The sequence below is a fragment of the Stegodyphus dumicola genome, chromosome X1 (assembly GCF_044657685.1).
Source record: "Stegodyphus dumicola isolate Sdum_Otavi_A_Nest chromosome X1, ASM4465768v1".
NCBI classification, from domain to species: domain Eukaryota; kingdom Metazoa; phylum Arthropoda; class Arachnida; order Araneae; family Eresidae; genus Stegodyphus; species Stegodyphus dumicola.
The window spans coordinates 6,629,144-6,773,322 of NC_140780.1; the positions used below are offsets into that span (position 1 = coordinate 6,629,144).

At 34.6% G+C, this 144,179-nt stretch overlaps 1 long non-coding RNA gene across 1 annotated transcript; it reads left to right on the plus strand.

Annotated features, from left to right (window-relative positions):
- Positions 1–34,298: 34,298 nt before the first annotated feature.
- Positions 34,299–91,684, plus strand: LOC146993067 (uncharacterized). Its single transcript, XR_015038506.1, has 2 exons — positions 34,299–35,642; positions 91,387–91,684. It is a non-coding gene; the product is annotated as an uncharacterized LOC146993067 (long non-coding RNA).
- Positions 91,685–144,179: the final 52,495 nt, after the last annotated feature.

Below are 144,179 nucleotides of genomic sequence, written 5' to 3' on the forward strand. Positions count from 1 at the left end.
TCCCTTAGAAAGACCTCCACAAAGGCATTCCTCTCCTTGGGCAGATAGCCCTCGAGGCTTTGTTGTAATTAAATAACCTAACCTAACCTAACCTTGATAATTCTACAAATATTGCATGCAGGTTAACTAAAGGCATAAAAACCTTAACAGGAAAATAAGAACAACATAATTAAAACATTTTTAAAGCAAAATATTCACAATTTACCAACATATAAGAACAAATAAGCTGACCTCACGGAGCAAAGTAGCAGAATGGGTATATGTTTATATATATTGCAAGGATTATGTTACTTTTATCAATAGTTAAATTTTAAGTCTCCTTTCTGTCGATTCGTAACTTCAACTTACTACTTCCGGCCAGAACGTAGTTTTAGAATCACGTCTGAATACATAATGAGAAAGAGCGGTATTTAACCGCGAAGTTCTTCGTTCTTAGGGATACAGTTACCAGGTAGTCTGTCGCGTCCGCCTTTTTAGGCTACTCTCTCGTGCGCTATTATTACGCTCGACCGTACTTTAGGCTCTTGAGAGCTTCGCAGTCGATTAGCGTTAAGGGGCCAAGTCGGTTAGAATCTTGATAGCTTCGGCTATACTTCTTTAGTTTATATTAGTTTTAGTTTACTTCTTAGCCTCATATGTTCAAGATCAAGTGTCGGCTTTCAATGTACACTCCAAGACGAAGTTCTCTTAAATCTTGTTTGAATAATAAAGGATGATTTACCCTTCCATCTTGTTGTTTCTTGTCACACGAACTCAAGTGATTATTCGCTTATCAGTTCTTAAGATTCTTCACGTTCAACTGTAACTTAGCATTTACAAAGTGAGGAACTCTACAATATTTATCTGCGTTTCGTGCAGTCGATTTCCACCAGATTGGGAGGATTACAACTACATCCTATAGCTGTTCTATATACAAATTTCAGCGTTCTGAGGCTACTCGTTTTTGAGTTATGGGAGATACATACATACGCACGCACATACATGGGAGATACATACATACGTACAGACGCCACGAAAAAAATAATCAGTTTAAATCAGTTTTCAAATTTGTTTGGGGGGAAAAGAGTCCTTTATTGTGTCCATACGTACAGGTGTCACACCAAAACATACTTAAATTGCATTCGATAGCGGTCAAATTGGATATTTTCGTTGGAAATATGATACCCAGAATTTTTCGTGATAACAATAATTCCTTTACTTCGTACAAGGAAGTAAAAAAGGAAGGAAAATTGAGAAATGCTAGAGGAAAGTTTCTGTATTTGCTGGGGGAATTTTTAATTTTCCTTTACTTCGTACAAGGAAGTAAAAATAGAAGGAACATAAAGAAATGCTGGGTGTAGATAATGGATACCTGTCATTCTGCCTCGAAAACTGTTGTCTTTTTCCTCCAGGTAGCTTTCGGATGTAAATCTGTATTCTTTATTATACACTGCTTCTAAAAAATGCATCTTGTTACACTCAATTTTTGAAATAGTTTATTTGTTTTCCAAAACATCCTTAAATTGCATTCGATAGAGGTCAAATTGGATATTTTCGTTGAAATATGATACCCGAAATTGTTCGTGCGTACAGTATATTCCCTAGTGCATAAAAGGAAGTATACAGTATGAAAAAATCTGATGTGTACACCACATGACTTCCTTGTACGAAATATTAAATTATACGCATTTTTTCTTGCATTTAATTTAAAGTTATTATATTTAATTAAACCTACTTCGCCAACAGCGCATAAACCACAATAGAATAAATGCATTCTTTAAAATTCACTTTGGTTACCATAGCGACACTCTGGCGCTAGGTTTACTTAACAGTATTATATTTCGTTCATATTATAACTCAGAATGCACAAAATTGATATCATTTAAAGAATAGATTTATCTAATCGTTGCCACATGTTCTATTCAAATACTGTAATAAAGCTAGAACTATGTATAAAAGAAATTAAGCAAACAAAACAAAAAAGAAACAGTTTTTCATAGACAATTGAGTATTTCTCATTCAATTAATTCAGTTTTCACTTTGCGACAAGGCAGAAATACATAAAAACTCAAAATATCTGTATTAAAAATTACGAAGTAAATCTGAAACGCTTATTTCCTCGAAAAAATTCCAGAAAGGATTAAGCATGATTTAAGTAATAAATGAAGGCGTTATCTTTGTTGTTGCGAAGCTAAGTTTCTCTAAATTGGCAACAAATCCGCTACTCAGCTGTTTCAAATGTAAACAAGAGCAATATCCGCCATCAAATTAGGCTTAGCGGCACTTAAACAACTTTAAAATTGCTGATAATTCTAAAAATATTGAACACAGATTTACTAAAGCCATAAAATCCTTAACCGGAAGATAAAAACAACATAATTCAACCATTTTTAAAGCAAAAAATGTACAATTTAGAGACATATAAGAGTAAAGAAACCGAGATTACTGAGCCGGGTAATAGAGTGGATATATATATATATATTTATATACGTTTGGTGCGGCCGATTGCAACCAAAATACGAGGTGCACATCTATATGTTATAGCAGTCCTATATACAAAATTTCAACGTTCTGAGGCTACTCGTTTTTGATTATGCGAGATACGTACGTACGCACGTACGTATATACGTTCGTACAGACGCCACGAATAATTCTCTTCAGAATTCATTTTAACGCAGTTTTTTTAGTTTTTTTGGAGGAAAAGAGTCTCTTATTCTGTTCTTACGTACAGATATCACGCAAAAAATTGTTTTCGAAAGCGGTCAAAGTGGATATTTTCGTTGAAATATGCTGCCTGAAGCTTTTCGCGATTACAATACTTCCTTTTTACTTCGTACAAAGAAGTAGAAACGCATATACCCACTGTATTCAAATAAATATCTAGTCTTAGCATCCGATGGAATCGTCTCTTTGCAGTTCAAACAAATGTGTTAGAATGCATGTAATCGAAAATTTGAGCTTATAAGTTCTGGCAGTTTAATCATGGTATTTCATTTCTGATACAGCAAATACGAACGTTTAGCAGGAGAATATTAACAAATAAGAGACATGTAGAGAAATTTTGATGTCGAAGTGCATGTTAATTAGAAGTTTGTGCTATTCATTCTGATAATTGTATAATTATTCTGTCACTGTGTGTAAATGTCATTGTGAAAATATGTATCCCTAAACGGTAAACATTGTTACTAAATATTTTTACACTAACAAACAGTGCGTAGTTACAATTAAAATTTCTGAAACAAATAAAAACATTAACACCTCTCCAATTATTAATGAGAAAAATACTTATAACTAAAAAGGATACAATAGGAAATCAATGGAAATGTTACTTCGGCACGTTCAAACTAAAGGAGTCAATAATTACGGTTTTTATTTACCTTGCAACTTCATTAAAGAAAATGAAAAATAACAAAACTCAGTTTTAATTAAGGTACATTTAAAGAATGAAGTACAATAGCTACCCTGGTAGCTTCTATCGTTAGCACAAAAAATGCCTTTTAAATACCTTGTTCATTTATGGAATGAGAAAAATCTTGCTTTCTGATTAAGTGGTGCAATGTTTTCTCGGAAGAAAGGTAGTTTAAATCTTCACTGCATAAGATAACTTTTAAATACTTTAACCGCATACCATAACTTCGCTTTTTACACAGTTTGCATTTTTTGTCTTGGTGATGTAAATCTTCAATTACATTTCTTTACATTCCTTTGTAAATTATGCTATGGTAATAAAAGCGGCAGGTAATGCAAGATGTCTGCGTAGAATGATGACCCTTGTGTGCCTTGTGATGAATGCTTCTTACTATGGACATTTGATCAGAAAACAGTCTAATGAATATATAGTTTTAAGGAGACTCGTACACCTTAAAATCCATAAGATCTTCGAATATGTGACTGTTGCAAGAATTGGGATAACTTATTTATTTTAAAAGCAATTACTTATAACTTTTTACAGCTGCCTACATAATATAGCTGCTTTCTGAAATAGTAATCAGTAAATTTGTGTTGCCAAAAATATTTTTATAATTTAATCCGCTTTGTGGCAGAATGTTTCGTCATGTTTCCACCTTGTGCGCACAGTTTAAAGCATTATGTCGCATAATTCAATTCCATATTTAATATATAACTATTATAACATTTGGAAACTACTGTAAACCAAAAATTCTAAGAATTTCATGTTAAATTATTTTTATTTTATTTGGAGATGAGTTTATAAAATGTATTTTATTAAAAAAAATCTGTCATGTTTTCGTCCATAAAATTTTTTAATATTAAAATATTCATCAGATTTTTGGTTCAGTTAAAACATAGTGCCCATATAAAGTATTCCACCAAATTTCAGGTATTGCCATTAGCCATTTTTAAAATATCATGCGCGCAAGGTGGAAACATGACGAAATATTTTGTCACAAACATATTAAATTACAAAAATATTCGTAGCAACACAAACTTTCTGGTTACTAGTTTCCAAAGTAGCTATATTATGTAGTCAGCTGTAAAAGGTTGGAAGTAATTGCTTTTAAAATAAATAAAATATCCCAATTCTTGCAACAGTCACATATTCGAAGAGTGTTAAGGGGTTTAAGGTGTATGAGCCCCCTTAAGACATGTGCGCGTTTGTTACACTCTCTCCTCCGGCACGGCGGGAAGTTGAATTTCGAGAGACGAACCCCGCCCCCCCCCGGATTCCAAAAATTCGTAGGAAGCCACTTAGACCATTCTCATCTTCGTATGACTTCAGTTACCAGAGATATTAATTAAAAACTCTAAAAACGCTAATTTTCGCCTCACTTTTTCTGAGTGGTAACAGTCTCGCACGCTGGAGATAAAAATCTGCCTTATTTCGAGAAGTGTTTCAACTGCTCGCTTTCAAATCGTAGGTTTGTTAATCAAAGATTTGTATGTTTTGCAAAAGGTGAGATAAAAGTAACATTGAAAGACTTGCCGATATAGCCATACGATGTAGTTGTGCTCCTCCCATTCTTGGTGGCAATCGGCTGCATGGAAAGTAGATAAATATTGTAGAGTTCCTCACTTTGTAAATGCTAAGTTACATTTGAACGTGAAGAATCTTAAGAACTGTTAAGCGAATAACCGCTCGAGTTCGTATGACAAGAAACAACAAGATGGAAGGATAAATAACCCTTTATTATTCCAATAAGATTTAACAGAACTCCGTCTTGGAGTGTACAATCAAAGCCGACACTTGGGCTTGTACTTAAGAGGCTAAGAAGTAAACTAAAACTAATCTAAACTAAAGAGATATAGCCGAAGCTATCAAGATTCTAACCGAGTTGGCCCCTTAACGCTAATTGACTGCGAAGCTATCAGAAAGTAACATTTGAAATTGTTGTTAATTTTACAACTATAGCACGTAGATTAACTGAAGGCGTAAAATCCTTAACCGGAATATAAGAACTACATAATTTTGGACTTTTGTTTTAAATTGTTGATAATCTACAACAATTGGATGTAGATAAGCCAAAGGCATAAAAACATTAACCGAAATATAAAAACTACACAATTCAATCACTTTAAAAGCAGAAAATGAAGGATTTATCAACATATAAGAATAAAAGTTTAAGTTCACCGAGCCACGCAATAGAGTTTGCAGCCGATTGCATAGAAAAAAGGAGGTGCACAACTACATGTTATAGCAGTCCCACATACAAAAATTTCGACTTATTAAGGCTACTCTTTGTTGAGTTATACGAGGTGTATATGTTACGGTGAAACACCGAAATCTGGAGAACGTCGACTTTCACCGGTGAATGTGAACATTCACATAGTCGCTTGGTGTATGTCCGAAATATTTTACAAATACTCTTATTTCTGACTTAACCGGTCAATGTCGACATTCACCATGTACTAATGGTGAATGTTGAACATAAAAAAATATTATATTTCCTTCTCCGTAATTTATTCGCCAAAAACGCACTTGAGACTCAGAATAAGAACTTAAAACACACAGTACATTCAAAATGAGAAAGGAAAATAATAGAAGTTATAAAATTACCAAATTATGTGATTCAAATCTTATTTATTGCAACAACTTAAACTATTAAGACACTTTGAATTGCACAAGAGGCCCTTGCTTTTACAACTGCATTTATTTGTGGAACACTTCCTTTTGGAATGGCAGCGTGTACATATACTCCTCTCTTTTCGACGTACACCAGAGCATATCTATGATTGTCGACATACACCGGTGAGCGTCCGAATGTACAAGAATGTAAAGAAATATTCGATCTTTCACCGACGTATTTGGTGAATGTTGACATTCTCCGGTGAAAGCGACATTCTCCAATTTCGGTCTTTCACAGTAACATATACATACGTACACACGTTAAGAAAAATCTCTTCCGAAAGCATTTTAAATGCATTTCACAATCCTTTTTGCTAAACACAGTCCTTTATTCTGTTCTTAAGTTCAGATGTTACGCAGAAACATAATTCAATTTGTTTCGACATCGGTTGAAATGTATATTTTAGGTAAAATATGATACCCGACATTTTTCGCGATTACTATACTTCCTTTACTTCGTACAAGGAAGCAAAAATGTTGTTTTATCAAATCTGCAGAAAATCCTGTCACAGTAGCAGTGTAACCATTCTTTTATATAAATACGAACGCCGGCTAATTCTAAAAGCATTTATTAACAGAGTACAGAAAGTGCAACAAAGAAAATTTACATGAAAACGCAGCACCTAGCATTTAGAATTAACGTTAGAATCACAGAAAGGTAACATTAGTGATTCTGTCCTTATCACCGCTGGAGATCGACTGGCTGTAAGTTGTTCTCGTTGCCACTAGATGGCGTTCGATTAAATAGTTCGGTTACACACATAGTTCTGTTACAGTAAACAATTTAAAATAGGAATTTTAGATTCGCGCATTTTTGCGTGTGTGTATGAGTATTAAATAATTTTATAAAGCCTTTCTTCTTCTTAGAGACTTTGTAGGGATATTATATTTTTGGGTAAGCATTAAAGATGAAAATAAGCAATGCCCTCGCCGGGACTCGAACCTCGGACCTTCTGGCAAAGAGTTGGTGATAGGGCCGGAGCCGCAATACTTAGCAAGCTTAGGCAGGTCTCGTCACTCTGTGAAGTGCATCTTCAGTGGATTCCTTCCCATGTTGAAATATGGGGGAATGAAATGGCAGACATTCTTGCGAAGGAGGCTTCTGAAGAACCTTTGCCAATTATCAATTCACTGACATATCTTGAACCGCATTCCATTAGAAGACATGCTGACAGGCAAATTTGGCTCGTTCCCCCGAGTCATTCCCGGTGTCAAGCTGATTGTCCTGGAAGATCCCTTGCTATGGATTGCGAAAGATGTGTTCAGACAACACTTTCCCGATTCTTCAGTGGGCACCTGAGGGGACTTACTTTTGAGAGTGGGATCAGGATGCACCCAATTTGTTCTAAGTGCCACAATGCACTCGCATCACCGGCACGTATCCTTGAGTGCCTGGAGTTGTCTCTTGTGGACCTTTACGTGTCTCCTAAGCTTGTTTTCGATTTTTTAAAGGTCAATCTCGAACCTCTAAATTCTTGATACCCGTCGTGTGTGCTAACCATTACACCGGGAAGGCATGCTAAGAAGGCGGTAGAAATAACTTACCACTCATTTTCGCATTCCCCTTCATTTTAAGAGGACTCGTACACCTTAAAACCCATAAGATCTTCGAATATGTGACTGTTGCAAGAATTGGGGTAACTTATTTATTTTAAAAGATATTACTTCCAACGTTTTACAGCTGACTACATAATATAGCTGCTTTCTGAAATAGTCATCAGAAAGTTTGTGTTGCCACAAATATTTTTATAATTAAATCCGCTTTTTGATAAAAATTTTCGTCATGTTTCCACCTTGCGCGCACAGTGTAAAACATTCTGTTGCATAATTTAATTCCATATTTAATATATAGCTTTTATAACATTTGGAAACTACTATGAACCAAAAATTCTAAGAATTTCATGTTAAATTTTTATCTTATTTCGAGTCGTGTTTATAAAATGCGTTTTATTAAAAAAATCTGTAATGTTTTCGTCCACAAATTTTTTTAATATTAAAATATTCATCAGATTTTAGGTTCAGTTAAAAAATAGGGCTCATATAAAGAATTCCATCTAATTTCAAGTATGTACAATTAGCCATTTTTAAAATATCGTGCGCGCAAGGTGGAAACGTGACGAAAACTTTTGTCACAAAGCGGATTAAATTACAAAAATATCTGTGGCAACACAAACTTTCAGGTTACTAGTTTCCATAGCAGCTATTTTATGTAGTCAGCTGTAAAAAGTTGGAAGTAATTGATTTTAAAATAAATAAAATATTCCAATTCTTGCAAAAGTCACATATTCGGTCAAGGGGTTTAAGGTGTATGAGCCCCCTTAAATTAATGTTCCGTAATGCGTTTTGCTAGCAGAAACTGATTCCTTTAGATGCACCGCTTACTTCCCTATTATTCTCTAATTTGTTTTAACCAGGTCAGTATAAAGACTGAAACTAGATATATCTAATACATTTATCCCTTGAGAGAGTTTCACTAAAGCAAATTCCTTCAGATTAAATTTTCAATTTTTTTTTTCTTTCGAATTTAACCCGTTCAGGACGAGCGTCGCGTGTACGCGAAGAGCTCCGATCAATCTCTACAGCAGAGTGTCGCATATATGTAACATGAAAACTGAACGATATATTTGAATTTTCAAATGCCAGCAGATGGTCCTAAATGGTAACGGTTTTCACATCGGTTAACTCGCGGGAAGGCGCGTGGGGTGTATTATACCCCAACCCTACATAAAAGTGGAATATTCCTAACTTGTGAAACTGAAATTCTGTGCTGCTTTCAGTAGCTGAGTTTCTAGTTGTGGTTGACTTTCAGAACCGCTTTTTCTTTGCCTGTGTGTTTCAGAAAAATATTTATAGGTATTTTGTTGGAACGGGGGTATGACACACCCCACGCGCCTGTCCGCATAAGTGTTTTTCTGACTGAATATTTAGTTCAGAAATTTATTTCTAGAGCGTAACAGTAAATATTTCTACTCGCAAGTGATTTTAAAGTACATGACATTAAATTCTAAAAAATTTCTAACTGCATGTAAAAAGAATGAGTCCCTATGAACTGGAGATGCAACACGTGTGAGATTTATTAGAAATATTTGAAAGCGATGAAGATTGCATTTCGGAAACTGAAGATGAAACTAAGAATATTTTCTACAATGTTTTGGTTTCGAAAAAGATAAAACATTAATTCCTGATGTTCCTAAAAAAGGAAAAACTGTTCTTATGCTGTATATAACGATCATTATAACATTATATAACGATCATACTATAGATGATACTATTGGAGAAAATAAAACGTTAGGAATTATATGTTTTAATAATATGACTAAAGGAGCAGTGGATATGGGGGATGAAATGTCAGTCAATTATTCAATTACCAGAATAACGAGAAGGTGGCCAATGGTAATTTTCTTTCCTGCACTGAATGTTGCTGTAATAAATGCTTGAATTATATTACATTGAACTGCTAATCCACCAACAAGAAACATAAGTCTGTTTTTGAAGGACTTAGCATTACAATTAATGAAAAAAAAGTATTGAACAAAGATCAGAGATTAATACTTTTCCAAGAAATTGACGTACTGCATGCAAAACAAAAGCAGAAGTTTCGATGAAGAATTAAAACGAATACATGAAATTAGAAACAACTAAGTATGAAAGATGTGTTAAATTTTTTGCCCTCGCGCCAAGGACAGAAGAACGTGAATGCAATGTTTAAAATGTGAAAACATTCTGTGCCAAGAACACATGAATGTATTTCGTTCAAAGTGGGAAGAAATAAAAAAAGCATGGTGTATTAGAGATGCAATGAAACTTACAGGCATGATGTTTATTATTTTCATTTATCTTAATTTTAACTCTAAGATTATTTCGGAACTTAACTTTTTGAAACCCAATTATTATTCACTTATTTATAATACACGAGAACAAACAAACAAACAAAAAAAAAACAGTTTTAAAACTAAATAATACTATTTTTATTGTATTTTAAATATTGGGGTATGTGATACCCCACGCGCCCGTTCCAGTAACTTTTCTTGGTGCGCCTTCCGCCGAGTTAAGTCGCGTGGCCTTTGACATTCATGTATAAGCATCAGTTTCTGTTCTGTGCTTCTGGTTTTGATAGATTTATTGGTTTACACAAATTGGGAAACAGCTCTTTAAGGGATACCTGTGTGTTTGTTTATTTCGTTCGGAATTTCATTTTTATTCTTTGTGTTTTTAGTTATCAGAATGTGGAGAATCGCATCCAGCTCAATGTTTCTATTTTCGTTTCTTTCTTTTTGTTAGGAGATTGTGGGAAAACGCATCTAGCTGACTACAGTGGGTGTAACACTGCCGAACTTTCGTAGTGCAAAACCTCATTCCAATTGTCCTTTATTACTCCCTGGTACGAAGTAAAAAGGAAGCATTGTAATCGTGAAAATTTTCAGGCATCATATTTCAACGAAAATATCCATTTTGAACGTTATTGAAATCAATTGAACGATGCTTTTGCGTGACATGTGTACGTAAGGACAGAATAAAAGACACTTTTCCCCCAAAAAATTATAAAACTGATTTAAAATTAGTTCTGAACACAATTTTTCGTGACGTCTATACGTACGTACGTATCTCGCATAACTCAAAACGAGTAGCCTCAGAACGTTGAAATTTTGTATATAGGACTGCTATAACATGCAGATGTGCAACTCGTATTTTGGTTGCAATCGGCCGCACCAAATGTATATAAATATATGTATACATATATCCACTCTGTTAACGTTCAGTGATCTGAGTTTCTTTACACTTATATGATTGTCACTTGTGCATTTTTTGCTTTACAAATCATTGAATTATGTTGTTCTTATCTTCCAGTTAAGGGTTTTATGCCTTTAGTAAATCTGCGTGCAATATGTTTAGAGTTATCAACAATTTAAAAGTTGTTTAAGTGCGGCTAAGCCTAATCATTTTTGCGATGGCGGACATGTTTGTTTACATTTGAAATTTAGCAGTATAGAGATTTGTTGCTAATCTAGAAAAACTAAGCTTCGCAACAACAAACATAAACGTGTTCTTTTATTATTGCGAATTAATATAAAGAACATTACTTACATTGTAGATACATTAAGTATTTTTGGAAACGGGGAAGATGAAAAATTAGCAACTCTTTCGCCGGGAATCTAACCGCTGACCTCTCAATTACGCGCTGAGCGTGCAGACCACTACACCACGAAGTCTCGCTAAGAAAGCGGAATAAATACTTCATATACTCCCCCTTTTAAAGGGCGACTGGCCTTGTTTTAGGGGACCCAATGGCCAAATCCTGGGTGAGGAGAATCAAAATCCTACACCCCTTTTTAGTTCGGGTGCCACTGTAGAGACATTAAGTTTTTTTGGAAGCAGAGATGATGAAAAATTAGCAATGTCTTCGCCGGGAATCGAACCGCTCATCTCTCAATTACGCGCTGAGCGTGCAGACTACTACACCAGGAAGTCTCGCTAAGAAGGCGGTAGAAATACTTTATATACTCCCCCTTTAAAAGGGAAACTAGCTTTTTTTAGGGGACCCAATAGACAAATCCTGGGTGAGGAGATTCATTATCCTACACCCATTTTTAGTTCGGGCGCCACTGTAAAGAAATTAGGTATTTTTGGAAGCACGATGGCAAATAAAAGAACGATGGGTGAAATAGTTAATAATAAATGAAAATGGTGTGAATAGCTCATAACAAAATATAATTATGATATTGGATCAGATAGCGAATCTGAATTTTCTATAAATGAATCTGGTAGTCCTAAAAGTTCTTTATTGGAATTCTTTAGTGATGATGAGGAAATGGAATGCTCAGGTGATCTGATTCAGGTTTGGATCTTTTAAGAAATGGATGCTAGAAACGGACCTGGCAGAAAGAAGAACTTTTAAGAAACGGACCTGGCAGAGGTGAAAACATACAAATGTGTAGAGGCAGAAATAGATAGAGCAAAGAGTGTGAAGTCTGTTACTCCTTTACAGGGGTATTAGAAATTCCTAATACCGACAATGTTAAATTGGCCATTTTCGATGTACTTTTTCTCAAAATCTGCTGTAGATACACACTTGAAAAAAATTTTTGTAATTAAAACTTACCTATCTGATTGCACTGAAATGAGCTTTTGAAACATTTTGAATATTAAACTAATATACAGAATATTTCGTTATACATAATAAAATTTAACACTTTTCTCACACACACAAAAAAATATTTTTCTTGGTTTATCACAAAAATCATGGTGTGGGGACCTCTGGAATACTACAGTGGTATGGACCTCTGGAATATAAAGGGAGGGATGAAAAATTAGCAACGCATTCGCCGGGTATCCACCCGTGGACCTCTCAATTACGCGCTGAGCGTGCAGACCACTACACCACGAAGAGTTCCCTTAGAAGGCGGGAGAAATACCTTAAAACATTAATTTAGTATAGTTATTTAAAATATAAACAGAAATATAACAAAGCAAGTTCATCCAGAACAAACGTAATTACATTTAATAAGCAAGCGTCAAAATTCTTTTATTAGATATTTTCCAACGTGTTTGACGATGAAGTATGGAAATAAATTCGCCTCAAATTCAAAACATTCCTGATAATATTTCCGAATATCTGATGGACCGCTGAAAAACTGACCTTAAAAATAGAACATATCAAAATGGAATTTTAAATATTTACTTATGTTTGCATCGTTCTTCCGACACTAGATAAAGTTTTTCTTTCAGCTTTTGATATTTTCTCTTCTTCTCGGAAGAAGGCATCGAATCAAATGGAAACTTGTCAGATTCTGACTATCTCTCTGAGATCACCACGTCACGTGGAAACTGAGATAGAGATGTCTGTAAAGCGAAATGGGAAAGACTCGGTTATAACTTTATTCTCTTGAAGAGTTTCAGAGATTTTCTAGTTTGTTTTTCTGCTTCCGGAGAAATATTCTATTTCTGAAGTTTCGTAGAGAAATAACTTGAATGAATGTGGACTTAAAGAAATAAAATAGTTTTTATGCAAAAGGTATGATATGTTTGCAAGTTTCCGATATTATGCTTCAGACAATGTAATATAACTGGAATATATCGTATTTGCATTTTCACAGAATTAGTGATATAAAAATTCATCGTGTTGTTAATGAAATATTTCTTCTGTGCCTGTACTTTATAAATATAATTTTTTTTCAAATGCAAATAGGGCCCACCAGCGGCCGAGCGGTAAAGTCGCTGAACACTGGTAGTTCGGTCCGAGGTTCGTATCCCGCGAACGGGCTGGCTGCATGTGTGTTTTCGTGGTTTTCCTCATGTGTAATGTGTATACGGGCCAATTTCTCTTATAAAGTCCTCCACGAAGGCATCCCTCCATTTAGGCAGATAGCCTTCGTGTGCTTTGCTATAATTAAATATTCCAATCCACTCGTTACCAGTTCCATAGCCACTTAACTGCTTCGTTTTCCTGCCATATTGCGACCAAAAATAAGCAGATTTTTATAAATGTTGTTGTATTCTTATCGGTTATATGAATTCAAATCATCAGTCAAAATTGTTACAAGTATTGCATTTATCAATTTAAGATAATTTTTATTTTATGACGATATTAAGGCATTTTTACTTAAGTTGGCTTTTTTTCTCACGAAAGTTCGAAACGACAACCTTTCGTGAGAAAATAGGAGGTAAATGTGATTAGTGGATTATTTCGTTATGGCAAAGCACACGAGGGTTATCTGCCTAAAGGAAGGGATGCTTTTGTGGAGGAATTTCTTAGGGGAACTGGCTCGTATACACGTTACACATGGGGAAAACCACGAAAACGCCCATGCATCCAGCCCGTTCGTGGGATTCGAACCTCGGACCGAACTACCAGTGTTCAGCGTCAGTAATTTCCCAAAATTACTATTAAAATAAATTATGTTTTGATTTTAATGTAAAAACTCTCCTGGTATTTCATACCTGGATTTGTTTTCTTTTGGTATATTGCCTTAATTTCGTTGACATATTTTAATATATACGTATATATACGTTCTTACAGATATCACAATAAATATTCTAGGCCGTATATATACGGCCTTGCCGCTTAGAGGGTTTTAATGTAAAAATCCTCAAATATCAAAAGATTCGATGACAAATTAAAACTAGATTTTGTTTTACAGTTCTAATTTTCATAGAGATCAAAGAATGGTATTTTTAGAAAGATAAAAGTGTATAGAATTTGAAAATGCAAAAATACGATATCACCATTGAAGATTTTGGTTTCCAACACACTTTACAGAAGATGCCTGATGAAGAAGTTCGTTTTTACAACGTCACACGCATCTTTATAAGCCTTATGTTGACATTATAAGTCTTATGTTGACAGTATAGCATATATGTTATAGAGGCTACGTCTGCGTTTTTTCACAGAACTGTTCCATCCAATGGCGTGCAGCGCCATTTGTCGGTCACTAAAATCCACACCATATTTTAAGCTCTCCACACCATATTTCAAGCTCTTCTTCTAAAATTGTGCTAAAGTGAGCAAACATTACTTTTCCTTATTGCTTTAGTATTGTACCGTGCATAACTTAAGCATCCAATAACTTATTACTTTACTAAGAGACGATCGTCAAGACAGAATCGTCGTCTTTACTTTCGTCTTATTTTAATTACATATATTTACCCTAAGTAGATTACATATATTTAGACTTTTGCAAACTGTATTATATTTCCTCCGTTGTATTGGATGCCAAAACGCATACTGATGAAAAAGATCGCTAATTATGTTTGCTACATTGTAGAAACAACTCAAACTGCAAAATTATACAGCACTAGGATAAATAGTTAGGATGAGAAATACACTGCTCGCCATTGTGTAAAGTTCCTAATAGCAGTTGCATAAAAATTGTTATTATTAAGAAGCGATTTGATTTAGAAGAAAGATGATGACGCGTTGCCGATTTGTGAAGAAAATGTTTTAGTTGCACCATTATAAAAGAAAGCAAATGAAGTAATCTAGCATTTACCTCAATCTACATTTAGATAATTACGAAAGTTTTATTGCTTGTTTCATAAACGTAGTCTTAACAACATGAACTGAGCACATAAACAATTTTATTTTCTGGGACTGTTTTTTGCTGTCATCGTTCATATTCAGTTAGCTATTGTAATCTGCGAAATAATTATGTGAGTATGTTTTCTCTAGGTAATATTTGTAGTTAAATCTACAAAATAGACATATTATATGCAATGCATAGCATACAAATGAAATAGTGAAACATTCTAAAGAAAAGTTTTCTGAAGAGGAATGTTCGGGAATTGAGATTCATATGACATAGATTAAGTAACTAATAAACTATTTGGAAAATTCAGTATTATATGAGAAAAAAATCTATTTGGTAGAAGCAGTGTACAATAACAATACGGATTTACTTTCAGGGATATGCATTCTTTAGAAACATTCTAACATTCATTAGAAACATTCTAAAGAATTCATTAGAAACATTCTAAAGAATGCTTTTTTGAAGATGAAGTTTCAGGGATTAAGATTCACTTGGCATAGATTAAGTAACTTATTGAGAGGAAAACACTGGTTCGGAAAACTAATAAACTATTTCAAAAATTGAGTATTACAAAATGCATTTTGTAGAAGTAGTATACAATAAAGAATACAGATTTACATTCGAAAGCTACCTGGAGGAAAAAGACAGCAGGTTTCGAGGAAAAGAATGGCAGGTATCCATTATCTACACACAGCATTTCTTTATGTTCTTTCTATTTTTACTTCCTTGTACAAATTAAAGGAAAATTAAAAATTCCCCCAGCAAATACAGAAAATTTCCCAGCAATTCTCTGTTCCTTCTATTTTTACTTCCTTGTACGAAGTAATCACGAAAAATTCTGGTGTCATATTTCAAAGAAAATATCCATTTTGACATATATCGAATGCAATTTAACCAGGTTTCGGCGTGACATCTGTACGTAAGGACAGATTAGTCTTTACGTACAGTGGACTTTTAAGGGACTTTCCCCCCAAAAGAATTATAAAACTGATTTAAAAAGGATTCGCAAGAGATATTTTTTCGTGGCGTCTGTACGTACTCGCATAGCTAAAAATGAATGTATCTGTGTGAATGTATCTCGCATAGCTAAAAATCAAGTAGCCTCAGAACATTGAAATTTTGCATGAAAATGTCAAGGAGTGAAAATGTCAAGGAGTGAAAATATCAAAGTGTGAAAATGTCAAAGAGTGAAAATGTCAAGGAGTGAAAATGTCAAGGAGTGAAAATGTCAAGGAGTGAAAATATCAGAGTGAAAATGTCAAGAGTGAAAATATCAAATATACATCATAATTGATCAGAAATCAGTAATGAAAAAAAACCACAACACTTCGGAATATAGCATTTTTATGTCCAATGCCCACAACACTGTTGCCACTCGGAAAAATGCGTGCGAAATTGAGTGCTTTCAGCGTTTTCATTAATTTTTTCACTCGTTTCATTTTCATTAATATCTCGGCGGGGTGGAAATTTTAAGGAGTGAAAGTGTCATATCAAAGAGGGAAAATGTCAAGGAGTGAAATTGTCAAGAGTGAAAATATCAGAGTGAAAATATCAAGGAGTGAAAATGTCAAAAAGTGAAGGAGTGAAAATATCAAAGAGTGAAAATTTCAAGGAGTGAGAAAATCAAGGAGTGAAAATATCAGAGTGAAAATGTCAAAGAGTGAAAAAATCACGGAGTGAAAATATCAAAGAGTGAAAATATCAAGAGTGAAAATATCAAGGAGTGAAAATGTCAAGAGTGAAAATATCAGAGTGAAAATGTCAAGAAGTGAATTATCAGAGTGAAAATGTCAAGGAGTGAATTATCAGAGTGAAAATGTCGAGGAGTGAATTATCAGAGTGAAAATGTCAAGGCGTGAAAGTGTCAAGGAGTGAAAATATCAAAGAGTGAAAATGTCAAGGAGTGAAAATATCAAGGAGTGAAAATATCAGAGTGAAAATGTCAAGAGTGAAAATATCAAGGAGTGAAAAATGTCAAGGAGTGAAAGTTTTAAGGAGTGAAAATGTCAAGTGAGAAAATGTCAAAGAATCAAATGATCACCTGGAAAAATCTATTAAAGGATATCTTAGCTACATCGAAGTGTACTCAATGTCAGTGAGAATGTCTGTGAAAAATGTCATGGTCGATTAAATGTGGCGAAATATACATCATAATTGTTCAGAAATCAGTAATGAAAAAAAACCCACAACTTTTATGCATCGTTCTAGCTTATGAACGAAATATAATACTGTTAAGTGAATCTAGCGACAGAGTGTCGCTATGGTAAATAAATAGAGTGAATTTTAAAGAATGCATTTATTCTGTTGTGGTTTATGCGCTGTCGGCGAAGTAGATTTAATTCAACCCAATAAGTTTAAATGAAATGTAAGAAAAATGCGTATAATTTAATATTCTGTACAAGGAAGTCATGTGGCGTACACATCAGATTTTTTCCAATTAAGTTCTCAGATTTATATGTCGTCAATATTTATACTTCACAAAAGATAAATAGGATTCCTCTTAAAAGTAGTTTTGTTCAAAAGATAAACATACCTTTATATGAAGCTTTCAAGTATACGCTTTCTAACGTCTTTAGAAACAACCTTAGGGTTTTTTCAAAATTTTTCTGTTCCCTTAATTTGTTTTATGGAAGCACATTATAAAATATTTTATAAAATGATAAAGAAATCCTGAAAAATATTAATGATATGTTTTTAAGGTATATGAGTTTTTCCTTTGTTGCATGAGATTAAATTTATGTTTTCTGTGTTAGAACACGAATGATATTATATATGCACACAAATAAACACTCATTGTTGTATTATCGTATACTGAGACGTGAAAATAAAAAGTAGACTTTTTATAATAGCATGTTTGCATTTTATAATATGCCTTTAGTAAATCTGCATGAAATATTTTTAAGAGTTATCAACAATTTAAAAGTCGCTTAAGTGCGGCTAAGCCTAATCATTTTTGCGATGGCGTACATGTTTGTTTACATTTGAAATTTAGCAGAATAGTGGATTTGTTGCCAATCTAGAGAAACTTAGCTTCACAACATCAAAGATAACGCCTTCTTCTATTATTGCGAATTAATTCATGTTTAGTTCATTCTGGAATTTATTCGAGGAAATATGTGTTTAAAATTTACTTCGTAATTTTTAATATAGATATTTTGAGTTTTTATGTATTTTTTGCCTTGTCGGGAAGTGAGAACTGAATTAATTGAATGAGAAATATTGAATCGTCTGTGTAAAACTGCTTCTTTTTTGTTTTGTTTGATGAATTTCATTTATACATCGTTTTTGATTTATTAAAGTATTTGAATAGAAGATATGGCAACGATTAGGTAATTCTTCAAATGATATAAATTTTCTGCATTCTGAGTTATAATATACGAAATTTAACCCTGTTAAGGGAACCTACCGTAGAGTGTCGCTATGGTAAATAAATATGGTGAATTTTAAAGAGTGCGTTTATTCTATTGTGGTTTATGCTCTATCGACTAATTAGATTTAATTCAATCCAATAAGTTTAAATTAAATGCAAGAAAAATGCATATGATTTAATATTGCGTACAAGGAAGTCATGTGGCGCACCCATCAGATTTTTTCTTTTGCTTTTTAAATACACCGACATCGCTTTTTTAGTTGCTGCTTTGTGGCTAATTTTATTCTTCCTGTTAATTATACTTCTTGCTCCGAACAAACTTTTTTCGCACTTCTGAATAAGCCACTCTGAAAAATGTTTTAAAAGCTTTCTGAAGTTGGTACTTCCAAAAGTAAAATTAAAAATATTTTCCTAAATTTAATTTTAATTTTTGTCATAGCACTTAAGCAAATTTTATTTTTATAGTTTTGCTTCTTTATAATGTTTCCTATTATTGTTGTAGAAATAATAAAAACAAATGCGTTTCTTCTTTTCCTATCTCATTTCTGTTGAAGCAATATTTTGATTTTATTTGCTTAATGCATCACTTTTTTTATTCTGTTGTCAGAATATTATATTTTCACACCGTTGCTGAAGAAACATGATATTTTCGATTTTATAAAGATAAATTTGTAGAGAAGAACAAATTAAAAATGATCCAGTTTTTGCTGCATTAAGAATATGACTCGATCTCAATCACCACGAAGCTTCTTGCAGTTTCCTGGAAAACGTTAAATTTGCTTAATTCTTCTGGAGTTAAATGAAGCGTTTGATGCAGAAATATTGTTTCAAAGAATTAATAAAAGCATATTATAATAAAGTCAGTTTTATTTTTTTAATGAAAAGCGTTTTCTAAAATCACATTTGGCAAATCAAATCTCTTTTTGGTTTTCGTCGTTGCCAACAAATTATTTAAAATTTCTCTCCTTTGATTCTATAACTTTTTACATGAAAGCTGCGAAGAAAGCTTTTATAATAATTTATTCAAAAATTTAAATAATGGACTTACAGGGATCCTGTATGATACAGATGCCATACATACAGTTTTTTTTTTTTTACGTAAAGTTTAAGTTAGATTATTAGATTGTAGAGACATTAGGTATTTTTTGGAGCAGACAAGATTAAAAATTAGGAAACGCCTTCGCCGGAAATCGAACCACTGACATCTGGAATATCGGCCCAGAGTGCAGAACCACTTCACCACGAAGGCACTCTAGGAAGGCGGGAGAAATACCTTATATACTCCACCTTTTAAACGGCGACTGGGGTTTTTAGGGGACCCAATCGCCAAATCCTGGGTGAGGAGAATCCTCATCTATCAACCTTTTTTAGTTCGGGCGCCACTGTAGGGACATTAGGTATTTTTTGGAAACAGGCAAGATGAAGCATTAGGAAAGATCTTCGCCGGGAATTGAACCGCAGACCTCTCAATAAAGCGCCGAGCGTGCAGACCACTACACCAAGAAGGCACGCTAGGAAGGTGGGAGAAATACCATATAAGATATAACCATCTTGAACCAGGAAGAATTCAGTTTGAATGCCTCTATTGAATCATTGGATGCTGAATGCATTGTATCGCATAACGATCTTGGAGCACAAAGAGACATCGATTCTGGTAATCTCCTTAACACAAATAATGAAACAAAAATGAATGGCAACCTGGATCAAGTAGACAGAACAGAACTGAAACCAACTGAAGATTCTGAAGAACAGCTCGTTGATCTCGTAGTTGGTACTGTCCCTGTTATCTGCTTTGATGACGAGTACACTCAACATCCTTCCTCGAATCATAGCAAGCGTTTCAAAATTTCAAACATATGAAAAACATTACTGAAATATTTCTGCTTTAAAAAATTAAAAATAAACAAAGGACTTAAAACATATTATATAGATCTGAGATAAGTTTACACAATTTCAATTTGTATTCGTGATAAATTTGTTTGCCATGACACCAATCTCGACTCACCAGTACTTGCCTAAAAATTGGACATTGACTGACCAGTGACTGACTAAATGAAAATCTCATTGACTAAAAGTAGGACATTGTCTGACCAGTGACTGACTAAAAATTAGACATTTTCTGACCAGTCACTAACTGACGATCACATTGACTGACGAGGGCCTGCCTAAAAATTGGACATTGACTGACTATGTGACGGTGTCCTTGATTGCCCGTTGACTGGCTAAAAATTGGACATTGTCTGACCAGTGACTTACTAAATGACAATCTCATTGAGTGACTAAAAGTAGGACATTGTCTGACCAGTGACTGACTAACTGACTATCTCATTGACAGACCGGAGACTGACTAAATTTGGACATTGTCTGAGCAGTGACTGAGTGATCTCATTAACTGAGCACTGACAGACTAAAATTTGGACATTCACTGAACAGGAACTGAGAAAGTGAAGATCTCCTTGCCTGACCAGTGACTGAATAAAAATTGGACATTGACTGACTAAGTGACGATCTCATTGACAGCCTAGTGACTGAGTGACGATCTGATTAACTGACCAGTGACAGAATAAAAATTGGACATTCACTAAAAATCGACTGAGAAAGTGAAGATCTCTTTGCCTGACCAGTGACTGAATAAAAATTGAACATTGACTGACTAAGTGACGTCCTTATTGACTGAGGATTGGATTTGGACGGAAGAAATTGCCTTTTTCGATAAGAGAGAGGAAAGATGTTTTCAGTCCAATCTATTGCGCTACAGCTGAAATGGAAACAGAAAATCATTTTAAAATTCTTTTCTAGAGCTACATTTCAGAACTGCAAAATTTAAATGAAATTCTATGGTAACCTGAAATTAAAATATTATTTGCAGTTAAATGCCGTTGCTAAATTTGTTTTTCTTGTGCTCTTAAATTAATTTACTAGTTTACACACCATATTCAGTTATGATTTACCAATATGCTCTATTTTAACTATAACTTCTCATTGAATTAAGTTAAGCTGTAGCTATTATTGAAATTTTTCTTAGGCATATTTTCCCTTGTTGTCTGTGCTCCCAATTCGAAGTGACCGTCAGCTACTTCCTTTTTGTTTTTCCTATGTGATTTGTCGGCATTTCGTATAAAAAAACCTCCAGATTATCATTAAAACACGAATAAGCATGTTATTTTGTATTTTAGATTTTTTTTCTCTCTGTGGCCTTCATGTCAAAACTTACTAAAAATAATAAATGAGAATATATTGCTTTATTTACAAACGAAGTATTTTCAATATGTGTCCCATAGCATTATGCCCTGTGTTTAAGAATGCTAAGAGTTTTACCCTGTTTGATTCCCTGCCAACGTGCTGGCTGCATGGTTGGCTTCTGCAGTTTTCCTTATCTCGATGTATATTAGGCGATTTCCCATAGAACGTTCTCCGCTAAGCCATCCCTCGCGCCAGGCAGGTAACCATCCTTTCCTTTGCCCTTTTCAAATAACCTAACTTTTACTCAAACAAATCAGTCATGAAATGAAATTTGGAAGAAATTAATTTAAATATTTTTTATAAAAATGTCTCGATTTGATATATACTGGAAGTTAAAGAATTTACACCCCACAGATACACCCAAAACAAATATTAAACTGAAAGCTTTCAGACTTTGTATTGCGCCCAAACGGATCATTTTTTCATTTGCAGACATAAACGTTTGGACAGAATTCGGGCTAATGTCCCTCTCGGTTAAAAATATATAAAAACAGAGTATTTTATAAATTAGAAAATGAATCCTTTAATATACTTTCATATACTTGAATAAATATTTATGAGGCATTATTAATAAAAATGAGAATAAAGGAAACCCTATGAATAATCCTGAAACGTTTAGTCTGAAATTTAAAATTCAAGGTAACTATCGCAAATGACTGTGTGCAGGGGGTGTTCAGGTATCCTTTTAAGGATTTTGCAAAGAATTATATATACAGACAAACGTTATAATTTCATTTTCTGATATATTCCGTCTGAGAGCCCTTTTGTTGAACCATCATATTACATCTTGATTTGTAAGAGAAAAGCCTTTTCCTGAAAACATCAAGGTTGATTTTATGCCACTTCTTTTTCACAATGTTCCACAGTCCGTCCAATGTTTGGGGATGCCACGTATAAAGAGCTTGTTTTAAAAGTACAAATACACATTAATCCATAGGAGACACATCAGGAGATTTGGTGGATATGCATCTAGAGGGGGAACATCTTATTAAGATCGAATAGATATGTATTTGGGCTAAAGGATGGTTAAATGTAATTAGAGATAAAACGAAATGTAGACTTCAATTTACAAAGACAGTTGCCATATCGATATTTTTAAAATTAAATTTTAGAAATGTTATACTTTCATTATTATTAAATTTCAGAAATGTAGACTTTCAGCGTCACTAATGTCACAATTTATTTTATATTCTGTTTTCGTCGTTTTACTGTATTCAAGTTTATGATAAATATATGTTGACTTTTAAAATCTCCAGTCATAAACCATTAATATGCATGTGTTTCTCTAAAACAAAGGCTCTGGACTCTTAACTAATATTTAACTTATTTTCAATTAAGCTTTATTTTTTAAAGCTATAGTTAAATCACTGTGTAGTTACCTTAGGTGTATGTGGATCCTCATTTAAGAAATCAACAATAAAAGAAATTCCCCCCCCCCCTTATTAGCTTTTGCTTGTGTAACTAGCCGATTCAGAAATGAACATTCTCTCACTGTCATCTAAAAGAAAAACAAGGTTGATGTTGACGCCATTATCAGATAACCAATAAATTTATATTTAAGAAATTTTGCATATAAAATTCAGAAGTCAAATAACAAAAATCAGCGTTATATTTTCAGAGGACTAGTTTCGATGGTTTTACCGAACCACCATCCTCAGCTGCAAAATCGCAAATGCGGTTTGTAGCAAATGCGGTTTTCGTTTGCGGTTTTGCAGCTGAGGATGTTGGTTCGGTAAAACCATCGAAACTAGTCCTGTGAAAATTTTGAAAATATAACGCTGATTTTTGTTGTTTGGCTTCTGTATTAGTATTTGTTCGGCGTGTTATTGTGTCTTAATGCATATAAAATTTCAGAACAGAAGCAAAAACTATTTAACAAAATCAGTAAAACTATATAATTTGCTGCAAAATATATAAAATATACAACTGCTGAAAATTCATTGCTCATTTTCAAAGAGGAGTTGAAAATTTTTCAATATAATCTCTAAGATTTGACTCTAAAATAAATATTTAATAAATAAAAAATAAAGGAAAAAATAAATGAAACTGTTTGGATAATGAAAAGTAATGTGCCAAATAAATAAACTATAGAATAAACAGAATAGCTAAATATTTTTGTTAACCAAAAAAATCATGCTAAACGAAAAGTAAAGCATTTCAAATAAAAATTTAAAGGAAATCAATTTGTTAAAAAGAAATTTAAACAAGAAATGTTTAGAAAAAATGCAGATATAATTTTAAAATATGGATATACGAAAGACCACATAAAAATGGAAGATTTCTAAGCTAAAATTGAAAAAGGTAAGTATTAAATATAAATTAAACGCAAATGAAAAGACAGTGTTCCAGTTTGGTATAGTTTCACTGCGCCTGGATTCTTTGAAAGCGCTGTGCAAAAGCGGGCTAGAAGACCTGCTCAGTTACTGGAAAACTGCTGCAGGAGAAAGTGATAACGCATTTATTGTAACATAATGTTCTTGACACAGTGACGCTCATGCAGGATGGAACACCTTCTCATATCACAACACAAGTAAAGCAATTCCTAAGCAAAACTTTCACCGAAGGCAGAGCAATTAGCCGTCACTGTAGAAATAAGTGGCCCTCTCGCTAGCCGGACTTAACACCAATTGATTTCTGACTTTGGCGTTACACCAAGTCCAGAACTATAGCACATATTCCTTGGTGTAGTTAAAGGACATCATTCGTCACGAAATCTCTTGCATCCGTTCGGATCTGCTACTTGCTGCAGTTAACGGTGTCGTAACTCGCTCACATAGAATAACAGTAAGAGTCCATGCCAAAAAATAAAAAAAAATTTCCTTGAAATGTGCGATTTCTTCTCGTACAGCGCTCTCTACTGACGAAATTATGTTTTTCATTTACCAAAAAAATAAATCCCTCTTGAAGGACTTTTCGGAAATCGTGTTTAATTCTACAAATTTCTTCAATTTTAATGAATTTTTAAAATGTTGACGGACTTATGGAGCACCCTCTCTCTATATATATCATGATAACCTCAAGCATTTAATTTATTTGGCAGCATGATTTATATTTAAATTAATTTGGTCTTACAATTAAATGGAACGTCTACACGGGGTTTCGCGGTTCTTCCCATGTGTAGCACAAAGAAATTTCCCCTGGGAAGTCGCGCATTAAAGCATATCTGCCCTCAGTCCCATAGTGGGCGCAGTTGTGCCTAAAAAAATCCATTCCAGTCTGGCTCTAAATTTGAGTAAAGTAGTCATCTCTTTAAGGTGGTTCTACTTCGCAAATCCTGCACATCATTTTATATAAAACGGTACCTTACTTTTCATTAGTTAAATGTTTCCGCTTTCATTTTAAATAATTCATGCCGCTCATTAAAAATGAAAATGTCTTCTACTATGGTAGGTTTAAAGCCTTCACGGAAAGGAAGAAATCCGTTGCTAAGAGTTTGCTTAGCCATGCATCAAGTACTTGTCTTCACGGATACAGGATTCATTTATATCAATATTTAAAACAGCAAAAGTTCCAAAATTCGGGTAGTAAATCAACTCTCTAAAAAGTGTGAACTACAGAAAACATAATTTTATTTCCAAAAGTATCGTATAAAGGAGTTTGTTTTGCTCGAAAGTAATGAACTCTTCCTGGCTAAGTCGGAAAAGCGTTTTCGTTTCATCGTGGGAATTAAATGTATTAAAATTTTCAATTACTGCTGCTTAGATTTGAATGTATGTTCCGTTTGCTTTAAGGGATAATGAAGAAAATACAATAGAAATTAATTTGTCTTCTTTTCACTTTTGCTCTTTGATATTTTATTATTTTATACATTCAATATTACCAAGAAGAAGTAAAACTTCATTCCATTTTTTTACTGAATTAAAACAATTTTTGGAATTTTATGCAAAGGAATTGAAAGGATGATTCCTTTATCGAGATAAATTTTTTTTATCTGTAATATTTTTATGCTTGGGAAAAAATAAAATAATTTTATTCCGCAACTGTAACATGAACATTTATTTTTAAACTCAAAAATTTCCAAACCAAAGATTTTAAATTACGTCCAAAGGGGCGTTTTTTTTATCATTTTGTGTGTTACCTTTATTTATTAAAAATCACGTTCTGCACGTTCACTTAAACTATAAAATTTAATTTAAGAGCAATATCGCAAAATAGTTTTGAGCATATCTTTAGAATTTCCGATACAGAGTCTCGCGCGTTGGAGAGAAAAAATGTTTTTTTCTATACAACGTTGCCATTGCTTGCTTTAAAATCCTTGAGTTTGTTAATCAAAAATTCGTTAAAGTTTTACAAATATGAAATCTATAATAAAACAAATTCCAAATTTCAAATTTGGAATTCCACATGCCCATATTCGCAGTAGGATTAACTTCTTCGTGTTCTTGCTAAGGATAACTATGCAACAATTTTATAAATTTCAGTTAAAATAATAAACTCAGATGAGAAAACTCCCAAAGACGAACGACCAATTCCGAAAATGAAAAGTATTTTCGAGAATATAATCAAATAATTAAATTCCAATCAAGAAGTTACAAATTACATTCTAACATCTCGAACTACAGTTAAAGTTTCAGAAAAGTACCAAAATATTTTTGCAATATGAAAGAATATAAATTTTTAGAAATTAAAAATTTTTTAAAGCTTTATATTAATTTTTTTAAAACGTGTATCTAACAACTAAGACAGTTTTAACACCTATAAGTACAGATCGAACAATTTGACCGATGGGCATTTTACGTTTTGATTTTGGTAATACTGAATGAGGAATGTTTGGTAACATTTTTTCTGCTTTCGTAAAAATTTCAAAATTGTAATACGTATATTATCAGTCACGTTTAATAATCTTTGTTAATTTAAATATTCTTTAATTCCTTATTGTTTCTTACGATACTTTTAAGTAGTAAAATTAAAATGTATACACGATCAAAATGACCGCATGTGTAACTTAACGTTATAACGAATATGTGTTAAGCTAAATTCAGATTATTCTATTAGTATTCTTCAATTCAAGATCTAGAAGACAAAATCAGGTATTTGAAAGAAGGTGTTAAATGCTATATTGCAAGAGAAAAATTTGATGTGATATTATTTCATTATAAATTAATAACGACAGACATTTTTACCACATTTTAGTAAAAAAGGACTTAAGGATTTGGATTTCTTTTTGAGGAACGAAAACTGCCATCAAGGATCTATTTTTTATGCATGTATATGTATGCATGAGCTTACTGAGAGTAACGAACACAAGTTACAATACATCAATACTGTAGTTATAAACAATACCGTAATCATTGAATACGTCGGTGTTTATGATTTACAGTATTGTTTACGATGGACAAATGCATAGCCTAATCTACAGAATTTCTTAAAAAGTATAATAAACACTGTTTCTTCCTTTTCAATCTATTTTTTACTTAGAAAACCAAAAATATAATAATAAAATAAACTAGATATGTATGATCAACATTGGTATGTCGTGCATTCAAAACAGCTAAGGCGTTTAAGTACACTACCATCTATTTGTCACAGTTTTATTAAAGAATCATAACTTAGAATAACTATGAAATATTTATTTAACAAGTTAGAGAGTTTGCTTAACTCAATTAGAACACAAAAATAAAATTCTTCAACATTTAAATTGAAGTGTTAAAGAAAGAATTTACAAAAGATTCATAAATATTTTATATATTTTCAGACTTACCTATTAGGCAATAATATCACGAGTATATTCCGAAAAGGAACAGCTTAGACTCAAGTACAACACACATTTAAAATTTTTTAAGACTTCATCAACATATAGGTAGAATCCTCTCTCGTCAGTTTATCGTTTGGCGCTCGTTTGATGTTGCCAGTTTTATTATACAAAACTAACACTAATTTATTCTAACACCTATAATATTATTTACGAAGAAACAATTCAAAGCCTAAACTGTAGAATTTCCTAAAAAATATTATAACATCCATTTTTTTCTTACTTTTAATATATTTTTTACTGATGCTTGGCAAATGATTTAATTACAAGCAGAGCAAAAAAAAAAGTTAAAGTGATGATTAAAAAGCGAGAGAAACCAAGTACTTTTGTTCAAGAAAATCAATTCTTTGTTTTATTACATTGATTGAAAAATTATACAGAATTTCACAGTTCATTTGATAGGCGCATATAACAAATATTCTTTTTAAAGCATGGTTTTCGTATTTCATCGTCAAATTTATAGCTCTCAAACTTGTAAAATATTCTAATGTTTAGATAAGATAAGAAAGCCTGGACAAGAATAAGCAAGTGGCGCCATCTGTTGGCGAAACCAGAACTAAAACATAATTTCTCTAAAAGCCGAAGGCAAATTTGGATTGGAATTAGGATCGTTAACTAGAACAGAAAGATTTTTATGAATGTGAAATGCCTCTAGAAAATCCAGTTCTCCAATGGAAGATGTTTTTTAAATAATTTTGGCAGCAGAAAAATTGAAAGTGTGATTTTCGGACCAACAATGCTGAGCAACAAAAGACTTCTGTGTTTCCTTTTTTCTAACATATGCCTCATGTTCTTTGACGCGAAATTTTAAGGCTCTCTTAGTTTGGCCAATGTAAATTAAACCACACTGGCAAGGAATCCTATAAATACCCCAGGAATTCATATCCGGAATGGGGTCCTTGAGTATAGAAGTTGGAATTTTATTGATGGGAGAGTAAACAACCCGAAAGTTAAATTTCTGCAAAATATGTGCAACTTTATAGCTAATTGATGGAAAGAAGGAAATGACAACAGAATTTTTATAGTCTCCTAAAATAAGAGTGTGGCTTTTAGTGTGTTGAGATGAGAATTTTTTAACTGCTTGATTAATAATGTTGGGTGAAAAGCCCCTGTCAATAGCTATTGCTTTTAAGTAATTTAGTTCTTGACCAAGAGCCGGTTTAGAAAAGCAAACCTCAAGTGCACAGAAAATGAAAGAATGAAACTAACTTCCGAAAATACACTTATCGACTGTGCATCTGCAAATTAAAGTTTTAGAAAATCAGTTTTCAAAATGAAAAGTATGCATTTGAAGGAAGAAGCAAAACATAGAGGTGCATATAAAGTAAAAGCTTGACTATCCGATTTTCATTCAAATAACCGGAAAGTAGAAGTAGCCGTTTTTCCCTTCGAAACATTAAGCAAATAAGAGCCTTTAAAAAGTCATCCTCAAGTATAGCTTTTTGCATCCCGGTGAATTCTCAGCGATTCTTATTCTGCCGCGAATACACCGGTTGCACCAGTTGTGCTTTGTCAATCCTATTCATTCTGGATAAGCTGGTGTAGGTTTTGTAAAAATTGATAGAAATTAACTGATATTTTTCTATTTTTTCCCCTCGCATTTTGAAGAATTGTTAGAAATCGGGACATGACTTGCAATAGTGTATTTTTGAAATTACAGGATTTTGATATCGAGAACCTTGTGCATTAATGGGACCTGTGCAAATTTCATTCGAAAGATTAAGATAAGCGATTAAAGGGATTTTTTTTTTAAATGTATCATACCCGTAGCTTGTATTTGTTGATTAACTAACTGTTCCTTTATAACTACAGCCGGAATGATTGGCGCTGGAATCTTCGGAGATCTGGTTAACCTATGGACGAGCGGTAAAATCTCTGAACACTGTTAATTCGACCGGGTTTTGAATTCCGCGAACGAGCTAGCTGCATTCGCCTTTTCGTGGTTTTCCCATAAGTAACATAGATACGAGCCGGTTTCTCTTAGTTTGGTTTAGTTTATTTAATTACGGCAAAGCACACTAGGGCTATCTGCCTAATGGGAGGGATTCCTTCGTGGAGGTCTTTCTAAGAGAAACTGGCTCGTATACACGTTACACATGTGGAAAACCGCGAAAACGCCCATGCAGCCAGCCCGTTCGCGGGATTCGAACCTCGGACCGAACTACCAGTGTTCAGCGACTTTACCGCTCGGCCGCTGGTGGGCCCCCTGTTTGTCTTAGAAAGTTCTCCATTGAAGGCATCCCTTGCCATAGCGCGCACCAGCGGCCGAGCGGTAAGGTAGCTCAACATTGGTATTTCGGACCGAGGTTCGAATCTCGCGAACGGGCTGACTTCAGGGGCGTTCTCGTGGTTTTCTTCGTGTGTAACGTGTATACGAGCAAGTTTCTCTTAGAGCTCGCATAGAGCAAGTGTTAATGTGTATACGAGCAAGTCCTCCACGAATCCATCATTTCCTTAGGCAGACAGCCCTCGAGGTTTTGCCGTAATCATGTAAACCAAACCCCTCTGTCAGGCAGATAGCCCTGGTGTGCTTTGCCATAATGAAATCAAACGCAACCTGGCCTTTATTTTTGCAACCATTGGATCAACACAAAAAATTACAAAAATTATTTTAATATCAATTTTATAAAAATTACGAAATCGTACATTTTAGTTAATTTGCTTCTATGCTATATTTCCACTTATATCTTTGAATATTAAAGGAAAACAGAACATTTATTAATAATATTTATTCGGAAAATCCTAGAAACAGTAAAGAATTTTACGGCTTACAATCATGTCAAAATATAAATAACGTTTGAAATTATTTATACTTATTTCGACATGATTGTAAGCCCGTAAAATTCTTTACTGCTTGACAGCATTCACAATCTGCATATGGAGATACGCATATTGATACTACAGCGCTAAGTTCTGAGAGAGAGGGAGCCCGCAAGCAGCCGAACGGTAAAATCGCTGAACACTGGTAGTTTCGACTTGGATTCGAATTCAGGCGAACGGGTTGACTACATCGATGTGTTCCTGGTTTTCCCTACGTATAGCGTGTGTACGTGCTTGTTTTCCTCAAAAAGTCCTCCACGAAGGCATCCCCCAGGCAGCTAGCCATAGTGTGCTTTGCCATAATAAACTGAACTAAACCCCCGGAGAGAAGATTTTCAAGTTAAAGGCATTTTACAACCATTGCGACGATTCGATTTAATACTTGTTTTATTACACGAAGTAAAAAGTTTTGATCGCGACAAATTCAGACGCAGGCGCTCAGAGTTAGAACCAGTATTATTACGGGCATTTTTATCTTTTTCTGTACTTTATTTTTTTAATTCTTCGTTTTCCATCAGTTTGGTTATTTATGTATAATTCTTATTAAATAAGCTTGCTCTTATCAGGTGTAGAAAATGAAGTTCTATAAATGTTCAGAAATGATGTCATCATAATACAAGTGTCGGAGGACGGGGACGCCTGACGTATGATAGAGGCAAGCAGGCATATGTCCCGCATCCTCCACTATCTAGTAGCAACAACTCCCTGGGGCCCCAGGAGGCAGCACCGGGAGTTTATTTGGATCTTAAATAAAAATTACAGAGTCATACAAGGGCAAGCGAGTATTACATTTGCTTGTTAGTCTACAGAAGTACGGTAGTTATATGACATCGAATATAGAAACAGAAAATACATACTCATGTAGTCATCATAATACAAGTTGGAGAGTATATAGAAATAATTTCTTTTTTCTTCCGTGCAGTGCTGCACGATCGGTATGGGAAAAGCCCGAGACGTACAGCGACGGGAAAAAATATTTGAACAGAGCCCTTGTTTAAGCACTAACTTCATTGTTAATAAGTTAAACTAAAAATAAATACTGGTGGAGAAGCCCACTGCGCTTCAGATAGCGTAAGAAATGAAAAATACCCACCGAAAGTCAATTGGCACATTTTTTTAAGAAAAATTTTAATTGGCAATGTGTGGAATCAGAGAAGATCGTGCCAAAATAGTCCAATTAAGGAGCAATGGTTTTACCTTTTCGGTGTATATCAACTGTTTCCTACTGTTACTTACGAAGCAAGTGGAAACTGCAAGCAGTGTGATTGACCCAAACCACTTTCAGCAAGGGACTCATTTAAAGCTTTGTTAAAAGTAATTAGTAGCAATGAAGTTGAAAATGACATTACATCATGCTTTTTTTTTTGACACCATGTACTGTAAAAAATCATACACATAGATTTGTCTATAAGGGTAGAAGTGTAATGAGGAAGCAAATAGGAAAAAAAGATAAGACAATCTCTGGGCGGTCTCCTCTCAGTCAATTTAATGACACTTAGGGTCGTCAAACCGCGCGGAACTAGGCATAGGGCTTCAAACCCTGGTCTAGAACCTTGGAGAGATCGGCGCCAAAGCACCTGGAGCAACAGAGACCCAGGGCGTCACCAGTCGCCAGTTTGCTACCTACCAGTCGCTTGGGCAGCCCGTCGCAGAGGGACATTACCCAGTGTACCCGGGAGGACCCCGGGCTACTAGAGCCCTCAGTTTTAGGACCTGTCAGACTCACAGGCCGACCTCTCCGACCTTATGATCTCTCCGGGGCCTCCAGAACCACAAGTTTCGTAATTTGTATACTCCCAAGGCCGCGATTGGTTAGGTACATAAGCAGTACCTTCGCAAAGTTCTCCACGTCGACCCCCGGGAGGAATAGAAGAAAAGGCTTTAGTTAGCAAAGACCTTTGGAATTGGGCTAAATTATAATATTCAGTGACGAAAGTACGTTTAACTTATTTGGATCGTACGGCAAAAAAATTGGTTTAGATGAAAAGTGAAAAAAAAAAAAAAACTTTGATTCCTCAAGATGTGGTTTCTACAATTAAAAAAAAGTATTATAGTTTGGGGATAAAAGTCTCTTAATGGACCTGATAAATTAGCATTTATTGATGGCATTCGCCGAGTATGTGGACATTTGCGAGATACCAACCAACCAACTCACCAAGTAGCCTACATTCATTGGGAAATGCATCCGCGTTCAGCAATTTTTCCAACTGGCCATTGGTGGGCCTGAGTGCTTAAATATCGGAACGTGCAGTGTTATACTCATCATTCCAGTACGTGTCATCATTCTCGTGCATGTTATGACCCATATATGTCATCATTCGTGAAATGTTATAGCGAGTGAATTGGCTTGCCAGATGAAATATGAGCAACAGCATCTAAAAGTTGCATTATCCTGCTCGTTGTGAAGTTCTTTGAAAAACAAGCTGAAATTATTTCATTTGCTGTACAAATTAACTGAATTTTGTATCGTATTTTTAGTTAAACTTCGGACTAGTTGGTGAAATTCATGATGAACGTATTCTTTTAAGAGTAGCGAAAGCATTTTCTTCTGTTTTTAGAACTCTGTTATTTTACATATTGAGACTTTAATGAGAAAGTTAAGTAGTATGATAGAATTCAATTCATTCTCTTCAAAATTCAATCTTGCTCTTATCCGGAAAAAAGAGAGATAAGATATATTTTTACAGCTTAACTGAAAAAGATTTTTGTAGCAGAAGATTCAAAAGCAAAGGATTTCTATAGGAGAATTGGTATTTGAATCCTTTTGCTTCCCCCGAAATCTAATTACGTTATTTTAGGTAAGTCACTTTAGTTTTGATTTAGCGGTTGAACACTTCTTATTGTCTAATAATTAACAAGAGAAAATTAGTAAACTATTTTTTCCTTCTGGGAAATAAGTTTTTTTTAGATACATTACTTAATATTCATTCCGAAATCCCAGTAGTTTACTTTACCATTCTGTTCTTTTGCTTCAGCAAGATTAGGGATTTAATTTTTAACTAATATTCATCACAATTTTCTGCTTTTGCCGTCGACATGCCACACTGATGAATAAAACTGTGGAGACCGAAGAATTTGTTAGAAAACGAGTTAATTTAGTCAGCAATTGTTTCCGATAAAATAAAGAAATTAAATGCAATGCAAATGAAGAACAAAATTGCGATACTTAAAATAAAAATTTTATACAATGTTAAAACAATTTAAATCATGTACAAAGTTACTCAAAAAATTCATCTTTTTACAAATGTTTAACATAATTTGAAGGGAAACATAATTTATTTAATATCACTTGGACTCTTTAAATTTCTGGTCAATCATAACAGATACTACGTCATTCAGTCTTTAGTACATTTAAGTCGATAATGCATTGCCGGGATAGCGTGAATAGCACATAATTAGAGTTCGTTAAGACAAATGGCAGTAAAACAATTAATATTCAAACAGTGCCCCCTCAAACGAAAAACGTTCAGATTTTAATGATCGCTCCAAAGGGTTCTTTTAAAGTTTAATATGATTTATGAGTACGTTGTGAATGGATAAATCCAGGTAGAATAGCGAAACATTTGATAGAATATTCGGAAAGCATGTATTTAGAATTCCAATCTGGAAATCTGTATATTTAAAAAACGGAAAAATGTAATGTACAGAGGCTGTTCGCACATTTTTTAGACGATTTTGGTAAGCGGTAATAAAAGGTCGTTTGCTGCAAAAGAAGTAATTGCAATTGTACTATATTTTTAAAAGTCAAAATTATCGTCTGTGGCTTGAAAGTTTTGTTTTTATTCAAAATGGCGAATTTAGCAAAGCAGTGGTTCGAAGGCTACATTGACGCTCTTTCCGAAGAGAAATATGCATACTCCGTTATCCAAAAACGATGTGAGAGTCATGGTTTTGTGATATCTAAAGCGTCGATAGGTAATATCATCAACAAGAAAGGAAAAAAACGTCAAATAGGAACCTCAAAAATTCCAAACCAGTATCCAAGGAAAAAACGGACATCTTCGACTATTGCAAAGGTACGTTGTTTAATGTTAAAAGAAAATCCTCCTACTCAATGGACAGTGTCAAAATCATTAAAATGCTCGTTTTCCACTGTAAAGAAAATGATAAACGTTGATTTAAATCTTAAGAAAGCGAAGAAACGCGATTTGCATCGTCTTCTTCCAAACCATATCGCTCAACGCAGGACACGCTGCAGAATTCTATATGAGAAACGCTTATCCAAAGAAAATGAAAAACAATTGTCACAATAGATGAAGCATGGGTGTATTTAAATGATTGTAACAAAAAAAGAGCCATTTATTATCGTAAAAGAGGAGAAAAAAATTTAAGCACATGGTTCAAAAAATCGAAAGAAAGTTTTTCTAAGGGATTCATGATTGTTGCTGGTTTTTCTTATAATGGCAAGTTAAAAATAAAGAGAGTGCAAAAAAATATCAAGATTAACTCCAAATACTATCAGGAACATATTTTATCGCCAATTGTTCTGAATGAAATTCTATCGCTTTACCCACAGTGTCATCTATCTGTGAGACTCCATCAGGACAAAGCTAGCAGTCACACATTAAAATCCACTGTAAATTTCCTAAAAGAAATGGAACAAAAAACTGGTACCAAGGCCTTCACTGATATCCCTTCTAAATCTCCCGATGAGTCACTTATGGATTTTTGTGCTTTCGGAATCCAAACGTTGTCCCAAAACCCTAACAGGAATCTGGAAAGCTGTTCGGGAGGAATGGGATAGAATATCTCTTCTGCCTCTTCAAAAGGCATTATTATCCTGGAAATTGTGGTGCCGAAAGATAGTTCAGAATAAGGGATGTCAAATAGAACATTTAAAATACAAGAATTTTATGTAATTTAGTTTTGTGAATACAATATACTTCGTCTAAAAAATGTGTGAACAGCCTCTGTAGTTCTATAAAAATATTGAATTTTTAAATTAGATATATCATAAATGCATTTTTATTTAATCGGACTCGTAAGTAAAAAAAAAAAAAAAAAAAAAAAAAAAAAAATACTGTTCTTAAAAACTGCATCTATTACTTTTAAATAACTTAGCTTGCTCGCTAACAACAAGCAGATTAATATTAAAGGATTACATTTTCCGAATGGCAACGAAAAGTTGAACAACGCAAAAGACTACTTGCCATTTTGGGCTAAAATCCCCACAAAAATGTTTTCCCCAGGAATGAGGTCTGAGGAATTCAGAAGCTTGGCGATAAAAGTATTCGTTGTTATTTGCTCTTTTGGACAGCCGAGCGGTTAAAGGTAATTCGACTTTGGTTTCCACTATAGGTGCTGTCTGCATGTTGGTTTTCCCATTTGTAAAGAAGATGCAAGCCAATTTCTCTAACGTTGGATGTATCCCAGGTAAATGCATTATTTACTATAACTATTTGTACGAATCCGATACGTGCTTTTAATTTCATTATATACTATAACTACGATTCTTTTTAATTAACATTATATGTCTAGATAAGCATCGGTTCACCAATTTTTCCCATTGTTTATTAATAGGAGTTGATTATATTTGAAGTCAATTTCTTAAAAGAATAAATTAATAATAATAATCTAATAGTTATAATAAGTTTTAAAATTCTCTCTTGATTATGTCTCTTGTATCTTCAAATTACGAAATATTGTAAATTTACTGCAAAATTTCAGACGAAATCTCAAATATGCGCCGTAAAAATTAAACGGAGGTAAAGATTTTACCAGAATTATATTTATTAATTCATATTAAATTCAATCTTAAAATGGATTCAGAAGTGCATTATCGAATTAAGGAATCCAAATTTCGGCTGCATTTTGCACGTTTTGTATTATTTACCAAATTTGAGCTAATGGGAAAATAACCAGAAATGATTACGTATACGAATAATGCAGCTTTCATTTCCCAAAGTTTATGCACTTGCATACGAACATTAACAAACGGCGAAAAATTAACTTTAGTTAAATGCATCTGCACTTCGCGTTACCTAAACCAAACTATTGTTGGAAATTGCGTAGATACTTCTATGGAAATTACGGAATTTGGAAATTAACGTAGATACTACTTCGCTTTACAATGTTGAATTCTGTACTGAATATAGGTGAAAGATCAAGAAGCAAACTATATTAATATATTTTTTTACGAAACTCTTGAAATATACTATTCGCGATAATTGATAAATATTTTCAAATTTCGCTGTTGAATTATTTTAAATATAATGTAATAGTCTGCGTTTTGTTGTTGTTGTAACTCTGTGATGTTGCATCTCAGCATTTTAATTAGGAAAATGCAGTAGATTCTTCATTAAGTGTTGACAATGTCTTTTATTCAAAAGTTCATTTACGAACGATTCAATAAGCTTCGGAAAGTGTAACATTCCATGAAGTGCAAATTCATGAAAGTGTAACTTTTAAAAGTAAGCAAAAAAAGGCAAGGCATTTAGTTTCGCGTAGATGTTTTCGAGGATACTTTTTCCTTTCGGGATTTAAAAAAAATTCTGCAGAATGTTTTTGCTTCTGAAAAAGAGGGAACTTGTGGCTGGTAGCCTTCAAAATTGGTAGCGTTATTTAAAATCTACATCAAACTAAGATTGTTTTTGGAGGAAAGGCTAATTTTAAATGGTTAACTGAAATCATTTAATCCTTACTTTAAAACTTTTGCAATTTAGACTTTATTTGGTGACATTTCTTCAATTTAAAAGATTAATTCTAATACAAACGAGCGGCAATTCGATAACAATATCCGAATAACCGCAATCGCATTAAGCGGCGTCTTCTGTAAACGTCATCGAATATATTTTCGAGGAATTCATAAACTTCGTATAACAGATCGCCGTATGTAGATTGAAACACTTATAATATTGCTTATAATGCGCACAACAAGGAATAAACAATACTCGTTCACTAGTTAAAAATAGGCAAAAAAGCTTTTTACACAACAAAACTGTTAGTTAAGGTCAGATTTACTGTTGGTTGTCAATAATGGTTTCTTATTTTGACTATTATATTTGGCTAATCTTTGGAATATGCAAACAGGTAGTTTGGCGACATTTTGGTAAGGCGATAAAGGTTACTAGGTAGGACTTTAGTACACAGTTCGAATCACAGATTATTTTGTCTCAGAGAAATGAGAGATCATGAGACATGTCATGTGACGTTTTCCGGAAAATTCCGATCGTGATTTGAGCTAATAAGCACTTAGAGAAACAATTTCGCTGCTGAAGTGCAGAATCGTCCACTTATTTCTTTGGCGCTTTTTACAAGAGTAAGAAGAATTGGATTTTTGTCAATTTTTTTTTTACTTTTGAAGTGAAGATAAATCGATGTGTACATGGATAAAGTCAAGCGTGTGCGCAATGCCATTTTTGTGCAATTCTGGGATTTTTTTTAAGTGAAAATAGGTCGACGTGTACATGGATACAGCGTATGTGCACTTCTTAAAAAGGCGCGAAGCAGTGGGCGATTCTGCACTTTCTCCCAATTTCGCATCTAATCTTCGTCATGAATAAGCACTTTTGTTCCATAAAAGTTCTAGCATAAGCGTAATTCGGCTAGCAGATTGTTGGAAAAAATGTTGATAAAAAAAAAAGCCTTATCTTTGTGAAAACAAAATGGCGTCCAAAAAAAGAAACTAGCAGGTTGCTGTAGCAGGGTTGGTCACCAAATTTTCGCCAAAAAATTGCCAAGTTACCATAATCCGAAGATTCACCTTATATTTTATCACTTCAGTGTATAAATTTTAAAATATTTGACGGTACTTTTCTGCTAACGGAGTGCCACTTAAAGTCAGACATAATTACATTATTGAGATTACGGCAATGCATACTAGGGCTATCTGCTTGAAGGGAGGGATGCCTTCGTGGAGGACTTTCTAAGGGAAACTGGCTCGTATACGCGTTACACATGGGGAAAACCACGAAAACGCCCATGCAGCCGGCAAGTTCGCTGAATTAGAACCTCGGACCGAACTACCAGTGTTTAGTGATTTTACCACTCGACCGCTGGTGGGCGAGTCAAATATAAACGTCGGTGTGAAACCTAACCAGATGAAAGCAACTTAATGATACGTAAAGCTTCATGAAAAACGAAATTGTAATAACAGTAATTTATAATATAACACAATATCTATATAATGTTTAATGTGTGTAGATCAGAAGCTGAGCAATTCTCTGACTGAGATCTATTAATATATTATTCTTCCCGTATACAGAACGATCTCTTTTTGCTTAAGGGCATCATGTAATTACATAAATTAGGCGAAAACTTAAGATTCTATTTTTACTTCCATGTACGAAGTAAAAAGGAAGTATTGTAATCGCGAAAAATTTCAGCAGCGTATTTCAACGAAAATATCCATTTTGACCGCTATCGAATGCAATTTAATGATGTTTTTGCGTGATATCTGTACGTAAGAGCGGAATAAAAGACTCGTTTCCACCAAAAAAATTATAAAACTGCTTTAAAATTAATTCTGAAGATAATTTTTCGTGGCGTCTGTACGAACGTACGTACGTATCTCGCATAACTCAAAAAGGAGTAGAACTAAAAATGGTTGAATTATGTTGTTTTTATCTTTCGGTTAAGGTTTTTATGCCTTTAATAAATCTGTATGCAATATTTTTAGAATTATCAACAATTTTAAAGTTGTATAAGTGCCGCTAAGCCTTTATTTTCATGGCGGCCATTGATTGTTTACATTTGAAACAGCAAACTAGTGGATTTGTTGCCAATCTAGAGAAACTTAGCCTTGCAACAACAAAGATAACGCCTTCATTTATTATTGCCAATTAAATCATGCTTAATCCTTTCTGGAATTTTTTCGAGGAAATAAGTGTTTAAGATTTACTTCGTAATTTTTAATATAGATATTTTGAGTTTTTATGTATTTTTGCCTTCTCGTGAAGTGAGAACTAATTAATTGAATGAGAAATACTCAATCGTGTGTGAAGAACTGTTTCTTTCTTGTTTTGTTTGCTGAATTTCTTTTATACATCATTCTAGCTTTATTATAGTATTTGAATAGAACATGTGGCAACGATTAGATAATTCTATTCTTTAAATGATATAAATTTTGTGCTTTATGAGTTATAATATGAACGAAGTATAATACTGTTAAGTGAATCTAGCGCCAGAATGTCTCTATGGTAAACACATACTACAGTGAATTTTAAAGAATGCATGTATTCTATTGTGGTTTATGCGGTATCGGTGAAGTATATTTAATTCAATCCAATAAGTTTAAACGAAATGCAAGAAAAAATGCGTATAATTTAGTATTCCGTACAAGGAAGTCATGTGGTGTACACATCAGATTTTTTCTTTTGACAAAAAGGAAGGTTTTATATTATATCACCAGTGAAGAGATAAAAATTTGTAAATGTATATATGTAGTAGCAAATTTATACAAAAGTTGGTGTTTATATGTTTGAGTTATACTCACAATGATATTTATTGATTTTGTACGACTCTGCTCACTTATGTTTTATTCAATTATTGTGCAATATGAGACTTAATTTTATATATATTTCTAGTGTGCTTTGTATAATTTTCAATTTCTGGGTTATTTTTGAATTTTATGCTTTTAACTAGCTTGAAACATATCGAGTGTTGTACGAATGCGCATTGCAGTTGTATAATGGCTTGGAGGACAAATCAAGATATACCTTGTTAGGAAAATTTCGATGATATTTAGCAATTTCTCGCCGAATGGGCGTTACTCTGAATGTTTCTTAAAATGCATTTTTTTACTAGAATACCGTTTTTAAATTAACAGTCACTCACCAAAGATGTTACCAAGACAGAATTAATTTGTTTCGTACTTACGCATTATCCTGTCGACAATACATTAGTCGCCATGCAGTGCGATTTAGCGCCAATTATGGATATGCATGATATAAACATGTCGCTTTTGTCTCTTGTAACTCCAGTTAATTCTCTATATGCCCCGTTAGGTTTTTATGAACAAGGATATAAATTAACTTTTATTATTATTATATAATTATTTTTTGCATTTAAAAAATGAGTAAAATTTGGGACCTGCTTTCTACAGATGAGTAACCGGTAGTTATTACCGGTAGGTGATTATTTTGAAAGTTATAGTACCTTGCCACCAATAAAATTGTGTATTAGTGGACATGATATTGTCTGCTGAATACGGTGGATAAAAAACTTAGACTGCAGGAATTGCCTGCGAGAAATTTGCACTCATCGCGTTTTAAACGGAGCTTCTGCAAAATCAGAGTGTCAATAGTAGTAGAAACTGACGAAAGCCAGTTTCACGGAGCGGGTCGGATATTGTAAGAGTTTATTAAAGAAAGAGGCGCCATTTCTTTTAAAATTCCTTAGTCATCATTGGAGCAACTTTCGTGATTCAAGGGCAGTCAACTTTGACGGTCGACGAGATAATACGTTAGTTCCATCTGTTTTGCGAAATGAAAATATGTTCCGTACTTACGTATTAACGCCACCTCGGCTCAATTTGGGGATTGTTTTTACTAATGAAACCTTAAAGTACCTTAACGGATGCGAGCTGCTGGTTTTCGGTAATTTTTTTTAGAAAGATTCCCAAACTATCGATATTTATCGTAAGTCGGTAGACATTGTCAACATACGAAAAAAAATACATTTTAGCAGTTTAAAATACAAATTTTGCTTATCAAGGATAATAAAACACTCGTATTCGTCTCCAAATCTTTTTGTAATCTTCTCCCTAAATACGTAGCGATCTGTTTTCAGTTAGAATTTAATCAAAATTAATTTAGCAAATAATAAAAATTAATTTTAAGAGTAAAATGTTAAGCTCAAAGTCTTGAATTAAGGTTATAAATCAGATTGGATGACCTTGTATTGATATTCCGATCTGTGACAGCTTATTTAATGAAGGCTCGCTGTCGCGGCGAATCTATTTAACTTCATGCAAATAGGGCGCGAATATCACTGTCCTTGCTCTTTTCTATCATTCTTTCATAGTGAATCTTCTGTAAATATCTTTCAAAGTTTTGTTTGTACACGAATGTAAAAGTAAATTTTTTCTTTTATATATTAATCTCCAAATTTCTGATTTAGTTCTGAGCTTTCATTATTAAAGAACAAAGATATAAACAGACGAACTTTAGAACTTGAAACGTCTACTAGAAGAACGCAATAATAACAAGAACAATAATTTCAAGTATTTACCTATTAACATAACAACCACTCTGGCGCAAATTGACGACCATTTCAGATGAAAAGGTGATAGTTACTTATCGAGTGCAAACTGGCGGTTGTCGCAACTTAAAAAAAAAGCGATTCCCAAACCGTAAATATTTGTCGGTAAACATTATCAACACATCAAAGGAAAACACACTTTAGCAATTTGAAATACAAAATTAAATTATTAAATAAGGATAAATTATACGAAAAAAATTAAATTATTAAATAAATTATACGATACATGAAAAGTTAAAACACATGTTTTTGTGCTGTTCTTTTCCCATGATCAGTTTTCGCTTAGGCGATAGACCTAAAGATCTGTTTCTCTTTGAAAACATAAGAAACTGTGTCCAAGCTTGACATTGCGGCACCGGCTTTCCCATAGTTTGGCTGACATCGCTACCAAACTCCTGTCTCTTTAGTCGTTTTGCGGCAAAATAAAACCATTCCTGCAGGAATTTTACTTTAGTTTCTTCTATTGACAAATTCATATTTTACTTAAATTCATATTTTAAAATTGAGTTTAAGGCAAAAAATATCACGATTTATTTATAAGAGTCGTTGGGACATGAAAACATCAAAAACAACTGACACATTCGGAAAATCTGGTGACTGCTACTAAAGTAGTTGCGAAGTACTCAACTTTAATAGTAACAGGAGAAATAATTTCTATTATAAAAATAAAGGTAATTTTTTGGTTTGCCTGCGCAAACGATAAAGTCGCCAATAATGGTACAACTGACGGCAAACGGAATATCTTCGCTGGTAACCTTTTACGCTTCATTTTCAAAATAAGTCATTTCTTATCAGATGGATTGTTTCTTTCAATACTGACATACAATTACATAGAATGTTTATCAGATAGTTCAATTTTATACCCTAAGACCATTTGAGGTAATTAAGTCAATTAGGGTGCAATCACACCGCTCACCCGAAAGCGAAAATATAGGAAAGGCAAAATTAAGGGTTAACTTCATCCATTCTAATGAGAATGCACTAGCGAAGTACAGTAGACTCCCGATTATCCGCGCCTGCCGCACAAAGTTTTTTTTCCTAAACAAGCGTAAAGCAAAGAAAATAAAAATGTTCACGAAACTGAGCGAAACGTTAAATTTGCTAACATCGTGCTTATTTATAGCAAAAATATCCCATGCCTTCTCGGAACCTTCCCCTCTGATGAGTAAGTGATTTCTTACTCACCCTTACAGTGCCCGCTCCACCCCCTTCTCTCGTCTTAATCTTACTGACACGTCCACTACCTCCCAATCGCCATTGTTAGTTTAAGCCTGATGGTGTTTGCGAACCGGTGGGAGTTAATTTCTTATCTTTTATTGTGTTCAGTGTTTGTGCTTTTAGGTTTTGTTTTTTCGTTATTGATTTAAAATGTCAGGAAAACGAAAGAAGGTTGTGTTGACGATTGCGCAAAAACTAGAATTTCCAAAGTAGCAAACGGCGCTACAAGGCAGCAGATGGAATTGGATTACGGAATCGAGGAAACAACAGTGCGTGACATTCTAAAGCAAAAAGACAAACTGGTGAACTTTGCATCAATGTCGGACAGTGCTTCCGGAATGAAAACGCGAAAAACTATGAAAACACCTTTGATGAGTTAGACACGGCATTGACAGAGTGGTTAGCTCAAGTTCGAAAAAAGGGTACTCCTGTAAATGGTCCTATCATTGCGACGAAGGCAAAAACCTTTTTTGAGTTGTTAGGCCTGAAAGGAAATTTTGATGCATCTTCTGGCTGGTTGATTCGTTTTAAGCTGTGACATGGAATTCGAGAAATTGGACTTCATGGGAAGAAACTTAGTGGTGACAAACAAGCAGGCGACGAATTTACACCATGAATTTGTTTTAAAAGAAGAGCTATCTTTTAAACAAATTTACAATGCCGAAGAATCGGTACTTTTGTGGAAATGTCTTCCCACTCGCACTTTAGAATTTGAAAATGAAAGTAAAGCGGCGGGTCAAAAAGCAGCAACGAAAGGATCACTATCATGTCTTGCAGTAACGCTACCGGTGGCCATAAACTTAGACTTGGTGTCATTGGAAAGTAAAAAAAAACCGAGATCTCTCAAAGGCACAACGATAGAAAATTTGCCCGTTGATTACTTTAACCAAAAAAAAAAAAAAAAAAAAAAAAAAAAAAAAAGGATGGATGAACCGAAACATTTTTCAAGAATGGTTCGAAAAAATCTTTGTTCTTCAAGTGCGTAAACATCTTATATTGAAAAAGCTATGCTATTGATCGACAACGCACTTTCTCACCCAGCAACAAGCGTGCTAAAGTCTTCCTGATGGATAAATGTTTGCAAAGTTTCTCCCCTCAAACGTTACTGCGCTAATCCAACCCATGGACCAAGGAGTCATTGCAACAATGAAGAGAACATACCTAACCAAGCTGCTAATGACCAAAATTGAAGAAGGTTATGATCTGAAAGAGTTTTGGAAACACTACACAATCTTGGACAGCATCTACGATATTGCATCTGCATGGGACTCAGTGAACCCGTCAACCCTAATAAAATCATGGAGAAAACTCATGCCTAATGTTGAAGCCAACAACAACCCTTTGAGTTGTGAGGAAGAGAATGAAGATGTAGACACGCCCACGCCAACTCTTGCCGATATGGTGAAAACAGTTCCGGGTAGTGAGAACGTCGATGCTGAAAACATTAACGAGTAGTTGGAGTGTGACGTCAATTAACCTGGCTTCGAACGCTTGACAGATGACGAAATTGTAAAGAAAGCAAGGGGAGAGACCGAGAATGAAGGAGAGCGAAGTGAAGGCGAAGAAGAGCCCACTGTGCAGATGCCGAAGACTCACGAAGCGGCTTTGCAACAAGTCGACGGACTGCTGAGCTATTTGGAAGAACAAGACGACGCGGAGTTGGCCGAAAAACTTATGCTATGAAAAATGCAATCTCGGATCAAGAGAAAATGCTTTCAAAGCAAGAAGCAATCACAAATGACTGATTTCTTCAAAAAGGTGCAGTTTTAATGTTATGCTTTTGTAATTACATAATACATTACAGTATTAAAACAGTACATATGTATTAATTTTTCTGTGTATCCTTGACGCCTCTCGTAAGTACAAAGCACTTTTCTGTTTTCATTAACAAAATGCATTTTAAGTTAGTTTTGAATGATATACTAAAATATTAAGCGTTAGTTAAACATTTCCTGCTTTTTATTTCACGTTTTATTGTACAAAAATCGATTTTTCAAAGTTGGAATGACTGTTCTCGCTTGTGCTATACCCGTTTTTAGCTTTTTTCGGATTATCCGCGTTTTTGTTATCCGCGGCGGCCGCGCCACCCAATTCCGCGGATAATCGTGAATGTACTGTAAATCACTGTGGTTTTACGTAATTTCTGAGTAAGCTATTCGCACGAATTGAAATGATTCTTGCATTTAAACTTGTATTCCAAATTAAGATTTAACTTGAAATTAATGTAGAGAATTTTTGTAGAGTAGTTTACGTGAGATGAGATTACTTTGGGTCTTCTGATACGAACCGGCGAATCAGGTTGTTGGACCATGAATGCATAGTAAATTCAAAATTGATGTCTTTTGCAAATTTATTGGCTTTTTACAAAATTTTAAATCATATTAATATATTTATGCGTTCAAAATAAAAAATTCTTAGAACTCAATTTTTTAATGTGTATACTGTATGTTGTCGCCGACAAAGTCTGTTTGGCGAGATTTGCGCCGGCGAAGCGGAAAAGTACCAAAATAAATTAGGATTCAAAAGAGTATGTGACTAAAAAAGTTTTAATTAGGAATTTCTTTTTCTTTAATTTTTTAATCTAATATATGTGAAATTTAAAATACATTAATTACTAGTGATTATAAAAAATTTAAAAAGCGATTCTACACTACTTACGCCACACATGTGGAATTATAAACATCTTTTATTAATTACAACAAATTCCCAAATGCTCTTAATCGTTTTTAGTTGAATACTTAGTTAATTAAATGCTTTTTAACTTACGAAGTGCATTATTAAAAAATAAAAAAAATAAATTATTAAGACAAGGGCTTATTCAATTTACTAATCAATAACAGTGATAAGCTAAATCGGAGAAATATTGTTATATGTCTGGATATTGCGGCAGACATTTCAATAAATCTTTTTTGCCCTTACCAGTGTAACTAAATACTGGTAGTAGGGTCCAGCCCGGCTTCGAATTCAGGCGAACGGACTGGCAGCATTTTCATTTTTCGTGGTTTTCTCTATGTTTAATACGACACATTTTCAAAAGGAAAATGGTTTGTATTACACATAGAATGTAAATAGGCTAAATACAGATTACAAAAATAAATAGGCTAACTATTTTAAGGAAAATGGCTCGTATTTCCTTACAATATTCTTCTCAAAGTCATATCTTCTATTTTATAGCATTTCAGTCCTCATTGTAGCATAATTTAAATCAAGGTTTCTTAAACTTTTTTCAGTTTCGACCCCTTTTTATCACTGAGATTTTTCCGCGACCCCCCAGGACCCTGTAATATTTACAAAAATTTTGTGGGATCCCATAAGTATCGCGCAAAGCCGACACACGCGTGAGTGAAACTGTCAATTTTTTCACTTGTACTGTAATATACTATTGCAGGTTTAGGTCATTAACTTTAATCTCTAATTTTAAGACATAGAACAATGTGGTGCATTGTGAATACGGCAAAGCACACTAGGGCTATCTGCCTAAGGACAGGGATGCCTTCGTGGATTACTTTCTAAGGAAAATTGGCTCGTATACACGTTACACATGGGGAAAACACGAAAACGCCCATGCAGCCAGCCCGTTCGCGGGATTCGAACCTCGGACCGAACTACCAGTGTTCAGCGATTTTACCGCTCGACCGCTGGTGGGCCCATAGAAAAATGTGAAAATTTTAAATAAGTAACAGACGCGTGCAAACAGAGTCACGTGCAAAGCAAGGGAAATGAACGCTTAGTCCTTGATATTTAGGTAATGTTTGATTAATGTAGGTATAATAGTATGTTAGTTATTGATTTTCATGTAACATATGTTTAATGTATCTATGATATCTGAGTTGGTATGCTATATTTCAGCATATCTCCACATATAATTGTTTTATGCATTATCATCTTACTGTTTCCATATCTTACCCCCGCATGTATATAACCTTGTACAGTAGAATATTTTATCTTACGCCAGTCAGGCGCAATAAGTGAAATCTAATGCACCTAGCGTCCGAGTCCTTGTTATTTACAGTTAGTCAATAAAGTCTGCGTACATCAAGAAAAGTAATATCAAATCCAAATTTTAAGGTGCGAAAAGGGTAGTTTCTTAAAGTTTTATTTTTTAAATATTTAGTTTCAATAAGGGACTTTGAAATTATTTAACTGTAATATTTTTAGTTATGAAATTTATGCACACTAATTTTTAAGATAAGTGGCCAGAAATTAAAGCCAATAAAGTTTGCGTGCAACGCGAAGGTGGCGGGGGATTTCTTATCTAACTTTTAAACTTCAAATTTGAGAATGCAAAGAAGGTTACACTTTTACGGTCATTGATTTCCGAAGCAAATTTCACGTTGATTGGAAGTTGCTATTTCTATTTTCTTTGACGAAACTGACAACCAATAAAGAAATTCCTTTAGTTTCGAGACAACTAATTATCAAATTGAGAGATGAAGGTAAAACTCTTTGTTATATTGGTAAAACCACTTTCTAGTGTGCAAAGAGTTATTCAAAACTATCTTGACACTGGTAGTCTTGCTGTAAAACCGAGATGTGGGAGACCGAAGAAGCTAACGCAGAGAGAAGAAAGAAAAATTCTTTTACGAATTAAACAAAATTCTAAACTTTCTGCTGCAAGCATTGCAAAAGACATTTTTTTAACTAGCAACAAGGAAATTTCTGAAACTGTACGAACTGTGAAACTGTACGAAAAGTGCTGCGAAAGTCCGATTATCATGGACGCAAACCTAGGTCTAAGCCATACATTTCCGAGACAAATAGAAAGAAAAGAATTGCTTTTGCCAAAACATATTTAAACTCTTCGCAGGATTTCTGGAACAATGTAATTTGGTCAGATGAAAGTAAATTTACAATATTTAAAGTTAATGGCCACCCTATTGTATGGAGAAAACCAGGAACAGAACTGAATCTGAGAAATTTAAATCCAACTGTCAAACATGGAGTTGGCGGTGTGATGGTACGGGGGTGTATGTCGTCGAAAGGAGTTGAAAATTTTCACATTATTGATAAAGTCATGGATAAGTATGTTTATCCGGATATTCTGAAGAAAAATCTACAAGACAGTGCCCGAAATTTAAACCTTTCTAATACCTTTATTTTCCAACAAGACAACGACCCGAAACATACAGCTAAAATTGTGAAGGAATATCTCCTCTATCACACTCCAAGACAGTTGCGTACTCCTCCACAGTCACCAGACCTCAATCCAATCGAACATTTGTGGGCAAAATTGGAGAAACGAATTCGAAAACACAATATTACGTCGCGAAATAAGCTAATTAGTTAATTGCAGGAAGAATGGGCGAAATTTACGTCGGATGACACTGAAAAACTAGTTCAGTCAATGCCCAGCAAGCTGTTTTGAAGAATAAAGGATATCCTACAAAGTATTGAAGTAATGTAAAAAACTTATTTTTTTTGAAAGTGTACGCAGACTTATTGGAGGGAATTTCTGAGTTTTTTCGACAAAATATATTTTTGAAAAAATGTAAAAATTATTACTCTGATATTATTTACTCTTTATTTAAGCTTACAGTTTTAGCTAATAGAAGAAAAAAATACAATGATTAAAATACATTTTTCTATGCTTTAAGTGTTTTTTTAATTTAAAATTTATTCTGTACGCAGACTTTTGTGACTAACTGTATATAGACACTGGTGGACGTGGCGCTACACCAATTAACCATATGGTAAAGGGGTGGTGCCCACGTCCTCCGTCGCATTATAAAAAGAATGTGTCGAAACATTTTCGTTTTTTGCTTTGTCTCTATTGTCTTTATCCATTTTCAGATACATTGTGTAAAAGTATTTGGTAATTGTAATATTATTATAATTAGTTAAAGAAATATCAAATCTGATAAAATTTTTGGCGACCCCCCCTGGAGCAGGTCCCGTGACCCACAGTTTAAGAAACCCTGATTTAAATCACTGGTAGTTGAAATTTCTACTGCATTTCGTCACATATTTTTTTAGCGTCAGTCTGAAAATTTAAAAAATTTCCTTTTCCTGAAAGCGTTCGGAGAACGAGCTACCCTTAAATTTTAAAATTAATTCGTCCAAGTAATGATTGTCTCAGTCTTTCGGAAAGAGCTAAATCCACGCAAACTAGCTGCAAAAGTTACGCTGAATCTATCTTTCCCTCCTAACTATCGAACTTAACAAGTCAGCCTTAACTTGTAACTATAGAACTTAACAATACAAGAACCGACTCATCACAGCGAAGTAAACACGAACTGCGAAGTCACCTATAGATCATTCTCCTCGGATGATTTGTACCACGACGTTTTCGTTCGCGATGTTTTCGGCTGTAACGTAAGCGCAGCAATTTAAATGGCGGAAACTATAATGCCAAGTCGAAGACTTTAATCTTATCACAGGTCTCTAAACTTGGTATTGTTGTCACCGAGAAGCAGAAACTCGCTGTAACTTCCGAAGAACCTCGGCTTAAATACTCTTTACCAGATTTGCATTCTGGTAGGGAAACGGAAGAGGTGGTGTGGTGTGGTGTATTCAATTACGGCAAAGCACACTAGGGCTATCTGCCTAAGGGGGAGGATACCTTCGTGGAGGACTTTCTAATGGAAACTGGCTCGTATACACGTTACACATGGGGAAAACCACGAAAACACCCATGCAGCCAGCTCGTTCGCGGGATTCGAACCTCGGACCTAACTACCAGTGTTCAGCGACTTTACCGCTCGACTACTGGTGGGCCGAAAAACGGAAGAGGAAAGTGATAGTAATTGTAGTCGAGGGTTTTAAAACATCATTTTCGCAGTGAGATAAACAGTTACCAGAGAAAAATTCCTTGGCCAGGGGTCCGCGAACAGCAGCTCGCGAGCCAAATGTGGCTCTATGGTTCCTTGATTGTGGCTCTTTTCTGAAACAGCGGATGCGGGCGCGCGCACGTAAAAGCAAGGAAATCTTGAAAATATAACACCAAGACCGTCAGATTTTACACAAACGTGGAAACATATCTGCCAATGTTATTCCGAGGAAATTCTTTTATACCGATTTCGGCGTTTCGATTGTACTGATTATACATAAAATAATGCTGTCTTAATAATTGTCATGTGCCAAATTTTAACTATTTCAAAGTTTGAATAATTTGCCATTTTAATGAGAAATCAAGTAACTTAAAAGTGAAATTTAAATTCAAAATATCGGGAATTTTTAGCTTCTAGACATTTCAAATTCGTATTTCTCCAGTGTCTGTAACAAAAATTTCCCTAGCAACCGAATTTAAGCAACATGCGATGCATATACGATGATTGGGCTGCATATAATATGAGAAAATTTCAAATTGTCTAAAAACTGCGATATTTTGACAAGAAATTTCATTTTTACGTTATTTGGTGTATCAAGTCAACCTTTAGCGCTCCGTTGGCTCCGCTACGGAGCCTTCCGTCATTTGTTCCGTAACTCCTTAGGCTTAAGATGTTACGGAATCGTCGGCGTTGGCAATTGTTATCTGTAGTTAAAACGTGCTCAGTCTCGCTACTGTTACGATTGAAACATTATTTGACCCATTTTAGGGTTAGCAACATGGAGAAAAATAATTATTGGGATGAGAATATAGAGTTGAGTGATAGTGAAGATGTGTTTGATTTTTCATTGTTAGAAGATATTGTGGAAGACAATGTTGATTATAATCCTGACACTTCAAGGAGTGGTTCCGAAATTATACTGCCAAAGAGACTACTAATGGTAGTTATTGAAAGTGAAAGCGAAGAATCGCCCGAAGAATTAGATGAATGGCGCGATGTCACGGAAGAATTAGATGTTTCGGATAGGAATACATTTTAGTGTATAGCCAAAGGTCATTGGACCACAAATTCCTACAAATATTGTACAGCCGCCGCAATATTTCAAATTATTTTTCACAAACGAACTGGTAAATGAAATTATAAAAGAAACCAACAATGACGCAGAAAATGTTCTAAAGAATATGTAGTAATTCTATTTGGAAAACGTGGCGTGCGGTGGAAGAGGATGAGTTTTGGTCTTTTATTGGAGTTATTATGAATATGGGTACGATACCCCTGGCGAATATGCAGGTTTATTGGTTCTATCAGGGAGTTGAGAAAGGAAGGAGTGGCCAACCGGCACTAGAAGTGAAGCACTGCTTCGAAGCTTCGGTCACCAGATGGGGAGTTCTTTGTTTACATTCAGAAGCTCGCTTGACAGTGTTCTGATAGTATTTCGACACACGAAAGTTCCATACAAATCGAAAAAGGGACACTTTCGCATGAAAGAAACATTCATAGTGTGATGGATAATAGCAATTTGTATAGTTCAGTGACATTTACGCAAAAATCTCGTCTTGGTTATTTTCCTATAACTAACAACAGCGATTTTTATTATAAAAATTTGTTTTATAAAATTCTAAGCTGTTGAACTACAAAAATATAAATTTTAACAAAAATGTTATGCTTAAAGAAGGGAAAATACCTTACGGTACCTTTAAAATTGTGTACGTCTTTCGATACCCTTTCGATACCCTGCGTAGAGTATTCGCTACTTTTATTTTATGTTCCAAACGCCAAAATGTTTTAAATAAAATAACTTTTTTCACATTCATATATTATTGTAACATGTACCCTTTAAAATTTTTTAGAGGAGATGCTTTACTGCTGCTCATTTTAAACTCATCATTTTAATTTTATATATCTGAAAAATAATCCCTTTGAGCTTACACGTTTTACTTATTTCGGTTAATTAAAAATAAAATGTAGTGAATTCACAGAAATTAAAGATTTGCACATGCCGGAAATGAAAAATATGAAATATGTATGGGTATTTATGCATGTGCTTGCAAAAAGCATGTATCTGCCTTTAACAAAATACATAAATATTCATTAAATTATTTATAAATGTATTTGAAATGAAGAATTTATTCATTTATAAACAACTGTGAAGAAATCTAATTATTAAATGTATCTAATTTATAATGATTATAAATGTTATCTAAATATATAATAACCTTAATATTGAATTGTAAACATAAATTGAAATCCTATTGACAAATACGTTATAAAACTATTTAAGCAAGAATTGTTCGTACTGGAAAGCAATCTGTTAAAAGGCATTGTAAAGCAAATGCTTTGAGATGCGCACTTAAGAAAGTAATAAAGAGTTTTGGAATATGTATTGTTGAAATTAATGGTAAAAAATATCTGGTAAGTATAATTAAAGGAATTATTCCCCTTACATTTTATAATAACACAGTTACAAGTTTTAAATAATACTTAAAAAAATCCTTATTTTATTCCATTTCAGAAATGTTCAGAGAAAGTTAAGTACTATTTAAAGTATTTCGCTAATTTCTGATAATTCTCTAATTTAAAATGAACCGAATAGAGTATTAATTATAAATTTACTTATATTTTTCGATTTAAAAGGTGCCTCAGAAGCCAAAAAATCATGTCATGTTTAAGAAAGTATTTTAGGAAGAAGCTCTGTAAATAGAAAAGAAATAATGCATAATTTTAATATTAATAATACAATAAACTTTTATCTTAAGTTTTGTACCTTAACCGAATAAAATCGAATTACCTTATTTTTTTTTCTAATGCAATTAACGAAAACTTGTGAAAATATTTCATTCAAATTAAACCATTCTGAGAAAACTGTTCTGCGAAAAGTATAGCATTTAATTCCGTTCAGAATGAAATGTTCTTTAAAAATATGCTGTTTTCATATACTTAGGACTCTGAAGTGTTGTAGAAAAAGAAAATATATACATTTATATGTACATTTACGACGTAATTGCAAAATATTTACATCCGATCGAGTCAACCCATTGAACTTAATGGTAAATGATCCAATGTTTTGGTCACCACTTAAGGATCGCCAGTGCTTCAGAGCAGGGTACGGGAGAAACCTGTTAAACCTCCATCTTACTTCCTACCTCCATGTGTTATATCTTGCGAAAATGTGCAGGAGTTGCTGGTAGGCAGTAGTACAAAAACGTGCGGAGCGCTAAGGGTTAAAATTGCCATTGCACTGATTCTAGTAAGATTTTTACTGATGTATTTATCGGGTCAGTGCACAAGTTCGTGCGCATTAAGAGTATGTGTGGAATTCACTATGACGCATTTACTAAAACAATACAATTTTGAACCTTTTGAAACTTCTCATCGTTTGACTAACATATTATTCAGTTCATCACCAACTTTCGTAAATATCGAACGCATTTTAGTACCCGTAGAAGATGAATATAGATAATCAGTACAAACGTGCTGTGCTACATTTTTTATTTTCGTGTGGTGAATCTGCCAGGTTTGCAGCGATAAAAATTAATAGTGAACACACTATTAGTGTAAGGACTGTCCAGAAATGGTTTAAAAAATTTGAAGTTGGAAAATGTCAGTTGGATGATGAACGCATACTGATCCAACAACGCTGCAAAAAATGAGTGAATTTAATTGAGATCTTTTGCCACATCTTGCTTATCCCCAGATATTGCCCCAAGTGAATTTCACTTACAGTAGACTCAGGATTGTCCTCGCCTGCCGCACAAAGTTTTTTTTTTTTTTTTTTTTTTACAAGCGTAAAGCAGAAGTTCAGAAAGAAAATAAAAATGTTCACAAAACTGAGCGAAACGTTAAATTTGCTAAACATCGTGCTTATTTATAGCAAAAATATCCCAGGCCTTCTCGGAACCTTCCCCTCTGATGAGTAAGGTATTTCTTACTCACCCTTGCAGTGCCCGCTCAACCCCCCTCTCTCGTCTTAATCTTACTGATACGTCTTACTTAATCTTACTGATTTTACAGTTATGATTTTGTAATTACATAGTACATTACAGTCTTAAAACAGTAAATATGTTTTAATTTTTCTGTGTATCCTTGACGCCTCTCGTAAGTACAAAGCACTTCTGTGTTTTCATTAACAAAATGCGGGCCCACCAGCGGCCGAGCGGTAAAGTCGCTGAACACTGGTAGTTCGGTCCGAGGTTCGAATCCCGCGAACGGGCTGGCTGCATGGGTGTTTTCGTGGTTTTCCCCATGTGTAACGTGTATACGAGCCAGTTTCCCTTAGAAAGTCCTCCACGAAGGCATCCCTCCCCTTAGGCAGATAGCCCTAGTGTGCTTTGCCATAATTAAATACACACACACACACACATTAACAAAATGCATTTTAGGTTAGTTTTGAGTGATATACTAAAATATTAAGCGTTAGTTAAACATTTCCTGCTGTTTATCGTACGTTTTATTGTACATATACATTTTTCAGAGTTGGAATAACAGTTTCCTCTTTTGCTATACCCGTTTTTAGCTTTTTTCGGATTATTCGCGATTTTTTTATCCGCGGCGGTCGCGCCACCCATTTCGCAAATAATCGGGAGTGCACTGTATTTCGTGCCTTACAATGCGCTACTGCTCGCTTTCAAGTCGTAGAGTTTGTTAATCAAAAATTTGTTAAGTTTTACAGTTTTTACAAAATCTCTCTGAATAATACATACATAATCTCTCTGAAAGAATATCTGTTTGTTTGTTCGCGTTATTGATTTCTGGTTAATGATGATAAATATTTTGCCACATTTAATCCACTAAAATTGAATGAATACACGGGAAGTATTGGATGAAACTTGAGCTTTTATAACCGTTGGATAAGAAAGACGAAAATCATTCAAAACTGCTTGCCATTGTTGGTGATATAATGAGAGAGATGTAGCTTACTTTTCTATCGAAATTTTTTATGTGAGTTCCATATCGCATCAGATTTACAAATGTATGACTATGAATCGTTTTTTTTTGCATCGTTATTACAGCAGGACCGTTCTCTCTGATGTTAGATGCATTACTCTCAATCTGTTATAATATTTTATCTCATACTAGCAGTTTTAATACTTTATCTCATACTAGCCGCTACTCGGCCAGCCTTCGTCTGGCTTTTAAATGTACCGAAAAATTGCCTGAAGGGAACACCGAACATTAAATTTAAAAACTGCACAGAATATTACTCTGCAGAACAAATTTATCAAAAAAATCAATAAAAATATATTATATATATATATATATAAAATGACAGTGAAATATGCCAATCTCTTAAAAACAGTGACATAAGAAATACGATGAAAAATTGTTGCCAAACCCATATTTCTAAAAGAAATGATGCGATTCAAAATGATGCGATTTCATCAAAAATCTATCAACAACAATAAGAAAAGAAAATGGTTGTCAAAGTCACATTTTTAAAGATGTGAGAAGTGTACTAGGAAGCTTCATTTAAAACATTTTTTAAAAATACAAAATTTTATCATTTTCCCAGAATTCTTTTTTGTAAAAACAGTCGCAAGGATGAAAGTTTAACGTGTCCAAAAATCAAAGAAAAATAAACTGTACATTTTTAAAAATAAACTTTTTTAGAAAAAATCCCGTTGAAGAGGTGTTAAGCTCACTTTGTTAAATAAATTCGCATTGAATCTATTTATTGAAACACGAAATTTATTTTAAGTTCGTAAAATATCTAAGTGCCTACGTTTCATGACGATGTGAAAATGGAGTGTGTAGAGTAAAATCTCGCTTTCCTGTAGCCCATTATGTCTCAAAATGACGAGATTTCGTCACAAAACATAAAATTAAAAAACTTCGAATTCGAATTTCGAAAAATTCTCTTCGAGGTGCACTGGTTCTTGTCTAGATGCACCTATGTACCAAATTTCTTAGCCGTGGCTCTATTAGCTTACGCGCAACGCGAACGAAAGACACACACACAGACTCTTTCGTTTATTATATGTAGAGATTTTCAAGAGAAAACAGTCGGCAGTCCAGTATACAAAGCATAGCGAGAAAGTCTGTGTGTGTTTGTTCGCTAATAACTCAGTTTCCAAACATTTTACAATTCTTTTCTGGGTCCTGGTAAAGGTAGCTAAAATTCAGAGATATTAATTAAAAACTCTTAAAACGCTAGTTTTCGCCTTCATTTTCCCGAGTGGCAACAGTGTTGATATCAGCAACAACGGCAACGCTGCCTGCTTGCCATTGTTGGCGGTATGCCCATTAAGTCTGATGCGATTTTGATAAAAAACGTAAAATAAAAAGTCATTCGAATTTCGAAAACCTGGCTTGGAGGTGCGCTGGCTCTTGTGTAGATGCATCTATGTACCAAATTTTTTAGCCCTGAGTCTATTAGCTTATACGCAGCACGAAACAAAGACACACGCAAACAAACTTTACATTTTATTATATGTAGAGATATTCCGTTCAAGAAAGCAATGTGTTGTACACATCAGATTTTTTGAATTTAAACATTGTAAAACAATGTTTTACAGTTTTTAATTTACCGAGGAGTTACTTACCATTTTCATTGATAGAGTTACATTACCTTGCAATCCAATATGCGTAAATGGCCACGAAATGAAACTATACGTAAAGGAAAGTTCGTGGAGGTGAAAAAGTTGTAAATTAAAAAAAAAAAAAAAAAAAAAAAAAAAAAAAAAAAAAAAAATTCGATCCGACAAATCCGTTTAATCGTTCCAGAATACCGATCCTAACAGCGTTGCGTTTCATCTTCTGCTCGGCAGAGGGAACTGATGTCGCTTAAGTGGTGCGATAAACAGCTCAACATGTGTTAAAATACCAGGATTGAATGGAACAATTTTAATGAGAGTTTTGTTCGGTAAATGTGCATCGACGACCGAACGGACGAATAAGTGGCCCTGGAAGAATAATCTAGATTGACGAGCGTTTGTTCGTGAGACGACATTTCGTTCAGAGTTTCAGAGAGTTCAGTTTTTCTGATCGTTTCAGAGTTTCTACAGCACTTCATCGACGACTGTAAAACAGGGTTCTTCCACAGCAGACACCAGTGGATATTCGGAGGGTTATGTCGTGAAGTTGTGAGGATTTGGTTAATTTGAAGTTAATCAGTTTTTGTTGAGTAATTTACCTTTATTTCCATTCCCTGTCGGAACGATATTTCAATTTCGCGCGTTGTTCGAAGTAGGGTGAAAAGATACTATTCAAGCAGGTGTCGAATTACTACAGACACATCGTGTTCTGCAACCGTGCATATATTAGTTGCCGGTCGTACGTCGGTGGTAGCCAGTTCTTGTTAATTATCTCTGTGCAGCTTCGGCTGATTATTTAATTTAGTTTTAATTTTATATATCTAATTTGAATTGCAGCCAAGCTTTGGCTAAACTTGTAAGCACCAGGTTATCAGTCTATAAATTCTTCCTTGAGTCGAATATAAGGGTCTTTTCTCCCTTCGTACGCGCCCACCAGCGGCAGAGCGGTAAATTCGCTGAACACTGGTAGTTTGGTCCGAGGTTCGAATCCCGCGAACGGGCTGGCTGCATGGGCGTTTTCGTGGTTTTCCCCATCTGTAACGTGTATACGAGCCAGTTTTCCTTAGAAAATCCTCCACGGAGGCATCCCTTCCCTTAGGCGGATAGCCCTAGTGTGCTTTGCCGTATTCACAATACATACACACTCTTCGTACGCTTTGTCATGGATACAGTTTCGCTTCACATTACTAGTAAGCATCCAACCTACAAAGTAAAGTTGTTTTAATCAAAATCTTAGAAAGTGGTCAGTGCCTTCTTGTTCAGGAGCCCACCAGCGGCCGAGCGGTAAAGACGCTGAACACTGGTATTTCGGTTCGAGGTTCGAATGCCGCGAACGGGCTGGCTGCATGGCCGTTTTCGTGGTTTTCCTCATGTGTAACGTGTATACGAGCCAGTTTCCCTTAAAAAGTCCTCAACGATGGCATCGCTTCCTTTAGGCAGATAGCCATCGTGTGCTTTGCCAGAATTGAATATTCCCAATCTCCTTCTTGTTCAGGTTCTGAATCTGGAGGCAAGCACATATTCTTGCGTGCGTAAGGGTTTGTAATGGGCAAAATTTATTTTTATCCGAAGAAACAGCTCTTCACAGTGTCACAGAGCACAATCAGTAGTTACACTTCTAGCTACTAGGAACGTTAAGCAAAACAGAATCCAAAAGCTCATCTGAAAAGCGAAGCTTTCCAAATGCTCTTGTGAGCTAACAACTAACGATTACAATTGAGGAACTGATACACTTTCCGGTCTTATACTTTTTAATACCGTCGAGATATTTCTAGTACTTTGTGCTTCTCGAAATTACCGAAAGGCATATATGAGGGCCGAATACGGTTACAGTTGCTTAGAACATTGATTAAAGTTATTAAACTATAATATCCATTAGAGTTACACAACGACCGGAGCCAAATGGTCGCCAAGCTTGGTGACTTTTGGGGCTTTCTCGCCAGATTTGCGACCGAAATGAGTCGCCAAAGCCGTTTGCAGCTGGGCGATATTTCGCCAAATTAGCGAGATAGCCATTTACTCAATGTTAAATATAGTTGCCCCGGTATTCTTGCTTTTTTGGTACAGCATGATCTCTGTAAATTTTCATGTTTCGTTATGCAGAAAAATACGAGAATTTCACATATAATTGCACTAAAATCATCTCTCTATGTACAAAATTCGTAACAATGTTAACAATTGTAAACCACTAGGTAGCAGAAGGATCGACCGTTTATTCAAATTGCTTTATTGAGATGACTATAAAACAGACAAGCTTGAAAAGATTGGTTACAGCCATTTATCTATAAGACTATGCCATGTTGAAAGCAATCGCCATGTTAAAAGCAATTTGAGATGTCATGTTAAAAGCAATCACGGGGATTTGACAGCCACAAACTATATGCACATTTTTTAAACTTGGCGACAATCTTGCCAAATTTGATAAGGGCTACCGTAAAATCGAGTAGTACCAGTTATCATTGAAAGTTTGAAAGACTAAGGTGAAAAAAAAAACAGAAGCACCGTATTACACATTTAATACGTTTGTAATGTAGTTATTATTAGCTGCGTTAATTAAACTTCATATTGTTGCGTGCGTACGGTTTCGTTACGAAATGAATGCACAAATCCGATGAAAAATGAACAAAAATTTATTATTATTACAACAAAAATGCTTACATTTTCTCAAATTATCATGCAGTATTACAATATCTCACAGTAGTTATCTTTTAACTACTCAAATGTCCAATGAGCGTAATTCAAAACAGCTAAAGAAAGCTAATCCGCGAATTCGATACAATCAACAAGAGCAGTTTTCTAAACAACAACAAACTACGCAACTACTACGAACTGATGTTTTCCTCCTTTTATAAGATATTAAAATCACGCGCTAAAATTTTCTAGTACTTTCTCGAAATCAAAAAGAGATATTTATTTATTTAATGCACGCGCTCTTGTATTTTCAATTTTCCGGCTTAGCTTTCTTTTAATATTCGTCACGCGCTGCACTGCGCGAGAAATAAAACCATTTAATTTATAATTGAACTAACATTAGCTTTTTAAATACCAAATTCGTAACACTACCCCCTTCCCAAGGACTGCACGTCCCGGGCAGTACAATCCCTGGACAGGAAGCCAAACTTACAACTAAAGGTATAAATGCAATAATAAGCATTACATTACAATAATAAACAACATGAACAACAAATGCAATAAATAAAACAAATCAAATGCTATCAAATACAAATCAAATACAAAATACACATCAAATACTAAATGCAAATCAAATACTAAATACAAATCGAATCAAATACACATTTAAAAACAAAAAGGACCATGGGCTTTTACACTATTTACAATTATTTACATTATGTACTATGTCCATTGTAATGAGCTAACCTGTCGTAATGAACGACTTTAAGTTTAGAGTTCGAAGACTTACGGATAATGACGTCATTCAGTCTCTTCAGGACTGTGTATGGACCAATCGAAGGTGAGTGCAATTTAGAACTGATTTCTTTTTGTTGAATCGGGTTCCACAACCACACCTTGTCTCCTTTGTTGGATCTATGTCCAGTAGCTCTTGTGTCGTATTGGGTCTTCATCTTCTCCGTCGCCAAGTTGACTCGCTCTCGTGCAAAGTTGTGCATCACTTCAAACCGGGCCTGGAGATCTTGAATATATTCCTCAGACGATGAAGGAGCATCCGGAGGACGGCCAAACAATAGATCACAAGGCAGACGAAGGTCACAAACGAAGAGCATCTGTGATGGAGAATAGCCGGTAGTCTCGTGGACAGCGCTGCGGTAAGCCAGTAAAAAGAGTGGTAATTTCTTGTTCCAGTCCTGTTGGTTTCTGGAAACCACTAATGAGAGGTTATTAAGGATGGTTCGATTGAACCTGCCTACCATGCCGTCCGAATGGGGATGCAATGGCGTCGTTTGACTTTTGTCAATGCCGAGTAGTTTGCATAGTTCTTTGATTACTGCCGAGGCCAAATTCTTTCCCTGATCGGAATGTAACTGAAGAGGCACTCCGAACCTGGAAATTTAGTGCGGTATCATTACCTCAGCTACTGTGACAGCCTCTTGATTAGGAATAGGATAAGCTTCAGGCCACTTGGTGAAGTAATCAATGACAACGAGTATGTATTTGCTGCCATCAGCAGTTCGTGGCAGAGGTCCCAGGATTTCAAAGGCGATACGTTCAAAAGGCGTCCCTATGTTGTAACGTTGCAGCTTGCCTCGGCTGCGTCTCCTCGGTCCTATCCGACCTGCACAGGCATAGCAAGATCGGCACCACTTTTGCACGTCATCCTTTGCATTATTCCAGTAAAAGCGCTCACGAACTCTCTGCAAGGTCTTCATTATTCCAAAGTGACCTCCTGTAGGGCTGCTATGAAATTCTTTAAGGACATCAGGAATGCGGGATCTTGGAAGTATAAGTTGCCATCGGTACGTCTTCCCATCATCCGATTCGAATTTCCGGTATAAGACGCCGTTTCGAACGTGAAGTGAATCCCAGGGTGCCCAATATTGTTTGGTTGTAGGACTACAGATAGAAATGTTCTGCCAGGTAGGTTTTCTGTATGATGACTCCATTAAATCAATTATGGGTTTAATGTCGCGGTCTTCCAGCTGGTCTTTCCTGACTTCATCATCACTCCACGGTTCTCGATCAGCCGATGTTGATGTTGTAATTTGTCTTGCGGAGTCAGCAGCTCGTATTTCGCTTTCACCCTGGAACAATATCGGCAGCTTTCTTGGCAAGGTCTTCTAGACAGGGCGTCGGCGTTTCCGTGTGATGATCCCTTACGATGACGGATAGTGATGTCATATTCTTGGAGTCTCTGTATCCACCTGGCTATTTGACCCTCAGGATTCTTGAAATTCAAAAGCCAGGTCAATGATGCATGATCGGTGCGGAGCAGGAATTTTCTGCCGTATAGATAGTGATGGAACTGTTCTACAGCTTTGACTATGGCGAGCAACTCTTTCCTGGTGACACAATAATTCCTCTCCGGTTTAGACAGGCACTTGCTCTAGTACGCCACTACACGTTCTTGGCCGTCTATTTCTTGGGACAAAACAGCACCGACACTTTCATTACTCGCGTCGGTGTCGAGAATAAATGGTCGGTCGAGCTGAGGATACGTCAGGATTGGAGCAGATGTTAAAGCCTCCTTTAAGTTGTTAAATGCATCCTCGCATTCTTTTGTCCACAAGAACTTTTGGTTGCTCTCTGTCAGCTTGTGAAGGGGTCTTGCGATGGAAGAAAAGTCCTTCACGAATCTCCTATAGTAGGTGCAAAGCCCTAGGAAGCTTCTCAGCTGATGGACATTTTCGGGACGTTTCCAGGATTTAACCGCTGATACCTTTTCAGGATCCGTGCGCACACCTTCTGCAGAGATGGCATGTCCCAGGTAAGTCACTTCCTTTCGGAACAATTTGTATTTAGCTGAACTCAGCTTCAGATTGGCTTCTTTCAGTTTCTTGAAGCACCTTCCTAAGATTTTCTAAATGTTCTTCAAAACTCTTTCCGACGATGATGATGTCGTCCAGGTATATCAGGCAGGCTTCGTAGGAAAGGCCTTTCAAAACAGTCTTCATAAGACGTTCGAATATTGCCCGCTCATTACACAGTCCAAACAGCATCACCTTGAATTGCCAAAGCCCTTGTACAGTAGTAAATTCCGTCTTTTCTCGGTCTTCAGGCTGTATTTCTACCTGCTAATACCCACTCTTTAAATCAAGTGTTGAGAACCACTTGCTTCCAGAAAGAGTGTCTAGAATGTAGTCAATTCTAGGAAGAGGGTAACTATCTTTCTTCATAACCTCATTCAACCGGCGATAGTCAACGCAAAACCTTGTTGAGCCGTCTTTCTTTCTGACTAGGACGATGGGAGATGCCCATGGAATTACTGAAGGCTCGATGACATCGCCTTCTTCCATATCTTTTAACAGTGTTCGCACCTCTTCCTGTTTAGCAAACGGTAGACGTCTTGGATGTTGCTTGATCGGGGGATGATCGCCGGTATCTATTCTATGTTGTGTCAAACTAGTTCGACCCACGTCAGAAGACGAGTGGGAAAAAACAACTTGAAGATCTTGAATGACGCGATCGGCAGCATTCCTCTCTTTATTGTTTAATTGCGCATTCTGCAATAACTCCGATGTAATGCTCTCTGAGGACACGGATTCTTGGATGTTACTCTTTCTTTCAACGGTGGTTACTGGAGTACATGTTGCAACCACTTCCCCTTTCTTAATAACTCTCGGCTTCTCAGTTACATTGGCGACTCTCACTCTCAGTTACATTGGCGACTTATTATTCCAAAAGGGCAATTTGCCCTGAAGGACTATTTTCGTTTTGGCATTTTGCGTTGGTTCACTATAAATGTCCGATTCACTTTTCAAATTGTTGCCATGAAATATTATCGCCCTGCATTATATTTAAAGAAATTAAATAATGAAGAATGTGCATAAATGGATGTACGTTTCTCGCATTGTGATAAAACAACGGTACCCAGAGTCATTTAATTTTTGAATAACGTAAGTTTCCACCCGAATATGGGCATCTGGAAACCCAAATTTGGAGTTTGGAATTCGTTTTATTATCGATTTCATATTTTGTAGAACTTTAGCGAGTTTTTGATTAACAAACTCCACGATTTCACAGCGTACAATAACATTCTACGGGGGGGGGGGGGAGAAGGACCTTTTTTATCTCCAGCGCGCGGAACTGTGTATCCGAAATTCTAAAGATATGCTCATTTTAAGAATATTTTGCGATATTGCTGTTGAATTGAATTTTATGGTTTAAGTGCGAAGAACTTGATATTTAATAAATAAAGGTAACACACACAACCTTAAAAAAAAAAGCCTCATTGGACGTGATTTAAAATCTGAAAACTTTCAGATTTTTTTATTTCTGATTTCTATCACATTTGTTGTTCATTAGGTTCCGTTCAGACGATGGTATAAATGTCATACCTGGTAAGAATTGGAGGATCCCTTCAGCCCACCTGGATACGAGTGTCCCCATAGCTCAAAAGAAGAGGCCCCGTATCTCCACAAACGAGGGCATCCAATAACCCAACCACTCCCAAACAACAAACAAAAATACTAAATTAAAAATAAGTAAGCACATATAACACAAAATTAGACAACAAACAAACAAACAAAAAAAAAAAATCACAAATTCACAACACAGATATCTAAAACCCATATAAATACAGAATTCAATTTTAACAGAAGATTCCTACCAGCGCCCTATTTTCACCAATAAACTTCATTAGAGCAATAGAATATGATTTAAAAACTTTAAAATTAATAACACTTACATTAAAATGAATAATGTTAAAAATCTGTCGGTACTATTCTGTTTTGAGGGCCGTAAGAAAATTGCAGCGAAAATGTATGCGCAAAAGCGCCAAATCTAGCAAACGCGCCCATTTAACAGCGCCAGATCTAGCGTACGCGCTGATTTCAGATTGCTTAAGTTTATACAGTTCTATATTTCTTAAGACGCCATTGAAATACTAGTTTAATTTTTAAATCCTTTTTTGATTTTAAATCCTTTTTTGATTTTAAATCCTTTTTTGATTTTAAATCCTTTTTTGATGTCCTATGCATTTAACAATTTGGGAATTGCCCACGACGAAAAGTCGGCAATAGAATTTTAGGTCAAGTGCAGAATCATCCACTGCTTGACGCGTTCTTAAAAATTGCACATACTCGGTATCCATGTGCACATCGACCTATTCTCACTTAAAAAAAAAATTCGAGAATTGCTTAAAAATGGCACTGCGCACACCCTTGACTTTATCTATGTACACATCGACCTATTTTCACTTAAAGAGTAAAAGAAAATTGACATAAATCCAATTGTTTTTACCCTTGTAAAAAGCAGCAAATAAGTGAGCGATTCTGCACTTTACCGAGAATATTTTCAAAGAAAAGGCATCATTCATTATACAATACGTTTGAACAACCAACGAGATGAAATTATGCTTTAGCGATAAGTCGGTAACGAAATAGCGATGCAGGCATCCATTCAGTTATGTTTAGCAATTTTTATATAAATTATAATAATGATCTGAAATAGTTATTTACTCTTATGCTTCCATTCAGTCATGTTTAGCCTTTTTCATATAAATTATAATAATAAAAAAGTATTATATGAAATGAACCTTTCATCTAAATTAAAACATCCATCTTAGATAGTTATTTACTATTATACTTCCTTTCTTGCCGCAATTCTTTTTGGCAGCATTGGCATCAACGATAATTTGGCGATTTTTTACGGTCCTCGAAACCGAATAGTACCAATCTGTCTAATAGGGGCTGTTAAACTACAATCAACCACAAAATGCTAGCATCACCATCAACCTGACAACTATTACATAGTTGATTTTCCTGCAGATTTTAATTAGTTCCATAAATCCTTTTTTTTAGGTGAAGAGAACCACTGTATTTTCCATTCGTTAACGTAAAATTCTCTTTCATTCTTCTAATAGCAATTCTCTTCGAACCTGTTACTTTAATATCCATTGCACTCACATTTGAGACCGCCTGCTTGGCCAGTCTGTCGGCCGTCTCATTACCAATAACGCCCATATGGGATTTAACCCAATGTAGCTTAATATTTAAATATGAACTCGAATTTCTAAATGTCATACCTTGTTTAAGCCGAGCTTCGCTGCCAGGTAAATAAATCTTCCTACGTTACAAAAACTGTTTTAGGAGTTTTGGCATGACGTTAAAGTAAATTCAGAAAAGAATTTCTGTGGACGCCTGTGGACTTACATCGAGCCTTGTTTTACGTATATCTTTCTTGTGTGAGTGTTCCAGATTGTCGAAGGAAAGTTCCAGTAAAGGTAAGGTTGTTAGAAACTTTGTGTGAGAAGTCAGACTTTTTTCTCTGCATGAGGACAATGAAAGTAAATTTAGGAATGAATTTTTCGCATGTGGACTTCAGCTTACATCGAGCGCTGTTTTCCATATATCTTCTTGAGTGAGTGTACCAGGTCGTCGAAGGGACTTTCCAGAAACGGCAAGGTTTTTAGAGACTTTGCGCAAGAAGTCTTTCGTCTCTGCACGAGAACAATTAAATATTTTGTGCGCAAGGGCATTCGTATAATGAGGACTTTTCAGAAAGTTACCATATGTCCGAAGGAAAACGTCGCAGTGTGATTTTGTGCTGAAGAGCAATGAAGAATTCTTTCGGAGAGATGCCTGTACCCAAGTGCTTTTCTGTGTAATCATCGAAGGGGGTCTTCAAACTTGTGAGTACCGTTTTTGTGATTTTAGATACGCTCTTTGAGACTTCATTCATTTTGGGTTCATTGATTCAAAACATTCATTCCGAGACATTCTTCATTACTGGGGATTATACTATTTTTAATTGGAATTTAATTGTATGTTCCATTCTTCTAGTAACTGAGATTTAAAATAAGAGTATTATAGCGGTGTGCATTGGGCAGAATTTTGCACGTTATTTAGCATTTCTGATTTATATGTTTATATCTAAAGTATTTTGATGCATTGAGTTTACAGGAGGGAGGTATTTCCAAGTGAAATGTCATAGTTAAGCAAATTAAAGTGTTTGAAATCAAGTTCAGTTATCGAGGAATTTATATATTGTATTTATGTATATATTAAGTACTTTGAGTCTTTTCAGATTTTAAGGCAATTAATGTTCAGGAAGTATTGGGGAATTATTCAGTTGTAGAGAATAAGCCTGCTTTTGTATTTTGTAATATTTTGGAGGGAGGAGAGTGTAAGGTTATTTTTCTTAATTTTATCTTTTCACAGTTTTTGAGTTTATGATGAAGCTTACTAAAGCTGTTCTAATAGAGTTAGTCGATGATTTGATATAAACGTGTCTCAGACAAATAAACTGACAGAAATTAAGCAGGCTGTTCTTGACGCCAAGGGCTATGATGGGAAAGCGGCGAAAGAATACGCGGCGAGAATTTGGGCCAAGGCTGAGGTGGAAAAATTATTCTTAGGTAAAATACCCGTGTTTTAATGATAAAAGTTTGAAATTTTGAAATCTTAGTTAGTTTCGGTAAAAGTTCACAATTGGGTGCCCATTTTTTTTTTTTTTTTTTTTTTTTTTTTTTTTTTTTTTCTTTCGATTCTTTTCTGACTCCAAGATCGGCACCAGGAAGGCACAATTCAAGATGGCCACTACACAAAACCAAAATAAGAAGTCAAAGAATTGCACGAACTCCATGTCCATGTACACATCGATCTCTTTTCACTTAAGAAAACATCAAAGAATTGCACAAACTTAACTTTGTCCATGTACACATCAATCTATTTTCATTTTTAAAAGGATCTCACCAGCGGCCGAGCGGTAAAGTCGCTGAACACTAGTAGTTCGGTCCGAGGTTCGAATCCCGCGAACGGGCTGGCTGCATGGGCTTTTTTTTCGTGGTTTTCCCCACGTGTAACGTGTATACGAGTCAGTTTCCCTTAGAACGTCCTCCACGAAAGCATCCCTCCCCTTAGGCAGATAGCCCTAGTGTGCTTTGCCATAATTAAATAAATCAAACCAAACCATTTTTAAAAGCCAAGAAGCTAAAACAAAGTTGTAACTATCATGGTAACCAGAAATGAGGTTTCATCGCCAAAATTTGTCGCTAATCGAAGAGGAGCCCAATTCTACACCTCAGAAACTAACAGCCTCAGAAACTAAGAGTTTTATAACATTTGTTAGAAAACTAACAATAAAACTTAGTTTCGCACCATCTTTTTCAAGAACTTATTGAGTGCTGCAACCCTTCACTTCTACGGAATAGAAAACTTTCGGGTAGAGTAGACTTTAAGGTACCCCTTGTATTATGGCGAAGTTGTTGTTTGATTTATCGCCAAGTTGTTGTTTCATTTATGGTAGCCTGAATAGGTGAATGTTATGGAAATCCCCTATTGTGACGTAATCGAGTGCATGATTCTGGGAAATTTTGAATCATGGGATGTTTTATAAGCTTTTTTCGGGTGTGTGATGGTTTGATTCTTTAGAAGGTAGAATGGCCGAATGTAGTAAGATTAATTTGAAGTTTCTGTACGATTTGGAGCGAAAGGGGAAAAGAGCTTTAATTGACTGGTGTGTAAATGCAGATTTACTTAGTAGCCATTATGAGTGTCCTGTATGTAGGAAGGATATGCGTCTAGTCGAACGTAAAAACCGTTTAGATGGATTTGAATGGGTTTGTAGGAAGAAAGGTTCAGATGGTCACTACGTGAAGCGTTCGATCAGAAAGAGTACCTGGTTTGAAAAAAGTCATTTGAGTATGATTGATATTTTGATTTTTTGTGGCTCTGGGTGTACGAAGCGAACTCAAAAATCATGGTAAGTGAATGTTTGCTTTTGGTAGTGCTTAAATGTATAACATGTTTTTCCTTTTTTATGTTATTTTATTGTTTGGTTTAAAATGTATTTTATTGGGATTATGTATTTTGTGTTTGTCTATATTGTAGAATTTGGTGCTCCTTTGACTTTTTAAGTGAAAATATATCGTTGTGTACACACAAAATAAAGGGGGTGCGCAATGCAAGTGTGTGCAATTCTGGGATTTTTTCAAGTGAAAATAGATCGACGTGTGCATGGATAAAGTTAAGAGTGCGCGATGCCCTTTTTGTGCAATTCGGGGATGTTTTTAAAGTGAAAATAGGTCGACGTGTACATGGATACCGAGTTTGTGCAATTGTTTGTCTTGTTATTTTGGTTTCGTGTAGCTCAAAAATCGCCGCTTCGCAAGCCAAAATAACGAGTCAAAGAATTGCACAAAATCAGTATCCATGTACCACCAAAAATCGCCAAGTTTCGGCAAGGGGTACCCTAAACTATACCAACTTTCTTATAATAGGCAGTTTAACTTCGATTATAAGCGATTTTTGCGGTCATGAATGTATTTTCTTACTTAATACAGAGAAAAACCTCTCGTGTGTTTCGTTCCTTCCTGTTTGTGATTAACGTTTATATAAATAGCATTATATTTATTAAATAGTCAGAACTTCCAATATCTGCATTGACCTAAGTGCAATGGATATGATTTGAAAGTTCCATTAGCGAACGAGCGGTAAAGTTACTGAACACTGGTAGCTTTTTGACCTGTGTTCTATTCCAGGCAAACCAGCTCACTGCATGGACGTCTTCGTGGTTTCCCCCATCTGGAACGTGTATAAGAGCCAGTTTTCCTTAGAAAGTCCACCGGGACCTAATTATATTCATATCATGACCTAATTATATAAGAAAATTTATCCTTTGACTATAGAGTTGTATCATGGTCTTCATATTATAGTTCTTTGTAAAAGAATTTTATGTGTTTGATGTTATTTCAAGTTTTATTATACACTTGCTGTTTTATACCTATAACGTTGTCTTAAATTTCCAGTTGTGAGTGTGCACTGAATGGTGCATGTTGTCTTGTTTTTATTTGTAAGTTTTGGAAATACACAACCTTTTTTTTTTTTTTTTTTTGGCGCAACATAACCCCCATAGGTTTTGTGCCAAAATACCCCAACCAATCCTTAGAAAGTCCTCCACGAATGCATCCCTCCCCTTAAGCAGATAGCCCTCTCGAGCTTTGCCATAGTTAAATAAACCAAACTTGAAAGTTCCATCACCAAATCACATTCTATTTTCGTATTCATTCGTCGCGCTCTCTGTCTCGCATGCGAGAGTTCTACCGTTTTCATCATTATGAAAGAATCAAAAGTTTCGGGGAATTTTTCTGGAAGAATATTTCCATTGGAACCGTTACATCGGCAAACATACTACTTATTTCCTTTTTATAATATTTCAGTCTATATTAATAATTAATATTCAATCATATTTCAATCTAAAAGGTCTGTCATCATACGCTAGGATACTTTAGCCCTTCAAGATTTTCAGGTACTTTTCTCCAAGACATATTTAAAAGAACTCTTAACGAAACTACTGCAGCTATTACAAGCAAAAAAAAAAAAAAGAGAGAAAGAAAAAAAGAGAAGGGCAACAATTGCTACTAGAAATTGGTGTTCAAGATAGGTCAAATGCGAAGACTGGCTAATACGAATCGCGTGATTGCTTTGGTGCAATTCCATACACCCAATATCTTTTACCTTCATAGAGGGAGCGGCAAATGAAAGCGGGACAAATGGTTAAAGTATTCTCGGCTTCGATAGAAATGACAATAAAATCGTCACAACCGTTTGAAAAAAGGCTCATTTGAAACACCATCGCTGAGAAGTGCTTGGGAAGTACTCACCTATTGCATTGATTTCGGTCTTTTTTCAAACGCGACGAGCACTTAGCCATATAAACTTTAGGATATACTCTAATTATTATGATTTACGTGTTTCACCCTAAGGCACTACACGGAAGGAAGGAAGGCTTTCGTGGAGGACTGCCTAAAGGAAACTGGCTCCTATCAACACGTAAGAACCACAAAAGCGCCCATGCAGACAGCCCGTTCGCGGGATTCGAACCTTCGAAATTTGGCTGTATGGGCGTTTTCATGGTTTTTCCATGTGTAACATGTATACGAGCCGATTCACTTAGAAAGTCCTCCACGATGGCATCCCTTCTTAGGCAGATAGATCTCGAGGCTTTGCCGTAATCACATAAAACTACAAAACTAAATTTTGTGTACTATATACAGTGTCTCACAAAAGTGATGGGACACTTGTGCTTTACAAAAGGAAACTGTAATAAAATAAATTAAAAAAGCATGTAAACATTTTTTGTGGGTGTGTTTTATACTTAAATTTACTGCTACAATCTCCCCCGCTCCTCTTTTTCCAGTTACTATCCGGAATATTCGGGAATTTCCGAGTATGCGGGTTAGTTAAGCTTTTACTGTTAAAGGATGACTGCATGAAACGATTTCCCGTCTTCTGATTTCAGAAATGTGCCTCTTTTTTACTTAAATTACTTTGATATATGTTAAGGAAAAACTGTTATGCAATGAAAATTTAGAAAATGTTCAGAATTTTGATTTAAGTTAAATTATTTAAATATTAATACGAGTGGAAAAATAAATTGTATTTATTATTAGGTGCCAAACGAATACAATTAATATGACTTATTATTATTTATTTTCTATATTTTCAACTGAAATATCATCATTAAATTTAGTAATATAGTTTAGTTCTGCATAGTTTTTTTTCTCTCATTGTAAACTAATTCTGTAAATTGAACTGTCATTTAAAATTAAAAAGAAAAAAGTTAATTGTTTTCCATTGTTGAGGTAATGTTTATTCTCTTAATAAATATTGCATTACTCATATTTTAAATTACAAGTCTAATTTTTCTTTTAAGGTTATGCAGTTGTGTATAATGTAATTAGACAGGTACTTATTTTTTCCTTAAAATGTGCTTGAAAAGTGCTTATAGTTGCTTATTTTTTTAACTAAAATGTGGCTATGAACCCTGTAAAACTTCAACGAATAATACTTAATGATGCATTTTACGTTCCCAATCTAAAAAGATAATTAATTTCAGTTAACTTGGTTGCGCACCGTAAATGTACATGCGCAAAAAAAAAAAATGGATGTCTACTTTAGAAACAACCATGCGTGTGTGTTAAAGACAAAAAATAAACTCATAGTCTCGCATGCAACAAAGCAAAATGGCTTGTATGTTGTGAAGTAACAGGATGTAACTGAGGTTTCAGATGTTGGAAAGGGTAATGCAAATGAATCAAACAGTAAACTGAAACTGTGGCATGAAAGGTGTGATTACTTAAATCTAGCTGACTTAAACGTAACGCTTTCTGAAAAGTTGGTGCAAGGGTCTAAAGATTCCAAAATGTAATAATGAAACGCTATTTTCCGAAACTTGTACTAAATGCAAACAAACAAGTTTATTATCTCCAATAACCTATGACGTCGCTGGAGCAATTCATTGTGATGTTACTATAGCAAGCAACGATCTTCATGTTGACTTTTAAAAAACATATTTTTTGTTTATATATTCCAATTCTTTTATTTTTCCTGTGTTTTCGTATTCGCTCATACACAAATCATACAGAATTAAACAACTTGGAGATTCTACTTATAACACAGTTGTCATATTTATGAGATTTAAAAATTCTGATATTGCTTCTTAAAGTCACGTTTAAACAGAACAGATGTATTTTTGGAAGCAATTATGTTCAGGAGGAACAACTGAATAATGCGTCTAAATATATTTTCAGTATGTTTCTCTTTTGCTGAAAAGTAATCTGCCTTTTGGGACATTGGATTTTAAGACGAATATGAATCTTTAAGCTGTCATTCTCTGTAGCATTTATACAAGATCTACTACAGTGTTAACTTTCAGCAGTTTTAAGTTCCTAAAATAGCTATGAAGATAAAAATATATTCTTAAAAAAAGAAAAAGGTATAGTTTTAAGACTTTGTTCTTTTACTTCTAATTTTTTAACTGACAAAAGTTCCTGTTTCGTATTTCCTTCAATGAAGCCTCCTGATTTCGAGACGAGTATAATTTAGAAAATTTCAGTATTGTTAAATGCGCACTTTATTGACAAAAGTGTCCAAGATTTGGATGTTAGGTTAAAATGCTTCTTATTTGTGAGAGTTGCACGAAGAGTAAAGTGATACGTTTTTACTTGTCTAGTTATTTTTTAAAATTTTAACATTTTATCTTCAATTTGTTGCGATTTTATCTTTTCCTCTGTGTGTGCGTATATGTTATCAGCATCTATAGAATGCCTGGGCATTGTACGTAGTGCCGGACGATTTTAAAGCTTAGATATTTTCAGTATGCTTCTCTTAAATTTGCTTTTGGGGATATTGGATTTTAAGACGAATATGAATCTTTAGGCTATCTTCAATTTGTTGCGATTTTATCTTTTCCTCTGTGTGTGCGTATATGTTATCAGCATCTATAGAATGCCTAGGCATTGTATGTAATACCGGACGATTTTAGACAACGTGGGAAATATGAGAATTATTACACACTGTCTCTAGGCATTGCATATAATATCTAGGCATTCTATAGAATAATAAATGCTGTAGAAAGTATGAAAAAAGGTTTACGATAAGTCTAATGTCGGTTTGAAAAATTAATTGAAAGAGTGCCATTAAAAAAACTGTTGTTCGAAATATGTAAAAATAAAGATGGTGGGATGATCTTGATATACCACAATCAGTTTGTATTTTCTATCTGGCTCGGCTCAGACTGGGAATCGATAAGATCTACCTGACAATAGAAATTGGAAACAGTGGTAAGTTTCACAATAATTCCCTTTTTAATCCCTTGGGTACGGATTTATTTGAGAAAATTTTTGCATGTGGAACGGATATAATTTTTGGTTGCGATTCATCAATAGCTATTTCACTTTAGGAGTATAAATGTAAAAAAATTTAGTATTTAGGTAATCCACTATATTTCTAATCTTTCTTATTCTTTTATCTTTATTTTCCTCTTCATTATCCGTAAAATGTAGAAAGCTTGAAATATCAAAAGCCTATCGCGTGCCATAGTGCTGGCAAAAATTGGAGTACTTATTGCATATCGTTTTGACCAATACATATGCATTTTTGGCTTCTTCATGTGCGACATCAAGATGCATAATGCAATATAAGCTTTCATTTAATCAGAACTTACAGGAAACCAGCTTTTTTTTTTTTTTACACAACCTTCTTTTTCTATCCCTTGTCTGGCATATCTATTCGTCTCTTCTACTATAGTGTCCCAAAAATCTTCATTCAAGACTTCTTTCAAAACATCTAAAGGCGTAGGATTACCACCACCTAGTCTACGCAGGCTCAAAGGATTAATTCCAGATATTTCAGTAAAACTTTTTATATCGGCAACATTTTCTTCTTCTTCCAAAATCCATTCCTCTGATACTGATTCACGAGAAGATTCACTATCACTGCTCGATAGACGTCTTGTGCGTCTTCGAAACCTTGATATTATATTACAATTGTCATCATTTTCTAGTTCAATATCGTCTTCATCACCTTCGCTTTGTATTTCATTGTAATTGTCAATTTCAGGATCACTAAACAATTCCTTAGATTACTCAAAGTCACTTTCGCTATCACTATCATAAAATATATTCCTTGTTTTTGACATAATGGGGCAGTGTATCGCAAATAATGTTCACCGAAATACTGAAATTGCCTCTTCTATTATGACTGATACAAGCTACAATGAAATGAATAGAATCGTGCATAACCTCAAATAACGTTTTAGACTTGTCATCCGCTCCTAGGGAAAACAAGTGAATGTCGTCTCTCAGACGTCAAATGTACCCAAGAGTTTAATTTTTAGTTTGACGTCTTAGACACGTCAACCGCTCCTAGGAGAAAAAAAGTGAATGACGTGTCTCAGACGTCAAATGTACCCAAGGGGTTAATACCTTTTTGTTTTTTCTGGCAGGGCTCGCAAAGGTGGTTGTACAGTTCAATATCATGTGCAACGTTTGTGTATTTGGTTGTAATTTCTTTCAACTTTTTGTCACCTCATCCGAGTCCGGTACTGGAATGAGTTTTGATCAAGTACCGGAAGTAACTCCGCGTTGGTGAATAAAACTCTATAGTGCTGACGCTTTCCTTAACACGATAAATAAATGCAATTTTGTTTTGTCCAAACAATCGCATTCTAGCGAATCAGCGGCAATCAGTAGTGGTTCCTTCTTAGTAGTAATTTTGGCCATTTTACATCGTTTGTTAACTTTTGGTAAGTAGTTTGATTCTTCGAAAGGAATCTGAGGTTAATCTTTGGATTATGGTAACTTGGCGATCTTTTGGCGAAAATTTGGCGACCAACTCTGCTACAGCAACTTGCTAGTTTTTGTTTGGACGCCATTTTGTTTTCACGAAGTAAAGGCATGGTTTTTTTTTTTTTACTCAATATTTCCAACATTTTTTTCCAACAATCTGCTAGCCGAATTACGCTTATGCTAGAACTTTTATGGAACAAAAGTGCATAATCATGACGAAGATTAGGTGCGAAATTGGGACAAAGTGCAGAATCGCCCACTGCTTGCCGCGTTTTTACGAATTGCACATACACGGTATCATCCATGTACACGTCGACCTATTTTCACTTAAAAAAAAAAATCTCAGAATTGCACAAAATGGCATTGCGCACACTCTTGACTATATCCATGTACACTGCTAAAGTCCTAGCTAGTAACCTTTATCGTTTTACCAAAATGTCGCCAAACTACCTGTTACCATATTCCAAAGATTAGCCAAATCTGAATATGTCTTTGATACTTTGCCGGTTTGTTATTTGGCATTATATAACGTGCCTAGGAAATGTACGAAATATGAATCGTTTCACATCGCAGGCTAGTTTTAGCATTATATACAATGCCTAGGATTTTGTAGAACAGAGTTTTCTTAAACTGTGGGTCGCAGCTCCCATGGGTGTCCCGGGACTTACAGCGGGGGGTGTCGCCAAAAATTTTAGCAGTTTTAATATTTTTTTGACTTATTATATTAATTTTACAATTACCAAATATTTTTACACAGTGTATCTGAAAATAGATAAAACTTAGACAATACAAACAAAGAAAAAACTAAAATGTTTCGACGCATCCTTTTTATAATATAAACGTTCATTTTCCTTGCTTTGCACGTGACGCTGTCATTTCGTCTGTTACGTATTTAAAATGCTCATGTTGTTTTATGTCTTAAAAGCATAAATTAAAGTTGATGACCTTAAACTCCAATAGTATATTACAGTAACAAGTGAAAAAAACTGAATGCTTCAGTTACGCGTGCGTGGGATTTGCGCAATGATCATGGAGGGCCAACAAAATTTTCTTAAATATTATGGTGTTCTTGGGGTCGCAAATAAAAAAAAAAAACCTCATTTTTAAAAAAGGATCTGAAATAAGTTTAAGAAGCCTTGCTATGGAATGCTGGATTTCAAACTTTGCCAGTAACATATATATGTAATTATTAATTTTCTATTTATGATTATCTCCTAGGAAAGGAAATGTAAAACTGTAGCAAATTAAAATTACAAAATATTAGAATTTAAAAGAACTGCTATTAAAAACTTGTAATAAACTTCTAAAACTAGTAATAGGATGCATTAAAATCGCACATTTTTAAGGAAGAAAAAGAATAGTACATACATAAAAATAAGGCAGAACAGTGCGTACATAAAATATCTGATGTGTACACCACATGACTTCCTTGTACGGAATATTAAATTATACTCATTTTTTCTTGCATTTCATTTACACTTATTGGATTGAATTAAATCTACTTCGCCGACAGCGCATAAACCGCAATAGAATAAATGCATTCTTTAAAATTCACTCTAGTATTTCTTTACCATAGCGACACTCTGGCGCTAGATTCACTTAACAGTATTATATTTCGTTCATATTATAACTCATAATGCATAAAACTTATATCATTTAAAGAATTATCTAATCGTTGTCACATGTTCTATTCAAATACTATAATAAAGCTAGAATGATGTATAAAAGAAATTAAGCAAACAAAACAAAAAAGAAACAGTTTTTTCACAGACGATTGAGTATTTCTCATTCAATTAATTCAGTTGTCACTTCGCGAGAAGGAAAAATACATAGAAACTCAAAATATCTATATTAAAAATTACGAAGTAAATCTTAAAAGCATATTTCCTCGAAAAATTTCCAGAAAGGATTAAGCATGATTTAAATAATAAATGAAGGCGTTATCTTTGTTGTTGCGAAGCTAAGTTTCTCTAGATTGGCAACAAATCCACTAGTATGCTGTTTCAAATGTAAACAATCAATGGCCGCCATAAAAAAGGCTTAGCGGCACTTAAACAACTTTAAAATTGTTGACAATTCTAAAAATATTGCATACAGATTTACTAAAGGCATAAAAACCTTAACCGGAATATAAAAGAACATAATTGAATCATTTTTAAAGCAAAGAATGTACAATTTACAAACATATAAGAGTAAAGAAACTGAGATCACTGAGCCGGGTAACAGAGTGGATATATATATAAATATATTTGTATATGTTTGGTGCGGCCGATTGCAACCAAAATATGAGGTGCACATCTACATGTTGTAGCAGTCCTACATACAAAATTTCAACGTTCTGAGGCTACTCGTTTTTGAATTATGCGAGATACGTACGTACATGCGTTCGTACAGACATCACCAAAAATTCTCTTCAGAATTAATTTTAAAGCAGTTTTATAATTTTTTTGGAGGAAACGAGTCTTTTAATCCGTTCTTACGTACAGATATCACGCAAAAACATCGTCAAATTGCATTCGATAGCGGTGAAAATGGATATTTTCGTTGAAATATGCTGCCTGAAACTTTTCGCGATTACAATACTTCCTTTTTACTTCGTACAAGGAAGTAAAAAGGAAATAAAGTAATGACCATTAGTCGGAAGAGGTCTCATTATCAAGGAGAATTAACCCTTTCCTCAAAAAATTGCGTCCATCAGTGGCCTAACGCCAAAGTCGCTGAACACTGGTAATTCGCTCCGAGGTTCGAATCCTGCGAACGGGCTGGCTTCATGAGCGTTTCCCTTAGAAAGTCTTCCACGAAGGGATCGCTCCCCTTAGGCAGATAATTCTTTGCCAGAATCACATACACCAACACTTCAAAAAATTTCAATAATTCGGGTTTTGCTGCGTTTCGTCTCCTTCGCATGTTTGAGTAAATTATTTTAATAGCAAAAATTCAATACACAGAATTAGTATTTAAATGAACAAATAATCATTTTCAACCATGAAGCGATCATAATAACGCGACCATACAAAAACATAATTATAAAAATTGTTGGGGAATTTAAAGTATCAATGCGTATAAGAGCAGTGTAGAAATATTATACAGTTTAAATTATTATGTAATTACAAGTCATAATTACATATACACAAAAATCTGGGCAAAATTATACAATCTTGATCCTAATTTACAATTTTAATTCTATAGCTGCTGTAGCGAAGCTTTTAATCGAAGCTGATGAAATCATACGCCATTTTTCACGCTTTTCTGTTTTTCATATTTACTGGTTTTCTTTTAGCCGACCTATATGATAATTTTTAACATATTTTGCTCAGTATATACCAGTAAACTAAAATTTAAACTTTTTGATGTCCAATACAGGTGTATTTTGTATTGGCTTGACATTTTTTGGGTGTAAGGCCGCCCAGATGATATAGCGGTGTTAGGGGAGACGACTACGATAGCAAAAGGCCCGGGTTCGAGTTTCTGGAGAAGGCACGGTTATAACTGTTCGTCCCTTCATAGGACGAAACTGTGGCCGCTTATTATGAGCCTCCACAATAAAATAATGGCCACCACTTCCGGTTTAGGAGTGGCCAATGTCGAAAAAAGACAAAATAGTGCTCGCCGGGCGAAACAAATTACGATGTAAATGATTATATAAGCGAATTGAAAAAGGCAACATTAGTTTTCACGAAGAGAATAAGTCGAAAAATTATTTGTTGCTGTTACTTATGCTCATTTGTCTGACAGTAACATCAGCCCAAGCCCACGAAATTCCTTTTGGCAAGGAGCGTAAGATGCACCTGTCGTTGGCAACAGCCTTAAGCGCCTTACAGGTGGCAGTGCGATTTGTCTGAGTTCCGCCCCCTCTATCTTCAAGCATCTATTATATAAGACTATGAAAAAGGAAGGAGAATTCTCAAACAATATCTTCAACAAAGTAGCCGCGATCCTATCCAACCCAGGATTAGACCTTATCCGTAGACCTTTCATGGCAATCAAAATTTCATTATAAACAGTCTTCGTCCCGCTGGTATCCGGAGATAATCCTGACAGCCGAAATCCCGACAAGCCAGAATCCCGACAGGGTCAAAATCCCGACAAGCCAAAATCCCGACAAGCCAGAATCCCGACAGGGTCAAAATCCCGACAAGCCAGAGTCCCGACAGGGTCAAAATCCCGACAAGCCAAAATCCCGACAGGGTCGAAATCCCGATTGTCCAATATCCCGACAGGGTCAAAATACCGACACGGGCGAAATCCCAATAAGGCCTAATGACCCCTTAACATACTTACACAGCTGCAACTAGTATATGCTTTGATGACTAGCAAATCTGAAAAAAATTACAAAAGATTATTCCAAGATTTAATTGATTTCGCTGAAGAAAATAATATTGAACTGAGGCCATCTAGAATCATCAGTGATCTAGAAAAGGCAGCTATAAATGCTCCGCGCACTCAAAATGCTGTCGAGGATTGACACAGAAGATGGGAGACCTTAATTGGACGGGCCATGTTGGCGTTTATAACATCATAGAAGGATTACAAAAAGAACAGGAGCATGTAGAATACCAAGTTGAATGCATTCTTCGCGAAGAACAACAACGAAAACGTAGAAAGGGTAGATGATGACAGAGAAAGGAGAATTATGATTGTTATGGACGATCGTGATAATCGACCTGTGATGGAATATCTTCGTGCTATCGCTCACAATGTGTCTCTGTAAATATGTCGTTTGCATGTGTAAGTGATGTTTTCTTTTTCTTAATAAAAAGAATTTTATAAATTTTCATTTCAAATTTTAACGGTCATTTCAATTTGTTAAAAATTATTTTAAGTAATGACATAATTTTTATGATTTTTTGATTTAAACTTTTAATTAGTAATATGTAATAGTTAGTTAAAAATTGTATATTTATTAAGCTAAACTGAGTGTTTGTATTTAGATATTAACTTGTCGGGATTTCGACCCTGTCGGGATTCTGGACACTCGGGATTCTGACCCTGTCGGGATTTCGACCGTTTTGGGACTTTGGGTTGTCGGGATTTCGGCCCTGTCGGGGTTTTGGACAGTCGAGATTCCGACTGTCGGGATTCTGGCTTGTCGGAATTTCGGCTGTCGGGATTATGACCCAGACCCCGTCCCGCTACATAATAATTTCTTCATTTATATCCTCATTAAAATCTTTAAGACATAAAATATCTTCGATAATTTGTAATTGTCCCCAATGGACGCCGTCGGAGCCTTTACTTTCTCTCTCAATAATTATTTTCTGTTCATTTTAGCGGGGTAACTCTAAAGAATCCATTATAATAATTCCCATTTCTCAAAATCAGAATTTTTACGTTCTTTCCTCATACGCTTGATAAGTATTTTATAGTTTGCTGGGTTTCTTCTTTTATATTCGATTTTACGCTGAATATCAATCCTTTTGTGTCCGTTTATGTGCCGCGCCAAGGAGTTCTTTCCGTCCACGCTTTCTTCCGCACACTCAGCGTTTTCCACATTTGTGACATAATATGGTTCACAATACGTGAAGCCATTTTATCACGGCCACAACACATATAAATTGCGTCAATTAACATGGTTTGCAGATGTATGAAGTTCGTTTTGAGCTAACTAGACCAGCTTTTCTCAACCTTTCGAGTAATGTCATCTGAACAAAGAATTGAAAAAATTTAGTACAACCATTACATTTTTTAAATTCTGAATAGAAGTATTATGAAAAATATATTTTGTCTTTTGCATAACGTATTGGCTATTTGTGTTTAATATACACACATGAAAATATTGTTACGAAATGTTAAGGCGCGGTAAGGTAGCTTCCCAGCAAAGCAGTTTTAGGGTTGCCATAAAATGGCAAGGGAAGGTAGGGTTGCCACATTTGGCGACATACCATGGACGGATGGAGAACCTTCTGGAACGAATTCTTACCAGTTTAGCCCAGAATGTTCCCGCACACAAGCCGAAAGCTATATAAACCCTGCTGGTCCGCAGTGAGGGAGTGTGTCTCAGAAAGTGTGCCTCGTGTAGCGAGCCGTGCGGAGTCGATCGAGTTGACAGCCGGGCAACGAGTGCCGAGTGGGTCGTCGAGTGCACCGAAGGAGTCTCTTAGTGTATCGCGGTTAGTGCATCGTCGAGAGAGCGTGCTGAGCTCCGGGAACGACTGAACCGAAGAGTCGGGAGCTGTGCTCGTGTGTCGTCCAGTGCATCGCGAGTTGTAGCGTGGAGAGTCTTGAGAGTACGTGGAGTTCTGAGAACGACCAAGCAGAGTCAGGAGCTGCACTCTGGTGCTTTGCAGGAAGCTGTCTCCATCGTTATTGCCTGAAATTGTGAAGGCTGTGTTGCTGATAGTTCCAGCGTGTTTATAGTAGTTCATCGAGGACTGTAAAACGTGGAGCTGTCCTGACAATACTGACTAATAAAGTGTGTTTCGATACTTCATCAAGTGTCGTCGTTATTCACTCCAAATCTACGAACCCCGTACGAACCTGAAGGAAGGATATAACGTAACAACTGGTGTCAGAAGAAAAACGTAACAATATCAAAATTTATGTTATACTTTAATTCTAAAATTTAGTGCGAAATTTGGGCCAGTTTGGGAGAGGTCAATTTCTTTGTCTAGTCTTATATCACTTAGTTTTAATGGTAAATTAGGATTTACTTTTAATTTTATTCTGTATTTGTTTTTCAAATATAACATGGAAGAAAATCTTTGTTTACACAAATAGGTTGTGCGAATAAATTCATATAGCTTTATTTGAAATGCCTTTAAATTATGTTTTACGGTTGCGGCAAATGTGAACAAGGGTGTTATTTTTGAAATCTTCAGTTAGGAAATTTTTACCGGGTGTTCTTTTTATTCACGAGATATTTTAATTTATAGTTAAAAGTACTTTATATGCGTACCACTTAATTTTTGCTTTGCGTACCAGCGGTTGAGAATCGCTACTTTAACGAATACAGAGGCTGTTCACACATTTTTTAGACGATGTATATTGTATTCACAAAACTAAATTACATGTAATTCTTGTGTTTTAAATGTTCTATTTGAATCTCCCTTATTCTGAACTGTCTTTCGACACCGCAATTTCCAGGATAATAATGCTTTTTGAAGTGGCAGAAGAGGTATTCTATCCCATTCCTACCGAACAGCTTTCCAGAGTCCTGTTAAGGTTTTGGGACAACGTTTCGATAATGCAGTTTTTAAAAGTCCGAAAGCACAAAAATCCATAGGTGACACATCGGGAGATTTAGTAGGTATATCAGTGAAGGGTATGGCCTTGATACCAGTTTTTTGTTCCATTTCTTTTAGAAAATTTACAGTGGATTTTGATGTGTGACTGCTAGCTATGTCCTGATGGAGTCTCACAGATTGATGGCAGTGTGGATAAAGCGATGGTATTTCATTCAAAAAAATTGGCGATAAAATATGTTCCTGAGAGTATTTGAAGTTAATCTTGACATTTTTTTTTGCACTCTCTTTATTTTTAACTTGCTATTATAAGAAAAACCAGCAACAATCATGAATCCCTTAGAAAACCTTTCTTTCGATTCTTTGAACCATATACTTAATTTTTTTTCTCCCCTTTTATGATAAAAAATGGCTCTTCTTTTTGTTACAATCATTTAAATACACCCATGCTTCATCTATTGTGACAATTGTTTTTCATTTTCTTTGGATAAGTGTTTCTCATATAGAATTCTGAAGCGTGTCCTGCGTTGAGCGATATGCTTTGGAAGAAGACGAGGCACATTGCGTTTTTTCGCTTTCTAAGATTAAATCAACGTTTATCATTTTGTTTACAGTGGACAACGAGCATTTTAATGATTTTGCAACTGTCCTTTGACTAGGGGATTTTTCTTTTAACATTAAACAACGTATCTTTGCAATAGTCGAAGATGTCCGTTTTTTCCTTGGATACTTGTTTGGAATTTTTGTCCCACTTGAGACTCCAATTTGACGTTTGTTTTCTTTCTTGTTGATGATATTACCTATCGACGCTTTAGATATCACAAAACCATGACTCTCACATCGTTTATGGATAACGGAGTATGCATATTTCTCTTCGGAAAGAGCGTCAATGTAGCCTTCGAACCACTGCTTTGTTAAATTCGCCATTTTGAATAAAAGCAAAACTTTCAAGCCACAGACGATAATCTTGACTTCTAAAAACATAGTACAAGTGCAATTACTTCTTTTGCTCCAAACGATTTTTTATTACCGCTTACCAAAATCGTCTAAAAAATGTGCGAACAGCCTCTGTATTATGCATTGAAAACGTGTTTCAGAAGAATGCATCTTTGTCTAATTTTTTGCATTTTTTGTAAATGCGAGTTTTCGTCTGGAAGGATTATTCGACTTATTTGGATCGTCTTCTTTCAAAATTCCACACATTTTTAAGATGTTTGAACAGTCTTTATTATGTTAACGGTACACGCGCTGTTCTTACTACACGTGCAAGAAAACACACAGAATTTCATAAATTCACATTTTCATAACTATAAAAACATTGCTAATTCGTACAGAAGATATAAATTATACATTATTTAAACCATAAAATTTAGATCCTTTTAGTGTACAATAACTGCAAATATTTTTTAATGCGAAACATGCAAATTTTGCAGACCATATACTGTGTTCATACACATTTAATAAAATAACATTTTTTTCAGGTATGTTCTTAAACATCTGATGGAATATTTACATGATGACCTTTCTTTGCGCTGTTGAGCGACGCACTTTTATAATATAGAATATAATGAAATCAATACCTGGAGCACTAAGACAGTAAAATGCCGTCGAATATAAGGTCAGTCTACTGTCAAATTTCTCCGGGCGTTTTACACTTTTCCTGCTTAAACACTTATAAAATATAATTTATTTCATATTCTTTTCGGATTTCCTTTATTATAATACACTGAAAAGCTTTCCCATGTCCTCCACTTCCCTGCGTGCAAAATTTAATTTGCGTGCAATATTCTTCCAGTCTGTCTGCACTCTCCGTACTTCTAGTCTCTCTGCACTCTCGGTACTTCTAGTGTGTCTGCACTCTTGGTACTTCCAGTGTGTTTGCACACTCAGTGCTTCTATTCTGTCCGCGCTCTGTGTACTTCTAGTGTGTCTGCTCTCTGGGTACTTCTAGTGTGTCTGCACTCTTGGTACTTAAAAAGACTAGAATTACTCTTGGTACTTCTAGTGCGTCTGCACTCTCGGTACTTCTAATCTCTCTGCACTCTGGGTACTATTAGTGTGTCTAGTACTTAAGTAGTACTCTCGGTACTTCTAGTGCGTCTGCACTCTCGGCACTTTTAGTCTCTCTGCGCTCTGGGTACTATTAGTGTGTCTAGTAATTATGTAGTACTTAAGTGCACTCTCGGTACTAGTAGTGTGTCTACTCTCGGTACTTCTAGTGTTTCTGCACTCTCGGTACTTGTAGTCTGCACTCTCGGTACTTCCAGTCTGTCCGCACTTTTGGTACTTCTAGTCTCTCTACACTTTAGGTACTTCTAGTGTGTCTTCACTCTTGGTACTTAAGTAGACTAGTGGGGTTTTACGGAGATTTGGCCTACGGTTACTCGTAGGCCAATTCTCCGTAAAAACCACAAACTTTCATAGAATAAAAAACTTTTATGGGTTCCTACGGGTCATTTTTCAATAATGTACTCACGTATTTGAATTAGTGTTGTCTTAAGGGTTATCTAGATCATGGTGGACGTGGTGCTATACTAATTAACCGTATGGTAGAGGCATAGTGCCCACGCCCCCCTATCCTTATCCTTAGCAGGGAAATCTTCACATCACTTTTTTCTGCAAAATCAAACAACACTTTCATCAAGCAACACTATTTTCTGCAGATGGTGGTGCTATAAGTTTGGTTTAGGTTTGGTTTATTTAAGTACGGCAAAGCCCACTAGGGCTATCTGCCAAAGGAGAGGGATGCCTTCGTGGAGGACTTTCTAAGGGAAACTGGCTCGTATATACGTTACACATGGGGAAAAGCACGAAAACGCCCATGCAGCCAGCCCGTTCGCGGGATCCGAACCTCGGACCGAACTACCAGTGTTCAGCGACTTTAGCTATAAGTTTGTCCTCTTCTCCAATATTTAGAATATCATAGCGGTTCAACTGCTGTAATGAACAATTTGTTTTTCCTTCGCTGATTTTGCTTATTACACTTCATTTATTGTTAAGTTTAGGATTGTGTATCCATAGATCGCCAATAGATGGCGGTAGTGTTTGTTTGTAAAAAGAAACTGTGATGTCAATTATGTATATGTATCAGTTCGTCTTTGGTTTTCGTGAATAAATGTTGTGTGGAAGAACGCTCCTCTGTTTATTACTTTAACTGCGATCCAGTCTATTTATTAGAGATTTACACATATTTTGTTTATTTATTGAAGAAGGATATTTGTCATTTGTTAAATCAAAGCTGTTATGCTTATTTTTTACAGATTCAGACAAAATGTCGTAAAACGTTTTCTAGGTAACTCATCACTCATTTCCTTTCAGGAAAATTAAAAATGTAAAATATGTTAAAGTAGCCCTAGTGGGCCAAGGCTTGCAGTGCACGAAATCTGCTTTCTTGACCGTGGGTCCCGGGTTGTGTGTGAGCATATGGACAAGTGGTCAGCTTGTCGCAGGACCCCCGGTGCTTAGCCCCAAGCGAACTTGGTACTCATTTTATCGAGCCACTCAAGGAATAAAAGGGTGAGTCAACCTTGCCCAGCCCGGATATGGAACGCCGGACATGTGGTGCAGCTGCGCTAGCCACTGCGAAATAGAAACTAAAATAGAAACAGGACAGGACTGTGGGAAGCACCAACACATTGCCATTGGCAGAACTGGTGTCGCTCCTTCACACTAACCTTCTTGAGATGAACACCTCCACAGGGCGTACTTACGCCACGCATCACTGTTAATTGAAACGTTAATCATTAGGGCATAGAGAACTTGTGGTACGGGAGATACAGTTGCTGATGACAATGACATTACAAATACAATACCATACATTACAGCCGATGGTGAAATTATAAATATAAATATATGTACACAAATAAACACAAATAAAAAAAAGAATTGAATGGAAAAACATTAAACATTATTATCTTGGCTAAGTTATTGTGATGTTATTGGGACAGTGTAGCAGTACATAGATGGTTCACAGTTCATTGACATTTCATGAATTGGGTCAGAGTTCATACATACAGTAGAGTTCATCAGTTCCAGTTATGCCATTTTTAATGTGCATAACTGTGATTGTATTGTCTAAGTGCTAAATCTGTACTGACATTGATACACTAAGATAAACTATTGCAATGACTATAAAGGCACCCCCATTGGAAAACTGGCGTTCGTACCAGAGAAGAAAAAGCACTTAAAACAGTTATGGAGCACACAGTTTCAAACCGTGACGGTAGAGGGTGTCAATTATGTTTTTGATACTAATGTGGATTTTCCTGTGCTTTATCAAGAAGCGTTTGAAGTCTGTTCCTGGTGCTGTGGGATGGCGGATATGATAGTCTTGTTATTGGGCATTGAAATAAATAGTGGTCTGGATCACCCGGATTGCCACAAACGCATATTTCAGACTCTGAAAGGTTTTCGTTCATAGAAGTTCTTTGGGTACTGTCCATGATCAGAGATATATTGAGAGAGATAATAATTATAAACGGTGCGCTCAGTATCGACGCATGGGACAAGTGAATGCGTCCTTCTGCCTTGCGGTCCTTGATCCCATTGTCTCTGCCACTCTTCTTTGGCCGTCACTTTTAGAGCAAACTTCAGTGTGGAGCGTGGCCATGGAAGTGGATGGTAGTGCCTGACTGTTCGAGAGCTGCCTGCTTTGCTTTGACCTGCCGGCGCAATTGCTTTGACCTTTCGTCCATGTTTCGTCCATTCGTTTGGCTGGAATTGATAATTGTTTGTATTTGAAGGGCTATTGGTGAATTTGTGCAGGGATTTTTAATAGCATAGATTGATGACTGGCTGTCCCTGACGATATGGACTGTATCCGTTGGTAGTTGGTGGAGCTCTTGCATACTGTAGAGGATTGCTGTCAGTTCAGCTTGGTGCACGCTGTTTAGATATGTAAGGTGCCCTTGCCATTCTGTGTGTGAGCTAAGGTTATATTGGATGGTTGCAGCGCTGCCAACCTTTTGTTCGATTTTTGAGCCGTCAGTGAAAGCCGTGTATTCCGTTGTGGGTGGTGATTTGTCGAAAATGCAGTGCAGGTTTTGAAGATTCAAAGCAAAGTACTTTTTAGGCTGATCTTCGTAGTCTGTTGGGTGGAATGTGGTGTCATTAAAGTTAGTTGTTTTCTTGAGTTGCATGACTATTGAGGAGATTGCGTCCATTTGTGCTTGGATTGGGAGCGGGAGCACACATGCCAGTGTCTGTAGGGCGTTGTTAGAGGTAGTTGAGAATGCTCTGGCGATATTTATAAGGAAAGGTCTTTGTATGGCGTTTAGAGCTCGCAACTTTCTGGTGGTTGCTCAATATTGTGGTATTGCTCAAATAGCGGCTACATATATGATGATCTTGTTCACCACGGTTGTAAGTAGTATTTTCATAATTCGGTGGTTCAAGACCCATGAGTAACAACGCATTGTCTTCAGAGCTTGTGCTATTTTCATAGTGGTGAGTTTTTTTTTGTTGTGTAAGTGCTGAAGCCAGTGAGGTGGTGAGCTATTCAATGGTGAGGCCGAGGTAGTTAATCGTTTCTACGCATCGGATCCTGTGGTTGTCTATTTTAAATGTGGGATATCGAGTAATAGTTCGACGTGGTTTGTGGACAATCAGTGCCTGCGAATTTTGGTGTGAGATCTGTAGTTTTATTCTTTTGCATAGAGCGTTGAAAATTTGAAGGGTACTATTGCAGTTTTCCTGGAGTTGTTCTCTGGAGCGGCAGTTGATGATGAAAGCAACATCGTCTGCAAATGCTACGATTTGTGTGTGAGCAGGCCAGTGATGGTCGATAATATGGTTAAAAGTGAAATTTCAAAGGCCCGCGCTCATACACGATCCCTGTGGACATCCTCTTGCTTGTTGCTTTGTGATGAACGATTTGATGCTTTAACTAAAATAGAAACAAACTGCTTCTGTTTTAGACTTGTTTCAATTACCTCGAAGCTAGACTCCAACTGGCGCAAATAAGGAGGGATAGGAACTGGAAAGTCTTGGTAAAGGGCCTTTAATGAAATGGAGTTTAGTTATGCATCTAAGGAAAGTGAAAAAGCATACTAAATTAGAATAGCTAGGTTTACCAGAGTTCGGGCTTTTAAAGCATCATCTTGCTTTGAAGTTAAGCAGGAGCCAAACGGATTATCGCGTTACATAACTCGCTCTACGTTGCCCAGCTACAGCACTACGTTACAAAAAACTCGCACTACGATACACCACTCTAACGGCGCGTAACAAACTCGCTATGTTACACCGCTCTAACACTGCAAACAAAGCAAACTCGTACTACGTTACAACATTCTAACACTACGCTACCCCGCTCTAACGCCAGAAAACAAACTCGCACTACGTTACACCGCTCTAACGCGAGGGCAAACTCGCACTACGTTACACTGCTCTAACGCCACCAAACATAAACTCGCACTACGTTACACCGCTCGAACGCCAGGAAGCATAAACTCGCACTACGTTACACCGCTCGAACGCCAGGAAACATACTCGCACTACGTTACACTGCTCGAACGCCAGGATACATGAACTCGCACTACGTTACACCGCTCTAACGCCAGGATACTCGCACTACGTTACACTACTTTACCGCACTGTAACCTTCCTTACTCAACCTCGCACTACGTTTCAAAAACTCGCAGTCCTATATCTGCAGTATATCGTTACATTATTTCCCACCTAATCTAAAGTGTAGTGATGAATTATTGCCAACCATCTTTTTAGGTTAGGTACCATTGTGGAGTCAGGATTTTTTTGAATGCCCTCGCCAGGACTCGAACCTGGACTTCTCGAATACGCGGCCAGTGTGCTATCGTTACGCCAATAAGCCATGCCGGAAGAAGGAACAAAATATAAGATCGTTATCCTGATCGCTGAGATTTGGTGTCCTCGTCATTTAATAATTAAAGCAGAAAAATCTGAGCTTCTCGTCTCCTGAGTTTATTTCCCGTTGTGTATCACAAGGAGAATGTTTTAAGTCATTCCATACTTATTTTTAATCATCCAGAAGGAACTTTTCTTAGAATCAACATTCTATATTATCAGCTCAGTTTTATACACAAAGTTTTAGACGAATTTTTAACTGAAGATTCGAGAATTTTCTATGATGTTCGAATCCAGGCGAACAGGCTGGCTGCATGGGGCGTTTTCGTGGTTTCTGCCATGTGTAAAGTGTATACGAGCTAGTTCTCCTTCGAAAGTCCGCCACGAAGGAATCCCTCCCTTTAGGCAGATAACGCTTAGTGTGCTTTGCCATTATAAAACTATATACCAAACCTAACTAAAGTGTCAGTTTTACAGTTCCATTATTAAGTATTCATATGCGGTTCAATATAAAATATTAAACATGTATCCTAAAAAGACACACAGAAATATTAGATTTTATATTACGCCCGAAGGAGGTTTTTTTTTTTTTTATTTCATTTACATATATGTTTCGAGGGCATTTGTGCTAATGTCCCTTTGCCCAAATAACAAATGAAATTCTCAGATTACGTACCTATTTCTACAACGTAGAATTTGATACAGTTACATGCCAAACGATGTCACTTATTTCTAAAAGATAAAATATGTTATAGGAAAGAGCGTAAAATATCATTTATATTGTCTGAATTAATGAAGTTCTAAATGCTTAACAATTTAAATCCGAGCTTAATTTTAGATTTATATCTATTTTTAGTTCTTTCAAATATTAAAGATTATTTTTTGGTAAAGTACATTATATTTTAAATTTATCACTGTTTTTACCTCCTTGTACGAAGTAAAAAGGAAGTATTGTAATCGCAAAAAGTTTCAGGCATCATATTTTGACGAAAATACCCATCATGAACGCTATCGAATGCAATTTAAGGATGTTTTTGCGTTACATCTGTAAGTAGGGAACCGAATAAGAGACGCTTTTCCTCCAGAAAACTATAAAACTGAATTAAAATTAATTCTGAAGAGAATTTTTCGTGGCGTCTGTACGTACGTATATCGCATAACTCAAAAGCGAATAGCCTCACAACGTTGAAATTTTGTATATAGGACTGCTGTAACATGAAGATGTGCACCTCGTATTTTGGTTGCAATCGGCCGCACCAAACGTATATAAATATATTTCTATATATATCCACTTTGTTACCCGGCTCAGTGATCTCAGTTTCTTTACTCTTATATGTTTGTAAATTGAACATTTTTTGCTTTCAAAATGATTGTATTATGTTGTTTTTATCTTCCGGTTAAGGTTTTTATGCCTTTACTAAATCTGCATGCAATATTTTTAGAGTTATCAACAATTTAAAAGCTGTTTAAGTGCGGCTAAGCCTAACTATTTTTATGATGGCGGCCATGTTTATTTACATTTGAAACGGATAACGGATTTGTTGCCAATAAAGAGAGACTAAGCTTCGCAACAACAAAGATAACGCCTTCTTTTATTTTGCGAATTAAATCATGCTTAATCCATTCCGGAATTTGTTCGAGGAAATGACGGTTTAAAACTTACTTCGTAATTTTTAATATAGATATTTTGAGGTTTTACGTATTTTTTCCTTGTCGGGAAGTGAGAACTGAATTAATTGAATGTAAAATACTGAATCTTCCGTGAAAAACGTTTCCTTTTTCTTATTTGCTTAATTTCTTTTATCATCGTTTTAGATTTATTACAGTATTTGAATAGAATATGTGGCAACGATTAGATAATTCTTCAAATGATATAAATTGTGTGCATTCTGAGTTATATAATATGAACGAAATGTAACGCTGTTAAGTGAACTTGGTGTCAGAGTGTAGCTATGGTAAACAAAGATGGTGAATTTTAAAGAGCGCATTTATTCTACTGTGCAAGGAAGTAGATTTAATTCAGTCCAATAAGTTTAAATGAAATACAAGAAGGAATGCATATAATTTAATATTCCGTACAAGGAAGTCTTGTGGTGTATACATCAGATTCTTTTACACAATTAAGGAAGTGATTTCAAATTGGCAGCTCGCGGCCCGCATGGAGCTCTTTAAGAAATTTTATTATTTATATATTTCTGGCAAATTAGTACGACATAACTTGTTATTGGAAGAATTTTTAAGATCTTAATGATTCTGAGCTTTATTTTACATTACTTTCATTGACGAAAACGAGTAACGTCCTAAAAAATCTATAAATGGAGAAAATTAATTTATCTTTGATATAGTAAATTTTTTTGTATACATTCAAGAAACATTTACTAAATAAATAAAAAATTAAGGTTCTTATCATTTAATCTCAAATTTTGTACCACTTGCAAAGTTTTCATAGGTTGTTCATTTTTAATGTAAGTTAAAAGTATTATTTGAAGTTAAAATTACATTAAATTTATTTAGTGATTAATCCAGTTTATTAGAAAAATTGGAAATAAATATCAGTCTAAGAATTCATATTTAGCTATCAATAGGTTTCAATAACAAAGTGTATGTAATTTTTGCTGATTTCAACTTTCTTTAGATTTTTGAGAGAAAGTAGATGGAATTAGATTTTTGAGCTTTGTATCATTACTATTACTGTATGCTTTAATAAATATTGAGTAAAAGAAATAAAATTTAGTTAAAGAATATTTTGTTAAAATCTCGGCCTCAATTTGAGTTTGAAACCATTGCAGTAAGCAATTAAGGAAAGTTATGTCGACGTAAAACCAAATACTACTAAATTTGACACAAAAAGCAACCCCTCCCGAAAAAAAAAGTTTGAACGTTTCATATTTTATATTACGCCCAAAGAGGACGTTGCTTTCTTTTATTTACACACACGTTTCGAGAGTATTTGGGATAAATGTATTTAAAAATAGCATAGCTTGTTTAGAATTTCCGATAGACAGTTTCCGGTGCAGTAGCTAAAAATGTCCCCCCCTCTCGTACAGTGTTTTTATTGCTCGGTTTGCAATCGTTGAGTTCGTTGACAAAAAATTCGTTCAAGTTTAATAAATGTGAAATTGATAAAACAAAATTTCTAATTCCAAATTCCCACATATTCGGGTGGATGACAATGTTATTCAAAATTTGATAGATCTAGGTACCGTTGTTTTTTCACACTGTGAGAAATATGCATATATTCATGGATTTTATTTATTATTGAATTTTTTAATATAATAACAAGGCGATAATATTTGGTGGCAACAATTTCTAAAGTGATTCACCGCATTTAATGATTCGACGCAAAATGCTTTGAGAAGAATAGCCCTTCTATGTTAATGCTTATATATAAACATGCAAAAACTTACATATTTTATACAGAAAATATAAGAGAAAGCAATGTTTGTTATACTTAGCATGAATAACAAATAATTTGTATACTTTTTTATACATTAATGTATGCTATATATTGCATAGTTATGTGACTGAAACTTAAATAAATGGCTCAGAAAACGCCACATATATTCCTCTACTATCATTTAATTTGTATTAGATGTCTTTAAAATATTAAATAAAACTCTGATTACTTATCGCAGCAAGATTTAAAAAGAAAAAAATCTTTCTATTAATTTAAGAAGGATCATTTAATTTCTTTTCTAGACAGAAGATGTCGCCACTCTGCTATAAGACGAACAAGACTTGAATTTAACACGTGAGGAAAATTGGATTCGTTGCCCATTGTATTCGAAATTTAAAAAATACCTATGGGATCTTTTTTATTATTATTCTGATTATAAAAATTGAATGAAAAATGAAAAGTATGCCATGTTTGTATAATTTAAAAAACATTAAATAAACTATGAAACTGTTTGTAAACAAAATATTGATGCTGATACACATAACAAAACTAGAAATGTAATGTTATTTAAAAAAATAAAAAATCAGTCATATTCAGGTATCAATAATTCTCACAGGCGTGCTAGCTTTTCAAAAAGTCTGTTTTCTTGTACAGAGCTCCGATTCAATACAAGTAATTTATAAAAAGTCTGTAAATCACTTGCTACGGTTATGAAAGGATATGCCACATTAGTGTAATGATTTTTAAACACAATATCACGACTGATATCATCGTGGGAAAAATCTCTCTTTCCTAACTTTTCTTTTGTTATTTATATTCTTATATAATTTAATGGCCTAATAAAAAATTTGAAAGTAATTTTTTTCTTATAAACGCCCCTCATATTCATGCTGATTCAGAGTTACATATGTATTTTTTTTTTTTTTTTAAGTCTAATAAGTTCTGATTCAATGCAATAATTTATGGAGACTTATAACACTTTCTCTAAACTGCTTGCAAATATCAAGCTCTATATAATTATGTATTATTGTTATAATTTTTAAACGTGTTGTACAAATTAGTTGACTTTTCAAGATGAACAAACCAACTCCCGTTCAAACAAACCAACTCCCGTATTAAATAAATACGAAGGTGTATTTATTCCTTTACTCAAGTAATAAGGCGATGCCAAACTGGCAATTTTAGTTAGGCCAAATATTTTCGTGAATAGAAGGGATCAAGAACCAATGCGAGCACCAAAGAACTGATTCTGATTAAGCATTTTCGCTAATTCAATTTTGAGTGAAAAGCAATTTATACAGTAAAATTGATAAATTACTTGAGTAATTGTGTCCCGATATATATGTATGTATATATATACCCACTATGTTACCCGGCTTGGTGGGCACAGTTATTTTTTATTCTTATATTTTAGTAAATTATGCACTTTCTTGAAATTATGCACTTGAAATGTGATTGAATTACGTCGTTCTTATGTTCGGTTATGGTTTTTATGTATGTCGTTAATCTGCATGCAACAGCTGTAGAATTGCCAACCATTTAAAAATTGTTTAAGTGCTACTCAGCCTACTGAAGCCGCTATTTATTTACCTTTGAAATTCTTAGTAGAATAGTATATTAAGTCGGTTTCTGCACTTTCACTGCCTTTTTACCTAGTGGGAAACATTTGGTGCATGGAAAAATCTGCCTTCTTGCCCGCAGGCCGAATTGCTTGTTTTTTCATAGAAAGTCTAATTTTAACTGTAAAAATTTGGTTTTTTTTTTAACAACTATTTGGTATTTTATGTTTTTATATTATTTTACAATTTTTAATGAAGATTTTTTCCGTTTTTATTCATTTTTGCTTTGCCGCGATGCGAGAACTGAATTGATTGAATGAGAAATATATCTCTAATGAAATTCGACAAAATGTGTTTAAATGAAATGCAGCAAAAATTTCTGTAATTTAATGGGCCGTACAAGAATGCCATTAGTGTCCACATCAATTTTTTTTTTTTTTTTTTTGATTTGCCCTTGGTATAAGATATTTGCAAGCAAAATAAATCAAGCAAAAGACCTAATAACTAACAAGTGAACTGTTTGGTCCCTAACCTGTACAATCATTAGGATTTTTTGATGCTGGAGTACCTGAAAAATATACGATGCCGCCGCCGGGACTCGAATCCTGACTCTCTCGAATACGTGGGGATTATGCTTCCGCGAAGGCAGGCAGTAAGGACAGAGAAAATACCTTCTTTTAGAGGACGGCAGGGGATTAGGGAAGCCAGTCGTCAAACCCAGGTGGTGACGAATTATCGTCCACCGTTTTTTAGTTCGGGCGCCACTGTAGAGCCATTAGTGTGCAGTGCCCTCGCTGGGACTCGAACCTGGACATTCCGAATGCGCCTCGAGTATGCTTCCAATTACGCCACGGAAGCATTCCGAAAGAAGGGAGAAAGTACCTTATAAACGTCCTTTCTGCATGTCTTCGTGGAAGCCTGTTATGACCATGAGATCAGTTTGTTTGGTTAGGTGGTTTGGGCTGCGCCCACTTCTGATACGTTAATAAACCTAGCATTTGGAAAAATTGACAATAAATGAATTTTTTACTGTTTAAATTATAAGGAATTTCACTACAAAAGTTACGCTTAGCGAAAGATTATAAATAACTCATTTAATAAAAAAATCTGATGTGTACACCACATGATTTCTTTGTACGGAATATTAAATTATACGCATTTTTTCTTGCATTTCATTTAAACGTATTGGATTGAATTAAATCTACTTCGCCGACAGCGCATAAACCACAATAGAATAAATGCATTCTTTAAAATTCACTTTAGTATTTGTTTACCATAGCGACACACTGGCGCTAGATTCACTTAACAGTATTATATTTCGTTCATATCATAACTCACAATGCACAAAATTTATATCATTTAAAGAATAGAATTATCTAATCGTTGCCACATGTTCTATTCAAATACTATAATAAAGCTAGAACGATGTATGAAAGAAATTAAGAAAAAAAAACAAAAAAGAAACAGTTTTTCACAGACGATTGAGTATTTCTCATTCAATTAATTGAGTTCTCACTTTGCGAGAAGGTAAAAATACATAAAAACTCAAAATATCTCTATTAAAAATTACGAAGTAAATCTTAAACACTTATTTCCTCGAAAAAATTCCAGAAAGGATTAAGCATGATTTAATTGGCAATAATAAATGAAGGCGTTTATCTTTGTTGTTGCGAAGCTAAGTTTCTCTAGATTAGTAACAAATTCACTAGTCTGCTGCTTCAAATGTAAACAATAAATGGCCGCCATAAAAAAAAAAATTAGCGGTACTTAAACAACTTTAAAATTGTTGATAATTCTAAAAATATTGCATACAGATTGACTAAAGGCATAAAAACCTCAACCGGAAGATAAAAACAATATAATTCAATCATTTTTAAAGCAAAGAATGTACAATTTACAAACATATAAGAGTAAAGAAACTGAGATCACTGAGCCGGGTAACAGAGTGGATATATATATATAAATATATTTATATACGTTTGGTGCGGCCGATTGCAACCAAAATACGAGGTGCACATCTACATGTTATAGCAGTCCTATATACAAAATTTCAACGTTCTGAGGCTACTCGTTTTTGAGTTAAGCGAGATACGTACGTACAGACGCCACGAAAAATTCTCTTCAGAATTCATTTTAAAGCAGTTTTATAATTTTTTTGGAGAAAAAGAGTATTTTATTCTTTCTTTACGTACAGATATCACGCAAAAACGTCGTTCAATTGCATTCGATAGCGGTCAAAATGGATATTTTCGTGGAAATATGCTACCTGAAACTTTTCGCGATTACAATACTTCCTTTTTACTTCATACAAGGAAGTAAAAAATAGGCTTTCATTGATCAATATACCATTCTTGCATATTTCGCGAGCGCAGAATTCGAAACCATGACAAACGTAGTTCCATTCGATCTATTCCTTGTCCCTTCTGTGATTCGGAATTGCGACTTTCCTTTTCGATTCGAAAGATTCCAAGAGGGGGGGCGAGGAGCTTTAGAAGGACATCTGGCGGCAATCTGTTCCCTGGAGTTATCCAACGTAATTACGGCTCCATTGCTCTTAGATCCTCAGAGGCGTTTCGACTCTGGACCAGTGAGTAAATAAGGGTTGGTGTTGGTGTATTGAGAATACGGCAAAGCACACTAGGGCTATCTGCCTAAGGGGAGGGATGCCTTTCGTGGAGGACTTTCTAAGGGAAACCGGCTCGTATACACGTTACACATGGGGAAAACCACGAAAACGCCCATGCAGCCAGCCCGTTCGCGGGATTCGAACCACGGACCGAACTACCAGTGTTCAGCAATTTTACCGCTCGGCCGCTGAGTAAATAAGGGAAACTTTCGCACTGAAATCTATCTGTTTTCCAAAATTAGTTCAGAAAATTATGGATATCCAATTTTATGAGAGCCCCGAGGTTGTTAATTTTTAAATATATTTTACAACAAGAACTGTCAGATTCATTTCAGTGTGGGAGGAAAAAAAAAATATGCAGATTCGACACGTCATTCAGTCGAGTACGATTGTGCTTTAAATAAACACTCGGAGCACTTTTGAAGTTTCAATTAATGTAAGACGAAGGTGTTGCATTTAGTTTAAAAAGGGAGGTACATAATTTCAGTAGATTTTGCATTTTGGAGTGAATTTATTATTCGAAATGTATATGTTACGGAGAAACACCGAAATCTGGAGAATGTCGACTTTCACCGGTGAATGTCAACATTCACGTAGTCTCTTGGTGTATGTCCGAAATATTTTCCAAATACTCTTATTTCTGACTTACACCGGTCAATGTCGACATTCACCATGTACTAATGGTGAATGTTGAGCATATAACAATATTATATTTTCTTCTCCGTCATTCAGTCGCGAATAAACGCACTTGAGAGTTGAAATAAGAACTTAAGAACGTGAGAACCTAAAACACACAATACATTCAAAATGAGAAAGGAAAATAATAGAAGTTAAAAACTTACTTAATTATACAGTACGTTCTAAATGAGAAAATAAAATAACAGTCATAAAAAACTGACTAAATTATGTGATTCAAATCTTATTTATTGCAACAACTTAATTTATTATGACACTTTATGACCTCTCTTTTCGACTTTCACCAGAGCATATCTGTGATTGTCGACATACACCGGTGAGGGTCCGAATATACAAGAATGTAGTAAAATATTCGGTCTTTCACCGACGTATTTGCTGAATGTTGATATTCTCAGGTGAAAGTCGACATTCTCCAATTTCGGTCTTTCACAGTAACATATACAAGGTGAGTCAGAAGGATGGCTACTCATTTAAAGTAAATGTAGTGCTGTGTGCACTATTGTAAATGGTATGTGAATGGTAAGTTAAATTTGATATTCCTTTGTTTTAAATTTTAAATTAAAGCGACGTCTCCAAGCGTACATTTTTAGCATAGATGGTGTTGAACGTGCGCACCAACTTTCACTTTCAACGTACACTGTCAACATAAGAATTTGCAATCACCGATGCTGCTGGACTTAGGCAACGATCTAGCCACTAAATATGTATTACTCAAAATAATCATAAGATTATGCCATTAGAAAATCATGATTTTTACTCCGCATTGCTATCATGGATTACAGGAAAGAAGAGAAATGACTGCTGACGACAGGAAACAACTAGAAAAGAAATGCTCCTGAAAAGAATTCGCAATGTCAGTAAAACTACGACATTAGTAAAACCGCTGACAAGTCTATCAGCCATCTGCTACTGCAGTTCCAAAGAAACATTTCCGGGAATCTTCGCTGCCAGGAAACCCGACTGGCTCATTCACGTAAGAGAGCTGGTTTTGGTGTTTATGTGATTATGACAAATCCATGAGGGCTACCTTCCGAAGAGGATGGATGCCTTCGTAGAGGACTTTCTAAGGGAAACTGGCTCTATACACGTTTACGTACGGGGGAAACCACGAAACGCCCACGCAACCAGCCCTTTCGCGGGATTCCAACTTCGGACCGAACTACCAATGTTCAACGACTTAAGAGAAATGTAGGCAAAAAATTTTCTCCAACCTCGTTGTACACGCAATAGTCTGCCGAGCACATCTGTTTTAGTTGAATATTTAGTAACTATAACAGATAATGAAACAAGGTACTGTAATCAACAGTTATAATTAGTAATAATTAACAATTATAATTAGATTATCGCTCTACTAATCCTAAAAATTAACTTAGTCCAAAGAAAATGAAATTTTACGAAATTCGAAATTAGTTCTGGAATTCGTTTCAGGCAAAATACTGGAACCTTTAAATCGTACGTTTTTCCATTTTATTTATCTTAAATAAACAATCCGAAGAAGATTACAATTTTAATTTTTGTTAAACATTTATTGAATAAAGTTCACAGCGAGAGAATATAGATAATTTCGGATCGTGCAAGTAAATGAAGATATTTATAATTAAAGATACTTCGAAAAGTCTTAAATTTGGCGACATCACCGTCACAACCTCCCACGCGCCAAAATGCATAACGGAAGTGCATAACGGAAAAGTACCGAATAAACAATTCCACAAATAGAACAATTTTGCTTCGTAAATTTCTAATTTTCCTTTTAATGCAATTTATGTCTGAAACCACGACTAGGATTTAGGATTTAGGATTTAGGAACGGGGAAGACGGGCACCACACATTTACCATTTGGTTAATTGGGTTTAGCACCGTCTCCCCACTACGTGATCCCAGCCGTTTATTGATATTAGCAAACAGATACATAATTTGAAATGAATACAAAATTGGAATGATACATAATTGAAATGAATACATAATTTGAAATGAATACATAATTTGGAATGATACTCGTACATAGTTTGGAATGTAATACAAAAATTTGAAACATAATGCATAAAATAGCATAACTATTAGCGTTCAGAACTTTGAATGTAATACAAAAATTTTAAGCATAATATATGACATAACTCTTTAAAATATGTGCGGAATTTTGAACATAATATGCGACGAAAAGAAAAAGTAGTGATGAAGAGTAGTTTGTAGTTCCAAGAAAAGTCTATAGTTCAAAGTCTATATTCAAAATTCACAGTTCAAAGTCTATAGTCCATATTCTATAGATATAGTACAAAATCTATAGATCAAAGTCTGCAAGTTAAATATTTTGTTTATGTAATTCATATATATAGCTCAAATTTGCAGATTTTGCAAGTCAGTAGGATGTGGTCGGCTCAATAGGATAAAGTTCTTACATTCAGTAAAGAATTGTACAATACAAACTGGCTAAATAGTTGGGAGTCCGATGCAGGCTAACGTGGCAAATTCTTACTACATTAGATAAGTTCAAAATAAATAAATAACATGATGCCATCAAACTAACATTTACAATTTCTGGTATGGTAAAGAGCTGACAGAAGTAATACAGTTGAACATATAGTACAATAGAACATAGTAACATAGCGTACTGATAATGTTAGATTTGTTGACTGGATGATAATGCATGCTAATATAATATAAAAAGAAAAGCATACAACAATTATTTTCTTATAAACAAGTAGATAAATGAAAAATGCGTAAGAACAGTAGAAAATACAGTACAGTACAAACAAACCAACATAAAATCTGTATAAATGCTTGGCTCAGAATTCGATAGGTAAACAAGAACATATACAAATGCTATATGCTATATAATATATATAATATTTACTTTTTAATTAAAAACTCGACAGATTCATACAGCAATAGATAGTACAATGTAATTAACTAACATGATGCCAAACTAACATTTACAATTTCTGGTATGTTAAAGAGCTTACTTAACATATAGTACAACAGAACTTAGTAACATAGTATACGGATAATGCTGTACTTGCTGACTGAATAATAATGCTTGCTATTATTAAAAACTAGTAACTAAATGAAAAATGCATATGAACAGAGGAGAGTACGAAACAAACAAGTTATCTGTAAAAGTACTAGGCTCAAATATTCAATAGTTAAACAAAAACATATACAAAGACAGAAACTTGCTTACAAAGAAGAATTTGCGGAAAAAGCTATACTTGCTGACTGAAACTATCCATATTATATATATGGATAGTTATATGGATAGTATTATATATATTGTCAACAATAGCTATAGTACCGATAGAACTATATTACTGACTGAATGCGATATTTGCAGACTGACTAGAATTATTTACTGATAATGCTATACTTGCTGACTTAAGAATGAGACTAGCTAACATGAGACAAGAAACAATGATATTGAAATTGTGTACTAAATAAAAAGTCGACAGATTCTTACAACAAGAGACAGATTTCAATGTAATTAGATTAACATGATGCCATCAAATAAACAATACAATTTACAATTTCTGTTATAGTACAAAGGCTCACTATAGATTACAATAGTACATACCAACATAATTTACTCATAATACTATACTGAATGAAGATACTTGTAAGTATGATACAATGATTAAGATAATGATTGTCTTTGAGTTTACCGAGCTTTACATAATTGTGTGAAACCAAGATTACCTTTTTGACTTCCTTGTACGAAGTAAAGGAAGTATTGTTAAGGCCGACATTTGTTTACATTTGAAACTCGTAGTACAATAGTGAATTAAGTCAGTTTCTGCACATGAGAGCAAAAGTAAACTTTCAGCTTCGTTCACCGAAAAATCTGTCTTCCTGCCCGTTAGCCGAATTTCTTATTTTCGGTAGAAACTCTAATTTTAATTGCAAAAATTGTTTTTTAAACGCTTTTCAACTGTATTTGCGCCTTCATTTTTTTTATATTTTACAATGTTAATGAAGATATTACGAGTTTTATGTCTTTCTACCTTGCCGCGAAGTAAAAGAACTCAATTGAATGAGAAATATACCTCTAACGAAATTCGAGGATATAACGTTTCAATGTTGGGTATAATTCAATAGGGCATACAGGGAAGTCATGTGCTGTCCACATCAGATTTTTACTTCCTTGTACGAAATAAAAAATAGGTATTGTAACCGCGAAAAGTTTCAAGCATCATATTTCAACGAAAATATCCATTTTGACCGCTATCGAATGCAAGTTAAAGATGTTTTTGCTTGACATCTGTACGTAAGGGCAGAATAAAAGACTCTTTTTTTTCCCCCCCAAAAAAAAATTATAAAACTGATTTAACCCTTAGCGTTCCGTTGGCTCCGTTACGGAGCCGTCCGTCATTTGTTCCGTAACTCCGTAGGCTTCTGCGGAGCCCAATGTTTTTAGCATGATTAGGCTTAAGGTGTTACGGAATCGTCGGCGTTGGCAATTGTTATCTGTAGTTAAAACTCTCACTACTGTTACGATTGAAACATTATTTGACCCATTTTAGGGTTAGCAACATGGAGAAAAATAATTATTGGGAGGAGAATATAGAGTTGAGTGATAGTGAAGATGTGTTTGATTTTTCATTGTTAGAAGATATTGTGGAAGACAATGTTGATTATAATCCTGACACTTCAAGGAGTGGTTCCGAAATTATACTACCAAAGAGACGGCGAATGGTAGGTTACTGAAAGTGAAAGCAAAGAGTTGCGAGAAGACTTAGATGAATGGCGCGATGTCACGGAAGAATTAGATATTCCGGAAAGAATACATTTTAGTGTATCCGCAAACGTCATTGGACCACAAATTCCTACAAATATTGTACAGCCGACACAATATTTCAAATTATTTTTCACAAATGAACTGGTAAATGAAATTATAAAGAAAACCAACAATGACGCAGAAAATGTTCTAAAGCATAAAGAAATATCTAGTAATTCTACTTCGAAAACGTGGCGTGCGGTGGAAGAGGATGAGTTTTGTGCTTTTATTGGAGTTATTATCAATATGGGTATGATACCTATGGCGAATATGCAGGATTATTGGTCAGTTAAGGAGAATAGTCATATCCCTTTCTTTAGTAAAATATTTACAAGAAAGAGATTTATGCAGATATTCTGGATGCTGCATTCCGCTGCGAAAATGTGCCAGAGTTGCTAGTAGGCAGTGGTACAAAAACATGCGGAGCGCTGAAGGTTAAAATGAATTCTAAAGAGAATTTGTTGCGGCGTCTGTACGTACGTACGTATCTCGCATAAATCAAAATTGAGTAGCCTCAGAACGTTAAAATTTTGTATATAGGACTGCTATAACATGTAGATGTTCACCTCGTATTTTGGTTGCAATCGGCCGCACAAAAGGTATATAAATATATTTATTTATATATATAATTGTTACCCGACTCAGTGATCCCAGTTTTTTTACTCTTATATTTGTAAATTACTCGGAACGGAAATGAAATTGTTCTAATTTTAAATATCATCGCATTTTAAATTTCTGCATGCCTTCAAATATAATTTAAAATTCGATACAATTTTTTATTAAGAAATAAAATCATTCAGAAACGATGAGGGACGACAAAAATATGAAACCAATGTATACGAGTTCGTAAGTAAAAAATTATGTAAAACTTCTGCCGAGAAACATTAATATTTACTTTACTTCAGTGCGCTAATAGATTTTCATATTAAAATGAAAAACTTAAAAATAAGAACGCTTTTGTCAGGGGAAGAAAAATGTTATCTCATTAAAGCAGCCGAGAAGTTTCCGTCTATAAGTGAGTAACAGTGAATATTAAATGTTGAGAATAGTTTCTTTTGAAGGAAACTCGCAAAACTGTATTCTTATGAATTCATGCTCTTAAACTTATAGTTAAATCGTTTGGCAAAACATCTAGTCTCTTAAAAACCTTCAAGAATTTGTACTTCAAACGTAAAATTTTACGGAAAGATGAAGTATAAACGTGCACGATTGCATAGATTGAATGCACACAGGTGCGATGATAGGTTAATAAATATTTATTTTATTAAAATAAACAATTGAAATTTCTAGACGTTTCCTCAGAAATACTCTTACAAGTGTCGTAGTATCACACAGTATACTAGTTAGTACTTACTCTTCAAACTGCCGAGAAAACGTTAAACACAGTGCAAAAAGGATCTAAAGAGAAAGCTACTCGGATATCTCAGTTCACGCGGAGCTAAACAATTCGCAACAACAATAACTTATAAGATATTTCTTCCACTTCCCTAGAGTGCCTTCGTGGTGTAACGGTAGCACGCTGGGCCGGTATTCCCGAGGTCCGTGGTTCGATTCCCGGCGAAGGCGGTTGCATATTTTTCATCTTTTCTGCTTCCAATTAACCTAATGGCTCTACAAACTAAGCAACTGAACTCAGTCTTTATAGTTTTTACCTCAGACTTTAATAGTTTTCCCCGCAGTCGTAAATATATTTTAGTACTTTTTGCTTCTCGAAATTACTGAGAAGCAATATGAGGGTAAACTTACGTTTACAGCTAACATAGTGGTCAATTACATTTATTTGATTTGTGATACAGGGACTGGACTAAAATGTCGCCAAATGATCGCCAAATTCGGCAACAAAATAACTCGCAGAACCCGTTGCCAGCTTCGTGGTATGCCCTTCATAGTTTTTCTTTAAAGTTTGTTTCGCGCTAAATTACACAAAAATACAACGATTTTAATTATATTAGTAGAATAATGTTCTACTAATATAATATTATACTAATATAATTCTACTAATATAATATTCACTAATGCAAATCTCGTTAACCCTTTGGCCTACACGATATAAGTATATTCCAAATAAGATTTATTACTTTTACATATTAATCCATATATTGACAAATTAAATCCGTCCTATGGCCATAAAAATCTTCAACTTACACGATATCTGCCAATTGCGCGAGCTAATAGTAAACAAGACATTCGGTCGCGAGTCCTGCCATTCAACTATTCAGCCAACTACTCGAACTGGCGCTAAATGTATAATTTTCATGACATATTATTTCACTGTAACGAAAGGAATTGTGAGATAATAAACAATGTTTACGTACAAATAGTCATTTTAAGACGTCTGGGGTGTAAAATCATAATCAATTGATCAGTTAAAAAAAATAATTGCATGATGTGTATAAGAGTTTGGCATGATGAGTATAAGAATTTTTTATTTCTTTATAGGAAATTATATTTGAAACGTGTGAACGTAACGATGCTTTACGGGGAACTAAAGTAACAGATCATCCAGTTTCGTCAGAAACAACTGAAAAAAAAAAAAAATACTGACGTTACAATCAAAGGGAAAATATTCGATGTAGAATAACTCCAATCGCTTGTTCTAATAATAATACGCGACATTTTATGCACAAATTCCTCACTACGAGTCGTGGCTTTTGTTTATGACACAAATTCTTTACCACGAGTCAGATTCGTGGTTACAGGCCAAAGGGTTATTTAATAACCTATCGAAATACAAAATTCGTAAGATTATGCTTGTTTTATGAATATTTTTGTCTCGCACAAAAAAGTAAAATTCATAGGTAAAAAGACATATACACTGCTCATTTAAACGTGCTTAAGAATGAAAATAAAAGGCTAATTTTGAGAATGATCTCTAATATATTGCGGGTGATGATTATTTCTTGCCCACCAGCGGCCGAGCGGTAGAACTGCTGAACACTGGTAGTTCGGTCTGAGGTTCGAATCCCGCGAATGCGCTGGTTGCATGGGCGTTTTCGTGGTTTTGCCCATGTGTAACGTGTATACGAGCCAGTTTCCCTTCGAAAGTCCTCCACGAAGGCATCCGTCCCCTTAGGCAGATAGCCCTAGTGTGCTTTGCCGTATTCTCAATACAAACACTCAATACACATGATGATTGTTTCTTATAATAAATACGTAAATCAATAATATATATAATAATTGGCTGTTCTAGCTAACATTTTCAATTTCCTTCACATGAATGCAGCATGTCAAACTTGCATTATCTATGCAAATGTGAGGAAACGTTTGTGGGTGGCTAGGCAGGTAGCGCATCAGACTCCGTATAATGACTGGTACGTTTGTGAGATTGCGTGCTTACTTACTGCCTTTTAAACTCAAAACATTTTGTACAATTATGAGAAACTCTTTGCATATATGTAATTCATGGATAGCATAGAACAGTGATTGTAGTGAAGTAGGGTGTGAGGAACCTGCTAACGAGAGTCTCTCTAGTGGACGGTTCAAGAGCATTCTAAGGTCTTGTTCCTATGGAAAAAATCTTCAGACTGAACTAGCCAGTCTTCTAATTTTTCAAATGTATTTTATATCCTCTGATTCGTTATATCTGGAACGATCAGAGGAAAAACAAGATCATTGATTCGTCAGCCCTCCTGAAATCGAGAGGCTTTGAAAGAGAGGCAGTGACTACAGACACAGAGCAGAACGCTAAAATCTCCTGATACCGGTCGTAAAGTTGTGTCTCTTACTGTTAACTGGAAGGAATTATTGAGTCTGCGGTGTGAGAACCATGTCGTGTGACACGTCATAATAGCTTGAAATTACTTGAATTAAGAGATATTGCTTATTTAATTGCAATTTTGTTACATATAAAACTTTTATTTATTTATTTATTTATTTATTTATTTTATTTATTTTTTTTTTTTTGGATGAAGTTGTTCTTCAGAGTAAAATTCTACGCAGTTTTTAAATTTAACGTTTTTAAATTTAACATATTCCGATACATTTTCAAGCCAGACGAAGGCTGAAGCACACAAAGGTAAATAAATTTTGCGAAATGGTGGAAAGATTTTAAACATCAACAAAAAGAAACTTAAAATAAAAATAGCATTATAACGAGATAGCATTTGACCCATCCTAAGAGATCTGAGAAACAGAAGAAAGAAAAATGAATTTTAAAAACAGCCATTAAAATTACTCTCGGATGAGAAAATGGATTTCACAGCCGAGAAAAGAACTTTATTCCGGAAGCACGTTTGCCATTTTCAAAGAACTAAGCAATACAACAAAACTAGAATACAGTATCACTGAGAAGCGCAATAAACGGAGTAATAACACTCAGCGCCATCTATGAAACGAGCAGGTTATTATGCTAAGCGCTCATAAAAGAGCTGACGGATGAGCCTCCATTATTATTATCTTTTCTTACGAGCCCACTGCATTTGCATAAAAAATACGAACTGACGCGTTTATTTGCATGTGATCTGTAATTTGTCTGAATTTTATTTCGCGATTGTTATTTGATCTCTTTTATTCCCAGAAGATGCGTATCTCCGGGAGGGGGGCTGAATCCGATGCAATTTTTGTCAAGAAAATGACGAGTTTTATTTTCTGTTCACATTTATTTCGCCAAAGGTGCATAGGAATGATCGCAGCTGATGTGAAAGAGTAGAAATACTAAATCAAAGGCTCTAAGGAGGGGGTAATAGGGTATCGATTGTTGAATTCCTTTCGACGAAAGATTCTAAATTTAGATAATAGACTAACAGTTTATCTGCCCGTTTTCTCAATTGGAGATGCATAAAAGTATTTAAATTATTTATTTTTATATTTTGCGTCATAGATGATTTACATTAATTGCTGTTTGAATGGAACTGATTTTTCAAATACGATAAAACAGCGCTTAAGCGTCTTTTAAAGGACCGATCAAAAAAAGACATGAATGAAATGGAATGAATGCAAAATCAATTTGAGTTTGAAATGTAATATTAGTATTAGTTCTACAATTTTATTGTTCTCGTACAAATTAAATTTCATCATCCTTTTTTCAGTTTGCTTCAAATGATATTTATATGTTAAAAAATTCAATACTTTATTTTAAAAATCTTAATTTAAACGAGGTAACGAACATACTTTTCAGCTCTCTTTCTTGAACAACAAGTTCTCTTTCGAGGGATATTTTAACAAAGGTTAAATTTTAAGTTCACATAAAAGGAAAAACAAATCTCCAAAGTGTTATTTAAAAATAAAACTTAAGTCTTAGCTTTAAACAATATACTCTGAACAGTTTCCTTACTAGTATCGTGACAAAGAAATTGCTAATTTGTTAGGCAATCTTGAAGACAAGATGGGATTATTCTGCACGTCTGCTACTTGGGACTACAAGCGGTAAATTCGCTGAACACTCGTAGTTTGACTCGGAGCCCCGTGAAAGGACTGGTAGCACGTATATTTTCGTGGTTTTCCCCATGTACAACGTGTATACAAGCCAGTTTCCACTGGAAAGGCCCTAGTCTTAAGCAGATAACCCGAGTGCGCTTTGCCATAAACAAATAAACAAACCATCTCCGCGACCTGTGTATTCACCCGGAAATCCGTTTCCAATTAAATTTTCGATTGGGCATAGTTTTTTCGATTGGGCATAGTATATATATATATATCCTAGCTTCATAATCCTTGTAAGCGGTTACAGGAAAAATTCGAGGAAATAAGTTTAAATGAAATGCAGAAAAAAAATATGTACAATTTAATAGGCCGTAGAAGGAAGTCATGGTGTCCCCAGAGTTTCCTTCTTGTTCTTCAGATTTATGATAATTCAGTCCTTCAACTGTTTTTCCAGTTTTTTCTTTTAATTTTCCGTTTATTTATCATGGATTTTAAAACGAGATGAAAAAAATTTCAAACCTGTTTCTCAGCGAAAAAGTTCAAACTTCTAGAAAATATTTAATTACTATTTCAAAGAAAGAGAAACATGCTTCAGATCTCCTTTTTTTTTAATAAGAGACTCAATAGATTAAACAGAAAATATACTGAAAATGTTAGAAAAAAGTGCACGATGAAACAGTCAAAAATCTTCGTCACAATTTGGTACTAGGACTTCATTCTCTTTCATTTTCTCAGAACTCTTTCATTGCCTTACATTCCCATCTTAGTAAATACATAAAAGCTTCTGAAACATCAGAACTGCTAATATCTGTTCTCAAATTTCATTTAAGGAAAATCTCTTTATTCTCCGCATTGCCACTAATTATGTGCCATTTTGAAATGTTCCTTATTATCATTTATCTTTATAACAGTACGTTTGGGTACACTACCTATGACTGGTAAATTCGGGTAGGATTCCCCACCATGGACTCTTTACATTGCTCATAGATATCGGTAACAATTACAATGATATCTGCATTCAAGATAAATGAGAAATTATTACTGTATGACCACTTGTCTAAGAACGTACAGTAATACGCGGTAATCACTCGACAAAGTACTTTTCCTTGTTGCACTGAAGCACTTATGAGTAAAAAGATAGCGGAAGTACTTTTGTGTACACTCGTTTATACATTAATGTTACATTCTTTCGAATTTGCAGCATTAAGTGTTGTAACAATAAACTCATTTTATCTAAAATTAGTAAAGAAACAACCTTGATTTTCGCGTAGATTTAGACAAAAATCTCAATCGATTTCGAGGAAAAACAGGTACCTCTTCATCAAGAGCAAAGAAATTTGCAAGACTCGAAAGTAGCGACGTAATGGTCCTACTTATACTTTGCTGTAATAAAGCGAACAGGAAGGTAGCGGCATCTTCCGGGAAAGTTTGTTACAAAAATTTTAAAATTAAGTTAATAGATATTTAAAGACACTACTTTTAAGTTGTTTATTTTGTTATTTGTCATTTTGTCTCAATTCGAAATACTAATCTAACCTTTCAGTATACCAGACGAATTTCACCCCGAAACTAGCTAGCAGTATCAAAACGCTAAATCAATACAACAGAAAATAAATGCAAATTTATTAGGCCTTCAGGGGTGTTAGAACCCAAAAATCTTCAAAAAATGGCGATTTCATATTTTTGCATTTTCAAATTCTTTACACATTTATCTTTCTAAAAATACCATTCTTTAATTTCTATGAGAATTAGAACTGTAAAAAATCTAGTTTTAATTTGTCATCGAATGCTTTGATAAGGATTTTTACATAAAAACGCGTTATTCTTCAAACGTGATTTTTTTATACTCGATGTACCTTTTCTCAGGAACTTGCTCACAGATAGCTAAACTGTTTATGGCTTATTTGTTAAGTTTCCTAATATTTACTGAGCTTTTTGAAAAACTAAGAAAACAAATTTTAAAAATATTTTTGTGTGAGAAAAGGGCTAAATTTTACTATGCCTAACAAAATATTCTGTACATTGCTCTAAAATTCAAAGTTTTTCAAAATCTCATTTAAGTGTAATCATATAGGTATACTTTAATTACACACAAAAAAATTTCAAACATGTATCTACATAGGATTTTGACAAAAGGTACATCGAAAATGGCCAGTTTAACGTTGTTAGTATATCGTATATGTTTAATACTTCTCAGGTGTACATAGAACTTAAAAATTTCGCTTTGCCCACTCATCTGGCGGTATTGCCAGCTAGTAGAACTTTTGTTTTCGGTAGTACACAGTTTTAAAACTATGAACGATGTTACTTGTTGCCATGAGGTTAAAAATAAGACACTTAAAAATTGAAGATGAAATCTATTGTACAGTAAGCAATTAGTTACTTTTCTTTAGAAACTGCCACTGTTATGAGCTTTAAAACTATTATTCGAAACCGATATTAGTAGAAAGTTCTTTCAACATGAAATTATAAATAGCGACCTTGCCGATATTGGTTAGCATGGAACAGATATTCTAAAAATACTATTTCTTATTATAATTATAATTATGCTGATATTTCAGCAGGAGTTTCTTTCAACAGAAAACTATAAATAGCGACTTTGTTGAAAGTGAAACAACAAACTAAGTACTGCGAGAGAGACAACGGTGGATAACCAAGAAAAGAAAAACATATCAGGGATCTGATTTCATTCTGATGGATTTAGAAAATATTTTCTATTGGCCAGAATTTCCTGGCATATATTAAATTCTTTTCTTGAATTTATCATTATTTTAGCAAATACGATTACATTTTTCATAAAGTAAAATTATCTATTGCCCAATGCTTGTTAATTATCGATTGACTATTTAGAACTCTAGAAATTTCTTTATTAATGAACCATATTAGAAAAAGTATAGGTACGTTAGAAAAAATGTTAAGCTTGCATAATTCGAGATATGTGCTGCTTACGCATTGAAACTACGGAAATAAACAACAAGTAAAATGTAATTGCATATGAAAATATCATACGGAAAGAAAGGCTATTCCAGAAAGAAAAATTTCCACTAAATATATTTTAGATGAAAGTACGAAAATGTTCTTAGTTATACAGAATAAAACAAGACCAGCTCAAATTTTTTATATCCAATTATAGAGTCCGTTGGGATTTATTAAGTTACTTAACAAGTCCACTCTAGTTATTAACAAGTTCACTCGCATCATGTCCACTCTAGTAGAAAAAAGTGTAAATTTGTTTATTCTTCTCTAAATGCCTTAACGAATTCCATTCCTGAGTTTATTCATTCTATAAATTAGAACTTTCAACTGTCGATCATAGATGGCTGTATAGCATCACTAAGTAAAGCATTGCTATTTGGAAAATGGCTTGTATTTCTTTTTCCAAGTCAGTACAACTGCTACTTCTGTTTCCAAGTTAGTACAATTTCTCATAGTTAAACATCATATAATATTGCTTACATTTTCTTATACTGCCATTTATTATTCATAATTAGTAATTTATGACATTTTATTTTACATGTTAGTTTGAGAAATCTGTGGAGTGGGTAGATAAAAATCTACCGAAAAGAGTGAATTGAAACCAAAATTTACTGCTTATGAAGCCAAAACACCACTGGAAATGTTTGGCAAGGAATTTCTAGAACATTTGACATTTGAATCCAATAGGTACAGATTAAAAAACCGTAGCAAAATGAATTCATTCACAATCGACGAAATGAAGGTATTTTGGGGGATCTGTATGTACATGTCAGTTGTAGATTTACTATTTAGAAGATGGTAATGATCACTGCAAACGAGGCAAGAAATGATTTCAAATGCAAAATCATAATCAATTGATCGGTTGACAAAAATAATTGCATGATGGGTAAGAATTGTAAGAATTGGAGACTCCTTTCAGCCCACCTGGACACGAGTGTCCCCATAGCTCAAAAAAAAGGAATCCCGTATCTCCACAAAAGAAGGCAGCCAGTAACCCAGCCATCCCCAAACAACAAACAAAAATACTAAATCAAAAATAAATAAGCACATCTAACACAATATTACAGACTAACAAACAAACAAAAAAAATCCATAAACACAAATTCACAACATAGAACACCACAGATATCCAAAACCCACATAAACACAAAATTCAATTTTAACAGAAGATTCCTACCAGCGCCCTATTTTCATTCATAAACTTCATTAGAGCAATAGAATATGATTTAAAAACTTTACTGATTTTAATGTGTCATTAATTTTAATGTTAAAAATCTGTCTAATTTGGACTGTTAAACTATAATCAACCACGAAATGCCTAGCATTATCATCACCCTGACAACTATTACATAATTTATTTTCCTACAGATTAAATCGGTTGAAGGTTCACCAGCGGCCGAGCAGTAAAGTCGCTGAACACCGGTAGTTCGGTCTGAGGTTCGAATCCCGCGAACGGGCTGGCTGCATGGGTGTTTTCGTGGTTTTCCCCATGTGTAACGTGTATACGAGCCAGTTTCCCTTAGAAAGTCCTCCACGAAGGCATCCCTCCCCTTAGGCAGATAGCCCTAGTGTGCTTTGCCGTAATTAAATACACCACACTAAATCGGTTGAAATAGAACGGAAACCTACCATGTCCAGTTAAAACCTGATTAACATCAATGTTGTTCATACATTTAATTTTATTTGTGATTTTAATTAGTTCCATAAATGCTTTGTTTTCAGGTGAAGAGAACCACTGTATTTTCCATTTGTTAACGTAAATTTTTTTATTCTTCGAATTGCAATTATCTTCGAACCTGTTACTTCAATATCCATTGCACTGACATTTGAGACCGCTTGCTTGGGCAGGCTGTCGGCCCTCTCATTACCAATAAAGCCTATATGGGCTTTAACCCAATGTACCTTAATATAAATATGAACTCAAAGTTTCTAAATGGCTCTTCATTTCGACAATTAATGGATTGAAATTGTCTGGCAGTCAGTGTAAATATTTACAGACGTGGGTATAAACAAGGTATTTTTAATCCATAATAAGGCTTGTTTCAACGCTTCACTTTCTGCCTGGAAAACTGAAATATATATGTTCGACGTAAACATTCTATAATCCACCTCAGTTCCATAGTAAAAAACAACAAAGGCAGTTCTTACGCTCCCAACGACCACAGAACCATCTGTATAAATATCAAACACATCAACAGTTGGATTACATTTATCAAAAACAAAACCAAATCTATTGGAAGGATGTATTAAATGAATATTGAATTTTTCAAGAACTTTCTTTGTAATTAAATAATCTTCATACATTTTCAATTCCATTCGTCCAGTTCTAAATAAAAATTTCTCATAATAAAATTCGTATATAAGAGTATATTGCATGATGGGTATAAGAGTTTGGCATGATGGGTATAAGAGTTTGGCATGATGGGTATAAGAGTTGGCATGATGGGTATAAGAGTTGGCATGATGGGTATAAAAGGTTTTTAATTCCTTATACGAAATTATATTTGAAACGTGAGAACGTAACGAACTTTACAGGGAACTAAAGTAAGAGATCATCCAGTTTCGTCAGAAATAACTGAAAAAATATACTGACGTTACAATCAAAGGAAAAATATTCGATGCAGAATAACTCCAATTGCTTGTTCTAATAATAATACGTGGCATTTCATGCACAAATTCCTCATCACGAGTCAGACTCGTGGCTGTTGTTTATGACACACATTCTTTACCGCGAGTCAGATTCGTGGCTTTTGTTTATGACACAAATTCCCCACCACGAGTCAAAAGGGTGGCTTTTATTTATGGCACAAATTTACCACGAGTCATCCGCTTTTTAGGTTCCCAAAGCGTTAAAATGCATTGGTGATAGATCAGGAGATTTAGTAGGGATACCTGATAAATGTTTCTTATGAATAATTCTGCAGCACGGGCGATATGTCGTGCACGAAGACGATTCACATTTTTTTCGCCTTTTTAAGATTCACAAATCAGCATTTATCACTTTGTTTACAGTTGACAGTGAGTATTTTAATTATTTCGCAATTGTCCTTTGACTTAGCTGATTTTCTTTCTGATCTTACTTTTGAAGCATTTGAAACATTCCGTTTTTTCCTTGGATAAGTATTTGGAAGAATTTTCCAACTTAAAGCTAAATTTTGACTTTTTTTCCCTTTGTTGTTGAAAACATTACATATCGTAGCTTTTTTAGATATACAAAAGTCATAGTTTTTCACAGCCTTTTTTCATTTTTAATACGAATAACCTTCTTTGGAAAGTACGCAAACTTAGCTTTTCATCCACTTAAAGCGACATTTTGCTAAATAAAGAATAAATCTGTCAAAGAGCAGACGATTTTTTATACTTTCAAGAATCTAGTTGCAGTAAAAAACTTTCAAGTAGAAGATGTTTTTTACAGCAATGCAAAATCGCCTAAAAATGGGCTAGCGTTACCCAAGTAATGGAAACTTAACAAAGACTTTTTAATCGAATTTTTTAATTGGAACTTTAACAAAGACTTTTTAATCGGAAACTGCTGATTCTCTTCTATCAATCTTTATCTCAAAAGCGGTGAATAACACTGGAAGGAACAACACCGTGAGAATTTATATTCGTATTACATGAAGAACAGCTGAGACTCGTTTACAACTAACTATCCATTAAAACGGAAGCTGCGCGAACTAAATGTAAGTAATTAAGATTATTACTTTTCTCGGCAATTCGTTTCGACTCCGGTAAATGTCTTAAAGGCAAATTAAGACATCAAATTAGAAAACGGTATTAGTGAGGAATACTGCTCTGCAGATTATTCTTTCGTAAATTTCTCGGTTTGATGCATCTGTGTGGTTATTAAAGTAGAATGTCTGCACCGCTCTTTTAAGGCATTAAATTTCTACTTATTTCATTTCGGAAAACGTTTTTAAAAATGTTTTTGTAGATAAAATTTAAGTAAATCATGTATTTTTGAACACCTATCCTACCAATTTGCCTTAGCTTCGCATAGATAAAACGTTTTGACATGATTTCAGAAAAACTTGAGATATTAAATTACAAGCGTTTTTGAAGAAACATTTTGTAAGGATTCAAATTTAAACATCTAACTCATTTTTTATCTCTATAATTGTATTATTATTTATCTCTATATTTTTTTATCTCTATAATCTTTTTATCTCTGTAATTGAAATTCAATTAGGTCCATAAAGAACGCTGTGATAGCAAAATCTCGATTGCAATAGTCAAGATAACACTCAATACAATCCCACATAATAAGCTCTCCTTTCCTTTCTTGCATTATAAACTAGTTTGAATGAAGGAATGCTTTGGTTGGTTTATGTGATTACGGTAAAGTCTAAGCGGAGGGATGCTCTGGTGGGGGACTTTCTAAGGGAAACTGGCTCGTTTACACGTTACACATGGAGAAAACACCAGCGCAGCCACACCTTTTCGCGGGACTCGAACCGAACTACCAGTCTTCAGCGACTTTTCCACTCTGCCGCTGGTGGGCCGTGAAGTGCACGGCTGTATCTTAGCAAAGTTAACAAAACAGTGTAACTAAAATGTTAAAAATATGGAACAAAAACAAACAACTAATTTCAATGTTTTTGTAAAATCATCTTCGTTGTATCATTTTACATCATGCAGTATTCTTTAAGATTTACACAATATATATTTCCCCAAATCAAATTCTTTGGGGTAAGAACTGATAATACTAAGATTTTTTGCATGCCATTTACAAATGATTAATAATAATTAACATACTTTTTAATGCTTCGCATTTTATGAATGATGCAATAATTAAAAATTCAAAATATCCTCAACAAAATTAATAATGGCTTATTCCTGTCGATAGACAACTTCGCATTATTAGTGTAGTTTTATTTTCAGGTTTTAATTACTATGATATTTATTTTAATAAGCATGAAACCACGTCGTGTCGGAGATCTGCCTCATATTTTAAACTCGGTAATTATTTCGAAGAAATATCTAAATTAATTATAGAAGAACTTTGATACAGTTCTGAACTTTAATTTCTAGAAAGCTTAAAATAAATTGCTTTGATCAAGTGCTGTTTTATTTCAGGATCAGGTAAGAGATATTTAAGAACTCTTAAATGAAATGCTAAGATGAAAAAATCCGAAAGATAAACGATAATATTAAAAGAGTGCCTTCAGCAGACTACAGAATGTATCGAAATGAAATATTTATTGAGAAAAGAATGAAAGGAAACAAATTTAAAAATAAGTTATTATTAAAATTCAATTTTATTACGTTTAACAACACAGACAAAGTCTTTTAAATTTTCCTCAGTTATGCTAATTAAATACCACAAACAATAAAAGGCCACGCATAGAGATTTCTGTCTATTAATTCTCACATTGTGAATAATGGTAGCATTGCTGCCGAATACAAAACAGTAATAGGACGTTCGAATCTTAAAATCCATAAATCTTGAGAAAGATTCAGAATGTGCGGAGATTTGAGTTTTCGAAATTTTTCATTGTTCGAATTATCGTATCCTAATAACTTCTATGGCGAAAAATAAATTAAAGCTTGCTCCAAACTTCTAGCGGATGTTTCACAGAAGTTAAAGCTTGACAAGATATCGTACCTGGTGATTACCGAACAAGTTAGCAACTCAAATGTGAAAAAATTAACATAATTTTTGCTAGCCACGACTTCTGGACGTTACAAAACTAAAATGACAGGGAACTAAAATCAAGTACTTCTTGTCGAACATCAAACTGCTTGCCTTAGCACTAAGGTTACGATGCGATTACAATAATATGGTATTTATTTGAAAATAAAACCCCTTGTGACTTATTCCTTCACTAAACTGGGCACTTCAGTTTGCAAAAAAAACGGGTTTTCTTTGCCGCTGAAAACTCGTATACCTCCTTCAGTGTTTCCAATTGAACTTCACCGAGTGGGGGTGTATTTACACTTTCAATAAAATTACGGCAAAGACTGGCATGACATGAAACAAATCATTCCGTGTAATCGCTGCCATAATTCATACAAGTTATAAGATTAGACTTCCTTTTTGGAAAGGGAAAGGAAATTCGGTATTTAACCGTTTCGCAGGCGCAAATCCCGCCAAGCAGATTTTACTGGCGACAATATAACCATAAAAGTGTTAACACATGTTAGTTCTAAGAATTTATTGTGAAGGCATAAACATTTTAATATCGTTTAAAATTTTGTAAAAATCCAATAAATAAAAACAATAAAATTGTAAAAAGACATTAATTTAAGAATTTACTATGCTTTCATAGTTCAACATTCTAATTCGCCGGTTCATCCTCACGTGACCCTGAGTGATCTCATCTCACGTAAACTACGTTACAAAATCTGATTCTCTCGGTAATTATCTACATTAATTTCAAGTTAAATCTTAATTTGTAATAAAAGTTTAAATGCAAGAATCATTGCAATTCGTACGAATAGCTTACTCAGAAACTGTGTAAAATTGTAGTGCTTTACTTCGCTAGCGCATTCTCATTAGAACTGACGAATTTAACCCTTGACTTTGTCTTTTGGATATTTTCGCCTTCGGGTGAGCGGTGTGATTGCATCCTAATTGACTTAATTACCGCGAATGGAATAAAATTAGGATGCGGCTTAGGGTCTAAAATTGAACTATCTGGTAAAAAAATATATTTAATTGTATGCCAGTATTGAAAGAAACAATCAATTTGATAAGAAATGGCTGCAACTTGTTTTGAAAGCGAGGCGTAAAAGATTACCGGCGAGGATATTCCGTTTGGCCTCAGTTGTACCATTACTGGCGACTTTATCGCCTGCGCCGGCAAAACGGAAAAGTACCGGAAATTCTGATAACAGTTAATTTGTTTTTATTCAAAACAGATCTCGGAAATTGATGCTTATTATAATGAGCTATTAGATAGTGCTTAAAACTTCTTATGGGTATCTCAAAGCAGCTTAATCTTCTTTTTATATTGCGCAATAATCAGTTTACTATGAAGTTCATCGAAAATATTCAATACAATAGAATCAGATATGATACAATAAAGCCGACATTATATATAGCATATTAGACTTCGGTAAACGAGTTCAGTAGGCGACTAACTTGCGGGGGTCAGTAGGCACTAACAAAATGAAGATTAGCATCGGTACTTACGTATTATCGCAACCAGGTTGGCGCGATTTGTAAGTTTGAGTAAAAAAGTATGAATAGAAAGAAAATGTACATTTATTAATTACATATAATTTTTAATACAGTTTTTTATATTATTTTGTTTTAAAATATAAAATAGCAATTAAACCCTTCCGGTTTAAAATTTGAATAAGTTGCAGAATTATTTTTTCGGCGGAAATCTTTTGGCTATTGCTTTTAGCACTGATTAAAAACTGTCTTCATCATTAACAGCTTGAGCTTGGCGCCATATAAATTCGATAGCGTATGAGTCAAGATGATGACGGGCTGTTCCTCTGTGTTTTTTGTTGCGCCATTTGGCTGAGCCCCACATGCGCTCTACATGTTGTGTGTAAACGCCCGTGTTGGGATCCACAAAGTTATATTTGTGATTAACAGTTCCATGCAGAAATCCAGCATTTTTGAACTCACTTGTATTGTATCCTTTCCAGCAATCCGAATAAATGATGCTTCCTTCATATTTTCGCAAATTTTTTCCATGAGGGTAACGGCGCTTCTGTTAGGTACAGTAACCAAAAAAGTCTCTTTCTTTTCTCGGCAAATTCCGCCGAAAACCCATTGCTGTGGTAGTACACGCCCAGTGTTATTTTTTCTTTTTACAAATAAATTCTTTTTACAAAACTACGTATAACACGTAGGGTTGCCGTAAGTAGGGTGGCCAAATTTGGCGATTTATGCGAATTTTGGCCTGGTTGCGTTAATACTTAAGTACCTTAGCATCTTTTAGATGGTAGATCCAAATTCAACAACTTCCCGAATTAGGTAAGCTATGCGTTCCGTAAACCTTTACGTAACTTGAGTTTTGCGTACGCCAAATTTGTTAAGAGTTACTTCGTAAGGAATTCTAATATTTGTTACTGTAATACCTTACAACTCACTGATAACGAGACCTGGTTTAACAAGAAATCGAAAATACTTGGTTGGTAACAGTGTTAAGTTCCTGGGAGCATAACTCGCTTTTAACGAACAAACCTCAGTTACAGCGAGCAATATTTTTGCTCGCTTTAACTGAAGTTTCAGTAGGTTTTAGATTTGTAACTGCACAAATAATAGAGCATATATCAATTGAGAAATTATTTCAATGACATGTATTAAAATATACTTAGGCTGAACACTAGAAATGTGCTGACTTGATCACGAAGGATATGGTTGTGATTACATCTTTTGATGATTTTATTGCATGGCGTAAAACCCACTTGAACAAGACCTGACCTGTATATAATGGAACAAATATGTTATACTATCTGAATAAAAACTAGAAATGTTATTTTATGGAATATATATGTCATACTATCGCTTTACGATACGTGTATATCTATATGATTATATTTACTTATTTTAATTTCTTGTAAAATGCAATTGTCCTAATAAAAAAGAACGTCTATAAGATATTCTATCCGCTAGGACAATAATCTGAATGTACATAATGTAATATACCTTTAAAATAATAACTTAAAATGTGTATGTCATGGAATTCATATGTCATATAAACGCTAAGATAAGTGTATGCACTTATATATATATATAAACATTTTTTTTAAGAAAACATTCTTGAGATGTATGTAATTGCAAATCAGTGTGGATTAAGTAATTCTGAAAAGCATTGCATTGAATGTACTAGTATCGAGTTAGTAGTTCAAATATAACGTGAAATATAGTTCAAAGTGGAATCATCTGGAAGTAAATGATAATGTTAATAACAAAAAGTCAAATCTTGCAGCAATAGATATGACTGTTAATTGTACACTTAATGAAACAGTTAGTAACATATCTATGAAAAGTAACTAAAATTAATGCAAAGTTGACACCAACGTACAATTTATGTTGTTATTACTGCTGTTACTGCATAGTTATATGATATATACTAACCAGAGATTGTTAAACCAAAAATGGAAATATCACATAAATCATCTAATAAATGAGCTAACTTCATAGTGAATGATCTTAAAAGAAGCTTGTGGTATGGCAATAAAAATTGTAATGTAAATAAGGTACCACTGTATTTTAAGTTGTAGCCTATATTATGTAATTTAGTACAAGTATTTTGTGATTAAAACATTAATAAGATTATAAATATATTCTGCTGAACTTATATGTAGCTATTAGCAAAGATGATCATGTACTACTGTATATTTATTGTAATCATGCTTTGTAACCTTGAATTCTTAACAATAAAGGCCTATCCAATTCCGCTGAGTGAACAAACATCCGCTTGGTCGTACGGTTGATCTTTACAATATGGTAACTGGTAGTTTGGCGACATTTTGGAGGCGATAAAGGTTACTACCTGGGACTTTGGTAATAATGTGAGCAGTACTCAGTTCCGATTACGCATTATTTTGTGTGGGGGAAATGAGAGATCATGGGATATGTCATGTGATATTAATGGACGAATTACGGTTCTTTAATCGGAAAAGGGGGGAATTTGGACAAGTATCTGTGGATGTATATTATTTTGTATTAAGCTTCATTGTGTGTTGTGTGAAGTAGGGTTGAATAATTTTGGGATTGTATGGCGCTGTCTAAAGTGAATTGTAGATGTGATAAAGAGAATTTTTTTTTTATCAAATTCTATCAAATTCGGAAAAAAAAATCGTTCAGTAATTTTATTGAATCCATAATAAAAGTGTATCCACCATGTAAGGAAGATTCGGAAGAAGATTAGGTTAGTTAGACTTTGTTAAGAATGTGAGTAGTATTCAGTTCTGATTACGCATTATTTTGTGTGAGGAAAATGAGAGATCATGGGATATGTTATGTGATATTAATGGACGAATTACTGTTCTTTAATCGGGAAAAAATCTGGCAGTTTTGTATTTGGCTTTATTCTGTGTTGTGTGAAATAGTGTTTGTGAATTTTTGGATCCCATGGCCGTAACTAAAGTGAATTCGAAATGGGTATTTAGTGGTATTGAAAAGGATAGTAATAAATGTTTTTTAAGGTTGTGCGAGAGAGAAATAAAGATGTTTTATTATGTTATTTATTTTACCTGGTATCTTGCTTTGAAAGATAAGTATGATTTTAAAGATTCTGAAACAGAAGTAAGAAAAGTGTATCCGCCACGTAATCAAGATTCTGAAGAAGATTAGGTAAGTTAGTATTTTTAATTATTTGAGGATATTATTTTTATGCATTGTTGTAAATGTAAGGTGGAAAGGAATTTGGTATTATTGGGAAAATTGTTATTAGCAATGATTTAGTTTAAAGTAATTAGGATTGTAAGGTAATTTTTATTAATTTAATGTATGTGCTCATTTATATTTTAAGTAGTGTTTTTGAATTTAATTATATTTGAATGAAATGATAATTATTTTGTGAATTTTATGTTTATAGGAATTTGGTATACGTTTAAGTTGAAATAAACGTGCATGGAAATAATTTAAATATTTGATATTAAGTATTTGTAATGCTTGAGGTATGAATTCGTTGGTGACGTGTATAATGTAATAGATGATTTAGAGGTAAAAGTTTTTGGATATTCTATTTATTTTATATGTGGAAATGTTGATATTTGTAAAGGGTAAATACTTTTTCGCGATCATGTAATTTCATATATGTTCTTTTTACCGGGTTTAAAGATTAAAAAAATTGTCATGTATTTTCGTGAAATTTTTCTAATTTATGAGAAAAAAGCAGTGTACATGGATATAGTGAAGAGTGTGCGCAATGCCATTTTTGTGCAATTCTGGGATGTATTTTTAAGTAAAAATAAGTCGGCGTATACATGGTTTATGTGTATGTGTTATTTTGAAAAATGCGTAAGGAGAATGGTATTGTGCAGTTTTTCCTAATTTTGCAGTGAATATTTGTCATGATTAAGCAGTTTTGTTTGATAAAATTTCTAGCATAAGTGTAATTCGGCTAGTAGATTGTTGGAAGAAGTGTTCAGGAGATAAAAAGAAAAGAAACATGTCTTTACTTCGTGAAGACAAAATGGCGGCGGGGGAAAAAATAGAGGGTTGCTGTAGGAGAGTTGGTCGCCAAATTTTCGCCAAAAAATCGCCAAGTTACCATAATGTAAAGATCAACCACATTTACCTCTACATTATCTATTATATTACAAACGTCACTAACTAATTCATACCGCAAACATTACAAATGGTTACAAATACTTAGTGTCAAATATTTAAATTATTTCCATGCACGTTTACGCAAATTACTTTACTTCCACCTTACATTTAGAACAACGCATAAAAATAATATCCTCAAATAATTAAAAATACTAACTTACCTATTCTTCTTCAGAATCTTGATTACGTGTCCGATAAACTTTTCTTATTTCTGTTTCAGGATCTTTAAAATCATACTTATAGTTCACAGCAACGTACCAGGTAAAATAAATAACTTAATAAAACATCTTTACTTCTATCTCGCACAACCTTCAAGAAACACTTATTACTACCCCTTTCAACCCCACTAAATACCCATTTCGAATTCACTTTAGTTAGGGCCATGGGATCCAAAAATTAACGAACACTGTTTCACACAACACAGAATAAAGCCAAATACAAAATTTCCAGATTTTTTCACGATTTTCCCCCTTTTCCGATTAAAGAACCGTAATTCGTCCATTAATATCACATGACATATCCCATGATCTCTCATTTCCCTCACACAAAATAATGCGTAATCCGAACTGAGTACTGCTCACATTATTACCAAAGTCCCAGGTAGTAACCTTTATCGCCTCCAAAATGTCGCCAAACTACCAGTTACCATAGTCTAAAGATCAGCCGATGAAAAAATATAACGAAAGCGACATTGATAACAACGAATGTGAAGAATTTCATGCTAAACCGCTCTCCCCCCCACACACATACTCGATGGCTTTTGAACGCGCAGAAAAACTTCAAACTTTTTGGGAAGCCAGAGGTCCAAATGACGATGTTTTTCTCGCCATGGGTCTTTTCAGAAGAAAGATAACACAAGAAAGAGACAACAGTTTAGTTAATAAAGGAAGTACATATAATATATAATAAATAAAGGAATATAGTTAGTATGTAACTAAGGCAGCAACCCGTGATTATTCTCCGTATTAGGCGGGATGGTCGTACTATCCCTCAAAAAGATTTTAACAACTCATCTTGCTATATTGCGGAGTAGACTCTTGTTTGAACTCTCTCTTAAGCCCCCGAGCTGAACCGGGACACCGGGCGCTCGTCTCACCTCGGGTCTCGGAGACCATCCCAGTGGGGGGCAAACTACGGACATCGTTGTTGATCTGGGACTCTCAACTGATACTGGTAGTCAGAGTGCCTCTTTCAGTACTACGCGGGTTGACCGTCACTTTGGACATTACCCAGCATACTCGGACCAGACGAGCTACTAGTACCATACTGTAGGACTTATTGCTAACCAACGTCGGTCCGACCGTTCTGGAACGGCCACGATCATGGAGTGCTACTGCAATAGTAAAATACTAACTCAGTGTATACACCCCAGGGTGTAAATATAGTAAAAGCATGTATGAATTTGGTTAATCTTTGGAATATGGTAACAGGTAGTTTGGCGACATTTTGGTAAGGCGATAAAGGTTACTAGCTAGGACTTTAGCAATAATCTGAGAAGTACACAGTTCGAATCACAGATTATTTTGTCTCAGAGAAATGAGAGATCATGCGACGTGTCATGTGACATTTTCCGGAAAATTCCGATTGTGATTTTAGCTAATGAGCACTTAGAAACAATTTCGCTGGTAAAGTGCAGAATCGCACACTTATTTGTTTGGCGCATTTTACAAGAGTAAAAAGAATTGGATTTTTGTCAATTTTCTTTGACTTTTTAAGTGAAAAAAGGGATAATGTCAAGCGTGTGCGCAATCGCATTTTTGTGCAATTCTGGGATGTTTATTTAAGTGAAAATAGGTCGACGTGTACATGGATACCGCGTATGTGCAATTCTTAGAAACGCGCGAAGCAGTGGGCGATTCAGCACTTTCTCCCAATTTCGCACCTAATCTTCGTCATGATTAAGCACTTTTGTTCCATAAAAGTTCTAGCATAAACGTAATTTGGCTAGCAGATTGTTGGAAAAAATGTTGAGGGGAAAAAAAAAAAAAAAAAAAAAAAAAAAAATGCCTTTACTTCGTGAAAACAAAATGGCGTCCAAAAAAAAAAAAAAACTAGCAGGTTGCTGTAGCAGGGTTAGTCGCCAAAAAATCGCAAAGTTAGCATAATCCGAAGATTTACCATGGATTTTTTATGATTTTTATCACGAACAAGTTTTTTAACGAGCACCCTGTTTACGACTGTATGGCCAAACTTCAAGACGGTCCTAGCCGCAAATAAGACACTGTCAAACTTCAAGACGGTGTTAGCCGCCGGTTACATTTTAGGAATGTTCGAGAGCCACATGTTCAAATTTATATCCTTTCAAAAATAATATATTTTGGAATATAAAGTATAAATTTAATTATATAATTTGGAATAAAAAGAAACTTTTAAAGTAAGTAATGAATAACATGATTACATGTATATATGAATAAATACATCTTACATCTACTGTATTGTGTTTAGAAAAGTTAGGTCTCAAGAAGATAAAAATTTGTAACTGTTGTACTGGGCAACTTTGAGTAAATTACGAATCATTATTTTTAAAAAAATTAAGTTTTTTTTTTTTTTTTTTGTAACTCATGAGCATTCTTTTAGAAAGGCTAAATTATATGATACACGTCAACAAGCACTACAGAGAAACTGTGGAACTACTCTTAAACACGTCCTCGTTTGGCGACAAATTTCTCGCCAACACTATGGCGACATATTACTATCTAAATTTTTGGTCTACATTTCGAACTTTAAGCCGAAAATGTCTACAAAAACCAAATTTTTAACACACGCTAAAAGTCCGAAACAAAAAGTTTAGATACCAAAAACACAAAGATTCTAACCAAAAATATTTGATAAGAATCTATGTACACAGCGATCTGTTTTAACTTTAAAAAAAAATCAGATAACTGCACAATCTGTGCAGCGTAGGAATCTAGGAATTACACACACGTCGCTAAAATAAACTAACATAATAACAATAGATTTTAAACAATACCATGCACACACCGTTTTGTTTTAACTTTATAAAAAAAAAAAAAAAATCAGCGAATTGCACAATCTGAGCGTCGAGCAAAAATCAACAAAATAAACTAAAATAAATTGCAAACACTTCAAAAAACAACAATAACGATAGAAATTCATAGCAAAAAAAAAAAAAATGAACATAACATTCTATAAAAGTTATGCCCCGAGAGAAGATAAAAAATAAGATGCACTTGCCATTGGTGAATGATTCTTCAAACAGCAGAAATATCAGTACCAGGCATCAGCAAAACTCATCCATTTTCACCACTTTATCCTTTCCCCCCCCCCTGTCTTATGAGACACAGACCATACAAAGTCCAGCATACATTCGTGAATAAAATTTCGCCAGTCACACGATGTCTGTGAACAAAAGTGCCACGAATCACACATCTTTCTGCGATTCAAAATTTCGAAAGTAACGATAAAAACTTCCTCCAAAGTTAACTTACTACACGAAAAGACGATCACAAACTTAAATCTTAACCTTCAGCCATAAGCCATTTCAAAACGCCCACTAAACCAACCAGCAAATAAAACCAGTACAGGAAAATCAAGTTTCAATGCCAAAAGGGTTAGCATAAACAACATCGCGCCAAAAAACCATCGCAGCACACATATCGCCACATTCGGCGACCTAAGAGTATATAAGAGTAGTACCGAAACTGTTAATTGAGAAAGACTATTTATTTAAAAATAAGCTATTAACTTGTTTAGGCTTTTGCTTAAAAAGTCATTTTGTTTCTCCAGACAATTAACATCAGAACCAACATACTGTGATCATTCAAATCTTTGAATCCTAGCCTAAGAAATCGTTAAACATTTTTTCCCAAAACTTTGGAATAACTATTTTTACTGATACCTAGTATAGAAAAATTTAAAAAAAAAGATGATGATTGCAACTTCAGCGGTATTTGAATAATCAGTATCTCTCATGACGGCCCTGACTGATACAATATTTCAGCGTGGCATCCAATGGAATCTGCCAGAAACTTTTAGTAATCGGTACACGACACATCATTGAAAATTATCGAAACCATCTCTTGAATCGTTACGACAATTATAGACATACATAACCTATTACTAATAAATCTAGCAGTTCATGCCGGGCTATATAAACGTGTCGTCTAGCACATATTCCATCTGTCTGCCAGCCAAACTCTTCAAATTAGCTGTTTCTCAAATACATGCCAAATCAAAACTAATGTTTGAAACATACCTTTCACTACTACAATGAATTTAGTTCGCAAATGCAGGTATAACATGAACGCGTAACTCTTCGCATTTCTATAGACCTGCACGGATGTTCGATGTGGAGGATATTTTAACACGGCAGACGTCTGCATTATAGTTTAGTTCTTAAGCTCTTGCCAACTAGGTGTACGGATCCACCATATTCTAACTGTTGGACCCATAAAGGAGGTCAAATGACTTAACAGTCTCGTGTTGAATTTCTAAGTAAAATAATTCGGAAGAAAGTTTAAAATTTATATCAGCGTAAGTAATGTCAGCTATATACCGTCTTTTTCCGAAAATAAGACACTGACTTACTTTCTTTTTTGGTCCAAAATACGCGCTAAGGTTTATTTTCGGGGAAGGGCAAAAATAAAAGTATATTTATATATTTTTATTTAATATTTATTTTACACAGAATACAGAAATTTAAATTTATTCAATTACAGTCATGTCATCTTCTTCTGGAACATCGTCATAAATAAAATTCTGATTTTCTTCCAAATCCATTTCCTGTTGAATCTTGGTCCGAATCTCTCAGGTCTTGCGATATAGCTATCGTTAAATGAATACTTCTTGTCTAAGTAGCCTGTTCGTAGTGCATTGGAAACATCACTATCAGTTATTTTGTCCCATGAATTTTTTACCCATCAATCACCCCTTTTGATTTTCGACTCATTCTGTGGGGGTTGGAAAAAGGTCACTGCGTCGTATGTGTCTCGGGGGTTACGGTTCAGCCCAATTTCACCCCGACGAGAGTTGCCGACTCGAACGGATGACGATGCCTTTCCTGTGAATGTATCTCTCTCGGGGCAAACGGTGAACTGGTTAAGATAAATTCCGAGAATTAATTTGAAACGAACTGTAGAGGTAAACAATTAATTTCTCGGAATATTTTGTTTCAAACATTTCTCTGAAATACGAGTATTAGGAAAGGTAAACATATTACTTAATAAATCAACAGCATTTTTTAACGAATCCTTTTTGTCACATTATTTTAACTAGGGATTATTTTCGGGGGATGTCTTATTTTACAAAAAGTTCCGAAAATCACGATAGGGCTTATTTTCGGAGGATGTCTTATTTTCAGAAAAAGACGGTAGCACCACTTTTCATTGGGTTACCTAACCCTTTGTGATGCAGTATATTTTAAAGTCGGAATTTCAACAAAAATAATTGTATGCAGTCTATCTAGGAATAAAGGAGTATACAGGTAAAATCTTGTATAAATTGCACTTATCCTTTTAATTCTGTGGGTGTTCCATGAGGTGGAACACTGCGCCGCCAGAGATTTTAAAAGTGCGACTAAGCGAGCATTGCAGTGAAGCACGGAAATGAGTAGAAGCGTTTTTATAGTAATGAAAAAACACTGTATTATGGCTGTATACATGGTTTTCTGGATATACACAACGTTCTTGAATAAATATGGATAAATGAGATAAACATATGTATATACAAAAATCCTATATACAAAGATATTTACAAATTTTTCGATTTCTTAGCTTTGTGAAATTATTCAAAGCATGTCGCACCTTTTTGGGATAGAAGCACACAAAACTTGTTTTGTGCGGCTTCTTCTTCCGTTCAACAATATGTTTAGAATTCCAAGTAAAAACGTGAGGCTGCGTAGAGGGGCCTGGGTAAGATGAACCTTCTCATCAAATAAATGAGTTTCATCCGACATATCACAATAAGATTACACAAGTGGTTCAGGAGCCTATATCTCAGTATCGCTGCTATTTTCATGCTCTGATTCAGAATAAGAGGGTAATTCATGAAGCACTTTTAGCGCTTCGGAAAGAGTTAGACCTCTCCGCGCCATTTATGGAAAATTAATAATGAAAAATTAACTACAATTAAAACTAACAGTAAAGAAAAATAAGCTATAAGATATACATACACAAAAAAAATCTACACAAATTATTCATAATAAACGGGAATGAGACTAAAAAGCGACAGCAAAAAATTCGTGCAAAAGTAAAGATGATTCGAGCTACTGATAAAAATCACGCCTGAAAATTACTTACAAAAATTTCATGATGACCCTATTAGGTCTTTCATAGCACAGACCCCACCTCACCCCTCAAAACTGCTTTGTTTGAATTCATTCCCCCAAAACAACGGAAATAGAAAACATATAAAACAGATGTTCTCTCCTAAGACAGATGTTGCGATGCGTAATAGCATGAGATCGCTAAAGGCGCAGTGTTCCCGCTAATGGAACACCCCGTTTTATTCAATGATTCTGCGCATGCCTTTTGTATGAAAAATGTAAAAAAATATATAACAAATAATATAGAGTCCAGCCATCAAAATTATGCAGAAATTGGTTTTGAAACAAATTTTTTTGTATCGCCAAAAAAATAAAGAAAATTACTAGAAAATAAGTGGATATTAATAACACATCATAAATGAAAATTCTAGGTCTCCTTGTGATATGCTTCCATAGACGATTTAAAAAGAGATGTTCGAAAAGTATATTATAAAGGCATTTTTATCCATTTATGGTTGAATTTAACGGTTTCAGAAGCGATTTAAGTTGGATGTTCCATGTAGTGGAACACTGAGCAACAAAGGGCTAACCTGTGCACAGAAAATGAATTTCAAATGGAGTCTGTAGGCAGAGGATACTTTAGAAAATAAAAGATCAGACCTTTAAAAAATAAACGTTTACGGAGTAAAATTTCACATTATTGCCTGAAATTTGGAGTGCAGCAGATCATTGTAAATCAGAAGATCATTGCGCAGATTCTCGTTTGGCTACTAAGCTTCTATGAAGGACGTGTAAGACGTGGCATTTCTATGCCAGAGTAAAAAATTTAGATACTAAAGGGTGAGGGGGCTGAAAAATTTTAGATATGCCGGACAGTAAAATGCTTCTAACCCAGTGCGATATTTACCAGCGACTCTAACGTAGTGCAGCAAAGTGCGTCAAACTTAGTGTGAGGTAGAAAGAAAGGTCATCAAACAATAAATCGAAAAATAAGAGGAAATATCAGAAGCTAAACAGCTTTCACCAATATCTGTATGCCGATTTTCACAAACTTTGGAGAAGACAGACGTTTGCGTTCTGTTGATTCCTCGTTGCTTGATGCAACGCTATTCATATGAAGATTTGATGATTAAGGTGAATGATCTCTATCTTAAATAGCAATATTTGATAAAATGGGAATTTAACATTTTGAATAAAATTTAAATCGTTGTCAAACCAGAATTCTTCCAACGATTCCAAAAATTTCACCATGTACATTGAGCGCGCGCAAAAAGAGGGGGGCAGTTCTATATCTTCCGTTCTACTGGGCCGATTGACAATGTTAAAATTGCTTTTTTCATTCTCAAAAGCGCGATTTAGGATATATATTAGATTTATATATAGCAATGTTCTAACATAAATATTTTGACACAAAATCGGACTTTTTCTGAAAAAAAAAAAAAAAAAAAAAACATACCAAATTTTTTCCATATTTCGATTTTACGACTCAAATTATGCCTAGATATTAAATTTTGTAAAATTTGGCGCGAAATTTACGGAGAAGTTCAAAACTTTATCTCGGCGCAATTTTTTCCGTTTTCGGCAAGAATAATTCACTTAGCGAACTTCTTAATATATGGCAACCAATTTTCCTTTCCCTTCCATTATGGCGGAGCGGAAAAAAGGGCACCTCGTTCCTACCTTTTTACATTGCGCACGAGTGGGAAAAAAGTCACATCGTTTCTATTTCCAAATAATTTTAGCAAAGTGTTTAAACCACATCTGATGTTTTATCGCTTTCAACAAATATGCCAAATTTCGAAACGTGCCAATATATAAATTCACGTAGATCTTCGGAAATTTTGAAAAAAGAATTGTGATGTTTTGCAGGTATGCTTAGAAATAAGTCTACTTTAAGATGACCGTAAAACTTTTATAGATTATTCTTAGAAAAATATTTTTAGAAAAATTTATAAAAATTATTTAAAAAGACAATTTTTAAAAATAAATAACAAAAAATGGGTGAATTTTATTTGGAATGAAACTGAATTTCGAAATGTAAGAGGAAGAATCAAATAAGTTTAATAAAAAAAAAGATTAATAAATATATACCAAACTCAATTAACAATGAGGAGGTAAAAATTTGAGAGCTAATTTTTTAAAAACCACTCGTGCGATTTTTACGAAACTTGGTAGTTTGGCGTAATTTGAGTCGTAGAATCGAAATATGGGAAAAATTGATATGTTACTTCAAAAAAAAAGTCCGATTTTGAGTCAGAATGCCTATATTAGAACAATGCTATATATAAATCTAATACATATCCTAAGTCGCGCTTTCGAGACATGAAAAACTCAAGTTGAATTTGGTCAATCGGCACAGTAGAACGGATTTTTTTATTTTTTATTTTATTTTATTTATTTTTTTGCGCAGTGTACAACCATAGGTGACATAAATTGTGGTATCTGCCTAGGATTGACAAGGTGTTATTACGAAGATTACTTACGTGTGGAAAATGTGTTCATTAAGCATTTTATTGCGAATGGTTACGAAATCTGTAAAGCAACTGCATAAAGATGCCCGAGTTGCTTAGGAGGAAATTAATTTTGAACGAGTTTCGCAGAAAACTGAGACAAGTCTCCTAACCAAGTAAGATGCTGAAGGTTCACTCCATCCAAAATAAAATCCTCGTAAAATTCTTCCACAGATTATAAAGAACTCCATAAGGATTGCAAGGTGAAACAGGTTTCTTCAAAACGCATTCAAGGTCTGAATAAAAGTAGAACCCTACAACGAAATGCAAATCTTCCAAGTGGACCATAAGAGTTGTGAACAATGAGATCACACAGGAATGTTGTCTGAAGTAGAATTAACTTTACAGAAAAAAAAAAATATATTAGAGAGAATAATTAAATAAAAATATTAGCATTGCGTTTTCGATTAACTTCGTATTAGTGTATCCGATTACCTGTTTGAAAAGTAACATAACCGGAACAATAATTATCAAAAATGGAGTTATTTGTAATTTTACGTATTTGTTGCTCTGATGATAAGCCATTCGTGGACTGTTTAAAATCCGTCAAATTTATACATACATAATATCAGAAATTAAATTAACGATTCATAAAGAAACTTTAGCATTGCATGATTTCTATTTCAAATTCCATTCCTATTCAGAAATTAACCCTCTAAATTTATATATTACTCTCTAGGCCGTATACGTACGGCCTAGGATATTTTTTAACATATCTGTAAGAACTTATATATACGTGCATATTAAAATATGTCAAAGAAATTAAGGCAATATATCAAAAGACACAGATCCAGGTATGAAATACTAGGAGAGTTTTTATATTAAAATCAAAAAAATAATTTGTTCTCATAGTAGTTTTGGGAAATTTGTGCTTTCTTAGCGAAAACCCTGGCCGCTCAGAATTCTTCAAACGCATTTCAGATGGTGGTGTAGGATGTATTCAGAATACGGCAAAGCGCACTAGGGCTATCTGCCTAAGGGGAGGGATGCCTTCGTAGAGGACTTTCTAAGGGTAGTGGTGGTGGCGGTGGTGGTGGTGTGTTTAATTACGGCAAAGCACACTAGAGCTATCTGCCTAAGGGGAGGGATGCCTTCGTGAAGGACTTTCAAAGGGAAACTGGCTCGCATACACGTTACACATGGGCAAAACCACGAAAACGCCCCATGCAGCCAGCCCATTCGCGGGATTCGAACCTCGGATCGAACTACCACTGTTCAGCGATTTTACCGCTCGGCCGCTGGTGGGCATTTCAGATGGCAAAGGATCACAAATAGGTCGCGAGCCGCAGTTAAATTGTTGGAGAGCCGCAAACTCGGATGTAAAAAGGGATGCCTTCGTAGAGGACTTTCTAAGGGAAATGGCACGTATATAAGTCACACATTTAGAAGACCGCGAAAAAACGCCCATGCAGCCAGCCCGTTCACGCGATTTGAGCCTCGGACCGAACTACCAGTATTCAGCGACTTTACCGCTCGGCCGCTGTGGGCAGCATAAAAAAAATGTGAAAAGTACGTCAACGGATATAAAAACAAACTGAAGTAATTATTTTTAAATAAAAGTTGTATGTGGCAGGTAATTTAACTTTGAAATGGAAAAGTTGGGTACGAAGGGGGATAGTTTTGAAGAAAATACTGTTCTATAGCAGCTTCTACTCCTTTCGGTCGTTCGAGTTATCTTGACATTATCGAGAGCTGCATGTTTGGAGTAGGTGCTGTGTCTTTCTTTCATCGTAAATGACCTTGTATCTAAACATATCATGTAGCAGCTAATATTCTCCAGCTGTTTGGTTTTCGGTTCTAACCATCAAATCTGATTTTGCTGGCGTATGCCAATCCGATTAAAACTCAATATTTTTTTTACTATTTACCGTTTTGTATCTGGCATAATATTTTTAGTATTAGAAGGATAATTAAACAACGAACATTAACATTGAAAATAAAGTCACTAAACTAAGCGCATGAGCATTGTTTGAATTCAGAAAGTGCCAATCAACGTAAGAAGGAATTATTTATGAAATTCTTATTTCTAATTGGTAGGTTTCAGTTTGAATGTAACTACTTTTGCCTATTTATGTAACTGAAAACTTAAGTCGTGCATTACATAATTTCTGCGGTTACTGAATAACAAATAAAAATAATAAGTCTCACTTTAAACTGGGAATTAAGGCGAATTTTTGGGAAAAAATAATGAAGCGCAGCTCAAATGCTAGTTAAAAATCTACGGTTAGTACACTGAGCACAACACAACCCCCCCCCCCTCCCCAAAAATCGAGATTTTGGTTATTTGTTTTTGAAAGACAAACACTGATAAATCAGAAGAGAAACAGCGAACGGGCTGGCTGCATGGGCGTTTTCGTGGTTTTCCCCATGTGTAACGTGTATACGAGTCAGTTTCCCTTAGAACGTCCTCCACGAAGGCATCCCTTCCCTTAGGCAGATAGCCCTAGAATGCTTTGCCGTATCTCAATACACCACCAGAAGAGAAACACGCCAAAGTGAAATTTAAAATTAGTAAAGAAATAACCTTGTATCTGGAGTAGATTCAGACAAAATTTCAATCGATTTCCAGGTTCCTCTTCACCAGGAGCACAGAAATTAAGCATTTAAACTTAGTTTTTCAATTTCAGTTACTAATTTTGTCGACAGATGGCGCTACCTACCTGTTCGTTTAACTGCAGTAGGGTATAAATAGGACCGCTGCGCCTCCTGCTTTCCAGTGTTGCGCAAATTGTTTTGCTCCTGATGAAGGAGGACCTTCTCACCTTCGAAATCGATCGAGGTTTTGTCTAAATTTACGCCAAATGCAAAGTTGTTTCTTTACGAACAGAGTGATAATTATACAACAGAAATGATAATGACCATCGTTTTATTTTATACTGCAGAGTAAAAATTCGCAGAAAAAAATAGCGCAACATGTACCGAAAATCTAGTTAACTGATTGCAGGTGTACTACTGCATGATAAAACTTCCTTATGTGAAGATGTTGTTCAGAAGTTCCCGAAGATGAACATGATGTAACATTATTCCGTTTCTTTAGTTTTACGTAGATTAGAAACGGAGCATCTTTAATCGTTAAGCAATTAGCTTACGAAATAAGCTAAGACCATTTGGCCTGCATATATAGTATACGTAATTTCTTTCCGATTTGTACTTTTAGTACAAATTTTCTATGTGGAAAAACAGTACATCGTACACTTTCCTCTACATGAAATTAATTTAGAAGAATATTTAATCTTTACTGCAGTAGAAGAATCTTAGAAAAATATTTGTTCTGCTGTAGTTTTTTTTTTTTTTTTTTTTTCTCTTTTATGGTTCTTCGAAATCAGTAGGAAAAAATTTCAAATCATGTAAATAAATCAGCAAAATTCTAATTGGATAACGGAGAAGAACACGTGATCCGGATTTTCGGGCTCTAGTTAATTAGGATCATGGACCTTATAAGAGATAGACTAACCCAGTGGGCGGGGCGCGTGTCACCGACATGTCGACAACATGGAGGTAGGAAAGGGAGGAGGGGCCATTCCGCGCTAGAAGTGAAGCACTGCTTTGAAGCTTGGGTCACCAGACGGGGTGTTTTTTGTTTACATTCAGAAGCTCGCTTGACACGGTTCTGATAGTATTTCGACACACGACATTTCCATAGAAATCGAAAAAGGGACACTCTCGCATGAAAGAAACATTCATAGTGTGATGGATAATAGCAATTTGTATAGTTTACTGACATTTACGCAAAAATCACATCTTGGTTATTTTTCGATAACTAACAACAGCGATTTTGATTATGAATTTGTTTTATAAAATTCTAAGCTGTTGCACAACAAAAATATAGATTTTATGAAAATTGCTAAAAGAGATCTGCCAAAATTTATTTTCTAGAAGATTTGAAAAGTTTGAAACTTGATGGCTAAATGTAAATATAAAATTATGTATGTTAAAATATTTGTAATTAGGCACATAGGTCAGATTAAGTTTTTATTAAATAGAGTAACGCATGCAAGGGCTATCTGCCTAAAGAGAGAGATGCCATCGTGGGGGGATTTTGAAGAAAAACTGACCTTTGAGTGGGTATTAAAAATAATACTTATAATTTTCATTCAAATTATATTCATATATATTTTTTATGTAAAACTTTCGGGTGTATGCTAAATTAGTGTAAACTACTTTACACGAAAAATATAGTGATTGCACAGAAATTAAAGATTTGCACATGCCGGAAATGGAAAATAGGAAATATGTATGGGTATTTATGCATGTGCTTGCAAAAAGCATGTATCTGCCTTTGACAAAATACTTAAATATTCATTAAATTATTTATAAATGTATTTGAAATGAAGAATTTATTCACTTATAAACAACTGTGATAGTACTGTGAAGAAATCTAATGATTAAATGTACCTAATTTATAATGATTATAAATGTTATCTAAATATATAATAACCTTAATATTGAATTGTAAACATAAACTGAAATCCTGTTGACAAATACGTTATAAAACTATTTAAGCAAGAATTGTTCGTATTGGAAAGCAATCTGTTAAAAGGTATTGTAAAGCAAATGCTATGAGATGCGCACTTAAGAACGTAATAAAGAGTTTTGGAATATGTATTGTTGAAATGAAGGGTAAAAAAAAAATCTGATAAGTATAATTAAAAGAATTATTCCCTTTACATTTTATAATAACTCAGTTACAAGTTTTAAATAATACTTAAAAAAAAAAAAAAAAACTTATTTTATTCCCTTTCAGAAATGTTCAGAGAAAGTCAAATACTATTTTCCTAATAATTCTCTAATTTAAAATGAACCGAATAGAGCATTAATTATAAATTGACTTACATTTTTCGATTTATAAGAAGCCAAAAAATCATGTCATATTTAAGAAAGTATTTTAGGAAGAAGCTCTATAAATAGAAAAGAAATAATGCATAATTTTAATATTAATAATACAATAAACTTTGATCTTAATTTTTGTACCTTAACCGAATAAAATCGAATTACCTTAATTTTTTTTTCTAATGTAATTAACGAAAACTTGTGAAAATATTTCATTCAAATTAAACCATTCTGAGAAAACTGTCCTGTGAAAAGTATAGCATTTAATTCCATTCAGAATGAAATGTTGTTTAAAAATATGTTGTTTTCACATACTTAGGACTCTGAAGTATTGTACAAAAAGAAAATATATACATTTATATGTATATTTGCGACGTAATTACAAAATATTTACACCCGAACGCGTCAAATCCCATAGAACTCAATGGTAAATGACCCAATGTTTTGGTCACCACGTAGGGATCGCCGGTGCTTCAGAGTGGGGTACGGAGAAACTGGTTTAGGGCGACTCCTTCTTACTTCCTACCTCCATGGTCGACAAGAAAGAGTAGGGACGATCTGGTTTACTGAAACCTATAGCGTTTGTATCACATAACTCCTTTTAATTATTAAATGTGATACGTTGTATAGTGATGAGATTATGAAAGCCATAGTTTTTTCCAAATAGGATTTAATATATCTAATTAATATGCACTTTTTACTGCATTTCACGCATTTTTTTCACGCGTAATTCTTGTACAAACATCTTTACTTTGGTAACACGGTAAAAACTCTAAGCTCAAAATTTATGAACTTAATTTTGCATAAAAATAAGGTAAAATTAAACAAGGTCTGATAATTTTTTTTTTAAATTTAATGAAAATTTTCAGGCAGTGATTTTCCAAACTATAATAACATTCCGAAACGATCATATTTATTTGATTATATGATCATTAACTTATTAACATTACAGTGGATTAGTTATTTTAATAATTCAAAAATTTTGGAGCATAACATTTTCTGAGCGCAATGAAGGGAAAGAAAAAAGATAAAATAAAATCTAGAAGCACTCAGATTTTATATTACGCCCAAAAGGAACCTTTTTTTAAAGTTTTGTGTGTTACCTATATTTACTGAATATCATGTTCTTCGCCCGTAAACCACATACATTTGAAAACAGCATATCTTTAGAATTTCCGCACTGGAGATAAAATGTTATATTCCGTACAGTGTTCGCTCTGTTGAGTTTGTTAATAAAAAATTCGTTAAAGTTTTACAAAATATGAAATAGATTAAAACACATTCGAAATTCGGCCATCCAGATGCCCATGTTCGGGTGGAGGATTAAATTATTCAAAATTTGATGGCTGTAGATACTGTCATTTTTGTCACAGTGCGAGAAACATACATGTATTCATGCAGATTCTTTACATATAATAAAGGGTGATAATATTTGGCAACAACAATTTGCAAGGTGGTGTGGTGTGGTGTATTTAATTATGGCAAAGCACACTAGGGCTATCTGCCTAAGGGGAGGGATGCCTTTCGTGGAGGGCTTTCTAAGGGAAACTGGCTCGTATACACGTTACACATGGGGAAAACCACGAAAACGCCCATGCAGCCAGCCCGTTCGCGGGATTCGACCGAACTACCAGTGTTCAGCGTCTTTACCGCTCGGCCGCTGGTGGGCTCCAATTTGCAAGGAGAGACGGACATTTATAGTAAAACAGCGCAAAATGCCGCTTCGAAACTAACAGCCTTTCTAGGCTACCGCCGCTTGGGGCTAATAAATTAAATTAACAGTAAATAAAAAAAATCTTATGCAGAACAAAAAAATAAATTTAAATAAATAATTACTATAAAATACAAGCAAAATTAATTATTACGGTTAAATACAATTTTAATATTAGAATTAAATGTATAGAAATTTTTAAGGAGTCAAAAGTGTTTATCACTATGATGTATTATGAAATATACTAATTAAAATAAAATTCCTTTATAGAAATTATGCTATAATACTCATCTATAATTTTAAAAAAGCAGCACAATTTAGAATTTTAAACAAAACTTTCGAAAATTCATTTTTAAATATTTTAGTATTTTTTACTTATTTACACCAATAAAAAGCATAAAAATTGCAAGAGAAAATTGCTTGTTTGAAATTTTCTATTAGTTCAGATTAAAAATATTATTTTCTAAAAGAAGTAGTTACAAATTTTCTTAGAACACAGGAAAAACTAAAAAAATATCCAGCCCTGAAAGCATGCAATAGCTTTATAATTACTTGGAAAGTTATTATTATGCTTGATTAAAATATGCTAAATTTTTAAAAATCAATCTCAATTTCAAAAATAAAAATATGTAGAAATTCTAATTTGTGAAATGAGGCGCTACAACCAGCTTTTTCTTGACAATTATACACGCTGCAATAGGCAACAATGTTAAATTTCTGCAAGTCGTCCCTACTCCTCCGGATGTGATGAAGGTGACAGCCGGCAGCGCCTCAGACGAGGGAGAAAACCCGTTTGGGTTAGTCTATTTCTTATAAGGTCCATGATTAGGATTCTATTACACCTTCAAAATACAGCTGTGAAGTTAACAAATGACAGCTCATTCCAGTTTTCAATCTTCTTCTTTCTATAGTACTTCTTACGGAAAACCTAATGCAAATTTCTCGATGAAAGGAAAAGAAAACACACACACAAAAGAAAATGCGATACCTTCAAGTATAAATATAAGATTGTTTCATTTTCTTAATGCCTTTCAAACTTTTTCTTTGATGGAAAAGGATTTACAACCATTTACTTAAGACTGATCATTTCTGTGAATTAGTATTACGTCTGAAGAATTATAAATCGGTTAATTTCGACACAATTAGAGCTACACAAAGTTAGAGGACGTCTATAGAAAACAATTCTGTATCGTCGGTCATTCGAAAAGGATAGAAAACGTTTGTGTGTTATGGCAAAGCCTCGAGGGCCATCTGCCTAAAAGGAGAGGTGCCTTCGTGGAGGAGTTTCTAAGGGAAAATGGCTCGTATACACGTTACACATGAGGAAAACCACGAAAACACCCATGCAGCCAGCCCATTCGCGGGATTCGAATCTCGAACCGAACTACCAGTGTTCAGCGACTTTACCGCTCGGCCGCTGTTGGGAAGGGTAGAAAAAGAAAAAAAAAACATCTAAAATATTTGTGCTAACATTCTATAAACAGTAGTATCAACGAAAATGAAATATCTTATATGTGTTTTCTTACTGTTGCTGAAATGTCATTAAAATAAAGTATTGAAGAATGAAAGTTGATATTGAGATATAATAATGTTTGCCTTAATCATCACGTTTTCGCCCATAATTAAAATTTGTTTTATACTCCTACTCCATCAGAAGAGATACTCTAACAGAACTCTAACTCTGTTTACTCTAACAGAAGAGAGAAGAATTTTAAACGAGGTATTGATTTAAGTTAAGAAGAATCGGCATCGCCAGCAGGCGTTAAAGCGCCTGATCTGTATTACACTGTACGCGAGTGATGTTTTCTCGAGTTGGTGAGTTGCTCTGTTTCTAAGCACGTCTATTATTCCAGAAAACTTTATTACATGAAACTTATTTACATTATATGGAACAGGATAAAACATTCTTTGTATAACCCAACATTGGACATTGGACAATTCGTATTTGTTCTTTTTACCATGTACATTTGTGTAAAACGGTCGTCTTGATTTTCCAACCATTGGAAGGTGATTCCCAACATTTAGGAGATTCTTAGCAATCTTCGACCCAGCAGTTAATTTTAAAAGCAGTTAACTTTTAGTGGGACGTACATGTCCTGTTAGTAGTCAAAGAGTTAAGGGTGCTCATATACCTTAAACCCCTTATGATTTTCGAATATGGGACTGTTGCAAGAATTGGGATATTTTATTTATTTTAAAAGCAATTACCTCCAACATTTCATAGCTGACTACATAACATAGCTGATTTTGGAAACTAGTAACCAGAAAGTTTGTGTTGCCACAAATAATTTTGTAATATAATCCAATTGTAATTTTGTAATTTAATCCAATTGTAATTTTGTAATTTAATTTAATCTTTGTGACAAAATGTTTCGTCATGTTTCCACCTTGTCCGCATTATATTTTAAAAATGGCTAATGGTACATACTTGAAATTGGATGGAATTATTTATATGAGCATTATTTTCTAACTGAACCAAAAATCTGATGAATATTTTAATATTAAAAAATTTTATGCACGAAATCATTACAGATTTTTTTGGTAAAATACATTTTAAAAACTCAACTCCCAATAAAATAAAAATTTAACGTGAAATTCTTAGAACTTTTGGTTCACAGTAGTTTCCAAATGTTATTAAAACAATATATTAAATATGGAATTAAATTATGTAACAGAATGTTTTAAACTGTGTGCGCAAGGTGGAAACATGACGAAAAATTTTGTCACAACGCGGATTAAATTATAAAAATATTTTCGGCAAAAGAAACTTTCTGATTACTATTTCAGAAAGCAGCTATATAATGGAGTCAGCTGTAAGAAGTTGGAAATAATTGCTTTCAAAATAAGTAAGTTATCCCAATTCTTGCCACAGTCACATATTCGAAGATCTTACGGGTTTTAAGGAGTATGAGTCTCCTTAAATCAACAACTTAATTTAGCCTTATGAACCTAAAATCTCAATGCGCATAGTCTTATCTCATGATGAGTCTTATCTCGCTGATGATCCAGAAAATGTCAGTATCCACGACATGGAATTCTTAGCTACGTCGACGGAACACTGCTTCAAATTATTTTTAAAAAGGAAAAAAAATGCGTTTTAGCGTTTCATCTCTTATCTACAACTGAAATTAGAAACAACTACAATTGAAATTAGAAACAGTGTGATACTTCTTTGGCAATATGAAGCAACTCCATTGATGGAACACAGGAAAAACTTTATTTAGCAATCAAAATAGCAACATACAAAACAAGAAAGAAAAAAAAAAAAAAAAAAAACGAATTCTAACATTTAAAAATAAATTACATTCTTCGTGCGAGAGTCGCACGTGGCACTCGAACCTGGTTTCAAACATTGCCATTCCCATATTCCTTAATGTTCATCTAATTAAATTATTTGTTTTAAACTACAAGATTTTAATATTTAAAGCTGTTACAGCAGAATTTAACATCACACAGTTTCAAATCTACCATGAATTTATGTGTATAATTATCTGCTAAGAAAGGCCATAAACACTATTGACCATCGTTGAAATTCGTTCCAAAATTTTGGTTGAAGAATGCAAGATTTTTTTTGGACATTTCCGTTACATTTTCTCGAGAACTTCCACACTCATTATTTTTTACATGCATAGTCTTAATTAAATTTCTATCTACTTTCATTAAGTTCCATTAATAAATTCAGTTCACATTTTTGCAACTGTTTAGATGTAATTTATAATAAATGTATACAAGTTTTTATTACTGGCAGAACTTACTGTCTTTTACGAGAAGGGCAGTAGTGATCCAAGACAGGGATAAGTTGCTTTAATTTCTATTTCCTTTGGTTGAACTGCATCAGATTCCTTTGTTTCACTCACACACAAGGCCGCGCAGACATGGTAGATTCCGGGTTGCATAATTTACAAGTGCACATCAGTATCGCCACTCAGGGACTGGTTTCAAAAATGGACCAGTGAGCTGTAATGCTGAATCTCTGAAACTGGTGCATATGAACGCATGCTTTTGTTTACGTTTTATTTTGCATTTGTTTCGCAGTTATAAATGTATGGCGTATAAATTCTGCTATAATTCTAGTAGAAAATCTCGTAATGATTTCATTTTATAAGTTTATTTAATCGTGGACATTCGCGTTTGGGAATATGGTCACGCAGCGATATTCGAATTAATGTTCGTCGCATATTATCATTCTTTATACTGAGAAGATGAGTCAAGCTACAATTACCCTCGGATATTAAGAATTTACTAACACCTGTGGGATTACGAGAATTCAAGTGTATATTTTTTTATTGAGCTTAGAATAACTGGAAGTATTACAATGAATCTAGTATTCTCTTTTTCCTTTGAATTTGAAAGTGAAATTATAAAGTAATAATTTGAAAGTGTAATTAAGAATATATTGTGAATGATCCATTCACAAACGAATATTGTAAATATTAAGTTGCATATGAGTTAACATTAGAAGTCATAAATAAATAAATTCGTTTTGAATAAAATGCATTCAAAAGTGAAAAGTTGCTAATGTGAAATTTGACACACTAAATGCGTAGGAACGTAAATTAGGAAAGATCATTTTTAATAAAGCTGTGAATACTGGCTATTATTAGTATAAATCATCTTTCACATATAAATAAAAATTGCTATGACTTACTATTTACACACATAATTATGCTTCTGGAATGAAAATTTTCACAAGAAATCCACGATGCTATAATTATTTCGTAAAGAAATTACATGGCAAAACATTTTCAACCATCTTGCTTAAAGGCGGCAAATTTCTTGTGGAATGGTAGAAATATTACTGGAAGCCCAATGGCCCATTCTGGAAGCTAATCCCTCGGTGAAGATACAGATGTGCACTTGCGAAATATGCTTCGGGGTTCAAATCTCGGATGGCCAATGGCCACCATACATTTTTAAAAAAAATCCTTTACGCACAACGGAAATATATGCCGATTTCTGCGAGAAAATCATAACTTTCAGCAGATAGTAAAAGAATGTTTCATCACTACATTTATACTATAAACCAATCCATTTGCTTGAAGAGTGACACGATACTTGCTCAGGGCTCAATCTTTCATAAATTAGTTAACACGTTGAGCGCCACGTTAGCCATCTGTAGCTGACACTAGATGTTCCGTTTAGGCCGCGTCAGGCATCTGTGGCTGACATTAGATTTGCCATTTAGGCCGCGTCAGCTATCCTTGGTTGACACTAGGTTTTCCATTTAGGCAGCGTCAGCCATCTGTGGCTGCACTAAACTTTCCGTTTAGGTCGCGTCAGACCTTTTCGTTTAGGCCGCGTCGACCGCCGCTGGCTGACAGCGTGTAACATGATATATAACTATAAAAAAAGGAAAGGAAAAGAAAGACAAACAAAGCAACAAAACATGGAGAAAGGGCATGCGCAGACAAATTAGAAACCGCTGATTCGCTTACGCCTACCATGACGTCGAAGAGGCGGAGCGAGATCAACGAAGTAGAAGAAAAAATAGAAAAAATAAAATAGCAAGGATTAGCAGACTTATATATTTATCTAATATATATCCACTAGATTCGAAGAAAAACTGTATACTTATCCTATTTCTATAAACCTATCCTTTTTTACCCAAAATCTTTTAAAAGAGAGGGTCACATCTTACGAAAGTTACATGTTACCTTAGCATAGAGAGAAATATAGGATAGTAACATATGTGCTTTTTTTTTTTTTTTTTTTCTTGCATTGGCGATTTGGCGATCTTGCTTTTGGCGTTTCGGCGTTTATTTTGGCGAGCTTTTGGAGGAGTGCCGAGAAGCATCGGAGTTTCTTTTCGGGGATGCAGCCATGGACGATGGACGGGATACGCTGCTCCTGCGACGATGCCACGGAACCTTCCGCGACGAATGCCCGTCGTCGCATCGAAACGTGGATGCAGCGAAATTACCGGTAAGCTTAGAGGCGTCCCGGAACCTTCCGCAGACCGAGAAAATATTTTTGCGTGCTTCCATACCTTTCTCCCGTCGTCGCAGACAAAACGTGTATGCACAGGAATGACCGGAAAGCTTAGAGGCGTCCCGGAACCTTCGGCCAGAGCGGCAAGGGATGCGGGTATCCTGCCCTCGGATTTTACCGGAAAGCTTGAAAGGGTCCCGGAACCTTCCGCGACCGATGGAATATTATCGTGTTTCAATACCTTTGCCCCGTTGTCGCATAGAAACGTGGATGCACTGGAATTACCGGAAAATTTAGAGGGATCCCGGTCCATCCCGCCACCCATGAAATATTTTCCCATGCTTGGTTGCAGAGCAATGTGGATATAGGGGAATGTTCCGAAATAAGAAATCATTGAAAATGAAACATTTTCGCTAATTATTGAAAAAACCAGTACAACCTTTTTTAAACGGCCGTTTCCATTCGAATAACAAAGGCACATTTTCTTCAATGCAGAAAAACCGCGACGTGCCAAGAAAACGGTAAAATATATACGAGTCACTAAAAGAATGTTGTGGATGGTGGTGTTTCAACGGTTCGTGACAGCATTTATATTCATGTGATATTTTATGTCAAAGTAAAATGTATCCATTTTACGAGTCAAAATGTTGGTGTGGATTAAGGAATACTGTTACGAGCAAAATGTTAAGATGCTCAAACGCGTTTCGAGTACCAGACTGAGCACGTCTTGAGGTAAGAGATTATACTTATTTTTTTTTTATTTTGCCTACCTATCTTAACTATTATTCTATGTATTATATTTTGCATTCGTTAAATTTCCCAGGCGGTAAATCGAAGAAACAGGAAAGCTCTTCAGTGAGTTATAATAAAGGCAACCCGAAAAGAATGGGAAATAAAATATGTTTTATAATTTTTTAAGCAGAAAAAAAAGTGTCAAAAGCCCGGAGAAACTTGATAGTAGACTGACCTTATATTCGATGGCATTTTACTGTCTTACTGCTCCAGGTTATGGATTTCAATACATTCGATATTATAAAAGTGCATTGCTCATCAGCGTAAAAACGGTCTATCATGTAATATTCCATTAAGTGTTTAAGAAAATTTCCGAAGAAAAGTGTTATTTTATTAAATGTGTATTAATACAGTACATGGTCTGCAAAATTTCTAAGACCAAATTATAAAATAAATACGTAGCCGGTATTGAACTGTATATGGTGTAAGTGCGAAGAAAATTATTTTTAATGATAAAGCTAAAAGGACAAAAATGAATTAGCAGGAGTGATAGCAAACGCAGTCTGGTAGACTGCGAGCTCAGCGAGAGCGTAGAAAAGCCTTAACAAACCCTTTTGGGCAACCGTCGTTGAAATCTGAATATCTTTAGAATTTTCGAAAGACAGCACCACCGGCTAGATTTTATTTCCGTACACTGTTACGAAATGCTCGCTTTGCTATCTTTGAGTTTGTTAATCAAAAATCCATTAAAGCTTAAAATAATATGAAAATAGACAATAAAATGAATTTGATCAAAGTAGACCATATATCTTTACCACAGTTTTTACATTAGTTACAAAATTTACACAATTTTTGGGATAACTTCAATACAAAACAATTGTTTCGTACCTAATTATAAGCGCTAATGTGGCAGCGCGATAAAGAAAAGAATACTATTTTTTAAGTTACCATGGAAATCGCAGACGACTTTTTATTTTTAGATTTTGGATTCTAACGGTTTGACAGAATAGAGTTAAAATGTGTCGTGAGTGTTTTCAAAATGAAAGTAAATAAAGTTCTTTTTGAAACTCTGAAATTTTTTAACAAACGTCTAAAATCATCATCAGCAATTTCTGTGAGATTTTAGTAATGCGCGAGTTTTTCAACTAAATATTACTGTGGAATTTTTTGTTCACCCACACAGCGTTTTGGGATTTTCCTGAAAAAACTCCTTAATTTCACTTGTAATTCTGCCGAATAATTACTTTCAGATATAATATGAGTCTGGAGATTTCCTAAAATATGTGAATGCCTAAACATCTACGGAAAATATTACAACAAACATCTTTTTAATAAAGTGTTTCAGTGTGAGCTGAGCTTCTTACGTTTCTGCGCGTAGTTACCTAATTTCTTGTAATCATTAAAATAGTAAGTTTCATAATTTCCACGAAAGTACAATATATTTAAATACTGTTTTTTACATCTTAAACAACTCGTTGGAATGTGTAGACGAAACATAATATTATTTTCTGTATATCTACATTTTTAGGATAAATGCATAACTTCCCGGTTAATTTATATATGTAACACACATTTTATATTTGTATGTGTTTTTGAAGTTTTTTTCTTTCTTTTTGGCCCAAAGGGCGTCATCACAGAAGGGTTATTAATTTCGTTTCGGCATTTTGCATCGATTCTTTTTCTGCGTTGATTTAATTTTCAAACTGTTGCCACCAAATATTGACTATTACGCGAGAAATCACGGCATTTCTTTTAAATCATCGAGTTATTGTTTGCACTGTGGAAAAACAACGATACCTAAAGCCATAAAATTTTCAGTAACGTAGTCCTCCACCCGCACCTGGAAGACTGAATATTGAATTTCGAATTTGTTTTATTATCTATTTCACATTCTTTATACTTTAATTAATTTTTGATTAAGAAACTTAGCGACAAT